Here is a 144179-nt window from a genome sequence, read left to right as displayed (position 1 = left end):
GCCTGATGGCTCTCTGCCAAAGGAGCAGAACTCCCTGCTGTGCTGGATCCTGACACTGCAGCAGCCACATGTGCAAGCAAAATGCATCCTCTTCTCCTCCTCTCTTCATATCCCATCACTATTGCACACAGATAGTCCTCCAAACTAACTACAATTACATTGCCATTAGGAACAGTCAGAGCTTCACAACAGCAGGCACTTTCCAGGTAGTGCTCCTGCATAAGGAATGTCAGTCTTTCCACATTTGTGACTGAAATGCTAAGCAGAAACAGGGCAATAGCTCTTGCTCAAAACCAAATCCTCTCTGCTGCAATTATCTTACTCTTTGGCTAAAAATAAAACCAACACATACAGAGTCTTAGCCCATGTACTGTTGCTTGAGCTTCATTATGCTGTTGCCATCAATGATGCTTGGTTTTTCTTCCCAGATCTAGGTGAACTTGGTCCATTCAAAAGTCAGTTATCTCTGTAGGAAAAAATTCAATATAAAATCTCTGCCTTTGGCTTTTCTCAGCACTTGCCCTTTCACTCGCAAAGCTTGTTTATGGTGCAAACGATTTACAGAAGTCTGACAGCAGTTCAACAAGGTGAAAAGCAAAAGGCAGGAGAACTCCACGTTTTTGTCATGTCATAAACATGATAGAACAACAAAAACAATTCCATTTTCTGCTTTCTCCTTTCAGTAGTGATAAAGTCAGATCTCTGAGGAGGTATTACTTTGAAACCAACACTTAAATACGTGCCTTTGAGGCTTTTTTCCTATTGTTTTCCCTTTAAAATGAAGTTTAAAAATACATTGGGGATTCAGTTGTATCTATAATTCTGTCTCTAGATTTCTGCTTCTCTGAGATTTGCTTCTTTGTGTCTTTTATTTTAAAAGTATCTCTGGAGAAAACAGGTGCACCCTGTTCTGTGAAGCTGCACCCATACAGCCAGACATGCCAAACCTGCAGTTCCTTCCTTTCATACCTGCAGGTCAGTGCCAGGGTCTCTTTTCCTCTACTCCCCACAGTGATCCTCTTTGTTGGGGCAAGGGACAGAACAAAAAGTGGCACTTGGGTCCCTCAGCTCACACACGGTTTCATGTTGACCAGCACTGTCACATGCCTAACATGAGGGTCTCACACATGGAGGGAAAAAGGCATCTCAGCAGTCCCAAATCAGCCTTCTGCAAGTCTGGTAACACTTGCTTCTTCAGTGAAACAGCTGAGAAGAAAGTGATACCAAGCTCAGCCAATATATTGAAATGACTGCAGCAGGAGAAACTACTACCCAGTTATTACCCAGATTATTATTTTTACCCTTTTTCTTTCTCTTTTCCCCATAAACCACAGCACCAATTTTATCCAGAATATGCTATGGAAAGAAAAGATGGGAGTAGAAGGGGAAGCAGATTGCTGTCCAGCTGACAGGCAGAAGCACATACAAGATGGTCTTTTGGAATATTTCGACCCAAAATGGACTCTTGTAAACATGTGGCTAAGGGACACAGATGCATCTCCAGGTAAGACATGGGTGTGCCTCTGAGAAACATTGGTTTATGACATAGGTCTGAATTAGAAGTGTTTACAACAGCACTGAAAACTCTTCAGAAAGTCACAAATACCACTATTGGATCCAAAGACCAAATTTGTGACTCCGCTCAAACTCAGCCCTCTCATTTGTTTCAAAACACTGTCAATCAGTGGGTACCCATGCAACCAGCAAAGCATGACTGGTATGGCTGGCTGTTGGCCAGGATGCCACACTGTCCATCATCCTCCAAAGGAAAAAAAAGGAAAACCAAGGTCTGCTTTTCCATCAGTTGTGCACTGCAGTGGGATTTACTGACAAAGAAGAAAGAATACACCAGAGAGAAATGCATTTCCAACTATGTCCACTGTGTAAGACATCTTCTTCCCCAGGAAAGGTTAAAGGATATTTTAAATTATGTGAAGATAATGTTTTTGAGTTGAATTAAATTTACAGAGACATATACTGACTTTCTGCTGGGTTGGCCAGTGATCCTAAATAGTTCTGAGTCAAGATTAATGTTTATAATCTCTTGGCCCCAGTGTTATTGTGGGCTATTGATCATAAACCAAATTAGGACAAGTTCATGCAGCAACTTAATCTAAGGATGGTCTTTTGACTTCAGTGGGTTTGCTGCACTTTCAGTCGGTTCAGGATGTTAGAAAGCACCCTAAAAAATGTCTGTTGTGATGCAAATCTCTGAAGTTATTCGAATTAAAAGAAAACAATGCTACAAATGTGAAAAGGCAGAATAATTTTTCAAATTGTTGTGCTCCCTCTGTCTACTACAGATTTCCTGAAGTATTTGGGAAAAACGTTTCCTGGGCACTTAGAGTTCCCCTCTCCAAAACGAAGAAAGTAGTACTTGCCATCTTCAGAGATAGGTTCTAAGAGAGTGGAAAGTTCACAAAATGTGCTGAAACCCCCAGGTGACAGAGTTGGAAAAGTAATATTAGCTGCAGTCACCTTATTTATTCTGCTCTAAGAATGGTAAGGACCATATTTTCAAAGGGGTCTCAATTCATCTTTATGTTTGAACAGACCCTGCTAAACATTCAATCTCAGTCATGTGCCTTGCCTCACTTGGATTCTGTCCTTGCCCTCAGCGGAAGGGAAGGTCCTGCGCAGGTATTTGCATTCCCTGGGAGGGGCTCTCGCCTTCTCCCCGGGCCGGAGCGCGGGCGGGGAGCGCTGCTCCGTGCGCTGCTGCGCCCCTCCGCAGACAGGGCTCCTTGTCTCCTCAGCCTCCTGCCCGAGGAATCCCGGGGGCGGGCTGGGAAAGGAATCCTGATCGCTGCTGGAGCGGAGAGGGGGAGGAAGCTCATTCATCCACCACCCTCTGGGCCGGGCTCCTGCTCGCCTGCTCCTTAACCCATTGAGCCACGCACTTTTCCTCTCTCTGCTGACCCAAAGGGATTCTTTTCTCCCTGGTCCTTGAGTCAGCTGGATGTGACACTGCAAACCAAGCCTGGGAGGCTTATGCATCCCACCTCCTCAGTCCCACCATCCTCTGTGTCCCTGCAATGCCCTGCAGGTGTGTCCTGCACAGCCTGGAAATACTCGCTATCTATCACAAGGATAATACCCCGTGTAAGACACCCGTCATATGATGCTCAAAACATTTAGTGTAACTCTCAAGGTAATTACAGTAACAACCCAACTGACCCCATGGGGATATATAGCAACAATCCTGGCTTAGACCTCTGCAAAGTCAATGGGAATTTTTGAATCTAGCTTTCTTAAGGAAAAAGGCTTGAATGGTCATGGAGATTTTGTACAAATTGTGTTCTTGTGGCTATAAAAGATAGAGGTATCATTGTCCCCCCAACCCCACCTCCCTCCTGAACCCACGAGCACTTTCAGCTTAACCCAACAGAAGTGCACAATGGTCAAAGCTGTTCCTCTTCTTAAAGGATTCATGCAGAGAAGCAAATGGCAGAATGACAGACCTTTCCAGTGCCCTCTCTGAGAAGCAGGCTGCTTGTGCCCACCAAGAGATGCCAGAGAAGGTATTGAGAGGGAAAAACTCCCCAACCCCCACATACAGTCTGCTCATTCCTTAAGCCCTACTAGACACCATAGGATCCAGTCAGAGGACACAGTGCAATAGGAAATCAATTTTGTAAATCTCGGTGCTAACAGAGCAACTTATTAGCTTTGCTTGCAGCAAGCACCTTTCCTGAAACCATTTTCTGAAAAAAAAAAAAAGTAACACTTTTTTTGAGGATGACTATATCTCGCTACATCTGTTTCAGGACAAACTGGAGCAAGGGTACTACTCTTTTCTGATTCTGTTTATGTGGTTTCAAGATTAATTGATATTTATTGGCAAGACATGAGATTTCTCCCTATCTTGTACTTTTCTCTGAACCAAAACTCCAGCCAAACATTTTTCTTTAAATAAAATGCAATCTCACATTATTCATGGATAGGATTGCTAGACTGGGGGGAAAGATGTAGAGGTATTTCCCTATGAATCAATTTCCTGGTTTGTTTTTTGTTGTTTTTTTTTTTAAGAAAAGAACAGCTGAACAAAATCTTAAGTCCAGTGTAGGTTCCGCAGCAGCTGCAAAGTGAATGGATAGACACAGGCAGGAAGTTTTTAGGTAGGTACCAACGTTAGTTGTTTAAGTTAGCAACTTACAGAAGCCTGGAGGACCAAGGGATGTGAGGGATGTATGCAGCAGAGCAGAATCATGACCTCTCTGGATGTTTTTCCCCTCCACTGGGCTTTTAAAGGTTGTAGCACAGAGAGATGCTGGTGAATGGAATGTTTTGGTTAATGGATATCTGTGCATTGTCCCCTTGCACTGGTAGTTGTTAGTTTCAGCTTCACAGGAGCCCTTGACTCAGAATCAGTATGGAATCAGTATGTCAGCTTTTGAACTACCTGCACCAGCCTCAGATCTTATCTGTGCTGACATTTCACCGTGGTCAACATCAGCAGTGAACTTGGCCCACTGGTTTGTTAGAACACTTGTCCCTTACAGTTTTGATACCCCCGTATTCCTACTAACATCATAAAAACCTCTGTAAGAATCTTGTTATTTTATGGGTTTTCTGGCATCAAACCACCAATAGGATCTGCAGTGTCCAGTGTGAACTTTGGGATCTACAGCTGAAAACAATGTGCAAGGTGTCAGTAAGGATATGCTGTGCTGCCTACCAACAATCAGACTTATTAATCAAATTCAGCTTCAGCAGAAATCATTAATTGTTTGAAATTCAGCTGAACTCAGTGTAATAACTGGGATGGATGCCATTGCAACAGACATGAAATCTGGTCCAATGTCTACCCTGTTTAAACTTTAATTCAAAACTAATAGTGGTATAACTCATTATTTTGGTGAAGAGAATTTTGAATTCCTCCATTCTACTGACAAATTGTTAAACTGGATTTATGCACAAATCTTGAAATGGATCATTCAGTTAATGGTGAATTTGTCAAGAAAAGAACTGATTAATGAGCCAACTGAAACAGGAGGTATCAGAAGGGATTTTGATCTACTTTTCTTTGACAGTCTTACTGGGAGAAGCTCAGGTAGATGTCAAAACACATCTTTTGCTTTCTTTCATACCTACTTTATTGATAAGACTGGCTGTAAGGTACAATCTCCTTACATGAGTAAGGCCTTACAGAATTTTTTTTTTCTGTATTTTGGTTTGCTGTTTCACCTAATCATGTAAAATTACAGTAATTTCACGAATACAAGCCGCACCAATTTGACTAAGATTTTGCTCCTAAACCGGAAATGCGGCTAATAATCAGGAGCGGCTAATACAACCTCAGAAGTGCCTGCCAGAGTGCTGAGCCGAGCAGCTGCAAAGTCGGCATTTTGCGATTGTTACAAATCGCTACTTTGTTGCACCGCGGGTGGAGCCTGGCTCCCTGCAGGCAGCACGGGGGGCGGGGAGAGAGGCGGGAGAGCTCTCTTTCCTCCTCTGCCACAGCCCAGGGGAGAGACGGGGGGGGCCCGGCGCCGCCATTGCTGCAGCTCGGGGAGGAGAGGGGGGACCCGGGCCGCCCCTACCGCGGCCCGGGGAGGGGGGTGGAAGCCCGCGCCGCCATTGCTGCGGCCCGGGGAGGGGGGGGGGAAGCCCGCGCCGCCATTGCTGTGGCCCGGGGAGCCGACGGGAGCCCCGCGCAGCCATTGCCGCGGCTCGGGGAGCCGACGGGGTGCTTTGTCCCTGCCCGCCGCCGCGGCAGGAGCGGGGAAACTCCGTCCCTGCCCGCCGCCGGCGCCACGGGCGCGGGAAAGCTCCGTCCCCGCCCGCCGCCGCTGCCGTAGGAGCAGGGGAAGCTCCGTCCCTGCCTGCCACCGCGGGGCAGCGCCGACCCGGGGTGACCGAGCCCAGTGGCAGCGGCGGGTGGCCCCGAGCTGCAGCACCGGGCTGGGCCACCTGGCCCCGTCAGCGGCCCCTAGCGGGCCGAGCCTGCACAGCCTTAGCTCAGCCAGTAAACCCGGCCCTGCCGCGGTTCTGTTACTAATTGCACGCGGGTCCTCGCTGCGAACGACAAAGCGGCTTATATTCGTGTGCGGCTTATCTATGGACAAAAACCGAAATGTTTGCCAACACCCAGAGATGCGGCTTATAGTCAGTGCGGCTTGTATTCGTGAATTTACTGTAACTGTTGACAGCAAAATGGCCAGAGAGGCCCATGTGGCTTGGGGGGCCACGGGAGGAAGGGCACATTGTTAAGGCAGCACATATCACCCCAACAATGGCTCTGACCCATAGGACAAATGCAGCTCCTCCTGCTGCCTACAGAGCAGCTGGAAAGTCAAGTCAGTAATCACAGTGACTCAATATTTCATCTTCATGGGATACTTGTATTTCTGTGGGTCTGGAACTGAAAAAAGGAAAAATAAATCAAAAGTAAATTTCAATTTGGTTTTATAAAATGTAATTAGATGACAATGCACTCAAATGTTTGACAGTGTCACTTTTAGAAAGCAAAAGCCTGGGTAGCCTTCCAGTCCTACTAAGTTATTTCAAGTTGATCAAGATCTCTTTTTGTTACACAGCAAAACTCCTATTTGAAACTTCTGCAGAAATTTTTGCTGCCTTTTCCTGTTACCTTTTGACTATTTGCATATCCCATCTCTCTTCTCTGGCTGACTTTTAGCTGATTATTTCAACTTGTTTTGGTCGTATTCACCCTACAGTCTGATGCTACAACCATCTAGGCACATATTTAATTGGATGTACTGGAGTTTCTCCATTGACATTCTCCGAGCTAGTGGGAATAAATTAAGTTCATGCAAAGGCTTTACATGATCCAGATTCAAAATACCCCCAAGTGCAATCAATGCCTCTGTGAGTGTTTGATCCTTCTATTTCAACCTGGGTAATCCTACATCTTGTTTGTGATTGTGTTTTTTCTGTTTTGAATTGCATTGCTATTACTCAGTTATCATAAGTAAATTGCCATTGTCTCCTAATCATCTTGGATTACCACCTTCTCTTTAAACTCCCTCATTTAAGAGCTTGGAAGAGAACCGGGGGATGGGTTGAAGGGAAGGATGTCCTATGTCTGATCACCTAGTCACAAAAAATTTTCGCTGAAGTCCAGTTTGATTCCTGTAATACTGAGGCTGGGTTGGTTTGAATTTTTAATTATTTATTACAGTCTTCAGAGTGTGGCAATGTGACTGACCTATTGCTTTTTAATTATTTTGGTTGCTTTTGATACTATTAACCATGACATTTTGCTGATCCAGCTACATTATTCTTTTAGTTTTGGCACTGAGATCATTCAATGTCTCTGTCCATCTCTGTCAACAAAATGTCAGCCTCTTCTTAAAAGACCACTTTGTCTGATGGTGTCTGCTAGAAAAGATGATTAAATCCTCACCTCCAACTTGTAGGTATGAATTTGGGTTAGATTTTTGTCTCTTCTGGCACTGCGTAGATTTCTTGCTCCAATAAAACAGTAATATCCTAGGGTTGTTTTAATCTTGCTTCAACATGAAAAGGAACACGTAATAATTTCAATAAAGGGATGTCAGCAAGACAAGCTTTTATTAGTAGTCCCATGCCTATTACAAAAGCTCATTATCTTTCCTCCATTTAGTGACTGGAGGAGGGAGATTTTCGAAACGAGGCAGATTCCCCGGTTACTCCTGGACACCCCTGAGAGATTAGTGCCCACTACTCCCTGTTACTGTCACTATCTGCATGGGTTTTTCCTGGTCCCAAGATTGTTATGAGCTCCATCTAAAAATACCATTTGTAAAATGGTAAAATTCAATGCATTTTACAATTTTATCAACCAAGTGTAAAAAAGGCAGGAGCTGGAAGAAACTCGGCTGTGCCAGTGGGGTAGAACAGGCTGTGAAAAAACACTTCTATTTCCATAGCCAACCACTGAAAATGTGAGCTAGAACATGAAGCTTCCCTCTGGGACTATGTGGGTGAGTTCTGAGCTCATGAGGTTCACATCTCTGCTTCATGCAGAACCAGCACCTGGTCACAGAACCTGGACCAGGTTTCAGTCAGCCATTGTTGTGTGCTCATTTGTAATCACAGGATCAAGTTGGAGAAGACCAAAGACCAAAACTTAAATCTAAAACTTGTCCTTTCAGATTGTATGGTTTTACAGCCTAATAAAAAAAGAAGGAAAATGTTGGAAAGAGGAAAAGGAGAAAAACCTTATGGGTCAATGTAAGTCCCAGAAAACATAGATCTCCACAAAGCCTTTGGGGGGTGATTTATCTAACCAAAAAGTATTTCTTCTCCTCAAGCAGTAGTAGATAAGAGGAGTCATGCCCTAAAAGTGCATATATTTTCTGCCAGGAGAAGCAGACAATAAGCACCATCTCAGAGGAAAATGCATTCCTTTGCAGGCACTGAAGGGAGAGATGACAGGAAGGTGCTGCTGCCAGCCCCAAATGCAGGCTTTAAAGAACCAACATCTGGGGCAGAGAACATTTCTTGGGGGAAACAAACATTCCTTGACTGTCTTTTCCTGTTTTGCCATCACAATGCTCCCATTCCCCACAGTACAGACTGGTTCCTGCCATGCGTTGGGTACCCCCACTCTGCACTGCCCTGCTCCACAGGGCTGTGACTTGCCTGGCAGAGTGAGCACGAGTTCACACTTTGCCTGTTTCCTGCAAAATTTTGGTTAACATATTTTATAATATTTTTCTCATCAATGTTCAAAATGCTGGGTTCTTAATCTGGTAGAACCTTCTGATTTATTCTTTTTTGAAGGACACACACTTAATTCTAAAAACTTTCTTTAAAAGTTAAACAGTTTTTCAGAAATACCTCAGCTTCTTCCTTGCCCTGCAGACGTTGCCTGAGATCTGGCTGGGCCATGTACCCACATCATGTAAAGGCAGTGACAGGACATTTAAAAAAACCCCCAGACATAAAACACTGCTGAGATGTTTTATGCATTGACAATATTAACGATTGTGGCATGTCTAAATCCTAATTTCTTTATGAAAATCGGTGTCTCAAACTGATTTTCTGTGGAGCTTCAGACAGTGGGGAAGTAGATTTTGAATTTTCCCTTTCCTAAATATACTTCCATGTCCTTGTACCACTACATTTCATCACTGCCAGCTCCATGTGCCTGCTGCTCTGCCAGAGAAAGCACATTAAATGAACCGTCAAACTTAACAACTGGGGAAGTAAACCAAGACACAAATTATGTTAGATTGGTTAGAGCACTGATATCACTATTTAACAGTGGAGAATTAGTAAAGTTATGGATAAATCATTATGAAGTATGTTTTGAGCTATTTCCTATTTGTATATTGTGATCACTTATGAAACATCAGCATCAGTGACTGCTGGAGTCTTTACTTGTAACACCATCTCCACACTACAAAATACCATTTTTGTTCTATCTGAACTAAAAGTTGATGAGCAGTCAAGTGTAGAAAAGGGGAATCCATTATATCCCACTTATCTGAAAAGCATAAAATACCAAATTTTTTCTCATAAACAATGCATGTTCCTAATCTAACTGGATCATGACTTCAGCTACTACAAATGAAAAGCTATCACATGTTTCATCACCACTTAATGAGCTCCAGACTTGCACTGGTTTTCCTCACAGTCCCTGCATAGAATCCCCTGGACCTCTGTGCATGGACAGATTATGGCACATAGTCCGAAGCACTTATTTTGTCTTTTATCCTTCTGTCAGTATAAAAATGTATTGAATGCACAAATATTTCACAAAGACATTGGTTCCTTTTTCCTTGGCTTTTTCAGTTTATAGTAAAAGAACCTGCTGCAAAGCAGGGAATTGCCTATGGAAATTATAGCTTATAGAACAAAGCACTGATAACCAGGTAACACACACTCCTCATATGTTTATACACCAAGAAGAATAGGAAGGAAATGTGAAGAACAAGAGGGAGCAGTGTTAACGACAACACCAAAGCAGTAAAGCACAAAAGGGAAGAAGCATTGAGAAACTGCTCTGTGCTGTGCTATCACAGCACAGCATTATCATTATCAGATATAAAACAGTTGGCCAATGTGACACTCACAAAGAAATTGGTAGCACTTGACCCACATAGTTCTTTCCTGTATCTGTATGAGTTTACCTGGCATTTTTTGAAATCAGTTTTCAAGGAGAGGTCTTATATATTTATAAGTCTTATATCTAATTCTAGAAGGTTAGGGCAGCACATGAATTCTCAGTTTGTTAGTGATAAGTCCTTTTTATTATCAAGATTACCAAACTACGAAAATATTTGACTGAATGGTAAAGTCCCACTGTTATCTTGCCAGATCTCTATAAACAGATATATTAACAACTCTCCCTCCTCCTGTTGGACTGTCTTCTTCTAAAGAAGCTTTCTGCAGTAGTTCTTTTTTGATTGTGAATGCACACGCACACGGATTTCCTCAGAAACAACTAAACCTGAATTTATTTGCAACATTCAAATGTTAGCTGTTAATATTTATACAGCAGAAGAAAGAAAAAAACTATCGAAGATGCTACTACTAAGTTCCTTGCAGGTCTTTTGGTTTACAGGAATTCACTGAAGATGCAAACTGTTCCAGATCTGATTGAAATACAAAGGTTTTATTAAAATCCAAGGGTGGGGGAGAAACAAAAAACACAGTCCCAATCAAGCCCATGGGAATTTTTCCATTGGTTGTGCTGTGCCAAGACTTCAAATGGGTATTTAACCTGGCGAAGAAATGAGTAGAGACGATTGCAGGATTTCCTCTCGTTTGAACGTTCTCATTAGATGAGGCCTCGGTGACCCCTGGGTTGATGGGTTGTTTCAATGTTTAATTGCTTTGACCTTCAGGGAGTTTCTTTTCATGTCCAACATAACCTTAGGTTTTTTTAGTTTAATGTGACAAATTACTTCATAAAAACAGCCCTGGATATTTTCATTAATTCTGGACAAATTGTGTTACACATAAAAGATGTCTTTTTCACAGATGTTGTAACCATGCCAAAGAGTATCGTAATTGTTCCCTTTTAGCTACTTTGGTATATGTCTGTATATATTTAGAGCAATTGGTGTGATTTAGGAGAGTATATAAATGATGATGTAATCTGAGAAGGGTAAGGTCACAAAAAAAACCCACAATTCGACACCCTATTCTGTAAACTAAGCCTTCCCAAGGGTCACATTTTCTGAAAAATATACTTTTATTTTCTTCTGAGAAGGGAGCACAGTCCTTTCCACATTGCCAGTGCAACACTGACAAAGTCACAGAAGCAGCCATGGTGGTGATGCAGAAAAGGTGTTGGTTCTTTCCAAATGTTCCTTGTCCAGCTGGGAGCTGCATCTTCCACGTCCCTGAGAGCTGCACAGTGGTCCAGCTGCTCTGGAGCTCTGGCTGCTTTCCACACAAGTCAGGTGTCAGCTTCCCTAGGCACCCTTGGGCCAAAGCATGTCAATGAAAGCATTTTAGAGTCAAAGCACACAAGCCTTTGGATGGTTTTCCTGATTTTCCCCTCTAAACAAAGAGCATGGAGCTGCATGTGAAAATGCCAGGAACTGCGCAGTGCTCCTCCACTGCCTCCACCAGGCTGGCACTCAAGGAGGGAGAAGGCCCTGTTCCCTCCCAGTAAATCCAGTGTGGTCAAATTTCCACTTGCTGCAGACTGGCCTCTTGGTTGACACAAAGTGCGCTTATGCCAGCCTGCCCATATGGAAATGAGCTGCTGAGCTGCGTGCCTCACGCATGCGGATCCCCATCTGCAAATGTCACCTGTGAAAGACAGGGGCCACTCCAGAAAGTACAAAGCTCGGGATTGTTTAGGCAGAATGGAAAATGACACCCCAGCATTTACAATGGGATTTTTATTATCGATGTCACAGATATGATACTTGCTACTGACATGCTTGAATTAGAAGAGACAAAGTAAACTGTTAGAAAGAAGAGGCCATTGAACCAAATACAAGTGTAACCTGCGTGCTTATATTGCAGCATTCGATTTCCTCTTAAGTCTGGGGAAGAGGGGGCAGACAGCAAAGGGGAGACCTGTGTTTCATCTGAAATCTCTCGTGTCTACACAGGAGAGTAGGGCCTCTCCAAAAAGCAGACAAAGAGGCAGGAGCAGGCAGGTGGGAGAGGTTTTGTTACAGGAGATGGAGTTCGCAATTCCCGCCGACCTCCATCCCAGTGCAGATCTCTACAAAGCTGCAATTAAGGAAAAAAACAAAAATACTACAGTTGGAAGCATTCCTAAGGACTGAGCAGCTAATGACATGTCATGATCAAAAGCTACATTTGTCATGTCCTAAGCATACACAGGTTTGGGATCTCTGGATTTATAAGCCAAGTGGTCATCCCATGTCTTGGAGCTTGAAACCACCTGTAAGAACCATCAGGCCTTGTTTTCTTAGAGTTTTGGATGGGAGCTGGTGGGAGCTGGGCTGAGAAACCAGGAAGTTGGTGCTCATATGCCTATTTGCTTTGGAAAGACAATAACTGGTGCTGTGTGGTGAAAATAAAAGCACAGTGAAGTTTCTGAACATGTCACCCAAAGAGAAATGTCACTGGTCAATCTAGGCTTTGTAGAAACTGCTTATAATAGCAATAAAGTAAGGGGTGGGTAGGTTTCATCTCTACTGGTTCTTTTCTCTTGTAAGGAAATAAAAGTATTTTTAAAGCATTTCTAGCATTGAAGTATTAATTGTTGAAGACTCTGTGTTAAGTGCTTCATTCCCCAAGAAGTTTGGCCCCTGAGGGCTTTTAGGATCATAGCTCAAATGACTATATCTGGGACAGACAGGCACACGCAGATTATGAGATGTCTTAGAAGGCCAAAAATCTGGTCCCTCCTTCTGCAAAGCTGTGTACAACTGGAAGAGTGCAGCTGAATTATCCATACTAAAACCTTAGTGTCTTCATCCCACTCAAAGAGTCTCTCTAAACAGTGTGCTGTCAGGAATAAGAAAGAACAGCAAAATAAGCCACTGTGTGATTCAAATATTCCTAAGTGGTCACTGAAACACCCTCCTCTTGGCCACAAGACCGCATTCTTCAACTCTGTTTGCTGCACTATGAAACACATGAGGTCATTTTTAGCACAAGCCTTATGAATAGAGACTGGAATTTTCTACAAGGTCCTCTTTTCTTATCCCCCATTTCTCCCCCCTTTAAAAACAACTCCCAGTCTGCCAGTACAAGAGGGTTCACTGTCTGGGAATTCCCTGCCCATGATACCTATAGCCTTAGAGGGGACCTGGTGGCCCCTGCCGGGTCTGCAGAAGCATTTGCCAGTTTACCTGGAAGCAACCTGATCTCCTGCTCCTGCCACCCTGCCTGGTATCATCTAGCAACAGCAAGAGGCTAAGAAACATCAGGAATAACAGATTCCATTTTCCTCTGAAGCCAAAGTTTTATGTTAAGGAGGAGAAGTGAATGATACATTGCAGGTATTTATAGCAATTAGATGCTGCCTTTTAGAACATGAGCTTGTCAGGAGGAGCAGTGACTGAAAGGCATGCAGACAGCTCCTTGATGAAGTGGTGTTCACTCGATGAAATCTGTACTCTCAGCATTTTTAAACAAAAAGCAGCTCCTTTTAGGTGAGACCTTTAGCACTCAGTCCAGAAGGGGAACAATAAAGAACTCTGGCACAGGAATCTCCCAAGGCTTTGTATTTGAAACTTAGAGCTACCATTTTCTCTTGTTTTCAGCCTCGATTTAGGACCTTCATTACTTCTCTAAGTAAAAGAAGAATCTGTCCCTTAACAACTACCTCTGCTATTTTGCCTTTTGCAGAATTATGCAGCGTATGCCCAACACACCACAAATGAGCAGCTCGTACATGTGAATTACTCATGACAGTGCCTCCTCATGCTGGGTAGAGACTTTTGTGTCCAACCACTTCTCACTTCAGCAAAGGAGAAGGGTGAGTCTTTCAGGTCCCCCTCTGCCACACCTGGGGTACATCCCAGCCCATATGCAACCACAAAACCTATTCACTGGAATTAATGTCACTTCCACTAAAATGTTATGAATGAAAAAATATTTTCGATTACAAATTCTTTGTTTTGACTCTACATTTTTTAACAAATAGACCAATTTTTAATTATTCAAATTGTGTACACTTACTGAAATGTAGGATCAGGGCCAGAAGCCTTATGCCCAGTCCTGAAGTCCTTTCTGACATGGGTGGCAGCAGAAGGCTGGGGCTACTTCTCAGAATGCAAACAGCACTAGCTATTCTGCGTTTCCCTCTTCCAGCAGCTCCCTGAAATGAAGTCCTGCTGGAGCAAGAAGGAAGCCTTAGCTAGAGAGCATGCCCCAGCTGGGATACATTTTGCAAGTTTTGCATACCATTATCAGGACTTAAATTGAGCCCTCCTGAAGTAGTACAGAACAGGGAACTCCAGTGTAGGAAAAAAAGAGAAGCACATTTAGATTCACCCAGATTTATATCCTTTGATCAAAAGCTGCCCCTTGTGCTTATGAGAATTTCATGTAAATATCTGCAAAGTTACTCCTTTATCTGCTTTCACATTTCTTTCCAGAGAAACCTTTGCAATGCTATCTGCAACAGCTGTGGTTTCTTGGGCTGCTGAAATCGTGGCCCATAGTGCTGAATATTAGAATCTCATTATCTTTTTCCCTTGTTAGGTATGTATCTTCCCCTTGTTTCAGAGGCTGTAACCATATTTTATCCCTTACTTTTGCAATACCTGTAAAGATGAGGTCCAGCTGCATAACTGGTCTCCAATCTCCCATGATAATGGGAAGAATTCTTTTATTGCCACTATGTTTTAGTTAGCTACATCCTTAAAAGAACACTGCCAAGGTTGGTACAAAGTTTAAACCTCACAGAAGCAGACTTTTACAAACATATGTCTGAATAGAAATGTTGCCATTGATTTTTTTAATTGCAAATGAAAACAGTCGTATTTGATGAAATAACCATTCCCCTGAACTTTCCACCCTGAGCCTGAAAACCTAAAAGTGAAAGTGACTCAAACACAGGCAAACCTGACTTCATTGATTTCTATTGTCCACGGTGAGAAAACACAACCAGTAAACAAAGCGGAAAGAGTGACAAGTAAATTGGATTTTTAAAAATTCTTTCACTTTTAATAATGTTAAGGTGGGATTTGTAGCACAGGTAAAGGCATTTGTTTGTTTTCAACATCGGAGCTGTAAGGTGACAGTATCCCTTTAAATGCCTTCCCAATGTAATTTATTTAGTTCAGGGATGATGGCGACAAAGTTCGCACTGGAAATCTTGCAGCTCCTGAAGAAGTCGAATTTGCCACAAGTTTCACACCCTTCCCCAGAGAGAGCTTTTGCTTTCAGGTCATCCCAAAGCAAGTCTCTTCCCTCACGTATTTCTCCCTCTGTGGGAGGTGGGACCCCAACACATCCCAATAGGGTGCTTATGCACATCCTGACTCTCACTCCAAGGGAGGAAAAAGAAGATTCAGGCAGCTCAGGTGGGGCTGAGCAGGGTGTCACATCCAAAGATGAAAGTCCAGAGGCTTTGGTGTCACAGCCTTTACAGGACAGAGCAGCTGGTGGGGAAATAGACTTTCTCCTTCCCACAAGCCAAGGAAAACTGTGATGAGCCTCAATGGTAATTTGGCCCTCGTTTTTCTCAGACACAGCTTCTTTGGAAATCTGTTGAGTTTTGCCCAAGAGGAAACCAAGACAAAGTGAAGCAAGGATGTCAGGATCTGGCATGCTGTGGGGAGCCACATTAATGACTTCAGCTGATCAAATCTGCCACTGTGGGATGCTAATTCCTGTACCAAACTGAAAGTCGGGATCCTGTGCTAATTTTTTATTTTGCATATTATCACATTAAATTATGTTTCTGTAAAAATATGAGGCTTTACAATGCCAGAATTGTTCATGCCATAAACGCCTGAATAAAGCAATAGCAAAGGTCTCTAAATGGAGGAAAAGAACTGACTTTGCTTTCACTCATCAGCATGTCTGGATAAAAATTACCTTTCCTGTTTAGTGTTTGTCTTCCATGTTTTCAAGTGTAGAAATGAAAGCAAAAAAAATTGCTGTGTAGCAGCTGGCCCATTTAAGGAGGTGATACATATTATTCAAGTGATTACACGAATGGCTAAAAGTGTTGCATTATTCCCTATTTTCATTTGTGCAGCATAGATTTGGCACGGTGATGAACTATGTCAACCAGGAACTTTGGCTGCCTTCTTATGGAGAAAGACCCTCAAAGATCTTTGATGTGACAACGAAACTGGGAAATATTACTGACTCACAGCCTTTAAGCAATCAAGAAGTGATCAAAGCAGTGACTCAAGAATTCAAGGGAAAAATTACATGCTCAGGGAAATGAGGAAAGCTTATTACCTACTGATATTCAATAGAACAGGCAACTGAAAGTCTAATTTTGTGAAATATGCTTTTAATTGGTATTCACTGACTTATTGTATATTACTTATGTAAAAAGCAGCTTTTAATTCCAAAAAAATTAATGGCTCAAAATTCCAGTCATGGTAGTGTGGGGTAGAAACACTTAGTCTCATTTCAGCTCTGTCCTGCTCTGACATAAAATGCAGGGCTGGGGTCTTCAGGGTTCACCTCCGTAACATCAGCCCAGGAGCCACCAGCCTTGCACAGATTTCTCCTCTGTCAGAGAGTGAAGGGTTGGTGAGGGCATCTGAGCTTCATTCTGGGAAGTGCCTACACCTAGGCAAACTAGACAGGAGAAAAGCACAAAATGTCCACCTCTGCAGGTAGCAGCACACTCTCCACCTGGTGCCTGGGACAGCCTGGGATATGAAGGAAAGACAGCTGAAAACACACTGGGTTTGGGGAGAATGAAGTGCAGCTCCATTAAGCTACCCTGTGCCATGTCCCAGCCCATTGCACTCTACTGGCTTTGGCCTGGGGTTTGGTATGAAGGTGTGCCTGGAGAGTCTCTGGTCACTACAAGGTGGTCGTGAGGGGAAGATGGGGTGTGAAACAAAAGGCAAAGTGCTGTCCACAAACACAGAAATGCACCAGGGGATGCTCCTGTCAGCTGTCCAAAGTCAATAGGATTTGGACATCCAAACATTCCAGGAAGGTTCCTACAACACATGCTAGTGTATAGTTATTTTTCTATGCCCCACTTTGTTCTAATCAGGTAAAATCACCATATTTCTCAGTTTCCTACTATGGCTGTGCCATCACTGAGGTTGGGATGGCCATGGATGATGGACCCTGCCCAGGAGCTCAGGTATACAGGGTCTGAAGACTGATGAAGACTGATGGCAAGGGGACATGTTTTGGAGCCATGACCATTGAGTGTGAGACAAGGAGAAGCTTCCTTCACAGGTAGATTAGAGATGGCACAGAGGCAATTCCTTTCACCTGATCAACATTTTTTTTTAATTTTGCTGAAAACATCCATTTATTTGTCCAGTGAACCGTTCACTCACATTAGCTACATGTAATTTTCATACAACTAAACAGAAAGACTGTCAACTAACTGTTTTTCTGACTGCCCGTTGATTGATTGTCAGGCATCTCCATATGCAAAACTTTGATTACACCAATGATTATGCCAAAAATTGAAGCTACTTGTCTTTTTGTCGTCTTGTCTCTTTGGACTTCAGCAAGACCTTTGACAGTGTCTCCTATAGAACACACCTGGAAAAGCTGGCAGCCCATGGCTTGGGCTCAGCTTTGCTGGGTTAAGAACTGGCTGGATGGCCAGGCCCAGAGAGTGGTGGTGAACAGTGCTGCATCCAGCTGGGGATCAGTCACCGGTGGTGTTCCTCAGAGGTCAGTGTGGGGTCTGTTCTATTCAATGTTTTCATTGATGACATGGAAGAGGGCATTGAGTCTTTCATTAGTAAATTTCCAGATGACACTAATCTGGGAGCGTGTGTTGATCTGTTGGAAGGTAGAAGGGCTCTGCAGAGACACATGGAAGGGTAGGATGGATGGGCAGAGTCCAAGAAGATGAAGTTTAATAAATCCAAGTGCAGAGTCCTGCATTTTGGCCACAATAACCCCCTGTAACATTATAGGCTGGGGATGGTGTGGCTGGACAGTGCCCAGGCAGAAAGGGACCTGAGGGTGCTGGTACAGCAACTGAACATGAGCCAGCAGTGTGCCCTGGGGGCCAAGAAGGCCAACAGCATCCCAGCCTGTATCAGGATTAGTGTGGCCAGCAGGAACAGGGAGGTCATTCTTCCCCTGTACTCAGCACTGGTGAGACAATATTATATGTAATGATCTGTGTGGCATGTCTGAAGCACTGCCCTTGAGTGCTGTGTCCAGTTCTGACCCCTCAGTTTAAGCAGACCTTGAGACACTTGAGCGCGTCCAGAGGAGGAGGCTGGTGAGGGGCTGGGAACACAAACACTGTGAGGAACAGCTGAGGGAGCTGGGGTTGTTCAGCCTGGAGAAAAGGAGACTCAGGGGTGACCTTATCACTCTACAGCTCCCTGAAAGGAGGGTGTGGTCAGATAGGGGTTGGACTCTTTCTCCGGGCAGCACTGACAGAACGAGAGGACACAGTCAGGCTGTGCCGAGGGAAACATAGGTTGGATATTAGGAAAAGGTTTTTTACAGAAAGAGTAATAAAGTACTGGAATTGTCTGCCTGAGGGGGTGGAGTCACCATCCCTGGACATGTTTAAAAACAGACTGGATGTGGTACTTGTTGCCATGGTCTAGTTGAGGTGTTAGGGCATGGGTTGGACTTGACGACCTGCAAGTCTCTTACAGCCTAGTAATTCTGTGAAATTCTTGATGTTACATTCTATTCCTCCTAGAATCTATTTTTTAAAAGATCTCAAATGCTGCAAAACGAGAATTGTGCATTTTTAGAGAAGGCTGAGAGGATGATCCATGCTGACAGGCATTCACTCGCTATCTGCCACAGGTAGCCCAGCATTAAGTGCTTCAGGGCACTGAAAGGATTTGATCTAATCTTTCATTATAAGAAGTACCCAACATTGTACATTCTCTTTTCCAACACAGACACTTATGTACGGCCTAAGGGCCCAATCCTGCTCCTCTTTAAATCAGTTGGAGTTTTTGCCTTCGCTTCAGCAGCAGAGGGGGAAGGAGCAACTTTTGTAAGGGCATTAGTGATGGCTGGCCCTTCAGTCTTTCCGTCCCAATCACTGTTTAATGGGAGAAGGCAAACACAACAGTGATGGAAAAACTACCTGTGTAATTAGAGCAACCTGTCTTCCAGGTTTTTTTTCTGTCAGGTAACTTCTTTGCTAAAAATCTGAAATTCATGCATTGGCTGATAATCTAGATTAAGGAAAGGAGACGCCCTTTCAGCAGAGACAGAGTTATATGAACATCTAAAGATTCAGGGCTCTTCTATAATAAAAACAAACTCATTAACTACATTAGAAGGACATGTACACAGCATGCAAATACCCTCAATAACTAAACTGTTCTTGTAAGCAGCTGATGAATGCTTATTGAAACAAAGCCTGAATACAGAAGCCAGTGACTAAGACTTAAGAATGCCTTTCATTTTCCTTCCCATCTTGTTAGCCAGTAAAATGCATTTATTGTATCCTATCATCGCCATTCATTGTAGCACATCAGACTTTAAACCAAGATATGTTACATATATTGTGCATAGCTGCATAACTGGGAAACATGAGGACTTTGCTGAATGCAGGTTTTTTCTGCCTGATCTTTGCTAACAGAAACATTGGAGCACTCATACAACAAACGCAGGGACTGATCTCGCAACGTTCATGCTGGTGATTCTTTTTGTTACAAATAACTCAAGTCCTTAGAAACTGGCTTCTAGCTGCTTGCAAGAAGCACTCATCTTTTTCTATGCCTGGAACTACAGGACTGGGGTCAAAAATATGCAATTAAAAGAAACTATTGACCAAATTTAAGAACTGTATCAAATGCTTTTAATAGCTTCAAACACAGAGATAAAAACATGTATAAGTTAGAGAAAAACATCCCAAAAGGCCTGGTTTTATATCACATTATCCATTCCTGTCTGGCTGTAAGCAGCAGAGACTGATCCAGCTAGGTCGTATTCATGTAGGTAATCCCTTTGACCCGAGTCATAAATACATTATTCTAGTTCAAGATAATCTCCAAGTATCAATCTCAACTGATGTCTGTGCTCTTGAACACAAATGTACATTTTCCATTTCTTCCATCTGAGAGCTGTAATGTTAAGAAGGCTGTCTTAACATAATATTTTGCTTAATAAAAAAAATAATACAAGCGTATCCCACCAGAACTGACTTACAAAAAGAAAAAATCCAGGTGGCTCAATTTGGAAAAAAACTTTGGATTTGTTGTAGTTCTCTTTCCGTGAGCTTTTTTTCCCAAAGGCAGACATTCATACACATATAATTCCCTCTTCTTGTCACTGGGCTTCTGGGTCAGTGAACATTCCTTTGCTGTAGTGTTTTTCAGATGAAACTCCAAGAGAAACACTGTCCTCAATGATGGGTCGGATACAGAAGAGGAGGATGGGCAAATATTCTAAGATTGGCCTGGATTCTTGCCAGGAGCAGAAGAAAAGAGCCTTTGTGTTTGGACATCTGAAGGCCAGGCATAAACATGTTAGCCGATACTTAACACCCAAAGCCAGAGCCAAAACCGTTAGACACCCTGAATAATCCCCGCTAGGCCTCCTTTGGGTTTCAACTGCCCATTACAATGGGGCAGCCTCCTCCAATTACCAAATGTGTTTCTTCTAAAAACATCCTTACAGGAACTCCCAAAATAGCAGCGATTAAAAGCAAACAGCCTGTAATTCATTGACATATGCAAACCTTTTAATGTTTTGCAGGAGACAAGTTGCAACTTTTTGTACCTACAAGACTATTTATGCATTTTTAATAATTACCCTTGTATATTATGTGATACAATTCCTTTAGGCATTTAGTTAAGAGAAGCAACAGAATTCACATTCAAAAGAAACTGTTAGTTTTGCTGCAAGAAGCGCAGCTAATTTATGTAGTGAATTTTTTATACATTTTTCCCCTGATTTCTCTTCCCTGCTGTCCTCTTTCCCCTTTCTTCTTCACTGCATTAAGAAATTCTGATGTGCCTGCAGCAACATCCACTGGTGGGGAGTGTCTGCAGTGATGCCAGCCCTGACTTCCCAGCAGTGGAAGCCAGCGATGTGCGCTGTGCTGCTTCAGCTGCCTCCTAAGCCCCGTCGGGAATCGCCTCACCCCGGGGTCCTCTCTAACCACACACCTTCTGCTCCCGTGTCACCTGGCAGGCAGCGATCCCCATCCCATCTGCTCCGCACAGAAAGCAGCACGAGCACATCTTCCCCGCAGATCAGGGATAAGGATGCTTTCGTAACCAATGTGCTCCTGCAAGCTCCGACTTCTGTTCGAGCTCGGGTCCCCGTGTTGCCAGAAAACTCTGGTTTGGGATGAGCTGATCGAAGTGCCAAGCAGGGAAATTCAGGCGCCTCTGAATTTCCCATCACCACGCAGGTTTGGGAGAGCGGTGCCTGGAAAAACAGCACAACTTGTCACAGCAATCTAGGATGTAGCAACAGGCGGCATTGACCTGCCTCAGGGGTAAAATGTTTCTTCCTCACCAGACGGCAAAGGACCAGATCCCCAGCTGTATCCCCAGCTGTATCGCTGCACCGATTTCATCCATTTATACCTGCCGAAAACCTGCTCCTTCCTCTGCTCTTATAACCAAAGAAAACCAGGTCAAATACTTTCGTGTTACTCTGGTTTGACAATATATTTGAGGAGGGATTTTCAAGTCAGTCATTGCAGATACTAAACTTAAGGGAAATGCAAATAAAACCTATTTCTTAGCACGTGTAGGTCACAGTTATTGCACAACAATATTTCTCTTGGCTTCAAAAGGCAGTTTTTCAAATCAAGGACTTCATCTTCCCATTTTAAATTAGCGGTAGATAATTAGGAACTGCCCACAATTAAATATTGATGTTAAAAATAAATAAATCCCAGCACTTCCCTGTTTAGACAGTAAGAAAGTTTTGTATCAAAAAGCACAGGACACATGAGAATGTGAATAGTAAAGAGCTCATAACAAAGAAGGATAAACTCTTCATTGTGTGCTTACAGCATTCATTTCTTTCTCTGTAACTGAGAACCTATACAAACAAATGGGATAAAAAGACAACATATACCTCAATATCAGCTGTAATCTACCAATTCCTCAGCCAAACCTACTGGAACACAAAGGAAAGGGGCAAGGTTTACACAAGGTGCACACTGAGTCAGCTCTTGTCTCAACAAAACTGCTCCTCAGCTCCTATAGCTGCAGGAGGACAAGTCTGGGTAGGACTAGCAAAACCACTTGCCCAGCTCTAGCAGTATTTCAGCCCAGCTCTTTGCTCATCCTCAGAGTCCACTTGAGACTGTGACTCACTACAGGTGAACCCTTTTATGCCTACACTGGCAGCAATTTCAAGCCCTGCATCATCAAATTCCTGGGCATCCTGCTGCGTGGGAGGCATGGATCTTTGGCTGGAGAGCACAAGGTAGTTTTGGTATCTGAATTAAAAAACAATTGAGCAGCAAGTATCTTCGCCTGTCTCCAGTGCACAAGGTAGGACTTGGGCCGCCATTCAGTCTGGAGTGGACTCCCTGAGCCTGTGCCACAGAGGATGTTTGTGTTCACCTGTACGTGTCCACAGCCTGCTTGTAGCCATAGCAGGGGTAGGGCAGCCAGGTGACTGGAAATCCCAGGCACACGTGCACGTGCTCCAAAACCCTCCTTGTTTCAGTGCATCACAGTGTTTGTAGCAAAGTTTGGCAAAGTTTTATTTTGAGAAGAAAAAAAGAAGTCAAGAAAACTTTACCAAAACAACAGCAGCAATTAATATAACAGTAACAATTTAGAGCAAAAATGCAAGATCATACCTGTTTCTGGCTCTGACACTTTGGGCAGCATTTACTAACAGCAGAAACTGTGACTAACATTGCTTTCATTCATTTTATGGGCCAAAATTATTATCTCAAATCCTTCTGAAGCACCCAGATGCTCAGGGTACTTTGCAGTACTGCCATCCCCCTCCAGGTGGACTTTCTATCACCAGGGAGAAGCCAGACAGGTTTGTCTCAGTCAGTGATGCTGGCATCAGACTGGTGGGCTTGATGAGTTGGCTTTGGTTAATGGACCAGGTTTGCTTATGGCACCATCCCACCTACCCAAGTGTCACATTCCTCCAGAAGCCCTTAGAAATCAGTCACACAGCAGCTAAATGGAATGGTGGACATCCATTTGGGATGTCAGCTTTCCTGCACAATTCAAGAGCTATAAGGAGGTAATTATTCACAGGTTTTTCTCGGTGACAAAACTATTTAGAAGGGATTGCAATCTGATGAACACAACTGAGGGAGGAGTGCCCTCCTTTAATTCCCCAGCAAAATGGAGTCACCACCCAGCATCGTTCTAAGCCTCCTTATTTCTCATTAACCTTAGCATTTCCTTTCTTGCCCCTCAAAAAGCACAATTATGCAGACTGACAGTATCTCTCACAGTACAGTATATACCTTTTCTTTTGACCCTCTCTCTTGAGCCAGACTTAAGCCTCTGGCAGGCTTCATGCAGACACCTCTAGAAAAAAAGCAGGACCATTTAGGAGGCAGACAGGAGAGTTATCAAATAAACTTTCCATTTTATTTACAGTTCAGGAGCCTTGCAGAATGACACACACTTATGGTTTGGGATCACTAGCAATTATTGTAAAGGTGAAAGCAGATACTGCAAATTTAACAAGCCTTTTGTATGAACTAATTGCATTAGAATACATTAGTAAGGGTGCACATTGTAGGTTTTATGTTTCATTGGAAAGGTCATCCTAGATTCTGGTTGAATAGTGAAAGAGAGGAAACCATATTAGCAGTTTATCCAGCGAGCGTCTCTAGGATGAATTTCCTTCAGGTCATTTGCATTATTTGATTGTAGCTGAATAGTTCTCCCTCTACTAAGCAAGTAGGGGAAGACCCACGGTGACAATAGGGGAAGTTCAAAGTCTTTGAGCCTTATTAGAAGGCTCATTTTCTGCACACATTTTCGTGCACTCATTTCCCAGAACTAGGCTAGCAGCTGTATAATCAGGACAGCAACTTTACATGCCTCCCAGGGAAAGCCACTGTTAGTTTTCAGGAGGCAGGAGGGTTCCTGCTTCTTCAGAGGGGCAACACCCTGTTATGCCACACCACACAGCCCCCTTGCTGGTCCCTTTGCAAATGGTTTGTGCCAGTTCCAGCCCTGCTTCCACTGCCCTGGGTGTCTCTAAAACACCATGTTGGAGACAGTCAATAGACCAACTCTGCCAGCCCCCAGGGCTCCAGGGGCTTTGCAAGCCTAGGTGTGGTGGCAGCCCTGAAGAGGCTGCAGAGAGCAGAGGAGTGGTAGCAACAGAGCCAGTGTTTGGGGAAGAGAGAGGGCAGCCTACAGGATCCTGAAGAAGGTTGTGAGGTGGAGAAGCTGAGCCAAGTAAGGTGCAAAGTTTTGATTCAAAGAGAAAACTCCTCTTCCCAGTCAGGCAGAGCTTCTGGGAAAGCATCTTCCAGTGCTGCCTCATCACATGGCTGCAGGAAGGGGGCTAAGTGACAGCCAGAGGAGGGCAGAGACTGTGTCCATCCAGACACTGTTGATCTGACAGTATACAATCTTCTGGTTACTCCAGGAATACCCATCACGATTTCCAAAGGAGTAGCTAGGGTCCACTAGTTTCACTGAGCTGTGTATTTCAACCAACCCTACAGAAAACCTTACTGTGTAAAAATCAGAAGGTGGCATTCCACTTGGCTAAACAATGCCAGCAAGGTTAGAAGAGAAAATTATGCGAAAAATTGTTCCCATCCTCCCCAAACCCCTCTGTGTAAGTGGCACAGAAAACACAGCACCCTCTGGGAGGCTGTAGTGGCATTTACACAGTCACCAGCCACCTTTGCTCTGAAAGGAGGTGGCTTCTACCCATCTGCCACCCCCAGAAGATGTGAAAGAGAGGAACATATGGTTTTGAGAAAATGAGAGGTCCTAGTATCTCAGCTTGGTAAAGCTATTGACTTACTGTCTGACCTCTGGCAAGACACGTGCCCTCCATCTGCCCAGCTCAGGCTGGCGAGATGAGAAGAGCCTCTATGCAGAGATGCTGAGTTTGAGTTTAGCTTGTCAGAGCCACAGCAGCTGGTCACCCCTTTGATGCTGACAAGCTATGTTAAGGCCCATTTCAGCCAGCTCATAGAAGCTGGGTCTTCTCAGCCCACAAACCCAAACTGGCAGCAAGGCTCCCAACATCTTCCCGGCCCAGGAGCACAAGGAGTGTAAAGATATGCATAAAAATATGACTGCTGCAAGGGTGAGCTGGGATCCCCTGGGGCCCATTGCTCCTCTTCCCTCAGCTCCATAGCCCATTCTCCAGCTGCTGCAGCCCCACAGGCTCTCTCCACAGCTGCTGGGACTGCACACTCACTCCTCACCTATAGCTCCTTCATACAAATGCTATCACTCAACCACGGCCAGGGGAGCGAATCAATCCACTCTGCATTGAACGTCACCTCTGGCAAGGTTAAAACTTCAGCTCAGCAAAGCCCTTGTGCATTTGGCCATGGAGACTCATCCTGTGCTGCAGCACTGTGTAGGAGAGCTCTGAGTGTGCAGAGGATGACTAAGCCCCAACAGACACCAGAGGCACCTCAGCCTTCCAGAACCGAGACAGCAAAATGTTAACATGGGGAGAGCAAATATCGTCCATCCTTCATTAAAGCTGCATCGCAGCCCAAACAATAATTTTTACGTACTCCACATTAAAAACAAAATACTTCAAATTTTAGTGTCCCATAATTTGCATATTGAATTCCAGGGAGGACATTTGATGGAGTGTATGCTATAGCTCTAGTATGTATGTACTATATCCAAAGGACATGACAGTCCAGCATAATATCAGGGAAGTCCTAACAACAGCCATATTTTAAGGCCCATTTTAAATATTTAAAGAAACAACCTGAAATAAAAATGGAGTGTGAAACATCCACATTAATAATATTATCATCAACCATTATTAAAGTCAAAGGCTTGAGTTTACATCACTGCTGCAGTCCCATTAATAATTTTATCCTGACAAATGCACCGGGACCTCTATTTTCTTCCTCTTGGCCCACTTTATCATTTCGTTTCATAGGAAACGAAAAGCTGCAAGTTCTAGAGGAGCAGTGAAAGTCTCAATATCCCATCAGGTCCCATCAGCACAAATACCCTGAAGCTGCTTCTGGTCCTTTCTTGGTGCCACTGAAACAGGCCTGACACACCCCATTACTCAGCCACCCAGCTTTTTTTCTCCCCTATCCTACACTAATACAAACATGTTTTCACTTTACTCCAAGTTTCCTGATGGATTATTAGCCATAAAACTTACATCTGGAACTTCAAAATTATTTTTAAAGACCCTCCTCCAACATGACTGTGCCTGCCACCTGCATCACTCCCTTCCTTGTTTGCTTCACCCCTTAGGTCCTGGTGTTTCTCTCCATTTCAGTAGGAGTAGGAAGGGACAGTGTTCCTGACTCCTATGAATACAATGGAGATGAGGAAGAAAGTATTCATACTGGTGGTATATGGACTAAATATTCATTATACCAATGTCTTTACACAGCAACAAAGTAAATATAAAATTTTTAACAATGTGTTTTGAAAGGTCATGAAAATGCATTGAAATACATCAAATCAATAACAAGAACTTCAAACTACTCTTAAAGAACACTAAATAGCTACATATAAGAATGATAAGCATTGGAAAGAGCTTCATATAAAATCATTTCTCACTTCAGTACCTTCTCATGTTCTGACGAAAAGATTTTTCTGCTCTGGAAGAAAATTATTTGTTTGTAATATCAGTCTAATACTATTAGTTATATTGATTTGTGTTAGACTATAGACTGGTGGAGTTTGCAAAGCTTTAGCATTACACAGCTCATGACAACCCCTCACAGGAGCTTAGGCCTGGGCAAGGTGCAGAGCAGAGTCCCCCAAGTGGTGCATATTTTGCTGGATTATGTTTAATCAAGTCATGTAATAATTACTACAGATTAAATTGTCTTGAGCTGTTGAAATAATTTTATTAATACATCAAAATCTTGAGATGTTTCCTTGAACTATTCTACAATTTAATTTCTCCTACTATTCTCATGTTCCTCATGTGAATAAATGCAATATTCTTGGTTAACACAAGCACCTGGAACATGCTTGCACAGGACACTTCCAAAGACAGCACAGAATCATTGTCCTCCTTATATAAACGAAAAATACTGTGTGAGGCGTGTGTTTTCCAAACCTCTCTGACTTTTCCAAAACTTCCTACAGTGTCATTACAACAAATTTGTTTCTTGGTAAGATCCCTTAACCCTCATGCTCCAATAAAGCATGAATCCCAAGGATTGACATATTGTGCAGAGGCTCTGCAAATATGACTTTTCACCTCAAAATTCATTAACAAAAAAGGTAATCTCATATGTACCTGCTTCTCTGAAGTGTTTATAGACTTGGTTTGTATTAAAAAAAACAATAATATTAAAATTCCTATAAATTAAAAACAAAAAAACAAAACAAACAAAAAAAATGCTTAAAGTCTAGAAGATTAACAAAATAGAAACATTTCAGGTGATGGATCATGTAAAATAATCACTAAACTCTCAGACTGTAAAATAGGATTACACACCATTTCTTCTTTCTTCTTTTTTTTTTTTTTATTTTCTCACTTGGACACTGCAGTATCAACTGCTGTAGTCCTAAATTTAGCCAAACACTGCAATTATCAGATGTATTCAGTTGCAAAAGCTTTTGTCACTTTTGTGGTTGTCTGACGGTGTACGGTTCAATCATAAAAGGGCAAATGACAGGCGGGTGTAGGAAATGAATTTTCTTCTTCTTCCTGACATACCAGGGGAAGGCCCCCTGCTGTAATATGGAAAATCTTTTATGCAAAAGAGCACAGCAACTTACAGTGCACAATCACTATGCAGGCTTCTGTTGGGGTATTTTTTCACAATTCAGCAAAGGAAAGGAAAGGGAAGAAAAGGCAGCTTTAAAATCAAGTTTAAAAGTTCACATTTTATTTTAGCATTAGGGTATATTTATAGGTTTTGGAATCCAGTAATTAAAATGCAATAAAGCTCCTTCTAAGTATGAGCACTCCTTTTTAAGGGATGTTGCTTTTCTGGTGATCCCGAGGTTGCAGCAGCAGAGATTTTCACACAGAGCTGAAGCAAGGTGAGAGGCAGAGAGGGATGCTGAGTCCGGCAGTCAGGGACACCCCATGTTGTCTATTTGGAAAACAAAGAGAAGGCTGTATATTTAGTATTTATACTGGTGTTTCGGAGCACAATGCAAACAAGAATCTGGGAAAATGCAGAAAAATATCCTTTCTGTAGGTTTTAAGTAAAACTGCCTTTGGAATAAATAATCTCTACTCCTTCCCACAGAAGGGACTTAAACACCTTCTGGCAATAAACAAAATTCTTAAAGAGGGGGCAAATTTATCATTTGTCATTTTAAGGTCCTGGTGTGAAGTCGTATTACAGCAAATAAGCATCACTCAGATTATCCACAGTGCTTCCAAATGAAAACAGGTATGGCATAAAGGCTTATTATTTGCCAAAAATACACTTTGGCTCACAATCACTGCTCAGCTCTATGAACCACAGGTGCCAACTCTGAAGTCAGACAAAGGCCTGCTCCTTACACAGAGGCTGGCAGTGGATAACATGGCAAATTTTCTGGGGATTCTCAAGTCAGTGCCTCTTCAGCTGAAGGGAAATTGGCCGAACCTCAGGGGCACAACAGAGCCTCCCAGGCTGGCCTTGCAGGCTGTGCTTGTTCAAGGAGCTTCACAGGCTCCTGTCCTGGTCAGGGTGCAGACCCTGCACAGGGAGGGAATACAGCCTACAGAGGGAAGTAGAGGCTTTACACCCCCAAACTACACTTCCCATCAGGCATTAGCACAGCATTTCTAGATCAAATGTGGGGCCACTTTCAGCTTAATTTTTTTCAGTCTTAACAAAATAATATATTTTTTCCCAAAAAAAACATTTATTTACATGGTAATTTTTTTTTCCAGGAAAAGCTTAAGCTTTGCTTCTAAAAATCTTTTTTTTTAGTTAAGAACCTGCATTTCTAATGAAAAACAGTCTCAATTCTTCACAAAAAAAACTGAACAAATACCACCAGAAAGACATAGTAGAAAGGAATATTTAGTTCCTTAAAAAAAAAGTCCCTTCAATAACCTGTGGCTAAAATACAGCAAAACTGGTCCAGTGAGTGCAAATCAGCTGCTGATTTCAATGAACTTGTGTCAGTCTACCCCAGGTGAAGTTCTGGCCCACTGAGCTCAGAGAAACAAAATGTCACCTTTACTTTCTAAACAATCTTTCTCCAATCATATTCCCCTTGTAATAATGTGCAGCGAGTGTTTAGCTCAACATGCCTCTTATAGTTTCTGTTTGGGAGATGATTTTTCTTTTTAATTTCTCTGTCAGGCACACTTATTGAAGCGCACACGCTTTAGACAGATGCAATCTGCAAAAAAGGTTTGAAAGACAGTGATTTATTTATGAAATTCCTGGTTGAGAGGGTGAGGTAAGCCACACAAAAATTTTAAAGCTTCTCACTAATGTAAGGCGTATGTGTTATATATGTAAAACATGGGGAGGGAAAACATTTAGAATATTTGGGCGCAAATCCTTCACTGCAGGATGAACTGCAGTGGGAGAAATGGGGCAGCAGGTGGAGAAGAAGCTATAAGGACAAGTTCTGCTCTGCCTTTAATTTCACTTTTTTTTCCTCAGGGCCAGCAGCATTTATTATATGGGCTTTATACGTACATCAAGTTTTTGTTCTTGTGTGTTTTATGCTGTGTAGTTGACACAGCAATCAAACCTGAAGCTCCGTGGTGGGAGCTTAAATTTACCAAAAGCATAAATTCACTAAAAGTCCCTGCTTTAAAGTGTTTTGCTTCTAGCTAAACACTCCTTTGTGCCAAAGTCCTTTGCTCCAGCTGAGAGATGTTTTAACTTGCAGATGTCTTCCAACCAAGTGGGTACACCAAGGTGTGCACCAGGGACACAATTTTTTGGCTGTACAAGTTTGACAGCTGCCAGTGCCAGTGTCCTGGGGTAAATGGGCTCTCCCTCCACAAGGCTGCTCTTCCCAGCACTGTGGAAGGTGGGAGGACTGGCTGACACAGCCCAGCAATGCCACCCTGCAGCATCTTAGCAGGGATTTGTTTGTCCCAGTCTATCTCCTACCACTGAATGCCTCTGTGACAGAGCTGGCTAAAGAGGAGGTGCAGGTGGAGTGCATGTTCCCTTCCCATGCCAAGCCATGAATCACCAGAGATTGTCCACACTCTCTGGAAAAAAGTAATTGAAGGACATGCATGTGGAGAGAAAAAGCATCTGTTTCACGCAGGTTGCAGCTAAAAGGTGCAGCTAAGCAGGCCTGAATTGTGGGAGGGAGAATGATGTAGGAAAGAGCAGCAGCAACTGGGGTTAGAGAGACTCCTCTGGAGACTAGAGTTAGCCAGGGATACGTCTAAACATCTTTTAAAAGCACATCTCAAAAAAAAAAAAAGAAAATTTTTCTAAGTGTTTAATGGTCCTAGCTGTAAGCAGGTGGCAAATTTTGCAGGTTTTTCAGCTGAAATGGCATTGAGAATTGTGCAGGTGAGGTGGGGGCGGCTGAACGAGCTGGCTCAGAAAGAACAGCCTCTGCACAGAGGCAGGACCATCAGGCTGCTGACACTGGCAATCAGGAACTTCTAAAGCAGGGCACAACAGTGATCAGGAAGATATTGGAGCTGCCCTATATCTTACTAGGGACAGGAAAAGTGGAGAGTGGGGCTCTGGCAGAGAGATTCAAGGTGGGAGGTGAAAGGGAGAAACACAATGTGAAAGATCTAACAGGGAAAACTGAGATACATAGCCAAAGGCACTCCCACCACACCAGGGGGAAAATCTGTACTCATTATAAAACCATGTTCTGTTCCACCCTCTTGTCCATCTTCCTGGCACATAGTATGGAAAACAATGTCAAACCCTATGGGTACAACACCAAACCACTACCACAGAGGACACCAGTGCCAGGATAATGCAGAGCTGGCAGTGGAGAAATCGAGCCAAAAAAGATCCAAGGACTGTCTAACAGTGGACAAGCCCTTGAGTCACCCAACCCTGCTCCAGGGGTGAGTAGCAAAGTCCCTTCTGCCCTCCAAAGGAAAGAGCAGTGACTGTATCTGCTGCCAGTATCTCCCCATGAGTGAAAAGGGTTAGAAAAGGACTCCTCACTGCAGTGTAAGAGCTTTTGCTGGCAAGATCAGAGCTGAGGAAATTAAAGTCTCAGACTAGAAAAATCATATTTGTGATGTCTTCTCTTTCTCCCTGAGGGGTGGGAGGGTTGGACAGAAAGGTGAGGAGATGCTGAGCGTTGAGAGTTGCTATGTGGATGTACAAAGGAAAAGATGACATTAATCAAGGTGGGAGATGAGAGGAGTTTTTGCAGTGCCCACAGTGTAAAACTGGAAAGGAAGATATGGCAAGCATTAGAGAGGACCCCAAGGGGATGAGGCTGGGGGTGGAAAGGAGATGAGAGAAGAGGCATGGAGAGATACCAGATGTAAAAGATAACAACCCAGTAGAATTTTGCCAAGAATAAAGGCTTCTGAGCCATCACTTCGAATTCACATGTCCACCCTCTACTAGTAAAACCATTAGACAGACAAGAATTAAGAGGAAAGAAATCAGTCGCCTGCAAACAGCTTGCTGAAGACATGACATTCCTGAAGAAAAATGTACACAAGCCTAAGCAGCTTACAAGAGTGAGCTATCTCACCCGGCTCACCCCCCACGAACACTATTAAATCCATGAGAATCAGAACAAGGAAATTGTCAGGGAAAGGCTGCGATTAGCCAGAGTCTCGACTAGAAAAATAGTTTATGAATTGTCATAAAAATTTAAAGCTCAACCTCACATTAGCTGCTGCAGTGTCTCTGCTCCCACCTACAGTACAGTTCGTCTCCCTCTATCTTCATCACTGACTGTGCCAGTACAAGGGGGAAATCTTCTGGATGTTTCCCCAAAATTAAATGCTGAAACAGCATATCATTATTTTTGATATTCAAATCTATTATTAATAAGCTATACACTACAAAAAGATTCTGAACATGAGTGATACATCTCATAATTCTGACCTATTAACAGAAGTACATGAGTCTCCCTGGACCAAAAAAATAGTTGTTAAAAAAGATGAATTGCTTACTCAAATCAAAATAACATGACAGTTCCATGAAAGATTTCAAAATAAAAGTTAATAAGTTAATGGATTCATTTTACTGCTCCTAAGATGCAAACAGACAATGCAGAACAGTCAACTTCATATTAAATAATATGAATCAACGACTCCATCATGTTTCTATTAAGCAACAGGCACGAATAGTCTCTTTTATGGTGTATTAGGGCGAGCATGTCAGTAAGAGGGCAGAGCCAAAGCACTTTCTGACTCTTCTTCACCATCAGTGACCAGGTACTCAAAATTTTGTCCTGTGCCTAAGTATTATCCTGAATGCAGGGGCAGAAATGTTGCTCTAGCTGATGCCAGCAAAACCTTCCTTATTGACAATTGCTCGTAATCCTCGTGGTTGGTGTGAGACTCACCTTAGCAGCTGCCCTTTTATCTGCCATGCAGCAGAGTGCTGGGAGCTCCCTGCGTCCCTTCTCCTAAACACCTCCCCCAGGAGAGAGAGCACTCCCCTCCAGGAATACCCAATAATTTCTGATGGAACCCAGGCAAATGTCTTGAACCAGGCTGCTGGCTTTTCTATAGTGAAAGTGAGGGGAGGGGAATATCATGCTCAACGTGCAGTAGAGGAAAATGTTTCTGAAATTTTTGATTTTAAAAACAGGATTTTTCCAATATGAGCAGAATAAAAATAAAATGGCATTTCCCCGATATAAAAATAATTCTGGCTTCTTGCAAATTCTGTAGCCCAGAAATATACCTAAGGAGACAGAAGATACTTGGAAAAAACATTGCCTTTAGGGAGTGGTGGAAGGACTTTCTCCAGCCCCATGGATGTTCTGTTCAGTTTTGGCTGCATTATATGGGCTTGATAACCAAAGCCTTTATATGCACGGGAGTTACTTTAATAGGAATGAGGGGTAACAAAAAAATCCTGCATTTTAAAGTGGGTTGCATTGTACAGGCATAAGGGATTTCACTGCCTGCTCAGAATTGGTAGATGGGAGGGTTTTAATGTAAGAAATCAGATGGTGAAAGGACAGGAAACAAGTGACTTGTGGCTCCTGCCATTTAAGCATGAAAGAGGCATGTGAAGAGGCATTAATTTCAGCCACACTGGGCTGAAGGGTAAGGACTATTCACATAAGTAAGGCTTTGGAGGACTGGGCTTGTAAACCCCAGCTGCTTAAACAAAAGTCTGAGGCACCTTTTTTCAAGAGTACCTAAGTCTGGTTTTCTAAAGGACCTTCCCCTCTTCAGTTACTTAGGCTATATCTACCCCTTCCATGTTGGATAATAGGGAGACTGTGCCTGTGCCTGGGGGAGGAGGGATGAGGGAGACTGTCAGTGGATGGAGCTGTGGGCTCAGCAGGACCTGGTGCAGGGCTGAATGTATGGGCACAGGCAGGGTCCTGGGGGCTGCACGCTATCCCACATTTTTCATTCCCTCAGGCACTTTCAAAACTGCTACCTTAAGCCTGCAGCAGGATTTTGGCAGAGCTCTCTTAGGCTTTAAGCAGCTTCTAACTGTATTTATGTGCTTTATCCCTTGAGTAGGATAAACAGGTTAGCAATTAACTCTGGTTTTCTGACCTCTAGCTGGATAACCAGATCTCTAATTATATTTTCAGTGGCAGGGAATCTCAAGAGTTGTGTGACACTACCTGAAAGTTTCCATTCCCGTGTAACATCTGCAGCTCTATGTGGAAATTGGCAGCCAAGAAATTATCCACAAAACAGAAAACAAATTTTTTCCCCTCCTTGGTACTTCTGCCTCCTCAGCACTTCCAATCCTTCCTCTCTGTTGCTTGGAAAATATTTACCCTGATAGATGATTCCTGGTATGCCAAACAGGTCATATTGAAAACAAAAAATTTCTGAGAAATATTTTATTCAAAATACCTTTTCTTTTTAAAGAATCCTTGTGGTAGACAATATTCACAGGAGTCAAGAAATTAGAAGCAATGATAAGCCCCACGCCTTGATAGGTTATTTCCTATTGTTTCTCAATAGAGCACTATTTTGTGAGAGAGGGTGGTTCTTAGGGCTACAAAAACATTATTTATGAAAAAGAAAAGAAAAAAAGAAAAATTTTAATGTAGCACTTACTGTAGAAGCACAAGTGACCTTCAGGAAGGTGATATAGTTGGAGGGACAGCTCTGGAACTGGCAGAACATGCCTCAGGAACAGAGTATCTAGATGGCCTGATGCCGGGAGTTAACAGTGACAAAGCAGAGCAATTTGGAAAATCAGCTTGCTGTCATCCTGTATGCATGTAACTCCTGAAATAAAACAGTGATCTAATATAAAGGAAGTATATGGATTTACTCTGACAGCAATGCCAAGCGCTCATTCTAATCAAGTGCCACACATATTCTCACTTTAAAAAGGGTAAAATAGACAGCAAATTAGCTATGTTCACATCTTCAGAATGAGTGGTCTTTGCACAGTTTTTTCCATGTGGATTCCTACTACCTGTACAGAAAATTCATGTCTGTGTCTGAGCCCACTTCTTACTTCACTGCCCATACAAATTATGCTTTCTGAAGACAGATGTGAAAGAACTGTTGAAGGTCTGCATCAAACCAGAAGAAAAATAAACTGCTTCTTACTTACATAGAACATGATAATTTATTGTAATAAAAGCTGGTTTGAACTCACACCACAATCACTTCCACACTTCAAGTTTCTGTGCTGCAAAGATTATTTTGGAGAGCTGTGCCAAATTTCCTTGTCATCAGGACAAATGGGCAGTCAGACACTGGTAGATTCCTTTACAAAAAGGTGGACTCTAAAGATGTGCACACCATCAGATAATAACCTATGAAAGTAAAAGCCGAGAGAAGAAAATACTGTTCACACATAAGCTAGAGAGCTAATTACACAGGTCTAGAGGACTATGAAAAAGTCATTTTAGAAGCCTAATTTTGATTCTCAACACAAAAGAAAGAGGTGAGTCAATTAGATCTTTCCCTTCTCAGTGGCTTCCTAGCTTCTCACAACTTGCCACAAATTCTGTTCAGCAGGGGCCAGTGCATTTACACACCCAGCACCAGCCAAGTCCCTACTTTGCCTGGTCTCCCACCACCACCAAGAAAGAAACTCATAACAAAGGTTACTCACACAGTGTCTGTGGAGAAGAGATGCCTAGTGAGCTGTTGGGAGTTACATTTCCTGTATTTAGGCAGAAAGGAAACAGCAGGAAGGTAGTATGGAAAGCAGGTGAGATGCATTCAAAGGGATGCACACCTGAAGCACTATTCAGGAAAAGAGAAAGAGAGGGAAGATCGACTGAAATTCTACTTGGTTTCATCCTTTAGAATAGTGGACTAATTTTTTTCATTGAAAATTTTCAGACAACTATTTAAGGAACAGTCTTAAACATCCAAATAAACTTTGTGGAGGATATACCTAGAATTCACTGTACCCAGAACAACTTAGTATGGTGTATACAGTGCTGCATGAGGCCAGACTTAGCAGAAGGACAAAAGCACCTATAAAGTTCATGTCCACTCCTGTGGACAGTGGCTGCTCAGCTCACATGGCATAGCTGAGCCATGTGTTGCCTTTCTGCCTGACACGTAGACAGACATGAAGAGACAGACACATGAGGAACAAGAATATAGGATTTAAATTATTGCAGATCACAGATTCAGGGCACAAAACACTCTGAGTTCTGTAAATAAAGATCTAAAGAAAAAAAAAATACTATACTGTATAATTTATACCTCAGAGAACAAAAAAATGGGAATGATTCTATTCTTTAGACTCCTAAAAGACTAGTAAAGTAAACCAAGACCAAATAAGTGGGTAGTCTATTCCAAGCTGAACTTGAAGGGTAATGTGCAAAAAGAGTTGTTTCATGACCAAGCCTATCCCATAAGTTTGTTTTCATCCTTTATAACCTGCTTCTGGGCTAAAAAAAGACCAGACATCCTTCCTGTTTCTAAAAGTTCTGCCCTGTTTTTGTTCTTGGAAGGGGTTATAAAGGCTGAATTCTGCAACTACCTGGCCAACCACAAATACTTTTTTATTGGTTAAGCAAAGATGGGGGACTAGTGGTTGTGGTCGAATAGCCAGCAGTAGCAGTATATGCTCTCTGAGTGCATTCTTCTCCAAGAAACTTTGCTGTTTCCTTGTTCCTAAAGTGGAAAATAATTGTTTCATGAGGGTGTTGGCTTTTTAACAGCAAATTATATACATACACCAATATTCAGATAGTCTGAAAATTAATATTGATCTCTGTGGCAGTTTCACATATTTGGTATTCCCTTTTACAGTGTGTTAGTTTTTGCAATCCCATCAACAAATCACCTAGAAAACTAAAAGTTTTAAATCAGTAATGAAAAGTGGCACTTATCCATTGTCCAAATGTACCATCTCACCTAATAGCACTTTAAATGCATAAAAAACAATATTTCAGACATTTATGGAGGGGAGTAAAACCAGTCTGTTACTGGTGCCTTTTAGCTTGGTTTAGTTTGCTCAGGAAATGATGACTTAGTAAGAGCCCTCCTCACAGAAAGCATGGAAGTCTGAATTAGAAGTGTGAAGCTGAATTTATGAAATAACCTTGGCAGTAAATAATAGCACACCTCAAACCAGGATTCATCACACACCTGTGTGGTAGGGAATGGAAGTCGGCTTCATCTCACTCAGAGTATCAATCACTCCCAGGATGCAAATTCCACGAGATACAGAAAGATTACTTTACATAAACTGCAGAAAGTATTTGAATCAATGCAATAAAAGCTTCAGCACAGCATTGTACAGCCTACAAGTGTCCTTACAAACACATTTTTCACCATTTTACATATGAACACGAGTATGGTGTGTAGACAGATGAACTAGCTTGTAGCTGCAGACATACTACTCTTTATTCAAAGACTTATTTAAAGTTTTCAGTAATGACTGTTGATTCTTCATCAGAAGAGGCCTCATCTTCCTTCAATTAGCAGAAAAGTCCTGTGACCTTCACTCAGGGTAGATCTTCCACCCTAAATGTATTTTGAGTGCTCTGCTTCTTTCTGACAGCCTCTGGCATTTCTGAGTGGTGTCCAAGGAAGGCTCAGCCAACAGGACACACAGCAGCAGTCACATGTGTCTCCCATCCTGGCTGGGACTGCCGCTTTGGAAGTTCCCTCGGGACAGAGATCCCTGCATGGACTGCAGCTCTCCACAGGCCTGCCTCTGTCTGCTCCAGCATAGGCACCCAAAGGAAGCACCTGCACTTCCAAACAGCCCAGAAGCCAGTAGCAAAGCTCTTCTGAAAATCCAGGCCCCGAGTGAGATATATACATTAAAGTCAAATTATTTTAAAACACCAGTCCCAAGACATTGGCCAAACCCTTCTAAACCCTGGTCCTTGTTGGCCATGCCAGGTGCCAGCACAGCACAGTCAGTGCAGACTGCCACTGCTCCCTGTGGTCTGTGTGGCAGCTCAAAGGTAGCCAGGCTTTTTGCTGGGAAGGCAAACATCACAGCCAGAAGGAGACAGACTGTCTTATTTTTAACATCTGCTACATAATACAAATACTTAGGTTCCATTTACTGCACATACAGTCTCCTAAATACTCTGGTATTTGGTAAAACTGTATCACAGTAAATCCCTGTACCATGTGTACTGCAAGGGATTTCTGTCACCAAGATATGTTAGGAAAAAAAGATGCTTGTGAAATGCACAGGAGGAAAAAATTAAGGTTGCTTCTTCATTCTCTTGTATTTTTGCTATCATCGAAGAAGTCTAAACACATAATCACAAAAACATAAACCTTATAGCTCATTTTGTATGTTTTTTATATATTAAAAAGAACTGTTTACTTTCAGTTTCTTATTTTATTCCTTTTGAAAAGAGATTATTATAAAAAGTTTTAAAATTAGGCATTCCACTGCCACTTATTTTCTATTGCACTATTTATTACCTCTTGGAGACTGCAGAAGAGGGATGCAAGTGACACATTATTCCATAAGTCTTTAGGTCAAACTCAGTTGGCTACCAGGCTGATCAGATTTCCTTTTTTTAATTTTGGCAAGGGCTAGATATAGATTTTGCAATAAAATCCTTGTTACCTAAGCCCACCTATACCTGTCAGCATATGGCTTTCAATTTTTCTTGTAATTTTTTTCTTTTCTTTAATTTTTTTTTTTTTTAAGATTTGCACATAGAATCCCCATCCTAACTGATAAATAAAACATCAGGGCAAAAGATAATAAACTTGTTTGCAGCAGTTTGGCAAAGCCTGAGAGGAAGCGTGGGGCCAGAGAGCTGGGAAGGTCCAGGTCCTGCAGTCACGTCCAGAGTTTATTGAAGTCACTGCCAGCCTCAGTATAATAGAGCTGGAAGAAATCTCTATTCAGAAAGAAAGGGGAAAAAAAACAAAACAAAACCAAAAAAAACACTTTAAGATGTGCTTAATTCAGGGCACAGATCACCAGCATCACCCACCTGCTGGAAATCAGGCCCACATGCAAACCTGGAGAGCAGATCAGCTCTCGTTGCTATTACATTTCCATTCAGGGGGGCTGGGGAGGGTACGGCAACATTCGTAACAGCCCTCATTCACTCCTCTGCAATAATTCTTCTTCCTATATTCTACAGAACAGCCACTTAATATTTGTTTCTAGGTAATCAATTTTGGGAAGGCTCTTCATTAAAATTGAGCAGATCACTGTGTGTTCTGCACGTGCTGCAGGCACCCAGGTAACCTGGGGTTTATGCTGTGCAGAGTTGGAGACAGAAGAGCTATGGGTAGGATGGAGAGAATGCAGATTTGTAAGACTGTTTTTAAAGTGTGAATGACCTGACAAACCTACGGTGCAGCAGTGGCTCATCTCTACTTAAAAATTAGTAGATGCAGAACAGTGTTGAATATTCAGTGTGCAACCAAGACTTCGGTCTTTGCTGTGCCCTCAGTGGAAATTATTAGGCTTGTAAGTCAAGAAAAATACTAAACCTCTGTTCTCACAAGTTATGTTCGCTCTGCCCACCTCAAATTGTCACTTTGGAGCTTGATTGCAAAGAAAGAGACAAACAGCCATCAAACCAGGTCCCTGGCTATGAGGCTCCTGCAGCTGTTCCTTGCCCATTCTCACGGACAAGTTGGACCATCAGAAACTTCTCCATCCTGTTCCAGCAACCTCTTATATTTTGGAGGACCAGGAAGGTCAGGGTGAGCACCAGCCATGATGACAGGGAGTAATATTGTATTAGCCAGTGTCCATGGCTCATACACTTTAGAAGTTTGGGATACCCAATGGGGATAACTCATGTCACAAAGTCGTTCTCTATTCTCCCCAACAAATTAAAAAGGTGATTCTTTCTTTCACTTCCAGCCAGAAGACTAAGAATAATGAACTTGTGTTCCAGCAAATAACAGGTCAGATTTCCTATCCTGATGAGGGTTAGTTTCACCCACATCTTAAGGGAGGCTTTGGAATAAAAATAATACACACACAAAATTATCTATCATGGCAATATGGAATTAAAATCTAAAAATAATTTGGTCATTTTATCAATTTCCCCCAAGAGGTCGCTCCACTTTGGATGTCCAGTCTTAGTCAACTGGGACAACATGTAATCACACAAGCACATTTTAATTTATATACACAAGAGAAGAAACTTAATTCTCACATTCTGTAACTTTTGAAGGCTCAATTATTCAACCTTCATACCCTTCAAACAGATGGAGTTCAGGAGGAGGAAAACTTTATGACTTGTTTTAAAATAAATGTATCACTGGGTAGGAGAATTAAGTCCTCCACTCACAATTAAGTCTGTGACATCACTCGTTGCTTGAAATAATGGCAGTACCAGGCTGCTATCTTTGCTCACCAGAGGGGTATTAGAGCATGGGAGCATGTTCAAGACCACTGCTTCCACTGCTGCTTGCAAGTCAGAACACAAATGCAAAGAGATGGCACTCTTGGATCCTGTTGTGGATTCCTTAGGGAGCTATACACCCTTTGGCCCCTTTCCCTCAATCCCCCTTCAGCGTCACATTCTGTCCTATTTTGGGCCCTGATGTTTCCCTCATCCTCTTAATTTCATCCTGATCTTCCACCTTCCTCCTCTTTTCCCTTGTGTGAACCTCCATTCTCCCACCATCTTTCCACACTTCTGGTATTTCTCCCCCTCCCAGGACTCCTGCCTCCTCCCATGAGATGAAACACATAAGATCACAAGAGAGCAACTCTCACTGGCTATTCCTCTACCCAGAAGCACAGAAATATAAAGTCATCAGTAATGGGGGTTGCAGGGAAGACCTCCCCCAACCCACTCTCCTGGGTTCTCTTTCTCCGTCCAGAGCCTGCTCATAACCAGGTGAGGGGAGAAGCTGACATCTGTTAAAGGCACTTAGAGCCTGCTAGGACTGTGTCTGGCCCAGGATAAACAAACAGCTGTAAACTCACATTTTCAAAAATAACAGAGTTTAGTTAAAAGCAAAATTCTGCACTTCTGTACCAAATCTTGCTGTGCTAGACTTTCACAATGAAATAATAGTGATAATTTTTTAGGATGTTCAAGTGTATCAGTTTCCCTTAATTTCATTCTCTGAAACCATGGAACCATGAAACTGGCTGCTTCCAGGGTAGTTTGCCTTGAGTCAGAGACTAGCCAGAAAAAGCTCTTTAATTTTTATAAGTTTGACAGAGCTATAAACAATACTGCCAGTCCTGAGCATTAAGAAAGTACAAATCAGGCCATGCACAAAAAGCCTCATAGATTAGCTGTAATAATGAGTTGTTTGTTTGGTTTTTTTAAATACCAGTAAAAGCAGACACCTGTCGTTGAGGTGCTTTAGCTTTCTCATTGCATTTGCAAGGCTCCCCTTGTAAACTTTGCAACTTTGCAAACTCTTTTGAAATGAAAGATAGGCTGCTTATATTTTCACTTGTCTCCTGGATCTTGATCTGGATGAAAACATCAAGCACTGAAACACTCAAATCAAGACAGATGGCACAACTATATAAGCAAGAGGAAGCAGAATTTCATGATGAAAAGCATCAAGGAACATATCTATAGGTGATAGCACCAGTGTGTCTATCAAGCTCCCCATATCTCTTACGATAAAATTCCAGCCAATGAATCTCAACTCTGTGGTTAGTTATGTGCTCCTTTCCAATGCTTTCACTCCAAAGATTTCACTGCATGACAAAAAAAGCGATTTAAGGGTAGCAGCACTCAGTACCAGTAAGAAGAGTATTCAGCTTCTTGCCCTGGTCTCCTCCTTTCCTTACATCATGTCTATTTTCCTACCTAAAGCCATGATAAAAAAGAGCTGTAACATTTCTAAACAAGCAGCAACCCTAACCAGCCCCAGTGAAGTACAGAGGACTACGGCTGAGGCAGCAGCTTGCATGATCAATACCTGAGAGAAGTCAGACCCTTTTGGGGCCAGGTTCCACAGAGAAGTGTGGATCAGTGAGCACAGCTGTGTGCAGCCCCAAGCACCCCAGAGCTCCTGGCACCCCAGCCTAGAGTGGGGAGAAGAAACACACCTCTGTCTACTACATTTACAAGAAAGGATGCTGAAGAGCTTGCTGAAAAAGCTGCTTCCAGAGATGCCATGTTTGGCTGCCCTGGGAAGCAGGGTGAAACTCTGTGGAAGAAGGACTCCATGGAAGAGGGGAGAAGGGATATCTTCTGGGTATGTCTCTCTACAGTCCCACCCTCCATCACACTGGCTGCTGTGGGCACTTCTGCTTCTGCTGACTCTTTTCTCTGGAATTAAACCTTTGCATAGAACTATATGGGCTATGATACTCCAGGGATTTGCTGAGAGAAAAAACAGATACGAAAAAGGCAAGTGGATGCTTGTTCCTGTACTTCTGTATTCCTTTAGCTTCCAGAAGAGTTTCCTCAACATGTACCTAACCCCTTTTAAATGGCACACTGGCTTTGGCTCCTGCAATGCAAGCATGATGCTAACATAATCCAGAACTTCCTGGGACATGTTTGTGTGGAACTGATGGCACTGTCAGCAAGATGTGGGGCAACAGTCCAATAATAATAAACGGGGCTACCTGGGCACAGAGATGGAAAAAAGATTTAAAAAAAAAAAAAAAAAGTAGACGGCAGAATCCCAAACCACCTTATTTTTAAAAAGGGGAACATTTTAAAGTGAGTATCAGGCACCTGTTGTTATGTGCTAATGGGGAAATCTTTCCACCAGATCCACAGGGCAGGTCTGAGATAAGCAGCTGGAGAATGATAAGTTATCTCTGTTGCGATTCAGGAAATACAGATCCTTCAGATGCTAATGGTGTGTCAGCAGGGAACCAGACACACGGTGGACTGGGGTTCAGTAAGCCTAGGAAGGTGTTTATTCATGTATAACATTTGCAGAGAAGGTGACTCCCTACCTCGCTCCTGGCTGCCCAGAGGAACTGCTTATAACCAGAAACATGCTCAGAGAAGTCAGGCAGAAAGGTCAGGCGGGGCGAGAGGTGAATCCCAGCCAGGACAGCCCTGCCGTGAGCACTGGCACTCCCCAGCTCCACACGACCTGGGAAGGACGGGGTCTGTCCAGGGCCCCTGCCAACCTCTGCACCTTGGCACAACCCAGCCAGGCTCTGGTGCTGGTGCTGGCAGAGAGGCCCTGCCAGAGCTGAGGGACCAGAAGGTGCTGCAGCTCTAAGAATTAGAGGTCACTTGTGCATCCTTTGGCACTGGGCTGGATCGACTGTAGCTGAACCGTTCCCAGCAGACATTCGTCCAATCTATTTTCAAAATCCTCCCACTGTCACTCCAGGCAATCTATTCTTGTGCTTTCCAACTCAAAGTTAGAAAGCTGTTCTTAATGTCTAATCTAAATCATAAGTCAACTTTAAAAATGACAAGTATGGTTAAAAGTTTCAAGATTTTTCCTAATAATAAATGTGGTTTTCATTTTATTTCTCTGTTGGTTGCTGCACATTCAGGGTACTTTCAAATCACTTTTTAAAACATCCCTCTAGAATCATGATGTATAGAAACCATATTTATTATTTTTTACAAGAGCTGAGATTGTCATTTAATTACATAAATCCAAGAGTAGGAGATTTAAGGAGGCAAAAAAATTCAATAAAGTCCTGAGAGAGATGCCAACACTTAATTTGGCTGTAAAGGGTTTTGGGGGGCTTTTTTATCTGTATGCCTCACAGACCCATTGCCCAGAAATGTTCTGAAGTGACAGCAATGTCAAGCAGAAAAGACATCTCACCCATAACTAACAGAGAAAAATATCTCCAGTGTGGGAGACATACATTCCTGTGTATATGCATACATATTCCTTCATTCACCACTCATCAAAATCCCTTCTAACTATCCCAATCATGTGAACACTGTCTTTCAGTAGATACTTGGCAAGATCCCGTTCAAACCAGTTAATAGCAAGGGAAGTGGTTTCCTCCTGCCTCACCGAAGATGAACCCCTACAAAACTGACACTTTGCTCTGATGCTTGAATCCAAAACATTACTCAAAAAAACCTGGACTCACTTTCTGATTCAAGCTTTCTGAAAGTGCAGCCTAAGGTTGCTACCAACCCTGATTCAAATGCAGAAACACAATAAAAACACAAATAGGAGCTCTGATCTTTTACATCAACAGCACCAGATAGGAAGGAAAACTATACTGGCTCAACTTTCTAGATACACATGGCTGGGCACTGATTCATCCCCGGAGACAAACATGCTCAAAATTTACATCCTCAAAGCTTGTTATTTATCACTGGAAATGCCTAGCTTTTTAACCAGGGTGTCACATTAATTTTGCCTAACTTTAGCATCTGTGACATAGTCAGCTGTATCTGAGTGAGTTACCCTAGGCACTGCACTCCCTCCCAGAGCAGACACAGAAGCACAGCAGACGAGCTGTGCCTCCCCTTGGCTGCCCCTGCACAGCAGACGTCTGAAGTTAGGAGATATTATCATCACCCTCACTGCCTGCATCCTTTTCTCCAGAACTAGCTGGGGAAGAGAAGAGAGCAATTCTTGGTAAGAGTCAAACAACTGTCTCTGCTCACCATCTCCTATCAGCAGGCTCATGCCAACCAGCACATCCTTCTCAAGATGCCCACTTACCAGGATTGTAATTGTGATAACCTGGAGTGCACTTCCAGGCTGAGAATTCCTTTGGAAAGCCAGGTACATAACAATTAGGTATTGCAACCCTGAGTTTCAGTCTCCCTCTAGGTATCTAGCCTGAAGTGCATTGCTATTCTCTTTTCAGCAAACACAAAGGAGGGAAGAGGGCTTGAGGGTGTCCTAAGCTGTTTAACTTTTACCACATCACACCAGATCTATATGTAGGATGTGCATTTTTCTTTATGGATATAATACATTACCTGCAAATTACATTCAAATCAAGAAGCAGTGTCTGTGGTCTTGTCTTTTGCAGACCAACCTAGGTGATAAATACCATCCAATGAAAGGTTCAGGACTGTATACTCCTAGAACAGAGGAGCAACCATTCACACTCATTGTGTCAACCATGGACTCCAAATGGTCCCAGTTTCCACCTTCAGCATTCCTACAGGACATATAGCATCAAGCTGGGTGATCTTGGCTGTGTCTGGAAGAGCTAGCTCTGTTATGCTGTGTACTGCATCTGAAGCCAGTCCCTTTCAATCTGTTCCTCAATCCCTAGACTTTTTTTATTTGTGTCACTGTAGATTAAAATCTACAAAATTTTTGTCCTCATTCCCAAAGTGTTGTGTGACAATAGAAAATCTAGGCCTTATTGATGCAATGTAGCAACATTATAACAAAAAATTTTTAGCTGGAAGTATCGCAAAACTATAATAAGGGACAACTCACCCATTCCCATCTGTAATGACCAGGACGCATTCAGACAAGAGGCAAAGATAAGAGTGAGGTCCTCATCTCCTATCCTTAAAACCAAAGCAGGAAGATTTTTTAAGGAATGCATTTCTTTTCTGTCAGCAGCTATGAATATGGACGTCTTTCAAAATAATGTATGAGCACTGGATGTTGACCAAGCTTTTCTGGAGAGTTACTGGATAAGTACATTTCTATAGTGTAAAAAATTACTATAAGAAAAATTAAGAAAGGAAATAATGGGGCAGGAGTACAAGAAGCCCTGCAAGATATTTGTGAGGGCTAATAGAAGCCACTACACCACCAAATCGCCCATGAGTAGTCCAGCCTAACCACGTTTCACCATCCCAAAAGGCTTGAACCAGCAATGCCATAACTCTGGAGGTAAAAAAGGGCTAAATCAGAGACCCTTTTGGCTGCATGAAGATCTTTTATTTTGAGCAGAGAGCAAGTTGTGGCAGGGAAAACACACTGACACGGGGTCCCCCAGGATTACTGGTGCCAAACACAGAAGCTACTGTCAGCTCACAAAATGCTTTACTGACATGCCAAAGATAAAAATTCTGTTTTGCCAACCACCCCTACCACACATCCCAAAACATACCATATGGCTGAAAGTATGACAATGGATTTTGCCATTCCCTGGGTTTGGGTGAGAATTGACAATGAGTCTAACATATAAATTACATCATCTTTTAACTTTTTGTGATATATAACATCAGACAGCTTTGTCTGGGACAATCCATCATGAAGTAGTCTTGTTGACATTCTGGATTCTCTCTTCTGACCTTGTCCTTTCAGCACAGGCATAATTGTGCTTATGATAATTTTATTCCCAGTTAGGCAGTGATTTTGCACACCTTTGAGTTACAGAATAACTAAGAAGCCAGTTCTCAGTACGACTGCTGAAACAAGGCACCTTGAACCAATTTATGCTGAAGCGCAGTCCGGTAGTGTAGCAGTAAATAAAAGTGGATAAACTCACCTCTCTCAGTGTGCATAAGTAGGTTAACTCTTTAGTCCTGTTTACTGTTGACTGTACCACAGGTGCGCTCTCAGCTGGGGCTCCCCACTGGGGAAACACCAACCATATGTTTGCACAACAGAAAGTGGAGGGGGGAGATGTACGACCCACTCTTCATGGTATGAAGGGTCTACAAGGCAAAGGGAAGGGATCCGGGCTCATTTCTGCCACCCAGCTCACATGCAGAGAGACTCTCATTTCAGCCACAGAGCTCCAGGCTCAGTTATCATCACTAATTTTTACGTACTTGCATATCATCATGGGGATTTTTTTTTAGGAAAGTAACACTTCAGCAATCATCTAGGGTGATGGGCAAATCTTTTTTGTTGAAGGATCGACTGTTCAGTGTCACTTTAGTGGGAATATACAATTATTATGGAACATGAATTATTTGAGCTGTTCCCTCTGAAGACTGATTGCCTTTCATGGGCTGTGTGTGGGAGCAGCAGAGAAATCCCTGCTGTTCCAACTGGTGTCAGCACCCCCAGACAGTCAAGCATAGCTGCAGAAGTGCAACTGTCACGTCACCTGTAGCAGTGCCTGAGTCATGGTCCCTGCCTACCCCGCACTTAAACCAAGGGAGTGATTTAGCTTGTTTCTAGCCATTGGATTTGCACAAATGTGAGAAAAATAAGTTGGACTGCAAATACTCAAAATTTAACTTTAAGCTCTCACTCACCACAGCAGAGAGAAAGGGGTATGCCACCACATTCCCTACTTTTTCAGGGGAGAAATGGTTATGTCAGCTGTAGCCTCCTCTCAATATGTAACTTGTAGACCAATTATATTGTTATAACAAATAGGCTATTGCACTCCCACTGTGATAACTTGGCAACCAGAGGAGTGCCAGTGTGTTTTAGTTGAAGACCACTACCACACAGTCACTTCTGCCCTCTTCAACACTTTTTTCAGCTCTGCCACTGAAGCTGACAGGATGATATGGAGGAACACACATCAGCTTGACCAGAGGCAGAAACCAAGTTCCTACAGAACCAGTTGTTCTAAAGCTGGAAAGAGTGCCAAATAGTGGGAGCTCTGCCAGCTGCTACTTTTTTTACTTTTTTTTGCTTACCACAATATTCTTTTGTGTGATTTCTGGATCTGCTTTCACTATATGTGTTTTTCAATTATTTCTGGTGGAGGCTCTTTTTATTAGAGTATGGATATATTGCTGAAGACGCTGTTCAAGTTTGCAGACTGCTTGTGTGCTACATGCTAACTTTTACCGCTCTCAGTGCCTCTGGTCCCCTGTCCATCCAACTTTATTTGCCACCAAATTTAAAATAAAAGGTATTTGTTATTTATTGGAAAGATTAACTTCCTGGAGAATAATTACTTGTTTTTAGCATTGGTCTGACTGCATGGCCTAGGCTTCAGACCTGAAGGAGAGGTGCTTCCGGAGATCAGGGCTGAAGAACAAGACAATTTACTCTTATCTCTTCCACAGCCTCCTCACCTACTCAATTTCTCGAAGCTGTTACTTAACATAACATTAAACATAAATGGTTATCAATCCAGTCCAGAAAGAGGGCAAAAGACATTAATAGACAGGAAATGGATGTTTTTGACAAATGCTGAAGCTCATGGAGGAGCAGTAACACTGCAGTAACAGAAACTGAGTTTCAATTGAGTTGAAAAGGTAATTATCTGGTAATATAGAATGAAGTGAGAACAAGGAAACATTTTATGATGTTATGATTCCTCTTCCTCACAGTTTTTCGAGGTGAGTAGGGGGTTGCTATGACTTTTGCATTTAACCGTGAGGCTACCAAAGGCCTTCTCAGCTCTGCTGCACAGTTGCTCTCCCAAAACATCCTCGGGGTAGTAACGTTTGTCTTAGTCTGGCTTCCTCGGACTTTTCTTCAGGAGCTTTCCTGGAGGCTCAGCACAAAGGCAGACACAAGGAAGAACCATCGAGGCACAACCAGTATCCCACCACCAGGCCGGGGATGCTGCCGGGAGGATGGAGCCGACAGGGTCGCCTGCCCCCGGCATCCTCCGCCCAGTGGGTGAGCACCCCCCACGGCCGCATGCTCCCGCCTCTTTTTTTCCTTCTTTTTTTTTTTTTCCCTAATTTATTTTTCCCCTACAGAAGTCGAGGTTAAAACCCTGAAACCCGAAGCCCTGAAACCGAGCTGCTTGGCCCCGGCGGTGGCGCGGCCCCGCCGCACACGCCCGTGTCCGCTCCGTGGCCCGGGATGGGCAGGGAGGCGGGGAATGGGGAGGGGACGGGGGCGAGCGCCAGCAGCGGGCGGCCGCCTGGCGTGACCGTGACCCGTGGCTTATGCGTGGGTGACCGCGGGGCTGGACGGGTGAAGGAGCAGCGGAGAGGGGTTTTCTCACGGGCAGGAAAAGGCAGGATCCCGTGTGCCTGCGTGGGGGAGGGAGGGAGAACCGCTGAGGTTTTATCCTTGAGAGAAGCAATTAAACTCAAATTAGTCGCACTCATGAGGTGGGAAGACAGCCCCGTCTCTCTGTCCTTGCTCCTCGGCGCGGCCGACGGGAGCAGCGCTGGGGCAGCGCGGTGCCCGGGCCGCCGCTCAGAAGAGCATCCCCGGACGCTCCCGCATCTCCCTCCGCACCCGCGCATCCCCCGCGCTCCCCGCCCCGCCCGGCCTCGCCTCGCCGCCACATCCGGGGCGGTGGGTGAGGGAAATTCAAGTTAAAGAAGGGTTGACCCAGAGCTGCTCCGGGCCCCGATCCCAGCCCGCGGTGAGCTCCCGGGGCTCGGGAGGAGCGGGACGGCACCGGGAGCTCTCTGTGAGGCCGCCGGCTGCCGGCGACCGAACAAGTCCGGTCTCCCCAGCCTGCATTTTAATCCTGAAATCTGGAAATGGAAATTGTTTGATGTATGAGGAGACGTTATCTAATTAGGGCGTAAGAAATTTAATCTTTCCAGCAGGCAGGTCATATAATTAATGTTAATTTAACGCTCAAATTCTCAGTCATTAATTTTTATTCTCTTAAATGTAGTTTGGCAGGGCCCCCTGATCCATGGCAATGGATTTTACTGAATGTAAGAGCACACTTGGTCTTTGGAGTGAATTACTGCAGCCCTTCCTATCCCAATAACAAGATCACATCATGTATGCATTATTAAGCCATGTAATTGAATGGTCCATAGTTTGCATATCAGACTATTAAAGTAATGTGTTTTGCTTTTCTTCCAACACGTAATGTTAAAGCCTTTGCGAATATTTGGTGATTCTGATAATTATCACCAAATTACTACAAATGTTCTCTTCATTAACGTGATTTCTCTCAAGCATTTTTTTTTAATGTCAATAATGCATTAAGTGGTGGCTTGTAAAGTGTTTCTTAAAATAAAACTTGTCAACTACAATTTGAAAATTAGAAAAGAGAAAGAAAGAAAGAAAGAAAGAAAGAAAGAAAGAAAGAAAGAAAGAAAGAAAGAAAGAAAGAAAGAAAGAAAGAAAGAAAGAAAGAAAGAAAGAAAGAAAGAAAGAAAGAAAGAAAGAAAGAAAGAAAGAAAGAAAGAAAGAAAGAAAGAAAGAAAGAAAGAAAGAAAGAAAGAAAGAAAGAAAGAAAAGAAAGAAAAGAAAAAACAATTCTCTTCTAAGATTGGAAAAGACGATTTCCCTTTTTTCCCTATTTCAGATAAGTGACTATACACCTTAAAAGTTTCACTTCATTGGGAGCAAAAGTGCAAGCAATCTAAAGAACTGTCGATTGCACATGATACAGAACAGATGGAGGAACAAAGTTGGAGCTTTTCCCTTTACAGGGAATAGATGGGGACACAGGCAGACAGACAGAGAGATTGATTTTAAAAGATACTGACCTCTCTCCTTCAGCTGCAATTTAACTTGTCCTGGGAGGGAAAAAAAAAAGAAAAAGAAAAAGAAAAAAAACACACACAAAAAAACTCCTCACAAGTGAGACCTGCCTCCTCCCCTGTCGGCCTCCTGCCTCACCCCGCCCCGAGTTCGCACTGTCATCTGAACAAACTGCTGCGCCGATCTCAGAAGGTGAATAATTCTCAATTAACTAAGTAACTAACTTTCTTTGTGCAATCTTGAGTCACTCACTTAACTAAATCTTAAGCCTTCGAGACCCTTCATTATTGCCTTCCCTCGCCACACTATTTTCAAAGTTCAATAGCAAGGCAACAAAAAACACTGCTGCAAAATAAGAGTCTCTTTTTAAATTAAAGAGCTGCTCATTTGCATCGGAAGAAGTTATTTTTTTTCCCCTGTTTTGAATTATTTAGGTACAAAAAATAATAAAATAAAGGACATCCCACAAAGCCTCCCTCAGTCCGTGTCCGGATCAGTGTCATGGATGGTCTGCGGGGTGCGAAGCCACTGTGACCAGGTGGGTAGGCGCTGGATCAGGTGCGCTGTTGGGCTGTGCGACTCGGGGCATCCCGCCGCGCTGGGAGGCTGCTGCTCCGCACCAGCAGCGCTCGGACCCCGCCGGGCCGGGCGGAGGGTGCGCGGCGGCGGCCGCGGGGTGGGGCGGGGCCGGGGCCGGGGCCGGGGCCGGGGCTGGAGCCGCGGAGGCTCCTCGCCCCACCGGGAACCCAGGTCGGCCCGCGGCCCGCTCTTATTTTGGTTGGGAGCGGGGAGCGCTGCCGGCTGGAGCCGGGTGAGCGAAGGGAGGCGAACTGTGCTCCTCTGTTTGGTTTAGGGTCGGGTATTTTTTTCTTTCCCTCTCCCTCCTCTCTCTCTCCCCTTCCCTCCTCACTATAGCAACCAACGCCAGCCTGACAAAAATGCACCCTCTGTGGACAATGGCCCAGCCTTCCTGCTCGCCTCGCTCCTCTTCTTCCTCGCCAAGCGAAAGTTTCCAGCCCCCCCGGCCCGTTCTCGCCTCTCCTCCCGAGGCAGGCTCCCGTGCAAATCCCGCTCAGCCCCGCCGGGACTGTGCCGACCCCCACGTGGGAGGCTGAGAGCGAGGGGGACACAGAAGTCTCCCCCCAGCCGGGGCCCCGATTCCCTAACCTGCCTTGCCAGCGGGCTGGCAGAACGCCCCTGGGCCACCGCCAGCCCCGCGTCCGTGTGCGGGGCCGCCCTGCGCGGCCAGGGCCGGGGCCGTGCTGCCCGCTGCCCCAGCGGGGCTCAGCTCCCGCCTCCCGGGCTCGCCTCTCTTCTGGTGAAAAGCACCATCCCCACCGGGGGGATAGAGGGGGGCAGTGGCGACCGACAGCCCTCAAGGAAGGCGATTCTCAGAGTGAGGAGCGGGAGTCGTGCCCAAAAGCGCCCCGAAAGCTGTAAGAAGGGAGGGAGGATCACGTCGCCCGGTGAAGCAGGGACATCATTTATCTGGGCTCTTCCTGGGGATGTCTTCTTGTCTCCATCAGGCGTGAGCATTGACAAAACAAAAAAGCAACCGTTAGATTTTTCAGAGGAAGCTGGGCACTTTTGTTTTTCTTTTCTTTTTGTCTTTTTTTTTTCTTTCTTTTTTGTTTTTTTTGCCCTTTAAAATCTGTTGCTGTGTTTCATCCTGCACAACTCTCCGGACAGAGCAGGATTTGGAAAGACTTTTGTGAGACCACTTTCCCGAGCCAGAGAGGCTGAATCGCCTCCTCTCTCCTTCCAATTCACCTGCTTTTCACGCCAAAAGAAACGCCCTTCCAGCTCCAGCACGGGGCGGTCATTTCCCAGCCAGGCTTTTGAACACTAAATTGCAAACTCCGTTGCACCAATCGCATCTGGGTCTGTCTCTGAGAATTCAATAAACAAGCTGTGTTAACTCCAACCAGAATTTATCTCGTAGACTGATGGAATTCGTCTTTTTTTTTTTTTCTTTTCCTTTTGCTTCTTCTTCTCCTTTTTCCCCCAAGGCCTCATATTCACCACTCAAAATTTAGCAGCCTGCCTTTGATAAATTACTCAAAGTAATCCCTGCAACAGCTAAGTCTGACTGGTTGACGTTGCGTTAGAAGTCTTCATAGCGGTATCTGTCTATAAAATATTCACTTGCGGACTACAAAGGGTGGATCATTTTTAATGACAAGATTCAGAACTGGAGGATGAAGGGAAAAGATTAATATCCGTGAATTCAAATAATTTAATTTCAAATACTGAACTTAGAATATTATATCCCCCTAGTTTAAACACTGATGCAGATAAAATAGCAGATTCTCAGATGAATGAAGTGGCCGGAAGAACAGAGTTGTGGGGAATGTTAGAAATGAACATTAATACAAACTTTACAGGAACTTTTATTATTATTATTATTCTACACCTTTCTACATTCTGTCTTCTGGGATAATCATTATTCTAGCAGGGCAAAAATTTACGTGATTTTACACGTAAACGTGTGTATGTCCATATATGCAGAGAGAGATTTTTTTTTTCTCTAGAGATGGGTGGAGAAATCTATTTAGATGGCAGATTTTAATTTCAGTGGGTAATGTGAGCTTGTGGAATCAAAGTTATCAATTTCTGTCCTTTTTGTTTAGATTTCTTAGTTAAATGTGTTTGTTATATCTACCCCGAGGAGAAGCAACTTGAAAGTGTAGCTTTTGAGTCATCTTATAAATACATCCCTGAGGCTGCGGTTCTTGCCGCTTTAAGCAGTTTTCATTAAAGCAGCCAGCTGCCTCTTTGTGTAGATTGGATTTTTTTAAAGCAATCACTTGTGAAGCCCCGGCCTCAGTTTTGTCTCTCCGCAGGCCCTTAAAGTTGAAGTTTCATTCATGTCTTGGGTCTGTCCGCCAAATCAGACTCCTCGGAGCAACACTGGAAAGAGCCACACGAAAGCACAGGCTTGAATACCTCATAGAGAAAGGTTAAAAAGGAAGCAGAGATCAAAACAATCCCATCTCACAAAAGGTGCATTAAATGCGCCCCAGCAATAAGCACAAATCTTCCAAGTTGGCCTTTAAAGCGAGCACCAGGAGTCTCACGTTTATTGCACCGAGCAATTCTCTGAGCGACTCTCCACGTCTTTGCACTCCTGGCGCATTTCCTCCTAAAACAACATCTAATGGGTAGATAATAGAGACGCGGAAAGGAGGCGCGGGGATTTCTCCCCCTCCTCCTTTCCTTTTAGCTGCGTGAGTCTATCTCAAGGTTTGGAGAGAAGAGTTAAAAAAAAAAAAAAAAAAAAGCTTTTCACCTCTAAACACAACAGGACAACAGGCACATGCAAATATTATTCCCCACCCTACAGCCTCACGCATCCCAAGGCACACACAACAGTGCGTTTGGGGAGCGTTCCCCCAGCCCCCCGAGCTGGGTAGGCTGACGAGCGGCGGCTGGAAGCCGAGGCTCGCTAGGAACAAGCCGTGCTCTTGTTTTGCTGCTGGAAACGCAGCTTTCTCTCCGGCACGCACGGAGTTGAAACACCAGGGAGCCCAACATCTCGTCAGCCGGAGCCCGCCGCGGCAGCTGGGGGCGGGTGGCGGGCAGGGGACCCCCAGGTGGGGAGCTGGGGGGGCTGGCGGGGGGCGGCCAGAGGACTCCCGCAACCCGCCCGCATCCTTCTGGATGCACCTGATGTGTATGCAGCACCTCGCCTCCCAGCCAGGACTCAGCTCCAGTTAAGTGGCGCTCTATGTATTTTATAGCGAATATTCTCGAGTAGCTGCACTGCAATGAAGGAGATATCAAGGAGGCCTGTCAGTTCAAAGCTTTTGGGGTTGTTTGAAAATCTTCTTCACGTCAAAGTAAGCAGCCCTAGTATTTGAACAGCTGCTTTGAACAGTGAAAAGGGCTGAGCTGAATCAAAACACTGCAGTGTCTGCCCAAGACACCGCATCACCTTCAACCTGCTTTTATGCGAGCAGAGAAAAGGAAAGAAAGGCTGGTGAGACCTCTAATCCCGCGGGGTCAGCTCCGCCAGAAAGGGGCCACATGACTGTCTCTTTTACATCCCGAGCGGCCCGGACCTGAACGGCGACCGGAGCCGGAGCCCGCGGTGGGCAGCGACGAGGCGACAAGACCGGCGGTCGGGCGCTCGCTCCCCGCTCCCCAGCGCTCCTCTCCACGGGGGGAGACGGGAGCGGAGGATGCTTAAGGAGCGGTATTAATGACAGGGCTAACAATGATGGGGAGGACGAGGAGGTGGAGTCTGCGGCGGCTCTGAATGCACCGGCCGCGCTCCTCGCTGCTCCCAGCTGCGCCTCCACGGGCGTGCGCTCCGCCGGGGAGGGGGCAGGAGGGACGGCGGGGGGCTCTGCCGGGGAGACGGGGTTTGTCCGCCTCCTAAAGCCGCGGTGCTACTCAGGTAGCTGTGATTACCGCTAGCCCGTGAGATCTGCCGCTGGGCCGGCGGGGCTGAGAGGCACGCAGGACGGTGACCGAAGTAGGCAGCACCTGCCAGAGGGCCGGGTGGGACAGAGAGGGCCGGGGAGGGGGAACGGGAAATGCACGACTGGGGCAGGCCCTTAGGGGTTTCCCCCACGCCATAAAAGTGTTGGTTGGATCTCCTTGACCCCGTGTCCCGTCTCCTGGCCGCGGGTAGCGCGGTGCCGCGGGCACTCCACGGGGACCAGCAGTCCGTGGGGCCGGGGCACAAGGGAGGTCCCTCGGACGACCACCGGGGTAGGTCCGTGCTCGGCGAGCAGCGCACGCTGGAGGCGCCGCGTGGAAACCTCGCTCTGAAAATGACGCGTGGCTTGGCCCCTCGCGTCTCGTCCACGCACGAACTTTTGGCAGCGGACCTGGAGGCGGGCTAGCGGGAAAGCCGCCCCGGCAGAGCTTCGGCGGCCCCAGGAGCGGGGCGGGAGGGCTGGCCCGGGCGCGGAGAGCGGGGCGGCTCTCCCAGGACGGTCCCCGCGATGCCTTGGCAGAAGCCTGCTGCGGACTTGCCCTGTTGTTTTGTTTCAACTCACTGGTCTACACCTAATTGGGAGGAGAGAGACGAGAAAATGAGCATCAAATTATAAAATTCCTGGGTGCCCAGTTGTTTACACACGGGAAACAAAAGGCACAGCTTCACTTCAGAGACACTGACTTCCCTCTCCGCAACCCTCGTAGAACAGGCAGTATTGTTCTTCCTTTCGCCTGCACCTCGAAGAAAGGGGGAAAAAAACAAAAAAACAAACAAACAAAACAAAAAAACCTCCCAAAACCCCAAAACCCAAAAAAACCTTAGGAAGAATATCCACTCTTTCATGGACAAAGTTTGCGCCCCCTCCTCCTCTCCTTCTCCTCCTCCTCCCTCTCTCCCTCCCCTCCCCACCCCCCGGCAGAAGGAGCTCTTGATACGCTCTGAACTAACGAAACGAGGTAACTCCTGCTGCGCCCCTTGTCTCAGGGCACTGGATATCCTGTTTATGCTGCTGCTGTGTATATGTTTATGTGCAGGAGCCCATCCCCCCGCTCCTCCACACCCCCACGCAGAGGAATATTTCCAGGCAAGGAGCCTTTCCAGCGCTCACGTTTAAATATGATGATTTATAAACAACTTGCAGAAGAAAGCTGTTTCTTGTTAGTAGTAATAAATTCCCCGGTCCGCCCTATTGTGTTATTTCGATGAAGATAGCGGGAGCCTGCGACGCGCACCTACCCCCGTGAGCAGTTTATTTTCGAGACAAAGCTATGGATTTCAGCTCAAAAATGGGCAGCGAACTCTTTTGGCGTTGGCCAGCCTGGCGCTGCTCAATTCCTAGGAAATCCGAATCCAGTTCCAGGGTCTCCTTCCTTCCTGTCCGGGCCGCAACTTCTTTTCTTTTCCCTATCCCACTCTTTTTTCCCTATTTTTTTTCCTTTTCCCACCACCCTCTCATGCCCATCTTCCGCATCCATGCAGAATCGCCAGCGCCGCTGAGGCGGTCCCACAAACATCCCGTCCCCACGGGACGGGATGAGCGGAACAAAACCACCTCCGCAGGGCCGAGGTGCGAGGCCCCGACATTCCCGGAGGAGCGGTGCGCTCCGGCGACCACCGGGTGCCGGGAGCAGGGCAGGGCCGGCGGACAGGCAGGGGGCCGCCCGCTCCCCGCCCCCGGGGGCGCGGCGCTCCCCGGCTCCGGCGGGGCCGGCTGCGAGGCGGCGCTGAGAAAGTTGGGGGCGGGCAGGCGGGCACCCCCCGGCCCGCAGCACCCACTCCGGGGCGGCGCGGCCGCGCTCCGCGCAGAGACGAGCGTCGGGGCGCGAGCAACAGGAGCCGGCGTGCGGACCGGCGGCGGCAGCAGCAGCAGCACCCTCCCGCCGGCGGTGCGGGGCGGGCCGGGGCGGGGCGGGGCCGGCGGCGGCGCGCCCCTGCCCTCCCCTACGCTCCCCCCACCCCGCGGCCGCCGCTCCCCCGCGCCCCGTTCCCCCTTGGAGTTGGGTTCCAGCGGGGGCGGGCCGGGGGCGGGGCCGGGGCGGGGCGCGGCCGGCGGGGAGCGCCAATGGCGGGCGGCGGCGGCGGCGGTCGCCGGGAGCGCCGCTGTCCGTCAGGGCGCGGGGAGCCAATGGCGTGCGGCGGCGGGGCGGGGCGGCCGCGCGTGCCTTCGCAGTGGGCCCCGCCGCGCGGGCCGGGGGGGCGCGGGCGCCGCGCGGCGCCCGAGGCGAAAAAGTAGCTGTCAAATGCGCGGCGCCTTTAACCGGCGCGATCAGTGCGGCTCGGCGAGTCATGGCGACCGCAGCCTCCAACCACTACAGCCTGCTCGCCTCCGGCTCCCCCATGGTGCACGCCGAGCCGCCCGGCGGCATGCAGCCCGGCGGCGGCTACCGCGACGCCGGCGCCCTGGTGCAGGCGGACTACGCGCTGCAGAGCAACGGGCACCCGCTGAGCCACGCTCACCAGTGGATCGCGGCGCTGTCCCACGGCGGCCCCGGCGGTGGCGGCGGCGGCGGCGGCGGAGGGGGCGGCGGCGGCGGCGGCGGCGGCGAGGCGCCCTGGTCGGCGGGCGCACTGGGCCAGCCCGACATCAAGCCGGCGGTGGTGCAAGCGGGCGGGCGCGGCGACGAGCTGCCGCCGCCGCCGCAGCACCCGCCGCCGGGGCGGGCGCCGCACCTGGTGCACCACGGCGGCGGCGGCGGAGGGCACCACGCGGCGGCGGCGGCGGCGGCGGCGGCAGCGGCGTGGCGGGCGGGCGGCGCGGCGCACCTGCCGCCCGGCATGGCCGCGGCCAACGGCGCGCAGGCGGGGCTGCTCTACTCGCAGCCGCCCGGCTTCACCGTCAACGGGATGCTGGGCGCCGGGCAGCCGGGGCTGCACCACCACGGCCTGCGCGACGCCCACGAGGAGCCGCCGCCGGGACCGCCGCACCACGGCCCCGAGCACCCGCCGCCGCCCCACGGCCCCCACCCCGGGGCGGCCGGGCCGGCACCGTCCGCCGCCGCCGCCGCGCCCCCCGGGCCACCGCCGCACCACGACCCGCACTCCGACGAGGACACGCCGACCTCGGACGACCTGGAGCAGTTCGCCAAGCAGTTCAAGCAGCGGCGCATCAAACTGGGATTTACCCAAGCGGACGTGGGGCTGGCGCTGGGCACCCTCTACGGCAACGTCTTCTCGCAGACCACCATCTGCCGCTTCGAGGCCCTGCAGCTCAGCTTCAAGAACATGTGCAAGCTGAAGCCTTTGTTGAACAAGTGGTTGGAGGAGGCGGACTCCTCCTCGGGCAGCCCCACCAGCATAGACAAGATCGCGGCGCAGGGCCGCAAGCGGAAAAAGCGCACCTCCATCGAGGTGAGCGTCAAGGGCGCGCTGGAGAGCCACTTCCTCAAGTGCCCCAAGCCCTCCGCCCAGGAGATCACCTCGCTCGCGGACAGCCTACAGCTGGAGAAGGAGGTGGTGAGAGTGTGGTTTTGTAACAGGAGACAGAAAGAGAAGCGCATGACTCCCCCGGGAGGGACGCTGCCGGGCGCCGAGGACGTGTACGGGGCCAGCAGGGACACGCCGCCGCACCACGGGGTGCAGACCCCCGTGCAGTGAACTCGCGGCGGGGGCGCCCGGCCCCTCCTCCTCCTCTCCTCCTCCTCTCCTCCTCCTCCTCTCCTTCCCCCAACTTTTGATTGTCCTCCTTTTTTTTCTTTTTTTTGTCTTTCTTTTTTTTTAAATTTTATTTTCTCCTATCTTTAAAAAAGACAAAAAATCAAAAAAAGAAACAAACGCGGAAAAAGAAAAGAAAACAAAAAGCGAGCGAGCGAGAGGGCGAGCGCGAATCGCAGCGGACAGACAGATAGACAGACAAAGCACCTGCACCACACTGTCCCTTAGACGGTAGGAGGTGTGATGCTGTATTTTGACCTTTCCAGGCGAGTGCCCGCGCACGGGAATGGAGTGGGTACCGCGCACGGGCAGGCAGGCGGGCAGCGGCAGGGCAGCGGCAGGCACCGGCAGGGCAGGCGCAGGGCGAAGCGGTTCGCACAAAACTCCCTCACTCGCTGGCCAAAACATACGGCGCTGCCCTGCCGGGGAGGGGGCGGAGGAGAAGGGGGGGCACAGCCACCTCGGGTCCCCTCCGCAGCCCCCTCCCGCCACACAAAGGCAGATTGCATTGTGGAATGTCGCTCGGTGTTGGCACATGCTGCTGTGTTTATTTTCTGTGGATCCCCTGTATGAATATATGTTTAAAAAAAAAAAAAAAAAAAAAAAAGGAAGAGAACTGAAAAGCTATCCCTTTTGATGTAGACAGTATTTAACAGTACCAATTTGCACTGCAAGAAAATCGAAGTTTACATAAACAAAATGTTTATTTTTTTTCTTTTTTCCCCTTCCTTTTCGACCTTAATTTTGCAAATGACTTGCATTTTCCACAGTGAGCGTTAGTCAACCAGTGACCGGTCTACAATATGTTACTGTGTTTTAGCTTTTGCTTTATGTGTATATGTGAACTTTTGTTATAAACAAGTATTCTTAAATACGTGTAACGCTTATTTTCTCCTTTTACCATAGCAAACAGAATTAGTATATGTGTGTGTCTGTATACATATGCATGCGTGCATAGACATACATACATACACATATATATAATCTCTCTATATACACATATATATGCACCTCCAGCTTCCATTCTCCAGAGGTGTGACTCTCGTAATTGTTTAATATATGCCTTTAATGGCAAGAGTCGAGTTTGGAGAAGGGAGAATAATGCAAATCAAAAAAGTAAACTTCATTTTCAGGCAGTGTGTCCGGGGGTCGAGGCACAACCAAAGGGGGAGGAAAAAAAATACGTGCAACCCTTCCAGACTATGTCAGTGCGGGCAAGCAAGGCCTGGTGTGGGGAAGGCAGAGAGGGAACAGCATGTTTCCAGAGTTTCCCCAGAGAAAGTGGCATTTCCTTGAGAGGGAAAGGGGATTATTTAGCTCCCCCACCACCACCCCCTCAGCGCCCTTTCCTTCCCCTCCTCCCCCCGCGGCTCCCCTTCGTGCCTTTGGCATCCCCGGTCTCGCCGCCCGGGCTGATATCAGCCTCCAAACTTTCTTTTATTGAGCAGTTTTATGTCAAGGCAGAGCCAGGGAGAGCCTGAGGAGCTGCTGGGCCCGAGGTGGGGGTCGGGTGCTTACACCTGCCTGTAAACACACGCTGCCCCCTCCTCTCCACAGAGACCGTGTGCATTTCTTTTTCACTTTACTTTCCATATTTATTTTATTTTATTTTCTATTTGTATCCAGCCCCTCTTCCTCCCCATCCTCCCCTTGTCCTTTGGTCAGATTGTGGTATAATTTATTGAAGGAAAGGACCAGTTTTAACTTGGGCAGCCTTGTGTCTTTCACTGGGGAATGAAATGAAGTGGGGAAAAATGCCATTTTTCAATCCGTGTTTCCTCCCACCCCTCCCCTTCGCTAATAGTTTTAAAGTGCATTTCGTGACATTATCTTGATGAGAAATGGTTAACTTTCCAAAATAAAAAAAGAGAAAAACCCACGGGGACAAAAAGGAAAAAAAAAAGGTAAAAAAAAGGAAAACAAAAAGCTCTGAAGGGAAGCAGAGGAGCGGGACCTCGGAGCAGCGCATGTATGTGCGTGTGTCTGCGTGCGTGTTTGTGTACTTATGCACACACACAGCTATGCATATACATTAGAGGAACTTTATGATAGTTATAAATTCATAAAGGGATCATTTAGTCAGCACAAACGGGTGCTATAGAGACAAAGCATTTTTATAATCTAAAAGTTTACTTAGTTGAGTGTTGGACAATTATGGAGAAAAAACAGTGAAGCATTCTCTTGCAGAACTCTCCTATAAATATTGCATTCAGTAGCTAAGGCTTTAGAATATGTTTCTCATTGTCTTTTAAAATGCCTGTGACACTGGGTTTTCTTTCCTTCTTTCTTTCTCCCTTTCTTTCTTTCTTTCTTGCTTGCTTTCTTTCTTCTTGGTAAGACAGATGATGATTTCTAAGAGGCACATGCATTAGCCTTTTTCCTGGTTTTCCAACAATTGTTAAAAAGATACGGGCACCAAGCTTTTCTCTTTTCTTTCTTTTTTTTTTGTTTGGTTTTTTGTGGTTTTTTTGTTTGTTTGTTTATGTGTTGAGCTGCTTGTTATTTAAAGTGTTGAGGACTAGCGCCTAGTGAAGGGAATCAGATCAGGGCAGATCCAGTGGTAAAGGGAGGAAATGAACTTTCAGACACTTATTAATATGTGCGTAAGGTCAGACAACAGAGTTGAGAGGACGTTTGAGAAAGCCTCAAACTCCAAATAGGTTTACTAAAAAAAAAGTTACCATGCAAACCTTACCACTATGTATATATGTTTAATATTTGTCCTTTGAAATGCAGAAATAGTTTCAATGTTTTCTTTGTCTATTTTTCTTTTTTTTTTTAAATGCTACCCAGGGAAATATTTTCATATCATTTTTAAGTGGCCTGCCTCAATGTATATTTATTTCTTTTAAAGCAAACAGGTTCTGGAAACTGTTTTTCTGTAGCTTTAAATGAGTAGGTGAACAAAATCTATATGGGATGTAATTTTTTTTTGTTCAGTCTCTTTAAAAATACTTTGTTTTGGTACATTTGGATGTGCTTGTGGGGAAAAATAAAAACGCAGAGATCCTTATATATTTATGTTAAAGTAATATTTTATTATCTACATAAAACAGAAATGCACAATACCTTAATAGTTTCTTCTAATTATTGAAATAATCGTTATTTTATTTTTAAAGATAGCATAGATTTGCATAGTTTTTAAGATCTGGAGGGAGAAGACCCCAATACTTATACTGAGCTGAATTCTGTGTAAAAGCACCGCCGTTCCTTTCTATTTCGTGGAAATTTTGGAATAAATTTGATGCCTATACCGAGAGGTTCCACGCTTATAACTTTCAGGGTCTTGAAGGAGAGCCTCGGGAGCTGTGTTCATTGCGTCTCTCCGCAGATGAACCACAGCCGTGTGTTTTGGAGCATTGATTTCTGTGCGGGTAGGGCTGTCCTGCCTTTGATGCTGGTGGGGAGGTCTGCTCCTCAAGTTTGTTGCATGTTCTGGCGGAAGGCACGGGGGAGAAGAGATTCGACTCTTCTCGGTCCCTTTTTATAATTTAACATCTGACTCCTTAAGGAAAAAAAAAAAAAAAAAGGAAAGAAAGAAAAATGAGAGAGAGAGAAAAGAGAGAAAAGCAAAACAAAAAGGCGGGGCTTAATGATGGGAGTACCGTTTGCAGGAGGAAGGAAGAACGCGGCTGCCCAGCGGGGCTGCGCACCCCCGGGCCGGGCTGGGCCCCGGGCCCGCGGCGATGGCCCCGCTTCCACGTTAGGTGGCTGCGGCTCCGTGCGGTGACGAGCGGGTCGGTTTTCCCGGAGGGGTCCGGGCTGGGGACCCGCGGGGCTGGCGCTCCGACAAGCAACATCCAACTGCGCGGTGTTCGCACGCTCGGCGGTGTGTGTTCAGCTCCTTCGTGCCTGGCTCGGTTTCCTAAGTGCGATATCCTGCTCTTCTGCACCCCCCCTACCCCGCCCCCCCACGATAGTTTCTAGGCTTATTAGATTTAATCATCTTTTCTAACTTCTAGTCAATATTACACTCATCCCGAACAGATTCAGCTAAATGATCTTATCAATAGTTTCGAAGAGAAGTGACAGAAAGAAGAAGTGTTTTGTGACCGCAGACGTGCTGACGGGTAAAATGTTAAAGCTGGGTATGGATTTAGAAGTCCTTGGTCAATAGCCCGCGGAACGGGCTGCGGAAAGCGAGCAGCCTCTGCCCTCTGCAGGACACTCGGGTGGGCGCCCAGGGAATATTTCGCCTTTGACGACAGGGCCCCGCTCTGGGGGAGCGCTCCCGTGTCGGGTGGGCAGGAGGTGACTTGGATGGACGGTGCCTCGCTCGGGGGGCAGGCCCCGCTCAGCCGCGGGGCTGGCCTGCTCAGCCGGTGCCGGGGATCGCGGCCGGCCGCTGTTCGGATCGGGCCGTCCCCGGCCGAGTCCCGGGGCTGCTTCTCCGGGGCTCTTTGCCCACTGAGAGGCCGACCTTACGGGAGCGACTACGCTCGTCCTTCCGGACTGGTTGTGGGGAGGCCGGCTGGTTCGGAGGTCATTCTTTTTATCTCCTTCGATCTCTCTTTTAAGAGAGAGGAGAGGGGGAAATGAAGGAGCTACAAGATGCTCCTTCTCCAGGATGTCAGGGTGCGCGGCAGCTCCTCGGGCTCCCTCGCTCTCATTTCCAGCAGGGACATTCTGGCGTAGGTCAGATGTCAACAACAAAAACCCTGTTTCCTCGGTTCGCTTTCTCTCTGGTGAAGGCCGAAACTGGAAGGCGAGAGGAGACTTTATGTCCTCAAGTCTGTCAGTCTTGATTGTCACCCCCGGTGTGTGCAGCCTCGCAGTCGGTGCTGCCCGACCCGGAGAGCTCCCGCCCAGCTGCGCCGTCTCTCTTGAAAGTGGGCAGAGGGGACCCGGGTTTGGAAAGGGAGAAGCGGAGAAAGGAGAAATAATCCTACAAATTCCCCAGGCTGAGGGGCAGGCCGGGATGGTGTCTGGCCAGGTGTTGCTCTCGGGCTGGGCAGCTCGTGCGAGCCCTGGCGGGGGCAGAGGCCGCGGTTCGCCCCGGCTCCGCCCCGCCGTGTCTCTCTCCGTCGGGCTTTGTTGGCGGCAGCTCGGGGCTGCCCCCTCGGCCCTTTCTCCGGTGCCCCGGGTTCCGAGCGCGCCCCTGTCCGCCGCGGGGGTAGGGCGGGATGGTCCCGGCTGCCTGCACCTTCCTCGGGCCTGGGCTGATCCCATGGGGGAAGCCCTCTCCCCGGGCTGCCTACCCCTGCCTGCCGGGCGGCCCCAGGCCTCGGTTTGTCCCGAGCCGCCTTGTTGGAGGTTTGGTGGCTCTTTGTTGCTGTGCCGTCGGTCATTGGAATAGAGCACGGCTGACCCGGCCGGGGAAGGGAGGTGACTTAGTCCGGCTTAGACCTCTGGCCTTAGACACAGCGCTGGGGGAGATTGGCGGGCATGGGGGGTCCCCCCAGCCGGGGCCTGGGCAGCGCCTTGCGGAGCAGGGAGCGGGGGTGAGGAAAGGAAACTGCCCGCGGCTTTTTGGCGGTGGACGGGACAACGGCGGCCTCCTGCTGCCTCCAGAGCGGTGCCTGGGAGTTGGGGTCTGTTCTGGGAATCGTGGCTCTCTCGCCTTCCCTGCTCCTGCGGGCCGGTGTCTATTTATTGTGAGTTTCGGAAGGGACGCGGCCTGGGCTGCCACTCTGGCTTTAAATCTCGAGACGGAAAAGATGAAAAACCAAATTTTCAGAGTTGCAGAGGCTTAAGTAGGCGTTCTGTGCTCGGAGCATGGCCGGGCTGCCGTCGGGGATGTAGGAAGATGTTTTGCAGAAGCGAGTTTACCTCTGATTCGGACGGGCGCTGCTGGGGGAGCAGGAGGGGGAAACTAGTTAGGGAAAAAGCCAAAGCGTGCTTTAGCAGAAATGGTAAAACAAAAAGCAAAGACTCGTATTCAGACCCGAGTTCTCATCAGACTATGAACCAAACAAGTGGGCTTCCCGGCGGGCGAGTCCCCGCTGCGGAGCGTGGATTCTCACGCCGCAGTCGGCCTCAGCCCGTGGCCCGGTCCACGTTGTGGGTCTCTTCCTTCGAAGCGTTTATCTCTCCCTGCAAACTCCTGTAAATACCTCCGGAACTCGGCCGAGTGTCCCGAGTGGGCCGGGAAGGCGGCCTGTGCCGGCGGGGAGCCCCTTCCTGCAGCCCCGGCCCCGCAGCGGCCCGGGGGCAGCGCCGCCCGACCCGAGCATCCCCGCGGGACGCAGGGATCGTATCCTGCTCTCCCGTCGGCGGGCAAAGAGAGGGATGAGGCGAGGACAGCGGCAACAGAGCCGAAACTGTGCCAGCGTTGCCGGGAGGGGCGGCGGGCACTGCTCCCCGGCCGGGCCCGGGCGGCTGAGGAGGGGGCACCGGGACCCCTTGGCCCCGGGGAGACGGCGGGTTCGGCCCGTGTTTGCCTGGCCCCGTCCGTGTCCTGCCGGGGCAGAGCTGCTGCCGGCCCGGAGCAGGAGCTCTCCTCCCTCGGCGGGGATGGGGCCGCCCGGGGAGCCCCATCGCTTCTCCGGCTCTCCCGCAAGGTCCCACCCGGCCGCTCCGTGTGTCCCCGGGCCTGTCCGCACAGGTGTCATTTTTAAAGACTAAAAAGAGATCAGGCCCGCTGGAAGTTGGCGGCCGGTGCCTCTCCCCCTCCTCCTCGCGCGGCGGTAAATCCTGGCAGGCAGAGGCAGCTTGTAAAAGTGATGACGAGACCGTTCTCCCCCTCCTCTTCTTCGTCCCGTCTCCTCCCGTCCCGGGAGTTGTAAGAGGCGTTCGTCTAAAAGTTAGGACTTGTTTTTAGCCAGCCTGACTCATTCATTAATTCTCTTTCCCTCCTTGATTCATTCATGTCTACAGTCATTCATTGCCAAGTCCATGGAGGCATCAGCTCCTTGGTCAGTAGGGGAGACGTACAAACAAGGATGGTGCTATTTATTTCCCTCTGCCTGTGGATTTCTAAGACGTTCAAGCAGGCACAATCATTAAACTAATTTGTATTTGATTGTTTGGGCGGACGGGGGTGAATTTTATTGCACTAAGCATTCAAGCACGCACGCATCGCTGATTACCAGTATACATTAAATAAAGTTGTTTGTACACATTGTCTTACCACATATAGGCAGTCTTATTATTCTAATTACTCTAATTAGTGCATTGAAATGTTTTCTACTTGATTTGAGGAGACAGTGATTAGTTCTATTACTTCTTTTAACTCTTATTTCATGGAAAACTGTTGATGTATGTTCCAATTACCTTGTTTTTCTCTTTAATATAGCGTGGGCCAAAATTATTATGACATTATATCGTTGGCGGGGAGAAACATCTATCTATTTTCCCTTTCTAAAATAACTTCAATTTTTTTGTACCCCCCACCACCAGAGAGAACACCCCCAAAGCGTTCACGAGTAATTATTTCTAGCCAAAGCAGCACGGTTCTTCTTTACAATTTCTTCTGCTAGTGCTTTAGTACTTTATGGTTGTAGCATTAGCCGTCATGATGGGGTTTTTTCCCTAAAAAAAAAAAAAAAAGAGTCTGAGGTATACCTCATGCAAAGCTATTTTATAAGTTTTAAATTAAGGTTACTATTAATTGATAGGATCAGTTCATCAAACATGTTACTTCTATAGGGAATTGTAATTAAAACCTTAATCCCGTTTGAGACTTAGTTTTATCTTGAACACTTTCTTGAGGGATTTTCTCCCCCTTTTCCTTGGCGTTTGCCGCTTGAAGCACGGTGGGGGTACAGAGCGGAACCCAGACCCCACCAGAGCATGAACATTATTTCCTTATCAAATTACCCATCTTCACTCTTGAGCCAATTGAGTTTTTGTGTCGAGTTTTGGGATGTGTGTGTGTGTGTTGGCCTTTTGTGTTGATGTGGCGGCCACTTAAACCCAGACGGTGACAAAGCGGGCGGCGGGGATGGAATCTCGCCTTCCTTTCACGTTACAGACAGGGAGACTGGCTATTTCTCGGTCATAAAAATACTGCTCTTTTTTTGTTGGCGTTTCCCCCCTCCTCTTCAGGTTAGTTTGTTAAATAAATACGAAGGGATGGGGGAAAATAAAGAAGGGGTGGGGAAAAAAGGAAGAAACGCAAACCATCCCTTAAATTCTTAGAAGTCCAGGTCTGGAGGGAAATCTATGGAGTTACATAGGTAAATATTGGGCCTAGGCTGCTTATACTTTTAATATTTAAACTGGGATTATAGGGGATCTAAAGACGCCTTCCTAACCTTTGCCAATTGCCTGTTCGAGGAGAAATCCCGCAAGATGCACAAAGGGGCGAGACGGCTTCCAGTGCCTCTGATAAACGACTCCTCCGCTGCTGTGGCTGGGGACCGACTTTCCCCCAGGGTCGGTGTTGACAGGGGACGGGCGGTGCTGGGCTTTGGAGGCTGTTGGAAGGCGGGGGTCCTGTTTCTGCTTCCCGCGGAGCATCGGCTCACCCCGCTCCGTGGGCCGGGCTCAGCGCTGGCAGCGCTCCGGTCTGGGGAGGGCGCCACGGGCCGGGACCGCGGCTGGAGCCGGGATCGGGGCTGGGTTCAGGGCCGGGATTGGGGCCGGGATCGGGACCGGGGCCGGGATTGGGGCCGGGATCGGGATCGGGACCGGGGCCGCGCGTGGAGCGCGGGCGCCCCCCAGCGGCCGCCGGCGCCGCCGCGGGGAGTTCCCGGGAAGGGCAGGGGAGCATCCAGCATCAAACATCCTGCATCCAGCATCAAACGTCCTGCAGCCAGCATCAAACGTCCTGCATCCAGCATCAAACGTCCTGCAGCCAGCATCCTGCATCCCCCTTCCCGCTCCCGGAGCCCGCGCCCTCACTGCGCGCAAGGACACCGGTCTGGCCTCAGGGACACATGGCAGAGAGCCCGCTGGAGCCCGTGGTGCCTCTGGGAGGGGGGTGACAAAGTCGTGAGTACGCTTGTTGTCTTCCCTTCCTTTTTTCATTTTTCTGGTGGTTTGGTTTTGGTTTGTTGGCTTTGTTTGGTTTGCTGTTGGTTTTTGTTGTTGTTTTTGTGGGGGTTTATTTGTTTGTTTGTTTTGTTTGGGATTTTTTTTAAAATATACACATAGAAACTTCTAAATCCCATGTAAAAAGCGTTTCTTGTCCTGCCGTCTGGATGGGATTAAAAAAACCACAACAACAGCAGCATAGAAATACCACCCAGCAAATCCATGGTTTATTTACAAGCTCCTGGAAACTGGGAGAGATGCTATTTGCCTCCTCTCCTCCTCCCGCTGGGGCGATGTGCAGTCCCTCAGACAGGCAATCCCTCTTCCAGCTCAGGCATGTTGGATAACAGGACAAAGCTCTGTCACTTCCCCTGGCGCAGCAGCAGAGCCGCGTGGTCCCATGGCGGGGACACCTGTGGGGCTCGGCTGCTCTGACCGCGCTGCCTGGGCGCGGTGCGGCTCCTGCTCCTGCCCTCCAGCTTGGAGGGAGGTGTGAGCCCAGCGCCAGGCATCCCGCATCCTCCGGGAGCTGTTCCCTGCCCGCCACACATCCCCCGGCAAGCGAGGGCACAGCCGGGACAGCGGGAGTGGGGCAGCTCCCGGGGCCCTGAGCACATCTCTGCCAGCGCCTTCCCACGGGGCTCGCTTCTTCTGGGATGACACGGGGCTCAAATCTCTCCCTTCCACCAAACGCTTCTGGTCTTGCTGAAGCCAAACTGCCTCACATGCCAGACCAGTGTCACCAAACATCCCCAAAAAATCACAATAACCCCAAAACTCTCCTCCACTGGATGAACCCCCTAGGAACAGGGATCTGGGGACAGCCCTGGTCTCCTACAGGGCCTTTTTTGTGCTGGCTGGGTGCTCTCTTTTGATGCCCAGGCCCAGGACAGCCTCCCCAGGCTGTCTGAGAGGTGTTAGGAGCTCGGCTCCGTATGGGTGCAAACCCCACAGCAGCACGGGCTGGTACGACCACACAGGTTTACATCTTGTGTTTATTTCAGTGCTGCCGGTTTGTAACTGCTGCTTGCCACGCTGTGTATATAGGTGCTGGAAATGTTAAAATATTGTGAATATCAAGAACCCAAGACATTCAGACATTCTGCTACAGCAGACTTCATTGCACTGAAAACTGATAAGTGACATATCACGATCTCAGAGTCTCTTGTTAACTCAACAAGCAAATTGAGCTGAAACAAAACAAAACAAAACACCCAAGACAGATTAAGTTTTAGAAAGAAATAAGCATTCTGCACAGAGCTAATCACACTACAGGCAGCCAATACTGTAGCAGTAAGCAGACGTGGGAGAAAATAACCTGTTTTCCAGCTGAACATCAGTGCTGGACTTGTTCAGATAACAGAAACGAGATGCTGTGGGTACAGAAGGAATTGGAAAGGTAAGCCATGGCTACATCTTCAACTACAGACCAAGCCTGTGTCTATCCTACCTGTGGAGATAGCTCTGTTCACAGTAGGCAAAAAACCATAACAAAGGTTCAGCCGCTAAAGGGAAAAGCTGGCTTTGTTCCAGGGACCATTCCTAAACCAGCTGATAAGTAAGGATTGATTTATTTGCTAATAGGTCTGAGGAACTGGAGAACATTTTTGTTCTTTTGCATACTAATTTTGCGTACATGCTCAGTATATATATCATGTCCCAAACCAGAGGTTTTTAATTTTGGATGGAATCGAAGCCCTTAGCTTAAAGCACTCCTTCATTTAATCATGCATGTCAGGCTCTTTGGATCGGGCAAGAAAGAGGACAGACAACCCAGCCTGCCCACAAGCCTTGTGTAGCCAGCCAAGAGAGGAGAGTGTTTCAGAGGACCTTCAGTCCCTTCGGCTTTGGTCCTGCCTCCTCTCCAGCTGACCATTCAGAAATACAGGGCCAACCACAGCAGGGGCCAGACCACTTGAGATTTTATACCTATAGGTTCTATTTCACTCCCCTTCACTTCCCACAGGCTCTACCCACAAGGCTGAAATCAATCTCCCCTGCCTGGCCCCGCACCATGACTCTTGCCCTCCTGCCTCATATCTCTAGTGAAAGGGCAGAAGGGGGCTCACCCTGAGAACACACACATAACCCAGCAGCTAAGCCTCAGCTGTACCTTCAATTAATTCCCCGAGGCCTGAATCTAAGGCTTACCAAATTCCAGCACTGCTCTACTGCCAGACTTGGACCTAGCTCTCACCAGAGGAAATAAGGCTAGTTGCAGTAGGCTCATGCTAGTCCTAAATGGTCACAGGCTGTTACAGGCAGGGCAAAGCCCCATAATTTACATATGCTGAACGACTTCTAGTTAAGGTAAAATTCAGCAGTGACCAGAGAGTCTGGGGTAAGAAGGATACGCTGTGGAGTTTGCAGGAGACCTTAGAGACAGCGGCTGCAGCAGCTGTGAGTGTTGTAAAACACAAATAACAGCCTCATTGAAATGTTACAATTCCAACCTGTTACCCAACACAGAAGAGCATCCCAAGGGAATATGGACCATTTTCTCATATCTGTTTTGAGACAAGATACAGCATTGCTATTTCTTGGCCAGAGGGAACAGCCTCTGCCTTCCCTGGATAGATCCTGCTGTTGTGTGTGAACAGAGCCACAACAGATATGAATCATTCAGCAGCAGACAGAAAGATGCAAGAAGCTGGAATTCCCTCACTCTTCCACATTTAAGCTCATTATTTTAGGAGACTTCTGGGGAAGTGTTTTTTATAAGGAGACAGTGCTGTTCTGAGGGAAAAAGATATGCTAGGGAGCAAGGCAGTATATGTACTTCCTTGCAAAGAGAGAGGAAACTGTATGCATTCGCTTAGTCTCCTACAATATTTAAGGGAACTGAAAGATGTAAAAACTGCCTAAGGACTGCATATTTAGGAAAAGGCAAAAAGAGGGGTTGTAACCCCACCCCCTCACAATTTACTTCTTCCTATCAGATGATAGACAGCACTCGATCATTAGCTGGAGATCCTTAATCTGTGCCTCCTTTATGAATATCTGCCACTTTGAGCAGAGGAGACACAGATGTGAAAGCCTCTATACCTTTTGGAGAGCAGCAGAACCCCCACAGATCAATATTTTAACTTGAAAGCTGCCATAATTCTCTGAAAAGACTGAATTATTTAGAAGTATAGATATAAAAAAATCAGAGCAGCATTGTAGATCTCTAGGTTTGATCAGTGTCCCCAATATTTTGATTTTACAAATCCTTTCTCTTAGTCAATTCAAAGATAGTGATTTATCTTGCATAAAATTTTTCTCCATGACTCTTATTAGTAACACATACAGTAAATACTACCTGGTGACACACAAATGTAAAATGAATCAGAACTGTTTTAAAACTCCTCCCCAGGTCAAGCAGCAGCCACAGCACTGATAAAAACATAGTCCAGGGCATCTGAAAGCTATGTCTCACCATGTTTTTCCCCTTCCACAATTACTTTAAAAATCACATCTTATACTCAGCACTAGGTAGGGCTTCTGGGAAAGATACCTGCTGAGGGAATGAAAGTTACTGCAAGGCATTGAATCAAGTCTATCATGAATGTAACGGGGAAAAAAATTAGACAGATGTTTTAAATAACATGTAATCACCTCCAATGAACCCTCCCTGGGCCAGTTAGATAATTTTGCAGACAAACCTTTTGCAATTACTAAGCAGAAGCAATGGCAAAAACACAACAAAGCTTTCTCTAAACAGAGATAGCATACAGTAAGTTCTCTGAAGTTTATCCCAAACACAGTAATTTTCTTCTAGATTCTTCTATGATAGACCTTCTGTACTACAGTGATGTTAACATTTATTATTAGACATGGATACTAGAAAAGATAACCTAAGTAGATTGCCAGTCACATCTTTCTGTCACATTCAGTGTAGTTTTTAAGTACAGGCAATTTAATGTCTATTATCTTTTTTTTTTTCCTTTAATATTTTGCCTGTGGTGCACTTTGAGCCCTGAGCTTGTAGCCAATTAGCAAAGCTGAATGTAAGCATGATTCATCCTTCTCACAAAGAAACGATGGAGACCGCATCACTGGGCTCCAACTGCATTTAGGGACCTATTGGCCTGAAGTTTGAACTGAGATTGTTTGTGAATTTCCACCCAGAGGGGTGGGCATGACCTTACTACAAAAATGCTGCTGCATTTATTTTAACTTCTGAACATACTTGTCAGTTCAAAACTGCCTGGTCATGGCATCAGGGCTTTTTTATTTCTAGCTGTAAAAAATTGTGAGGGAAAGCATTATGTTAAAATCTGTTTGTAATAATAAATGCCTACATTGAATATAATGACATTTGATTTTACCAGTGAATAAACAATTGCAGCATGCATGGTATCAGATCTGCACTGTTCTGTTTAAATTTCAGTCAAGATTGCCAATTGCATTGCAAAACAACAGAGATAAGTTTGCATTTTTTAATGTTTTCACAGAACACTAAGCTTTCCTCCTTCTGCCTGGACATAGAGAAGGTAAGAGTATGAGCATGGAGAATATATAACTCCTTAAGTTGCCCAAATAATAACGCATAGTTGCCAAACAATAATGTCAAGAAGTGTATTACAGGCTGTCAGGCATTAAAGTCTGTAAATCCGGAAATATTTTGAAATCTGGTTTTATCTGTTTAGGTTTCTAAACTGCATTATCAGAAGTGTCATGCAGAGGAAAGACAGAAACCTGACACATTTCAGATTTTTGTGTGAATTTTCAGTACCCTGAAACAGGTACCACAAGAAATAGGGCCATCAGAAATGATGCCTGAAACTATACTTTAGCAGATGTCAAAAGTTGGTTGTGTTTTGTTCAAATGCACAGAACCTAGATCCAGTTTTGTTCTTACACTTCTGGAAAATCATAAGCACCAGCAGCTCTAAGTTGATGCTAGAAGACAGTTTTAGCACATTTGAAACTATACTGGCCTGAGGCAAAGCTGTGATACGAAAGCAGAACCCTTCAGGAGGTGCTGGAGATTAAAAGTCTTATTAAGAGTTTCTTTAGAGATATTAGAAAACTTAAAGCTCTGTATCTGGTTAATTGCCTTGAACAATTAACACTATCAGGAGAACCTAACACTCAAAAAATTTGTCAAGAAGAAAATGGGCACTGATTAAACCAACATCAACCTCGGAACCCATAGATAGGTAACGCATCAAAAGGAGGACAAACTCTTTACAAAGCAGTTGCTCATTTTCAATTCAACATTTGGATTGTTCTTGACAAGCAGAGTCCAGCTGATCACCTGTTCCCTTATGGTGCCCATTTTTAAAGCTGTAGAACTCTTAACAGTTTTGTTAAATTCAGAGTTTATCATGTTACTTAAGCTCCACATTTAAAAGCAACTGTACCAGTATGCACATAATAAAAGGGATTAAGAAATACCTTATGGTAACATAATTTGCACTAGACTAGGAAATTATTCTTGAAAGAAATTCAACAATCATATTTTTCTTGGAGGTCTGTCTTGGTACATTGTAATCTCCATATTCTGCTTTATATCCCATCTGTCTACATACATCTGTTGTCTCTTGCTCTGTACAACAAACTGTTTCAGGCAGTGAAGCATCTATTTCATGTAACACACCTAGTTCTGTGTGCTTTCATAGGACTAGAGGAACTTAATCATTAAATAATAATACACTTTTCTAATAATAATTTTTTTTAAAAGCTAGGTTACAAATTTATATCCAAAAAGCATCCAGGATGTCTTATTTCAAAACGAACAGTGATAAAAATAAAACCAAATTGTTCCTCGGAATGCATCATATTGTGTTGTATTTCATTGTTTTTTAAAAGGAATGCACAAAAGGTCAATGAATGTAGACAAATAATTTATTTTTTACTTATTCATTATTTTATGTACACTTGGCATTTTGCAATACAGTCAAAGGGAAACAAATTAAGTGCAAAGCAAGATAAATATTATAGGCTGACTATATTTTAACACATTTCTGTCATCTCTGAATTAGCAGACACTGACAACTCAGGGAGAACATTAATTTCAACTTCTTTATAATGGCAGTAATGGAGTAAACTGCACAACACAGTATTATGACATCTTAAATGATACAGCAGAGCAGAAGAAAACAGGCCTAATTTCCTAAACAGAAATCATTGGTTAACTTTTAAAGATACAAAGATTTTATCTTTGAATTAGCAATATAAGGCATTAGATAATTTCTGCATCACAGATGAATTCCTTCATTAATACAGGGCTAACATCTCTGTTTTGTGTGTGTGTGTGTTCAAGTCAACCCATACTTCATAGCCCAAAAGCACGAGTCAAATGAGGAGGAGTCAGATATCCATGCCGGAAGTGTATCTGCAGATACAAACACCTTTGGGTTTGTACATAGTTGCCTAAGTACAAAAGAAAAGCATGAGTCTCAGGGAGGAATATTAAAAACAAATATAGATGTTAAGAGTGCTCGTATACTAAGAAGAGCACAAAACTGAAAATGGGGCTAATTACTGATTAGGGGCACAGACAACAGATTTGGGATCTAAGACTGCACATACACAAAGAGCTCTTGGAATACTGACTATATTTAGGACTGTAAAGGAGTGGATGTTAGCTTCATGAGGCAATGCAGCTTAAGATCAGGAAAACAGTCCTGAAAAACACATCTGAGAACTGCTGCCCTTCCCTCCAGCTTAGTTTTGCTAACCACTGCCTTCACCATACTTTAAATATGCTCTTATTAGCCTTTCTAATCTAAACCTTACCATATCTGTTTGGAAGGAAGGATCTTTTTGGGGGAATTTACTGAAGTCAGTTAGGACCTGAATGTTCTCACGTGTTCACAGTAGCATTTTATACTTTAGGGCTTGAGCCACCACCATGAGGTGCAAATAAACAACCTCATTTTTAGACATATTTGTGGCACAGTACTGAGATAAACTATGTAAAAATTAAGAAGCTTTGGATCACAATCAAGAGTGGCTATCCTCATTTATGCTAATTTGAATTAAAACATTTGCACAATCAACATGCTCCCACCTGCTGCTTGTTATTCTTTTAATTGAAGCTAAATGCCCCCTTCCTTCTGCTGGCTTTAATAGCCAATTTGGGAGAGTGAAAAAAAACCCCAAACAATCAAAAGGACAACTACTAGAAAACAAGCAGTTTTCTAGTTTTAACCAAGATATTTCGTAGGAGCAATCAGATTCAGTTCAACTAGCAAAGCAAAGCAAGTGGTGGCATTTGGTGGAAGCAAGTCAAGCTAGGAGACTAATAGAGAGCACCAGCGGATAAGCAACCTCTTACTCTGAATCCACTTGTGCTAGCTTCCAACAGAAATTTTATTTGGTCTGTACAGAACTCTGCTTTTCCAAAGGTCAATTCAAGACCTCAATTGAAGACTAATCTGATCTGAATTACCCTATAGAAGAACCTATCTACTCAGTGACAGGAACCTAGGAAACTAGCATCCTAACTTTAGTATCTACTCTAGATATTTAAAATTCAATTATATAAATATCCTCCAGCTACAGAAAATGTGCTTAGAGGCAATTATCCCTTTTGTCCTTCTCAACTTGTTATTGCAAAAAGGTGTAACTTGCTTCTGGTGCTTACAGGCATAGCACAGGTATTTACGGATAGAGTCTGGAACTATTCCCTCTATTGCTGCTCTTCCACCTTTACAGAAATTAGTTTCTTTAAAGGGTAATGCAATAGGAGTTTCTTGTTACATTACGCAAACTCCTACTGTGGCAGAAAATGGAGTGTACTATTAAATCCTAAATACAATGCAAGCATTTTGTTGCTGGTTATGTGATGGGGGCAGGGAGAGACTTACTATGTTTAAATGAATCCAGGTGCTGAGTTTAGGTATTTAACTGTGAAAGTTTGGAGATACCCTTCCTTCTCATCTGCACATATGAATAAAAGTGAGCAGGAAATTTCCCCAAGCAATTCACACACCCCACTTCCAGAAATTAGGCCAATCTCCATGACCTCCAAGTCCACCATTTGCCTAGCAAGGACATGAATGTAAAATGCCACAAGATGCTGAAGAGCTGAAGTGGCTTTATGTTCACTAACAAAATCCAGAAAGATCATAATCACATAGATTTCACTATGACAGCTGAAGGGCACCTGTAATTTTCTGTATGCCAAAGTTAAATCAGAAAGTGCAAGGTAAGCCTGTGAACACACCATTTCCTGATAATTTTAATTTACTTTTAGCAAAAAGTAACTATTCCAAAATAACTTCAAGCATAGACTAGCCATTAGTTTCCAAATCTTAACCAAGCTAGCTATTTCCTCTGTTCATTTCAGAATAGTATGTGCAAAAATCTGTGGCACTGCCCTAAAGAAAATTTTAGAGAGACCAAGGTCTGATAAAAGGGAACCCGTCTTCTGATGCTGAGCAGACAACAACTCCCAACAATGGCAAAACAGTAAATATACAAAAGATGGGAACTCACCATGATTATACATGGCACCTCCCTGAAACACTCAGACAACTCAGTGTTTTGTAAACTTGGTCCTCTTTTTCACCTGAATTTTCATTCATTCATTTGACACCACAAACAGGTAACTGCTACACTCAGTTTCCAACAGAGTAAGCAGAATAAATGTCACATAAACCATGTCAATCCCAATGCAGTGTAAGGTCTATGTAAACAAATACTAAACATACACAAATGGAACTATTCCTAGTGTATTATAGACAACTCAGTTTTAACCAGAAACTATTGTCATTGCCCAAGAACAGGGTTATTCTTCTTAGTCCTTAGTGTAACTTTCAGGCTTTGGAGTTCCAATCACACTTCCATAAAACAGTCGTGTGTTTTGTATGCTGGCATGTTGAAAACATTACCAAAATTTTACTCCAGTTAAGTTGGATTTAGATTTTCCTGCTAACTTAAATGGAGAGATATGTTACTTCTGAAATAACAATACAAGATTCTTGTGTCTGTTCTCAACATGACAAGTTCCTTATGACAGGTATTCTTCCTTTTCCCCTCTCCCAACCTTCTTCAGCAATCAGTACAATGAAGCAGAAAAACCAACCACAGGTGTATCTCAGATCATAGAACAAAGAGATGAGGCTGGAAGAGGATCTCTGGAGGTCATCCAGCCCAGCCTCCACCAGCTCAAGTAGGCCTCAGTAGGGCACCCAGTCAGCTCCTAGGATGATGAGTATCTCCAGGGATGGAGACTCCACAAGCTCCCTAGGCAACCTGTCCCATAAAATGTGTCATCTTGTGTGTTTCGGATTGTGCCCATTGCCTCTTCTCCTGTTCATGAACATCACCGAGAAGAATCTGGCTCCCTCTTCTTCATTCTTTCCCTCCATCAGGTATTCCTATACATTGATCAGATTACCCTTGAATCTTCTCCAGAGACTTTACCATTTTTACCCCCAAACTGCAGTTTAACCTCAGAAAAGGATCAGTTGCAAAAAACCTCAGCAATTAAGTCTTACATGCACCTGTGTGTACATGCATGAAATAGTTTCATTAAATGACAAAAAAAAAAGATTTCACAGTGGTAAGCAAAGTAAAAATATTTTAAGTAGTTGATAAAAATGAAATTAAGAGACATCGTGACTTACTGCACGAACATGTACATGAAAAGTAAATATTAAGAGCATCTAAATGGTAAATCTTGATTTAGAAGTATGAACGTGTGATACTATGTGGAAAGCTATGTTTCTGGGAAAGGTAACAGCTGATCTAGAGCAAGGCACTTACTTTCTTCACATTTATAAATAGCTCTGGCTACCCTTCCATGAGTTTCCAGATGAATCTGGGTAAGTCCCCTTTTTTCCTTTCTCAACCTTCTTGAAATTTGCATTTCTTCAGAATCTAAGGAAAATGAGCTTTCAAATAGTTGAGGGTATTTTTATTCTTTTATTTTTAGAAAAGGTGAACAAAACATGCAACAGAAAAACTTAATTCCTCCCAGTGGATGCCCTTCAGTTTACGTCTGTCCTAACTGCACAATTTACTATCCTTAAATGAAAACAAGACAAGAAGAAAACAGAGCTATGTAACTCCAACAAAAGTAACAGTGTTTAGTTCATTAGCTGAAAAGGAAAATCTCACCACTGCCTCCTATTACAGAGGCTGCATCTTCTTAAAGAGACTCCTCCTGCTGCTGCCCTTCTCTGAAGCTCATGAGGATCTGTAATATGCAACACTCATTTATTTCTCAGTCCTTCCAAATGCCAGTTACCATAACTTGTCCTGTGCCTGGTAACATTTATTAAAGAGCACTTTCTTGTATTTCATGATCAAGTCAGAACACTAAAAAACCACAGAAATCATCCTCTCAGTGAAGGACTAATGCCTTCATTTGGGAAAAAATGTTGACTGCATCTGACACAGTATGTGTAGATGCACTAAACCAGGGATTTCCAGTCTTGCAATTTCAAAAGCTACAACTTACAGAATTATTGTTAAAGAGAAATAATGAACATGTAAATAATTTATAAAGTCGCTCCCATAGTCCTCATAATAAAATGCTACATTTTATCTAGTTTTTGTAAATTTACCAGTCCTGCTGATATGACATGGGAAATATATCCCATAAGATGCAATAACTACACACACTACAAACCAGGACTTAGCACACAATTTTTGCAAATGCACAGTGGGTAACATTTCTGATGACAGTAGAGCAGTTAAACTACTCAGTCTTAATTATAGCAATATGAAACATTATCAAAATAGTGGCAATACATTAATTATGTTTGTGTGTTCGCTTCATGCATTTACAGAACGATACATACTGCCAGATAGGTACATGAGATTTTGGAATGGGGAAAGGGGATGCATTTCCAAAAAGAACCCTAAACTCAAAAGCCAAATAAACTAATAAAATAAAATGAATTATATACCACAGGTATTAGCAAGGGGCAGAAGCTGATCCTGGCATTAAGAAAACTCCTCAAGGTTGTCAGAATTTCTTTTCTTTTGCTTCTCTCTGGATGGAATTTGGAGGGTTTGAAGGTTTAAGGATGGATGTTATTTCAGTCTTGTTTTTCAAGACAGGTAATACAGCACTGGATGGAATTAATCTCAGTTTAGTATCTAACCTGAGCTAAATCACAGCTTCCACAGTCTCCAGAGAGGCTCTCTAGAACATGATTCATTCTACTTTCCTTAAATGTCTGCCTGAGGAGATTGATAACTCTCTAGAGGTGCCCAGATTCCTCCCTTGAAGTAGATGTCTAACTTTCAGAGAACTAACATTCAGTGAGATGAATTCTGCTCATTGTGTACCATGACTACTGGACATCTTCTATCTGGAAAACTTAGCATAACAGCTCTAAGGAAATACAAAGGTTTTAGTAGGTTTTGTTGTTTTTTCGTCTGAAACTTGGACCTCCAAGTACATGGGGAACTATAAGGTCCAAACTCCCATGCAAAACTGTTCTATGTAAGTCATGCTCACTAATGGACTTATCAGGTGTGTACAGTAATTTCACGACTATAAGGCGCACTCTTTTGACTAAAATTTTCCCCCAAACCCAGAAGTGCGCCTTATAGTCCAGTGTGCCTTATCTGATGGACAAAGTTCAAAAAATTTGCCTACCCGGAAGTGAGAGCTGTGAGCCATGGGGGGAGCTGGCAGGGCCATGGCTGCCAGGTGGAGGCAGGGTGGAGTGGCAGCAGGCATGCCTCGGCCCCGTGGAGGCGGAGCCGCCCCTCCAGAGGCACCCCCCGGCCCCGTGGAGGTGGCACGGAGGGGCAGTGGCCATGCCCCGGCCCCGCCGGATACAGGCAGGCCTGGGGGCCCGCGGCACCGCCCCTGTTGGATGGAGGCGGCATGGAGGGGCCAATGGCTGTCGGGTTGAGGCGGGGCCGCGTCCAGCAACCGCGCAGAGGGAGCTGGGGGCGGAGCCTTGCTGCAAAAAAAACAGGTGCGCCCTATAGTCCGGTGCGCCTTATCTGAGCTACAAAGTTGCGAGTTTTGCCAACCCCCGGGGGGTGCGCCTTATAGTCCAGTGCACCTTACAGTCGTGAAATTACTGTAATTTTAAGAACAGAAACCCCATACATTTCACAGAGCTATGTAGCCCAACAGCTCAAAATTATGAATACAACCAATATACTACTGAATTAAAGCTTTGAAGAGTTAAGAAGATGCTTTAAAGGGTAAATTTATCATACTAGTTTTTGAAATTACACAAGGAATGACACCTCTACCTACAGGCCATCCCACATCAATTTCATACAGAGGGTATGGAAGCCCCCCTTCAGTTTAAAAACAAAAACAGTTCAGAGCAAACCCCTTTTTTTGGACATGTTAGTCATGTTTTTTTAACATTTGTTGCCAAAGCACATCTTTTACAAAGCTTCGGAAAGACAGATAATCAAATCAGAGGAGTAAACAAAGGAATATCCATAACAGCAGAATTTAGACAACATGACTGAGGGACAGTCTAGTGATGGAGATGACCCAATTCAAGAGTAATAAATTCCTCCAGTGGAGGAATTGGCATAATTAATTTTGGGTTAAATGGTATTTAAGTTTCCCTCTATATGACTGCTTCACAAGGAGACAGTCCACTGTAATTATCGGACTTTGCATTCACTCTTCCTACCCTGTAACACCTCTCATGAGCAAACAAACCAAAAAGGCACTTTGGCAAAGCAACACTGGAAATCCAGCACATCTGTCCAGGCTTTTCCTGATGCATGGGTGGAGATGAACTCAGTCTCCAGGTGAAACATCTTTTGCTATTACCTTAACTTTACAAAAGTAACTTCTGCATGAAAAACTTTGAGATTTATACATATATGTTTATGTATGTACACACATAAAATCCATATATACACACAAATATCTGTGTATATATAATTTATGCATACATATGTATAAATAAATAGACACACAAGTGCAAGATAGCAGAACTAAAGACACAGCGAGCTATTCTTGCTTCTTTGTGACATGTAAGGAAGGTCTAAAAGCAGGTTGTTTTCTTTATCCTACAAGTATTACAAATGTCAAGTCTGGTCTAACTTTGTTTTACTGGAAGACTTCTTGGACTTATAAGGCCATAGCTAAAAGAGCTTCTTACTCTCTGACTGAAGGTTGAAATCTGCAGCTATAGATAGAAGTAATTCCCAATCATTTCTCTGCTCTTTGAATTAATTGTATGTTGGCAATAGCTATGTTTTAAACAATCCAAATAAAAAGTCTTCAATTTATCTTCCAAGTGACAATAGAGAATTCCTAAAAAAAGCCAACAATTTCAAACACAAGATGCAATATAAGAAAGAAAAAATCCTTCAGTGTTAACAAAATTTCGATTTAAACCTTTTTTAAGCTACCTAAAAAGCAACAGAGAATGAAATTCTTTACACGTACATGATCACAAAAACACTTATTTGATTCACTGATGAGAAGTTAAACTGTGTTATCTACCAAGTTTACCAGTTTGAAGGCACAACGGCTATCACTTCATCCACATCCCATTCTATTTACAGTGAAAAACAAACAAAACAGCTCTCTAGAGGAAAAAAAGGAGATAAACACAGAACAACCCCTGAGAAGTGAAATTTTACAACAAAAATATTTGTTTTGAAACTCTGTTCTTTGTAAACTCCCATTATCTGTACCTGTGTTCTCCTGTAACTAAAATAATAATGTTAAATCCTCAATTACAATGAAAAATACAGACTAAAAAAAGTTAAAAGTTCACAGAAAAACAAATTAACCCAGACATGATTGAGAGAAATGAGGTCTCCCAGAGAATCATACCAAAGCTGACATCTTTCAGTGTGGAAAAAAATAGTAAATCAATTTAAAGTTCTCTGACAATGCCCAAATTTCTAAAGAAGAAAAAAATGGAATAGCATAAACTAGTTGGAAATCCCATAGTGCCATCTGTGTGGAGGAAAAAATATCAAAAAGCCAACTGTGCATGCCCTTCTTTGGATCTGAAATTCCCCAGAGATTCAGCAAAATTTAAAAATCTGAAGAACTAGGTCTTTCAATATAATCAAATAAATGTTCTGTATCTGTTTCATGACATGGTTTATAAAGTATTGGCACCAGCACAAAGAGTTCAAAGCAGTCATTCAGGAGTCACAGAGATTGTCAGATTTTTAGCAAATTGCAGCAGTCCTCTAGTAGCAGTTGGTTATTTACTGCATGAACTGAAGTGTTCTTTGTCACTGATCTTCAGTACAATACTGTACTTCTCTCAGACAAAGTATTTTTCTTCTTATTCCAGTCGGTAATAAGTGCCATCAATATAAGAATAACAGAACCAGTATCAAAAGACAGTGTGTATTTCATGGTCTATATGCAACAATGTCCATATATCAACAATGTCTCAAAAAGGTAAAATTTGAAACCAAAGCTGTACATGGCAACATACTCTAGCAGTGGTATTCAAGGGTAAAAATAAAAAAAAGAGAAAAGCTTCATCCAAGAAAGTGCAAAAGAAAAGAACTTCCAGAAATTGTCCATCAACACAGTTTTCCTTCTCCAGAGGTTAAGCAGTCTTAAAGAGAGAGTGCAATAGTACTTTGAGTTACTCTTGGACAAACTAAACAAAACAAAAACCCAAATAAAACAAACCCAGTTCTAAGGTTTGGTGATCATAAAATCATCAAATCATATTGCCCTTGTTTCAAACCCATTATATTTGCTGTTTTACTGAACAAAGGTGCTTGTTTTTATACTTGACAGTAGATTTGATGCCAGAGAAAGAACAGTTGCTAATGCAATACCTTAAGTTCTAGTTTTCACGGTACTCTGCACAATAACCAGATGTATCACAAATCAAGTCTTGACCATGACAGAAATTTGAAAAAGAAAACTAGTCTAGAGTTTTCTATGCATTACCAGTTGTAATATTTAGTAGCTGGCTTAAACTTTGTATCTCAATACCAAGAAGCAGTTATTAATTTTATCTTTCACTTCTGCTTTAAGTTCAGGTGGTCCAGGTTCTTGCATTTATTTGTTGTGCTGCTTAGGTTGTACTGTGAAACATCACTACATTTATTTCAGGTGAAGGAAGGGAGAAAACTGTATCAGATACAATTCACTGCCAAAACTTGAGGAAGACAAAGTGCCTTTTCTATCTCTTCTTATATACAGTTAAACTGGTTTTAACTAATAATAGGCCAGATCATGAAATCTTATGCTGCAGGCCAAACTAGAATGCTACAATATCTGTGTATGTATATACAAATACATATGTATACATTTATATATACACACACAAACACATGAGAAGGAAGCACCCATATTTTCTTTACTGATAAATATTGAACTTCTGCTTTCACCTGGATATTAACATAGTGTATTGTGTATAACACCCTGTGAAGGGACATTTAAGAAGACATTCATTTGCTTCTCATTAAAGCCAGACATATGGCTAGTATTTAAAAACATGCAGTGCCACCAATTAACAGAATAAAATAATTCTTAGGTACAATATCAACTTTTAGAAACATAATATATTTAAATGTGTTTTACCCATTTGTGTAGATAATTAATAGTTTCCACTTTTTACAGAGGATTTATATTTTCCTTAAAAAAAAATCAGCACAAATTTACAGGAAAACAACTCTGCCAAACGAGTCCCACAGCAGCATATGTATGGAGTCACTGGGTGAAACTCTTTTTTATGAACACATTAGGAAAGTTGGCATTCAGTTCTAGCACAACTCTATTATCGATCTGTGAACAGAAGGACACATCAAGTAAAGAAAGATCTTTACAAGACTCCAGCAATTTTCTTAGAGATGCAGGGCTCACCATCCTCGTTCCTGTTCAAAAACAAAACAGAATTGTAAAGTTACCAAGAATAATGAAGGATTTTAAGCTGTTAATACTGTGTCATGAAAAAATGCTACTACAACACAACTTTTATCTAGATTAGTTAAATTAGTTTTTCAATTAAAAGCTTCTCAGAGACCAATGTGGAACTTTTACCTTTAAAAAGCCTAGTGTATTTTCTTAACTGCTTAAGTCACCATTGTTTCCTATTGGGGGCAACTTTACAACTTTGAGGGGGATCTCCTATTACACAAGCCAGGTACCCAGAGCCACAAGACTTCCTAGGGACCAGATGCTGGGCTTAGGCAGCAGCATGGAATACTACAGTCATGCTCTCAGGGCTCTCTTGTTGAGCACACAGACCATGAGCACAGCAGACAAGCGATCGGGGCATACTTCAATTCCAAAGGCATCAGCAAGGCTCCCAGGGCTCTAGAGCAAGTGTGGGTATTACACACGTGTAGGGGCAGCTGTTCAAGAGACTGCTGATCATACATACATGTATGTATAAAACACACTAGTTAAACCCTGCTAAAACCAAAGCCACAGTGACTGAACTCCCAAGTGTCACACAGGGTCAAATCAAGCACAGGATTCAGTCAGAAACCAAATAAATCTATGTTTATAAGCACAAATCCACACACCCATTACAGCTGATGGACTCCAGACAGTCCAGTCCATGGTGCTTAGCACATGATTCATCTGACTGGGCACTGGGGTGTGAGCCAGTTGTCTGAAGTACTCAGTGCCCCTTGGGGACCTTACACCGTGTAGGACATCCCCACACAGCTGGCAGACAGGACACTGGACCCAGAGGAGATTCATGCCTACAGGAAAGGCTGGAAGCCTGGCAGGTTACTCTGAGCAAGTGAACTGAACCTGGGTGTCTACAGTGGGCTAAACTGCTCATCAAGCTTTCCCCCTAGAGAGTCTAGATATCCAACCCTACATCTAGTTCAGGATTTTGTCTAAGGCCAGGGCCAGTTATGTTCCCTACACTCCTTATCTCCTCTGCAAAAAAAGAAACTGATTTTTAAAGTAGTTTTTTGCTGGTGAATCTTCTCAATTCCCAAAAATTAGAATTTTAGGGTTTCTAAAGTTATCTTTCATGAATTCAACTACTTTTCTGAATTTCTTCATACCAACAGCTCCTTCACATGTTCCACAGTTCAACTACACAATGTCAAAAAAAAAAAGAGAGAAAAAAACAAACAAAAACATCCAGCCTATTAATTGCAATAATTAAGGTGCAATGAAAGAAGCAGTGAGATCATTCCTAGTTCACTATTTCTAAATCATTCATACTCCCATCCACATCTCTTCTGCTTCCCCCAGGCCATCTGTTTTACACACTCCCTTGCATCTGAAAACGACCCCTGTTGGGTTGTTTCTGCACTAATTTAGTACTTTTGAAACTGGATGACCAGAACAATACAGTGCACTGAACACAGTCAGTAATTTTATAATGTCTTATGGTGCTTTCTCCATTTCTTGTCTAAGAAACCCTAATTTTCTCTATTCCCATTAGAATGATGCTGGGCAATGAGCTGATGTTTTCCAAAAATTGTCCACAGGATCTCTTTCCTACAAAACAGTAACTAATGGAAATCCAGGCCCCTATTTACAACTACTTTGCACTCAATTCAATGTTTTCTTCCTGCTTTATCACCTGCTTAGTAAGTATCACAAGATCATTCTGCCATTTTTGAGTGTTTAATTCTTCAGTTTAAGATTTTTCTGCCCTGAATACCTGTGTGTTACCATCTGGCATTATTCACCCCTCTGACAGGATTACTTACACGCAGATCAGAACAGACCCTTGGTGACCACAGTAGTTACATAATTTCACTCTGAAAAGAGATGATACTCTCTTGTCCTCTGTTGTCTCAGAAATACTCATAATCTAGGAGAGGACCTAAGTTACAAAAGCAGCACTACTTTGGCTAAAGCTTTTGAAAATCCAATCTTCTATGGATTGGAGTAGTGCTCACAATCACCAAGAACTCTAAGGAATTCTGAAGGACCGGAGAGGCAAAGCTAATACTATCCTTGCTGGGATGCAGCTCTTCTTCAAAACATGGTAATGTCCTCTGAATGTCCACTGTCTGACTTTCTCATGGCTGCCACTTGTTCACACAGAGCAAAAGATGATCTTACTGTTTTGTAGCTCCTAACCCAAGCCCTTTACAGAAGGTTGTGCCATGTTTGTAACCCTGCATTACTCTAGCACCGAGGCTGATTAAAGAGACAGATCACACACCAGAAATAAGATTTCCAGAGCCCTGTACTTGAGCTCATTTAGAACCACTGCATAATAGCATTTAGTCTAACAATTTATTATTGTTCAATGTATTGATTTGTTCAAAAGCTTTCTGTATTGGCATTCCAATTTAAGGCAGCTTTCCAGGCTAATCTCCTGGAAAGAATGGCTCTGATGTAGCAGCCTGCTTGATCCCCTCTGCCACGAACACAAATGGACACACAACAGCTCTCCTGCAAAAGCCTTGTATTGGGGTGAGCCTTCACATCTGTACTATCTACTGAGCTCAGTCACTCCTAACACATCAGAAATACAGTATCATTCACCTCTAGCCAGTGGTTCCTTAATACTTAATACTGTCTTACTGTGATTCTGTTTCACTTTCTAGAGTTCATCTTCCTATTTTCATTCTCTGAACAGGATTCAACCTCAGAAAGACTCCAGATGGTTTCAGTAATCTCCAGTACTCTTCTGCATAAGCAAGGGGATATTTAAATGTGGTCTTTGATTATCCTATGTTAGGCTCTCAGATTAGTTGCTTTGAGACATAATTGAACATCACCCAAGGACAGTCTTTGCTATCATGCCCCCAAATTTTATCTCCTCTACAGAGAGAAGTGCTGCATTATCACTGTGATTTTTAACTCCCTTACAATTATACAATCACCCCCATCAGAACTGTCTGGTGGTTCATGCAACAGTCCCTAAGGCTTTACATAGAAATTCTGTAACATGTTTTATTCACTCACTTAATTTGATCATGAACTTTACAGTATCACTGTTCTACCATAAGGACTTGTTCCACCATTCCAAATGCAACTCTAGGAACAACACATTATGCTACAAATCTTTTTTTCCTCCAAGCCTTAAAATTGCTACTACATCAGCACCTTCATCTAAACCCAGCCTCATTTATGCATCACAGCTTTTATGCTTCATGATCCAAACGTGTGTTTCTACAAAAATTCTAGACTTAGATGCCTAGCCACAGATTTTTTTTGTGTAGGATGTTCTTCATTCCTTCCTACCTGAACTTTGATAGTTCTCCTACCATTTCATCCAAGACTTTTAATAGATTTGCAACTAAGTAGGTCATCCTAAATTGCATGTTTTATTGCACATGAGTTTTTTTCCTCCTCAGACTTAAAACTTTATGCTAGGAAATACCGTTTTCTAAAAGCAATCCAGTTGGGGTTTGGTTATTCACACCACAGGATAAATGAACATCATCTGTAGTCTTACTTTTATTTATACAATGCAGAGGTAGTGATGTATGTATCTTAAAAGCCCATTCAAAAGCATTTCAGAATTTTAATACAACATATTTTCCTTTGCTTTTGAAAGACTGACAATATAGCCTGCTAGTTAATTACTTCTATAGTGCATTTTTCTTCTAGAGTTTGGAGGTTTTTGGACCTTTATTATTTACTACAACTTCTCCTCATGGACTAATCAGCCATTTCTCAGAATACATACATAACCAAAACATTAAAATCTGCTATTTAATTTGTTGTTCAGTTAATTCTCTGGTATCATCCTTGTAAAAGGCACCTCTGAATAATGATCTCTTTCCTAGAACATTTAGGTTTATTAGCTGTAAATAATTTAATTTATATCCATCATACATCCAAATCTTTAAATTCCATAGCTGTTTAGGAGACTTGTGCAGGACAGCTACAAAAACTGCAGAACCCAAATTTCTAGGGCAAGCAACACTACTACACACCAAATAATATTTCAGAGCACCAACCTTGAAAATAACTAATACTATTCCCTCAAATATTCTTTCTTTTCTTTGCTTTCTTCCCCTAGACCAGCCAAACTGGTCTTTTATTCAATCTATTGCACAGAACTCAAATTCAAAATTTTAATGTGCTACACATTTTCATGTTTGAATTGACTAACTACGTGTTGATGTTCTCAAGATAAAGCTGAAAACTTTGACAGCTGGCAAGGGGGCAGTTGGGTTTTCTGTTGCTCAGGAAGGTGTGGGAGGTGTTGGAACGTAGATAGGAATACATGAATTTTGTGGTAACGAGGGTGTCTACTTTTCATTACTCTTTTTGTGCAGGACAGAAGCAGTTGAAACTTTTGGGGAGAGAGGTTAATACGATTTACTCTTCACCCTTGACAGCAGCTGAGAACCCCATAGCAAGAGAACTAGGCAGTTGATGTGACGTGCAAGAAAAGCTTTTGGCACTGTAAATTCAGGTTGCCATCTGACTTGTCACATTGCTCAATGCTGATCACAGTATGAAGACTAGTTTTTTAACTAGTGGTCTAGAGGTGTCCACTTAACTTTTGATAGCACTGGCTGATGCACTGCGTCACTACAGAACTGTCAGATGATCATAGCTGGATCATTCTGACAGAGGGTGGAAACATGCCATGTCAGTCAGTGCAAAAGATGTGGGCTGAGAAGGAAATGATACTTGTAAGCAGGCAGTTCAGGATGCGGTGGGTAAAAGAAAGCTCAGAACTAAAAGCTCGAGAGAAGCACATCCTCATGCATTCAGTGACACACACCACGCTTCCTCTTCCAAACTTATGATACAGCAGATATGGACCAGTCCATGATTTTTTTAACAGAAAGTTACTTTCTATGTTTTACACAGCACAAACACAGCCTGACATCCAACAATGCTTTAGATGGGCCAGTAAGTATACAGAGTCCTTGAAAAACAGCACTTTTCATCTTCTACAGAGTCCTCTGAATCTATAACAAGGAAATTGGCAAACAATTATGGTAAAGAACAGATTGGTAGCAAGCCTCAGGACCTATCACCTTAAAACAGCATCCAGGCTCTATATAACATGCATTTTTCACCCCTTACAGTTCAACAAGATTTCTTTCAGAGGCTTAGACTCCTCCACCCCTGAAGTTATTGTGATGATAAATAACCTATAACTGAAACAAGAAGTTTTCTCTGACAAGTTTATAAGTTCTAACAACTGCAGAGAGACACCAGTATAGTATCTTCAATGTTAGTGACTGTAGTGAAGGGAAGACATTCTGACCCTTACTTAGATAAGTGCTTGTATACAGCAAAAAACCTCGCTTTTAGATAGCTTTGTTGAAGCAAAAGAAGTTCCCTTACATCACACAGTGCTAACCTAGCAGCAATGCCTCTACACCCTTCACAATGCATACACAAGCCAGACATTTCTTTGCTTGGGAGATGACAAAGGATATAATGAGAGCACCTTTCATTCGTTCACATCACAGAGAAGACCCACTGTTCAAGGTTACTCTTGCAAAGCTGAGCTCTGACCTCTTACAGCTTCAGACCTGTTGTCACATTTCTAGTGAAGGAAAAAAACATACTATGCATTTATGCAGCTTAAAGTAACAGCATGGCCCTGTATCACAAGCCCAAAGTAAGAGCACCTTCAGAGATTTATGACTTGGTACTCTCGCACAGTGAGAGACTCACTCTTTAGTTCAGACAACAGAGACTTCTGCACTGGCAACACCTGGCAACTCTGCCTCCAGATGACACCATGCAGTTCTACTTGACAGCTCTTTGTTGTAACCACAGACTGTAGTGGTTACTATATTCAAACAAAAAAGAATTAACAGTTTCCTCACTGTTGCCAAAAAAGCAGGGTAAGACCCTCAAGTATATAGTATCACCTTGTAATGACTGTTTGCAGGGGAAGACAACATTTTTTTCACCCTACCAAGTATTTCTCTGAAAGAGGAGAGAAATAATTTTTTGCAGATTATTCATTTTGCAGGTAATTCAACTGGATATCCCTAGAGGGGATTCATGCAAACACAACATGCAGTCTCACTGGAAAAGTTTGACTACAAATCCACCTGACTCAGGAATATTGGTAAGCACACAGGGAGCAGAATACACTCCTTTTCCACTTTCATGTTATTAAAAAAAAAATCATTAAGATGTGAAATGTGAATTAAAATCTGAATTCAAACATTAAAGAAATGTGGCAGCAAGCCTTCACCGCTATCAGAGAGGTAACAGAAGTAACAGACTACCACAAGTTTAATACAGCCAAACCATTCTTTGGGGAGCCTCTGGTGCAGTAACCAGGTCTGACCACTCTGTGTGACATAAGGCCATTGTAACAGAAACACATGGAGGTGGGTGCTCAGGGGCATGTAAGTGTTTCTGATAAATTCCTACATCATTTGGAAACTTTCTGTGTCTGAACAGGGCAGTATGCCCCTGGTAATTTAGCTACAAAGCAAATTCTCTTGAAGACACACAAAACACAGCACCCCTGGGAGGCATAAACAGAATGTATCTACAACTTGTACTAGGTGTTGAGGTTTTTTCTGCTCATATGTCTTTCCCATGTTGGTCAGAAGGCAGCCCTCTCAGTCAGAAGTAAGTAAAACTCTTAATCATTACAGAAGAGTGTACTGGAGTGCCCATCTGAAGCCACACGGTAAACACTTTGAAATTATAAATGCTGATAAGAATAAATCCTTAAACTTGCTGGGAACATTATTCACATTGATGGCTCACAGTTCTTTGCAGTAGCCCTTTCAACCTAAATGTAGTATTTTCATTACAATTATTAGACACCAGAAGTACACAGAGTAACTACTTTATCCTCTTTCGTTTAAATCTTCGTTTTTCAACTAACCTGTGAAACTAAGCTGGTAAACCATGAAGAATTTTCTCCCACACTGATGTCACAAACATCCCTGCTGTCCTACATTATTATAAAAAGAAAACCTCATATGCCACCATAAAAGAATAAATTCAGCCTCACACAAAACTACACTTCTCAAAGTCCTTACTCAAGAGTTCAAAGTATATTTACTTTAGATCTCTAAAAATATTTTCAACTATGGAAGCTGCAGAGGATTAGAAATTTCAGATTTGCTATGCTTTTTGACCTTCGTCACTTCCTTCCCACCTTACTAGAAAGTCTATTTAGGTTTTGCTTTTAATCACCCTTTCATCTCAAATTCATTTACTGATAAAAGCGATGAAGAAATTCAGTATTGCATAGTATACAATATATATTATATAATATATAACAAATATTTATCGCACAAAAGCAGAATCTGTTTATTGATCACAGACCCATGCTATAAATCTACTTCATCACACTTCACAGAAATAAAAACACAAAAAAAACCCAGAAAGAATGATAAGAAACTGGATCTGATAATCAAAAGAGAAAGGCTTCAGTAAAAAATCCTGATGGTCATGAAAATAAAAGTTAGTGGAAAAAATCTTGCACTTAAATTCCAGTTTAAGCAATTAATACTCAGCAAACTACACAGTTGGTAAAAATCTACTGAAATCAGACAGAATTAATGCAGTGAGTAAAATGTCCCTTTTTTCTTCATGTGCTAAACCATAATTTTAAGAAATAATTATTTAAAAAAACATGTCTAGAAGACAGTTTTGTCTTAGGACTCCTTTTTAACTGAAAGGCTTTTGAGACACTTGAAACGAACACCAACATCCCCACATTCTCTTACCCAATATATCCAGCTGCCGTAAGTGCGTACAGTTGGCAGCAAGCTCCTCGATGTCTGTGTCACACACAGACCTGTTGGCCGTAAGGAAGAGCTTCTGCAAATTCGGGAGTTTGCGAGCAAGGTTTGTGAAGCAGCCTGTGCTGCTCTGCAGCGTAGGACACCAACCAAGGTCAAGTTCTTCCAAAAGCTGGCAGCCCGAAGCCAGCTCCGCAATCCCATTTTCAGTTATGTTTTTACATCTCCACAAATCCAGACTGCGAAGCTTCTTGCATTTTGCTCCCATCATGCTTGCTATAAGGTCATAGTCTTCAATCTGCAAGGAAAGCAGACACTCGGTCATGTGCAGCATTGTTCCAGATATACAGAGGTGTTTCAAGTTTTGCTTCCTAACACACATAACACATCTGTCTTAAGAATTTGTCATTTCTATATTGTTCATTGCATGGTACAGTGAGATCTAATTTTAAAAAAGACAAAAATAAAACTAATTTCCTATAAACCCCGGACACAGCTGTTTTTAAATTCACTTAATACTGAAGATCAAACTGCATCAAAAGTTGTCTCTTTGAAGATACATTTTTTTTTCACAGATGTTTCCCCCTTAAAAGAGGATTACAGCAGCTTTTAGGACCACAGAAAGTGCAACTACTGAAGAATGATTGAAGACTGTACTTATTTCCATTTCAAGTTGATCTGTTGCTGCATCTCCTTATGAAAATCTTATTAATTACTTATTAAGTGATTATGTATATAGAGAATGCCCAAAACCCTAGAAAAAGGCTGAAGAACTCTGAGAAAGCCTACAAGCCATTTTAATCCTTCTAAACTAATACATAACCCTTAAACATATGACCAAGCTGCATTCATCTTGGACCTTCCAAAAGAGTAGAGTCTTGTAGCAACCTTGCATTTAACACACCTTTGTGAAACAAACCCAGATTGGTTCCAGAGCAAGTGCACGCACACGCACACACACACACACATACACACACACACATCCTGCATGGTCCAAGCACTCACCATGACACAGCTGCCCAGGCTGAGGTGCTGCAGCTCCGAGCAGAAGTTCAAAATACTGAGCAGGGCTGTTTGCTGCCACAGGGGAACACATCAGAAGGAAATACAGAAAGTGAAACAAAGAGAAGAGGTCAATTAGACATTAAAGGCTGTCACCACGTTTCCTGAAATACAGCTCAAAACTCTTTTACAGGTGCCTCAAATGCCACTTAATGAGTCTCTGGGTACTTCACCCATTGATTGGCTTAAAGAAATGGTAATCGTTACAAACCTTTAAGGAAGTCACTTTGGATGGGGTTCTGTGCTGCCCTGCAGATACCCACACACCACTGACCTATCCGCTCATTTCCCATAGGAAAGCTGATGGAGAAGTGCAGCAAGATCAAATAACAGGCAAGGCCAGCCTGCAAACACAGAGGGCTGGCGACACACCAGGAGAAGAGGGCAGGCTCTGACATTCCCTGATCAACTGCAGCCTGATGGAACTGCCAATAGAGCTGCACAGCATCAGGGCTGGGCTGGGGACTTTAATGTCAAAGGCGGCTCCGTGCTGACAAGGATGCTGACAGCCATTGAGCACTTGTCACTACTATCAGGTAGACTGAAACAGATATTATGTGTATTTCACACTCCTGTTCCTGCCATTTAACGCTGCCATTCTTTGCAGAAAGTAGTGCACATGGCTCAGCCTGAAATTGGACTGCAACATCAGATGCACCTTACAAAAGTGCACAGCTGGTCTGTTCCACAACAAAGGAAACTTTACAGATTTTCACCTGTGTTTCTAAGATACAGAAAAGATCCTTCTGCATTGTCTGTAGACATATTTTGTTTTGTAGTTGGAAACACAGACAGTGTGAAAAAGAATATAATCTAGGATTCACATCACAAATACCTGTACTTAAAACATCACTTAATGAGGACTTTGTGATCTATATGAGCTTTAAAACAGGACTAAGCTCCACAACACATTAACAACAAAAATATGAATTTCTACAGGATATACAAAAGTTTCTAACAGGAAAAAAAAAAAAAACCCAAGCAAATACAAGTGACAAAGCAATCTACAGCTATTAGGTGTAATTACAACAAGAACATTAGTCAACAATGTTTGTATGCAGGGGTAGTATAATTTATAGTTCCTTTAAATGCAAAGTTACGTGTTTTCAGAAAGTTTATAGTTAAATGCTTTACTTAGTTTCCTCAGTTTGTTACATTCCAATTGAACTTGGTAGAAATATGATCCTTTGCTATATCACCAAGAAGACCCATCTGATTCCTGGAAAGACCGGCAGACAAAAAAAAGGGACATAGCACAGGGTATTCACAGAAACCTTATCAGACATTTAATTTAGGTGTCTCCGAGGAGCAATTATAAACACCCAATGCTTGACATGCATGGAATCTTGACTCCAGCTTGGCCTTCTAAGATTTGATTTCCCAAAGGCAACTAAAAGTAGATGCTAAGAGTAAAGCCTTCCTCACATATATCTTGGTCGAAGTCCTACAAAGTCACTGTCCCTTGCTTGCTTCACTTTAATTCACTTTTTAAAGGAAAAGGTAGCTAGGGAATGAAACACAAGCATTAAAAAGTCATTATTCAAGAGGTTAAGAATATTTTAAGGTTGTTAAATGTATAAATATCCAATTCATTTTAAACTGAGCACTTAACAAGCAAATGGTTCATTTGGATCACTAAAGAGGAATAAACAACTCAAAGAGAATGAGACATAGCCTTTCTATTCAACTCAGTGAAAGCTACGAGCTTCAGAACCTAAGCAGATGCACAAATTAAAAACAAAATCCCCAAACCCCTGTCTGCAAACCTTAAATATCAAGAGCTAAACAGATCAGTTTCTGACTGCACACAGAGCTCCAAACAAGGTTTCTGCAGGCATTCAGATGTCTTCACAGGAAAGCTGAATATAGTGCTGCAATCCACCAAGTCTTTTAGTAATGGTTTCCAGATTGGAATTTAAACACTGGCCTGAAAGGATGGGCAACAACAATCTCTTCCCTAAATTGACACAAACAGTACAAAAGTGAATAGTCATTCTGAACAGCTTGTAAGATGTGAGATCAATTCTCTGCTTCTTCAGAGAGGGTTGAAATAGAGAGGAAGACTAGTACTCATAGTTACCTTGATACATAAATTGAGCTCTATGTGTTGACTTCAACAGGAATGTCATGGATCTCTTGGAGTACCTTTTTAGTCCCTCTCTTTTTTTAAAGACAGTCCTTCCTGTACTGTCACGCACTGAATCTAAATTTCCAAAGGTCTTCTCACAATCTATTACTTCAGACCATCATTTTAAAAAACAAAACAACTTAAAAAAAAAGTACTAGAAATCTGAGTAAGAGAAGGGAGCTTGTAGAACACCATGTCATACCATCACAAATCACGCCAAGTCAAGCCCAAGAGTAAACAACTACATACTCAACATTCATTTTACTGGGTAGATTAATTCCTCTTCTGGGGTGCATACATGCCCACACACAGCAAACCAGATTTCCTTCAGACGCAGTGTCTCTTCTTCTGTAACTGAGGTGGGCTTTGCATATGTCATGTAAGAAGAAACAACCCTTTGTGCATGCCTAGCTGTGTTTCAGTCAGTTGAGAATCCAGGTGGCAAAAGACATGAAAATAGCAGGAGAGAATGGCAGCTCACAGAATCCATATGCACTACATATAGAAGGACTATCATTGTAATAACCTGTCTGTGTCAAGCCATCTGTCAGTACAACAACATGGGCGACAATACTCCTACTTAAGCAAAGGAGAACAGCAAGGCAATCACCCGATCCTGGAGCTGCAACACAGGCCAACTTTTAAATGTTAGACTGCTTTGCAAGAGGAGCTAAGAGGCCACCTAAACTCTGGATACACAAGCTTTAACTTGGAGTCTAGCTTCACTTTCTTGGCCAAGCAGATAGTCAAAGCAAAGACTATCCATATAACAACACTCTTCAGCCTAGTAGCCATGACATATATTGTTTGGAGATTTTTTGAGTTTTCCCTGAAACAAAGGTAAAGTTTATCTTTGTACCTGCTCCCTTTTAAAGGCATTGAGAGAAGAGTGGATGATTATAAAAACCCCAAAATACACTAACAAAACCCACTCTGGAAACAAACTTCACCTAAGATTTACTTTTGCTTAGTGGAATCATGGCTTCAGTGGTCTAAATTTCTTTTACCATGCAAGCCAGAACAAATCCAACCAAAATAATCAATTTTTTAAAGATGCCACAGACAACAGGAAAAGCTCAAAGTGGGCGAATAAAATGGTCTGCCCTGCCCTCCTTTCCCAGAAAGATGTTTTTACATGATGAAAACATACAGTTAAGAAGTTGTTTTCAGAGAGGAGACTTTGACGTCAAACTGATCAGAAGGATATGACAGTGCTGCTAAACACAACTTTATAGAGCAGATTTCAGAAATATTTTAAGGCATAGTAGTTAGTCATAAACCTCAGAAAAAGGGAAGATGGCCTGAAGATTCTCTGAAATCTTTATATATGGGTAAAACTAATGTCTATCAGAAAGGACATCAACTGTCTGATCCTGGCTTGAACAGAGATGAGATTACCACTTGAAACCCTACTTTACCCCCACACAAGACAGGTGACATGTCTGTCCAAAAATCAAAATTCTCCACTCTGCAATACACACCTGGAGACATAATAATACTTACTGGAAGACAGTTATTTGCTGTGCACACTTCAAATAAACAAATAGTATTGGATGAAACTGTATCCCACTTGTCTTTTTAAAGGCCTTGGCCATCACACAAGTTTTGACTTTGATGTAAAAGTACTGCTGGTTTGAACAGACAACCCACCAGCAGAGAAACCAAACACTGGTGCCAGAGCAATACACTTGGCAAGACTGAATCTTGCTTGACTTTTTCCAGGAATTTTTTACATTCATGATCCAGCAGAAAGCACAAACCATTTCTGATGTTAGTATGACAAAGAAAGCATCCAACAGATAGCCTGAGCTCAATGTCTGTTCAAACAGAAAACCCTTCTGTCTGTGGCAGATGTGACTCACCTGTGAAAGATGCATTTAGAACATTTAAGTATTTACTCATTGCAGTTTCACTGTCAAGTAGTCAGAGATTTAAAAAATATAAAAAGGGTTTAAAAATACAAATGATGCACTATTATATGGCTATAACACTACTACACAAGGCATGAAAATAAGTGCACCACAATGTGACTGGAAGATTAAAGGAAGAGCTTAAGAAAAGGAACAAAGCTTTGCTTTGGGACTGGGTTAGGGAAGAAATAGTCCGCAGCTTTTAATTAACTTTCTATAGATAAATCTTAAAAAGATACTTTAAAATTTGTTACTTATTCACTGGAGACAAACAACAGGTTGTTTTTCCCCTTCTCAGAAGAATGGTATCTGACATAAATCAGGAATTCTTCCAGACCCTCAGTAAAACAAGAGCCTGAGGCTTTTTAAATACTTTTATTCTTCTGCAATTGTTTCTTCAGATTTTTCAGTCAAGTTAATGCTAAGACAGAAGAATCTAAAAATCAGTAGTAAAAAACCCAACCAACCTAACAAGGAAATCCTCAGAAGAAACCAATTCTATTTCAGTCTGAGTGCCACTAGTGCTATAAATATTTGTAATTATAAACACCCCATACAAATGTAAAAGATGATCTTGTTAAGACTGTCAAAAGTAATTAAAAATCTACAAAAACTGACAATACTTTTTTTCCCCTCCCTTTGGCATTATACAGCACTAGAAGAAAGCCAAAAATGAACTGTTTGGGTGAGGGGACTTTCTTGGCACAGTCTGTGAAAGAACTAAGTCAGAAATTTCTTGGCATCTGCTATTCTACCACAACGATTAAAAACCTCATTGGATGCAAAGCCAGGATTCTGTAAACTTCTGTTGATCCATGCCTTTTGGAAGGCGCAACTGGGCAAGCCAATATGGTCTGTAAGTAAAAAAAAGGTCTACTTCATGAATTTCAAGGTATCATATCTCCACATCTGAACACCAACAATCATGCTGCAGTAGTCCCCAAAAGCAATTTTTTTTTTAACAGAAAAAAGAATGTAATACATTAATAATGCAGAAAAACAAACATAGGGTAATGGTGAAATACAATTTTCATCTAAATCTGCCCCAACAAAGAAACTGAAAAATATGATTCCAGGATTATTTACCTTCCCATTCCCCCCCTGCCACACATATCCACGGTATTTCAAGGCATCAAGATAATTTCAGTTACAAACTTCTTGGTCTATGATACTTCAAAACAATTATGTTAAAGACATGAGGTACTGTGATAGGTTTATAGAGATGAGATGCACGCTAGTAAACATGTGGTGATTTAACCACAAAATTAATTTTAGACACTTACAAAGTACTAGCCATAGTTTTCAGAAGAAGTTTTCATATCTGCTGGTTGCCCAGAAAGCACTCATTTTCAGACTGCTTCTAAGATTTTGAGTTCTGAGGATAAATACCTATTCTCAGTAGCTCGTTTTTAACAGAAAAAACCCACATCTGGGGATAGTAAACAAACATTCAATGACACAAAAAACACATAATACACAATTTCTTGAAACTATACTTGGATCTAGAGGTCTACGGAGCTATTCAAGTTGCTCACCTATTGGTCTATTTTTCACTATATGTTAATTTTCAGCTAAATGAAATGTTACAGAAAATGTCAGTTATAGAAACTGGGAGGGAATCATGTCAAATTAGAACTAAATAGTGGCCAAATTTGTTTAATGCCTAAGTGCTAAGTTCCCCAAGCTATTTCATGAGCAAACAAATAGATGAGGTCGCTTCACCCTTTACAATGTATTTTTTGTGGCCTTTTTGAAGAACAAGATGCCCATGTTGTCCCAGAGAGAGATATCCCCTGCAAGTATCTAATCACTTCATGCCCAGAAATTATTACACCCCTTAAACAAGTTTAAACAATAGGGGTTTTTTTATATTTTACAGATGAAAAAAGGTTGAGCTTTGTAACAAACTGTATTTCCTGTAACTTAGAAAAGTGTGTTATATTATGTACAGTATTTCAAGTCCTTACACACACCCATCAGAGAATCTCAGTCTTCTTTATATCTATCCTCATACCACAGCTACAAAATGAATAAGTTACTACTACACAAATGTTATTGATGCAAGAAGTATAGCATGCAGAAACCATGCATCTTGTAACTGGCCACAGTCAGAGATCAGGAAAACAAAGCTCCCAGGCTAAGTCTTCAATTAGTCACCAGCACTAAGAGAATCACAGAAGACCTAAGCATGGGAAGGAACTTCTGAAAACTGTTTAGCCCAGACCACCTGGCTCCAGCTCAACTGGCATCTCCAAACCTACTGAAAAACAGTGTCAAGAGAGTAGGACCCAGTCCCTTTCCAGGATGAAGTCACCACCCTGTCCTTAAATACCACAATCGCAAGGGTATTTGAGTGATGCTTTCTCACATTAATGCAGACAATTTTCATTTACAGATTCAAAATCAACATGGTAGAAGCTGGCATTAGAACAGGAATTCTATTCTCCCCCAAGATATTGATCAGCTATCACCTTAGAAGATACAACACACAAAGAAACATAATGAACAGGTAGACAATTGAAATGTAAAAATGTTAAAAATCAGTTCTTCATCTCCCCCTAATGCACATGGATTATAGGACTGTTTTTGAGATATCATTCTTGAGACAGTGATAAAACTTCTATCTCCAAAGCTTTACAACACATTTAAAAACACTGATGCAATATGAACACTTGTAAGCATGAGGTAAGAGAAGAACAAGGTAGAATAAGCTTTATTAATGAGTGCAGATGTAGCCTTTCAAAAGTCAGAACAACTTGGCTCTTCAGAAACAGACCCAGTATAATTTGCAAGCTGGGATTCAGAATATACAGGGGGTACCTTTTTGTTCTCTACAGCTACTTGGCAGAGTCAGGGGCACAGCAGGGACTGGGACACAGCAATTACTGAATTAATTCAATGAAAGTAATAGTCTCTGCAGTTAATTAAATTACTGTATTTTGATTTTGCTTTATTTGGTCAAATTATGTCCTCCCTTATGTCTGCAAATCTGTTTTACACCTTCATTCTTCCCCCTCACTTCACATTACAGGCTCAAACCACCAAATTCCACGCTGTGAGCCTGACATGAAATCAAAAAGCCCCATCAATGCCCTGTATCGCACTATTAACTGTCACTGACTCAACTTGATTCCAAGAATACACATTTCACCTAGAGCCTTTCACCTTTCTTTTTTCCCCGCTATTTGCATGCAATTCTTTGTCCTAAAGATTCACACCCAAGAAAACCCTTTAAACAACAGCTCTCAAAAGTATACATGACTAGGTTATAACAGGTTATTTCTGAAAACTCTGTAGAATATTTTAATGGCAGCATTAGCTGTTATATTGCTCATGGTGTAAGAAAATAAGAGTTATTACATTTACTGTTCTAATTCTTCTGCTTCTTTTTACTATACAAGATTTCCGGTGTCCTCTCTTGCAGCTGCCCAAGTTCCAAATTTGCTTTTGGTCAAAATTATCAGAGATAAAATCTATAAATATAACGCTTTAAAATGTGTGAAAAACAAAGTCCTTTGTCCACTGTAATTAGATTTGAATTTAGTTCATTTTGTATCTCAAATATAATTGCAATACAAACTTTAAATTTTTTTCTTTACACATTAGAAAGATTTCAGAGTACCAGGTAACATGAAATACATAATCATACAGTAAAATTTACACCCATCAATAAGAAGACTGACAAGTTCTACTGTAATTGAGGCTTTGGTTTCTTCAAAATACAATTTTAGCTGCATTATTTATACAGACTAAATACTTCACAAATAAGTATTAAGATAATATTCATGCTCAAGTATAAAGATGTGCATTGCCAATTACTGTATACAATAACACTTCCACTGTTCATTGTATTCCTCAAATGTATCAATGCCAACAAGTGCTTAAGTTATGCTGTGAATACACTCTCAACGAATAAACATTAAGGAGTTATGTATCAGTAAATACCAAAACCACCAGCAAAAATCCCACAAGTATATAATGGTGTTGGGCATAAAGAAATTAAGTTTACAAAAAGCTGAGATTAGTTTCTCAAAGCAAGATACAAATTATTCAAGCATATACATAATCAAACAACCTTTGAGAACCTTTACTAATGAACTTAGAGTACTGGAAAAATGAGCCACATTTAGCGGGGAGCAGGATAGCCATGCAGGACACTTTTTTTAGTAACTGAAAAGTTACTGTAAGTCACTCGACTTTCCTTCTTCTAACAGAAAGGTTGAAATAATTCAAAGGCATTGCAGGCTTCATTTCAGAGGTTAGAAAACAACTTTATACACACAACCTTACAGTCAGTATGTCTAGGAAAGAACATTACATAGGGCCTTAAGAATCAGCAGGGTTAAGACTAAAGGCTACAGCATTACCCAGATGGTACAGGGATCTTCGAAAGTAGCCAAACACCAGCCTTGCCCATTTCACTAAGAACACACACTTAAAAACTGGAGCTCTGAATACAGACACAATGGCAACATTTTAAAATACAAAATCTATTCAAATTCATACAATTGCTCAGACAATATAACATTATCAATTTTATTAAGCTTCCACTGTCCTCAAAGTCTATGCACCTAAAAAAAGAATCATTAATAGTAGTCAATTTTTTGGCAGAGTGTTTCCTTAAAATTTATCCATTAGTGCCACAGTAATGATATACACAGAAAAAGTACAACAAGTACTCTAAATTTAGATGTTGAAAAAAACTTTTTTTTTCTTTTTTAGTATTAAAAGGCAAAAAAAGTAAAGGGAAAGGCAACAGCAAGACTTAGAGATTGCACAAGAAAATCCTGTATCTGGGCAGGTACTTGGGAGAGTATATAGGAAAAATACAATTTCTTTTACCAAAATGTTAATTCTGTTTTCTTTATTAAGCATAATGCAAAAACAGATATAGCATTATCACATACTGACAAATAGGATGGAGAATCTTCATCTCTTCCTACACCATTTAATCACACATCTAAATCCACAACCAAAAGAAAAAATTGTACTATTTACCCAGATGTGCTCTAACACACAAAAATTTTGCAGTTTATTTTGCTCATTGCTTGGTTTAAGAAAAAAAAAAGCAAGCCCCCAAATTATTTACGAAAGCAGGCTAAAGTAAATGAGCAGATTTTTCTTTTGGTTTCTTTTTCTTGGGTTTTGAAACAGAACTTAACAGAATATATCAGCTCTGTTCTTCTCACATCCTTATTTTCTCCTAATAAACACATATTTGTTATCAGTTTGCATTTTTTTTCTTAGTGGATTCACAGCCTTGGATTCTTTTTACTGAGCAGATCCAGTTGGCAACAATACAAGTTCTTGATTAATCATTATCTTTGTTTCTCTATTTGCTCCTCAGAAGGTCCAACAACGAAGACAGTAGTAGAAATTTCACAAAAATCAAGAACACTAACAGTTCCTTGACAAGGTTTAGAGAAGTCTTAATCACTTGACAGCATGCTTGATCAATCTATCCTTTTTTGCCTATAGCCATCACTTACTAACAAGCATTTGTGTACCAGCTGAAAAGTGCAGAAGGAATGGCAGTCTATTTGGTACAGATAACCAAAGATTTGCACTAAGAGAAGCTCATGTTGAGAAAGATAATGTTATTTCTACAAATCTGACTTTTGTCATTCTAATCCTCTAATTCAAATCCTATGGCACATCTTCACTCTTTCCCTATTATTTTTTGACCTGTGATGCACAATGTATATTGTTAAGTGGCTTCACATTAACAAGTAACACCCAAACATCATCTCCAATTTACCTATTTAAATTTTCAGAAATTTCTCTTCCACTGTTTGTTACGAACGGTGCCTTTTGTTCATACTTATATATAAAATAGAAGCACAATCTTAAATAAACTTGATTATGAATGAATGTTCTTGTCAGTTACAAGCAGAGGCATGTCCATACACATGAAAGGTAGAAGTGAATCTTCACAATGTAAAGTCTCCAAAGTCAGGAAATATTTACCACCTATATTCAATCTAATTTCAAGCTCTGCTCAGCAGAGCAATAGCAGAGGAATGACAATTACCCATCACCTCTGAGTATATTTCATCTGCTGCACTATTACAAACATGAAGTCTCAAACTTCATAAGTTACCTAAGTAGAATCAAGAAGATTCTAATCAATCATCAGTAAAAAATAGTAAAATTATACAATCACTACCCTGATACAATGATCTTTCCTGGATCTGAAAAAGCTTTGTGAATCAGAGCCAACAGTCAAAAAGAAATAAAGAGATTTAGCCAAGATTAACAGAAACAGAACAGATACACCCAAAGCATCAATACAATTCTATTCATAAAATGCAGCGCTTATGTATTTTCTTTTTGGCTTGAAGAAAATAATAATTGCTTCAATAAAGAGAGCAGCTACCATGAACTAACAAGTTACTGAGGGGCACTGGCTTCACGGTGACTGCACATTCCACAGCAAAGCCCACAGCAAGCACCACTCACACCAGGTAGATTACCCTTTAATCTAACTACCTGATGTTACCCACTCACCATTACAGACACCTAGCTGGAACTTGGGCACAAACAAACTTAGGATTCACCATATAAAGAACAAGACCCAACTAACTCTAACATGCGTCAGGTGTGAACTGTTTATGAATGCAATATCATAGTCTTAACTTCAGATGTCCCTTGCACATCTAGTTGACAGAATCTACTGTTCCAGTTTCATTCCTACCATTGCACTACAGATTAAAACCCCACTCAATCCAGTGTCACAGCCTGACTTCCATGTACCATAAAGTGATTTCACAATTATAAGCCGCACTTCCGGGTTAGAACCAAAATTTTAGTCAAAATGGTGCAGGTTATAATCATGAAATTACTGTAATTCACACACAACCAAATTCTTAAAATGCTTAATCCAGGATTAGAAGCTAGGAAAAAACCTGCAGAGATATGGTTTGCCCCCATTTTGGCACAGCTTTTGCAACAACAGAAGTAGGACAGCTTCCAGGTAAACCATCGTAGTAAGGTTGTAACACATGAGTAAGGTAGTTCCTGAGAGGGAATGGAATTCTTCTGATCCAAATGCTGAATTTATAAGGATACAACATTTGTAAAATGCAAAAAACTACAACAGACTTCTCTGCTGTAGCACACAAACCCATGCCATCCTAGAGAGGAAATGTGTTGTAGCAAGCAGTAACAACTCCGATTAGGGCACTCAAGTAACTGTATAAAGAAGTAATTTTTACACCATAAATGAAAAGTTGTATAAAAAACTTGTGTTCTGTGTCTCAGATACTGCTGGTATACAAAGACTGTAGGAATCTAATAATTATTAAGTCATTTTAAAGGCAAGAACATTGAGAATTAAAGAAAATTACTAAACATGATAATTTTACAATTATATTTGCCCATACAGTTTGTTTAGAGTACACTTCAAAATAAGAGATTTAAAATTTAATTTTATCACAGTGCTTAAAACAGCTGTTGGAAGGTCACCAACCTACCATGACAGTTAAAACATGCAGGCCAAAAAGCCATTTTGAAAACAAAAAAACGTCCTAAGGTTTTTTAAACCACCTCGGGATTCTCTGAATTTGCATCTGAATTTACATTCAAAATTCTAATTTACTTCTTCATTATTGAAAAAAAAACCAAACCCCAAATCAATTTTATCAGGACTGAAAATACTTATTGCGAGGCTTAAAAATAGCTGTTCTTACCTCCACTTTTGTTCTGTAGAGAATGAGACGCTTGAGGCTGCCCACTTTGGCTATGTGGTTGAAAGCCTGAGGTGGTATTTTATCACATGATGAGAGATTTAATTCCTGAAGATTTGGACACATTTCAGTGATGACCTCCAAGCATGTTTCATTGAGGAAATGGCCACAAGACAACTCGAGACGTACTAGTTCAGAGCCACAGACTTTCAGGAACCTGTAAAAGAACCCCATGTTTTAAGTGCAAAATTATACTTTCAGGTGAGAGTCTGAATACTGTCAAAACCTTAACCACACAAACCAGGAAATAATTCCTTACAACAAAGGGACTAGTCTTGAAAATTCTGTTTTGGTTTAGGAAGTTAAAACGTGCTTTTTTTAATATTAACTCTGAGACAATGGAGCAAAGTAAAACGCTGATCATGTTTGAAAAGCTTTTAAACAGTCAAAAGTCAATTTTGACAATGACCTGCAAGTTTACACCAGTAATTTTGTATTTATCTCGGAAAAATCTGTAAATGTAAAAATGAGGTTAAACAAATATTTTTAAATCGATGAAATATTCATAGGTGTTTTAAGACTTTCAGAAAAAAAAATCTCACTCTTTTCATTAACAAGCCAGAATCAACACTTGCTAGCTGTTCTAGAACACAAATTCCTGAGGAATATTTGACTTTCATTGGAATTATAAAAAATTTGTATATCACATGATAAAAGACCAAAATTTGGAAACTTTGATGGACTCTATATTTTGCTTTTCTATCAGAGATCTCGTGTCAGAAACTCAAGCTCTTCTATCTCTAATCCAAGTTTTAACCAAAAACCCAAACTTGGTCCCTTTTCATTTCAAAGATAACCTTCATAAATCAACCACTAGGCTTGTAAGCTTGATATTTAATAAGACTAAAAAATCCACACATTTGCCATGTTTATGTTTTATTTTGGTAAGTTGTTCCAGTAGAAAAACTAGTTCCTTAAACTACAGGCCATAATCAGTTTCCCATGTTACTTCCTAGAATAATGGAATATATTCTGGAATGGAAATACTCGTGAAAGAGCATGAATTAGTTTCTCTTAATAAATATTCTGATCTGCCCTCTTATATCCTATAAAACCTTCGTCTGTTCATGCAGACAAAGCAGCTTCAGGTTCTGACACTTCCACCATGAAGTTAGTACTACTTCTTGGGTTTAACTGATGCAATAGAAATGCCAGACAGAGACAAGGCTCCTGCTTGCACAAAAATTCTTACTGCTACAAGGAAAGAGTTATTAGCCTTCCTAAGCTTGTTCATGCTGATGTGTCTTAGAAGACATATTCAGGAAGGCATTTCTCAATAACACCAACAGTAGCCCAAGACCTGAAATCCATCTTTCAAGATCCAAGTTTTCAAGCTGCCTCCTTTCCTTTCTTTTTCATTACTCACTAAAGTCATACTTGTCATCATTATCACCTTTTTTAATTCCTTTCACCTTGTATATTATATGGTGATTAGTGTGATTATGCAGATCCTATGTAATACAGAGGGAAAAGGAGATTCCAGGATGGCATCTCCATCCCTGGATGTTTCCAAGAGTCACCTTAAACCTTGACTGACCTGATCTAGCGCTGGGGACACTGGCACTTCAATTGGGAGCTTGGAGTAGACGACCTTCAGAGGTCCCTAACATCCAACATTTCTATGAGCCTAAGCAAACAGAAACAAAGAGAGGGTCTGAGACACAAAAGGGGAGACATAAGCCCCAGAGCCACAGGAGTTCTGACGTGTATGGTCTTCAAGTCTATTCCTCCACTGTTATTTTCTAACTCTGCAGTCTCTATTTAGAATCTATTTTAACTTTAAAATCAGAGTTTAATCAAACATCAAGCAGTTTCCATACTGCATACAGTGAATTCATAGAGACTGGGTAAGCCTTCCTGTGGGAATGTCAGAGCTGAAATGACACGACAATTCACAACAATTAACATCGGGTATTCAAACATTTAAGTGCTATTTTAGACTAGCAATAGAGCTCAACACTGTTATGGAGAAATGTAGGATGGAAATCCCCTGGAAATCAGAGTAGAGATATATGGATACATTGCTGATTACTAATTAGCCAATTCCTCTATTTAATGAGTGCTTTAACAATACATTCACACAGCTTCTTTCATCAACAAATTATCAGGTTTGTTTGAATGATGGTATTTTCCATAAAACTTTGTCAGTCACCACTTATTATACCTCTAGCTTTTAATTTGCTAACAAATAAATATTTTATGAATTACTCCATTACAGTAATGGATGTTAGTTTAACTGCCATATAATTTAACAGGGCTTGGATGTTATAAATGGTAGTAGAGATCAATGCTTTTCTCTTTCTAGGACTATTAAAAGTTAACATTACCAGGTCAGGGAAACACCCAGTTAACCCTCTAGACTTGGAGAAGAACTCCAGGCTTACAGCTTGAGGAATTGTTATCTTCATAATGTTTTATTTAAACTCATTACACTTGAAACACACAGGCTGAGACCAAACACAGCGACAACAACAAGCATTGCCCTTCATGGCTTTGCTGCCTTGATGGAAAAGATTTAGGAGACATGAAACAGAAACAAAAGGGAATAAAGTACATGCAGCAGCAGGGCACAAGAATGAGCAGATATACATGTAGGAAAGAGAACAGGATCAGAATGAGGAATCAGAGGAAACCACCAACCAGCACAGGACAGAAGTGAACAGATCTCTGAATGATGGGGACACCCCGATCTTTGTTTGCAATAAACAGACTGCTCAGGATAGAGGTTTTTGCTGCTGTCTTTCTATATGGATCTCCACGTAGAGCCATATGGCAAGGTAGAATATGAGTTCTCACGCTTTCAAAACAAATGTGGCATGGTCTTCATACTTCTGAGACTTAACAGTCTCTGAGTGACTGGCTGAATTTAGCTAATCTGAAAACAAACATCACCCAAAAAAGCACCTTCTACCCAAATAAAAATTTCTACACATTTCTTCACAAATCTTTCCTTTAATCACTGAGGATTGACTGGTTCCTGTTCTCAGTCTCTCCTCTATTCTGCTGTCATCTGCACCCTTTTGTTTTTATTATCAATATTTTATACACACCATTTCTGAAGTGACTTCTCTTCACCCCTTCATGTTTGCTATACAATATGACTGAACAACCTAGGATAATGTAAACTTTTTTTTTTTGCTAGACACTGGATTGGGCCTTTCCCTGGAAGTTTATCCTCACTCTAGACTGCAGTAGACTGCAGTATTTCAGCCCTTTTAGTTGCTCAGTTTGGTTTTTTCTGGTTTTTGGTTTGGTTTTTGGAGGGGGGAGGGGGACCTTGTTTTGTTTGTTGGTTTTTTTCCCCCAGTAGGGAGGGGATTATTGTTTTTAATTAAAAAAAAAAAAAAAAAGAAATCTCACTTTCCATCACCTTCTGCCTACTCTGAAGAACTGCTGCTTATTTTGCCCTTCAGCTTTTGGGAAGTAAGCTTTAGTGAAGTTTTTCTGAAACATCAAATATATCTATTAGCAGCTAGTATGATATTTGCTCAGGGTGATGTTAAACCCAACCTATCATGATCATAGGGTCACTTAGCCCACTAAAAATTTCCAATCTTGTAATTACAGTAATTTCACGATTACAAGCCGCATCATTTTGACTAAAATCTAGCTCCCAACCCGGAAATGTGGCGTACACTCAGGAGCGGCTAATATATTAACAAATTTAGGAAATTTCCAAACCCGGAAGTGAGAGCCTGCAAGCGCAGCAGCACTGCTCGCCCCCGACAAGTGCGGCAGCGGTGGCTCTGCCCAGCCCCAGCAAGCGTGGCAGCATTGCCCAGCCCCAACAAGCACAGTGGCGCTGTCCAGCCCCGATAAGCGCGGCAGTGCTGCTTGCCCCCAGTAAGCACGGTAGCGCTCACCGCCCCCAACAAGTGCAGCGGTGCTGCCTAGTCCCGGCAAGTGCGGCAGCGCTGATCCCCCCCCACAAGCGCAGCAGTGCTGCCCAGCCCCGACAAGCACGGTGGCAGTGGTAGTCGGGCACGCCTTTCTCCTGCTTCCTGGCAGCTGCGGTGAGCGGGGCCGGGGCCGCTCCCTGGCAGCTGCCCCAAGCAGGGCCGAGCCAGTAAACTCCGCGATCCCACGATTCTGTTACTATTTTGCAACTTTGTGAAAGTTGCACGCAGATCCTTGCTGCGAATGAAAGTGTGGTTTACAATCTGGTGTGGCTTATTTATGGAGGAAAAACGAAACATTGCTGACACCACAGAAGAGCGGTTTATAATCGGTGTGGCTTGTAATCGTGAAATTACTGTAATGTGTACATCATAAGCCTATCTCACGATCCAAAATTAAAATCCATGGTACAAGAGATGGGACTCTTCATGTCAGAAGGTAAGATCTCCCAAACAAAATTCTCAAAATATCTTTAGACATGTGCTTATGCAGGCACTGAACACATCACATTTCCTCCAATGCTTTCTGGTGGAACTGCAGTGGCTGCAGAATCTACACTTAGCTTAATGATCCCCACTTACTCTATATTCCCCATTTCAAAGACCCTACAGCAAGCAGGAATCAGTCTTGTTCTCTCTCATCTACTCATCCTCCCCTAAACACAATTAAGTACATAGTTTTGTATTCCTTTAGTGCAATTAACACAACAGTTTTCTATTATGTTGATTTTACCAAACCTTTCTTCAATTAAAATCTTCAATACTGATTTTATACTCATTGACATATATTTGAATTTGGTAACCAAGAAAGAGGGTGGAAAAGGGAAGCAACTTCCATTTGTGAACAGCACAGGGTTGGACAAAATATTACCTTACATTAGCATCCATGTTAGGGAAGTTACCTTTACTACTTCACTGCCACATTTGCTGGGCCTTCCTTGATATCAGCCTCCTAGAATCAGTATTTCATAAAAACAACCATTTCTGTCTGCTTCAAGCTAACTACAGGTTCCCTCCAACTACTCGGGTTTCCTGTTTCCAGATCCTGCCACCAGAGAAGCAGTTTTGATGTCAAAACTCACCTGGATTGCATTCTTCCTCATTTTACTTCCAAGATCTTGAAGTCCCCTCTTTCTTACACGGTTCTCTTTATAAGATTACTTGCACAAACAGAGGACTTTCTGCCTTACAATTACAGTCTTGCATTTAATAAAATGGTTTGTGGAATTCCATTTTAATAGCCTTCTTAAAGCCATGTTCATATATTTTTAAATTCACACTGATGCTTCTCCTTTCAAGACTGCCACGTTACACAACAGCAGCAGCACTTAGCACAGGTAATTGTAACAAAAGTGTTAAGGTTGGTATGAGTGAAGAACAACTGGGTACACAGAGGTGTAGAAGCACGAGAAAGAACAAATGGAAACGCAAGGGCTGGAACAGAGGTGTGTGTTGGTGGAAGTCAGACTAGCAGGTCACTGACATCCTTGAACACTCGTGCAGGCAGTTTTTCAGGGCACATGGATCAGGAGATAAAGGACAGGAGCAGCACAGAATGGTGAGACTACATGCCAGAACAACTGATCTGGACCCACATCTTGGTTCTCTTGGCACATGCAAGTATCCATGCTTGTGAGACTTTGTAAGGAAATTTGTAAGGAAATAAAATTAAGTCACTTTACCTTCCTCCAGCTATTCTAATTGGTACAGTGTTATTTTTTACTCTAGTATGTATTATACCTCCTTTTTGATAAACAAATCCTAAAACATGGCATGTAACTAAGTAGAATATTAAGTATATGATCTCACGCTTTTCTCAACACTATTTCAAGAAAAACATGCAAAACAAACATTGTAACTTACTCTGTTACAGCCAACCCTAGTTTTACCAAAATCCTCTGGAAATTCAAGCAAGAGACAGACCTGATTGTTAAATTGAGAATTCCTCTAAAGTCACAGATTATTCTTATTTTCTGTGACTGTTTGGTGCATATTTCAGTAATTTCTCTGACTCTCCTAGTTTGACTTCTAGCAAAGCCTCACCAAATTAAACATTGTCAAAACACACTTTTACTAAAGGTAATGAAAGCCTTCAAACATGAACAACAACAAAACTGTTTAAGAAATATTCCTGGATGTGCTTGGCATGCAAATACTGCATCGCTAACCTGAAAATAAAACACTATTAATTCATTTTCACAGTGTAAAATGTCAGATGTAAATAAAAATCCTAATTCTTCAGATATTTAAAGCAAGAGTTTAAACAAGTTAATGACATTATCAGTGATCCAAGGAAATCTGCATGCAGAACTCTGTTTTTAAACTGTCATTGTCCTTGAGCTGTTTGAACCTCAGAGCATTTATTCAGCATCTCAATGTTTAGTACTCCTCCAATCAACTCCCCTCACTCTTCCTATATAGGTCCTACCCTCCCACACTGATATTTCCCCCTGGCACAAAGAGATTCACCATGCCTCTAAAGCCAAGAGAAATGCAGTGCTGCTTATGTAATGCTTGCTGTGAAATCTTTGCTTATTCCCCGACATTTTGCATTCCAGACTCCTGAGACTGCTCAGATACTACTTTCACTTTTTTTGTACACTTTTAGTTCAATCTAATACAAAGTTTAGTTAATTTATATTATATGCTGAAATGAAAAATTTATGATAGTAATTTTTAGCCCTAAGGAGTAGATGTTATCAATAAGTTAAAATACCTTCAGCTTTGCCTCAGGATGTTCATATGCCTGAAGCATTCTGTCTTCTCATGATAATACAGTATTTGCTCCAGTCATATTCCCTAAAATTACTTCTAACTTCTTTTCACTTTAATACATTTTTGAACAAAATATGTATTTCCAATAATTTCTTAGTATTTTCAATCATTTAATGCATATACAAACATTTTAAAATTACAAATTTATACAAGCTACTACTTTTAAGACTGTCATAAGAAACAACAGATAAAAACATTTTTGAAAGATATTTTCCAAAATAAGATTTAAGCAAGAGTAGCATTTAAACATACCCTGACTTGTACAAATCATAACTTAAACTGTGCAGCTGTAAGAATTAAACCAGCTCTACTGGTTTTAAATCAACACTGCCAACTGTAACTCCAAATGCTGAGAAAAACGCAAAAATATGTGCCCTGGTTTTGGACAAAAGGAAAAACAGTGTGAGTTCTTGATTGTGTGTCCTGGATGCTGTAATATTCCCCAGGTGGTGGTGTCTTAATGGCAACCAGGGCAATAAAACTAAAGAATTTATTGACAGATTTATCTGTCAAGGAACAGTATCTCTTAACAGGAAGCTCCTTTTTCAACAAGAGTTATATTAATGCTTTTGAAAAGCAAGTCTTGTTCTAATGAGTCTCCTCTGTTAGATACTTTCATAGCAAATAAGCAGCAAATTTGACAAACATGCTGACGAAGACTCTTAAAAGAAAAACTTGCGTTGGGGATTTTACTAGAAAAGACTTTTACAGAACAAAGGATTGCAAAATTATTTCTGTAAAAAAAAAAAGTTTAAAACCAGACCCCGTCACAGTGGAGAATTTTTGTTTCAGAAGCGAAAACAATGAGCACAATTTAGGTATGCAAATTATTTTAACTTTCCAGAATTTATGATTGAACCACATCTCCCATTCCCAGATGTACCCATCTTTTCAAAGAAACACTTTTTCCTAAAACTAAAATAATTTCAGAATTGAAATAATGTCAATTTTTTCTCCCATTTGTTACAAATAAATCCCTTTCAAGAAATACAAACTGAAAATGTTTACTCACAGATTATTAACAGAGGAATAATGAATATTTATTATCTTAAACTGCTGTATACACATAAATGTTACTAGTACTTCAGCACTGAAGAAAAAGAAATTAGTAATAATAAAGATATTTTCAGCTAAGTGGAACTCAGAAATGTCAGAACTGTAAAGTTTGTAAGTCTGGCAAAAGTTTATAATCCAGCAATAATTTCTTCCAAGACTACAAAGAATTTTAGCAGTCCTGTATGCTAAAAAAAGGTTAAGTTTTCAAAAGACAGACTTAACAGCTAAGCATCAGAAAGTTGGCACTTCATGATTTCAGAGCTGAATTCTCAATTAAAGCTTGCATATTCATCTTCTGCATCTAACATGAAATCCAAATTTAGGATAAATTTCTGTACCCAGTTCAACAACTAGTTGATGTCTATTTTCTAATATCAATAAGCACAAAAAAAGCATAGGATTATTGCATTATACTGGAGGGTCTGGAAGAACAGAAGCAACATTCCCATCTCAACAAAGTATTTCTTCAAAATATTTTACTTCCTCAGGTAAGGAACTTAGGCACAAAGGAGAGAAAATGTCTGCATATTTAAGTTAATCTTTTTATTCAGAAAATAAATGAGAGTTAAGACAACTTTTTCAGATATATTAAACATTTCTGTTTCTTATCAGTCAATTTCTGCTTTCACCTGCCTTTGCTGATTACCCCTTAGTCGAAGCAACAACTTTTGTTTAAATGAAATGCATTGATAGAAGTTGTTTAACTAATGCAAATGAGCAAAGAAGCAAGAAAAGATATCTTAAGAAAGCAGAGAACATGGCTGTTATACAGAGAAGAATCCCTGCAAATTTGCTATCTTAATGACCTACACCACAGTCATATTTTCAGCTCATTGGAATATGCACATGCAACCCCCCTGTTTTCCAACAGGACTAATGTTTTAAATCATTTTTATGAAAATATTTGCATTTACATTGGACTCCAGTGATTACTTGGCTCATACCATGTGAGCATGCAATCAGTTTATTACTGCAGCCTTTCTAATACAGTCCTACTGGTGACTCATCCGTACAAAGAACAACCACAAACATTTTCCTTGTGAGATGGATATTTGATAGCTCAGTTCTAGCAGAGTGTTTTAGCCCAAAAGAAAGCAAAAAACACTGCTTCCCCTGGAAGAAGCCTTTCAGTCACAAGCAGCTTGGAACACATGCAGACTCTACAGACTGCTATGGACTTCTGCTATATTTAGTATCTCCTACTGTTTTAGCAGTTTCTTTTCTCTACGTTGCAACAATCATGCTCTTTATAGTAAATCCAAGACTTTTTTTTCCTTTTAATAAGGTTTCAAATACTTAGTGAAACTACCATGCAGCAGCTCTGCAAACAGAGCTTGCCAAAACATTTCTGTACATTTAAGACTGACCTGCTAAATCCAGAAACAGAGATGGCTCCCCTGTTTCCAGTCCAAGATAAATTCAGCCACTGGATGAGAGTGCAGCGAGACTGTAGGTACTCCAGGGATGTGTCATTAATCCTCGCCCAGTAAGGTTGTAAACTGAGATGAATGTACTGTAGAGGATCACAGCAATGTTGATACAGTAGCTTACAAGTTTGTGCTAGTCTACACAGGTCTGGTACTGTAAGGTGACTCAAAATCAACTGGATGAGCTATATTAAAAACAGGAAAAAAAAGTCACAGATGGTCATACAGCTCTTAAAATATTAAGGGAAAACTGCAAAGAAATAAGAAAATATGTTCTAACTTCAAAGAAAGTAAAACCTTTTACTTAAAAGTAACTTCTCAAATAAATCAATTAACTATTAAATAGAACTGCACTGCCTTCTCAATTTGACAACATGCTAAACAAGAAAGGAAAAAGCCAATCAGCATATGAAAGTGACAGGAAGCTTTCAAATCAGAAGTTTCTTTACCCATGCTAATTTAAACAGTGATATATATGTAAACACTATGTTTATATATTTCCTTTCACTAAGTCTGCTCTTTCATTGAAAAGAACACAGAACTGGCATCCTCCTTCTCTGTATTTGGTTTTTAAGATGGGAGATACTTGCAAAGTACATGGAAAAACCATACCATGTCCCAGTCTCCCCACATCCTAAACCAATTTCAGATTTATTCATCTTCTCCCCGCTTTAAAAATTAGTGCTTTGTGTTCTTTCTTATGTCCTCTCCCCTAAACTACACAAACAGGTAAAAAATTCAACATAATCAGATCTCCTTTTACAATCTCTTCCTTGCTGCATTTTTGTTCTACACCAGACACAAATCTGAAAGGCAAAAACCCTCTTTAACTGTATGAGTTGAATCATCTCAGCTTCAGAATAATCACCAGCCTTTCTGACTAGCATCACTGTAACAGTTTTTGTAATAACTTATATCACACTCAAAAACTAAGAAATATCCCTCCTCTCCCATCACACTCTGTTTTCCTTCCCAAGGAAAGATCAACAATGCACACAGACATAAATACTCGCTTTAGGAAATAACAAAAACGCCCAACAAAATAAATAAATCTCCTTTAGCTTAGGAACTGAGAGAAAATGCACTTGAAAAATGAAATCAAAAAATTAATGTTTACTTTACCAGAGCTGTCTCTAGCAGCTATAAGTACCTGCACTCAAGTTATATAACTTAAATTGACTGTTTTCAAGTACAGTGGGAAACAGTAACTTCCTGAAATAAATCAGTGTAAATTAAAAAACCACAAGTCACAAATCAACTTAAACGGAAGAGAATCCTGTGGTCCTTTCAAAATACCAACATGTTTCATTTTAATGCCTTAGCAGAATTCATCAGACAAATTCACCAAAAATCAGAATAAAATCCATGACATAAAACGAAAATAGAGCTTTTTGTGAGATCCAAACAGATTGTACTTTGTATCACTTGTATGTATCACTTTATTATGCAGCTACTTTCCACTTCCCCTCCTCCCCCCTTCATTTTTGAAACAACAAAACAATTCAACTTCCTGCAAGATGGAAAATGTTACTTCCTACTCAGCTCCAGATTTAGTATGTAGATTTCCAACAAGAGCTACATATCTTAAAAAATTTTAGTTCAACTCCAATGCAAAAATACGGTGTTTGATATACTCCAGTTTCTTTCATGCTTGGTTTCAAGCCTTCCATCTTCTCTTCTCCTTTCCCTTAAAAGCAGCTTAGGCTTTTGTTTCTGCAGGTGTCTGGAACGCCGAGTGATGCAGAGGACCAGCACAGCCTTTCAATGTACCAGCATACATATATATATATATATATATATATATATTTGTGTGTTTGTGTCTATATACATAAAAAAAAAGTATGCACATATAAGAACTGCAGTTAGTTATATTATAATCAGCAAACTTTTTACCCAATTGACATTTAGGAACTATTGATATTTTGAAACTTAAAATAACCAAAATAACTAGCAGCTAACAGACATAATCCCAAATTAATATATTGATTTTTGCAAACATACAGTTAATCCACACTTTGTAAATCAGCCAAGTATCTATTTTATTAATGCCTCTTCCCTCAGATTTTTTTCCCATGGTTACTTACTATGTTTTCTAGAGCTGAAAGCTGAGCAGAGGCTGCACAATTAGCAGAATTTATGTCTACAATGAATATGGCATAATGTCTGATAAAAGCAAAGTAATACAAATTTCATTCAATGAGAAAAAAGTTATTTTGTAACTTCTGAGCAATACAGAGAATGGTGAATGAAACTATAAATGATTGAACAATGTCCATTTATACTAACTGATGACTTCAATTAATATTTTGTAACACACAGGATATCTTTCAACAACTGAGATGAAATCTCCTGCGTCTCACATCTAATTTTTACTGACATTATATTACTTTATAATATACAGAATGAAAACATACAATGAAATGTCACTCCTATGATACTATGTTATAAAGTTCTTTTTTCCTGGTTTTTGATTAAACAAAGATAACAGTTTCAAAACCTACAGGCCAATAACCATTAATCACCATTAGCCTGGAGTCTGGTGTCTGTCAGGAACACACTTTTTGTGTCTGTGTACCGAGCATGAACTACATTTTGATATCATAATGAGTATGTGACATGATGTGCTGTACTGTGCTACAGTGTGTTCACGGTGATTCCAAGAACGCTACAGAACTGAGTATCTGCTTTGAAAGCTAATTTCATAATGCAGCTCCTCACAAAAAACAGTTTTCACTGTGATTTTATGAAAAATTATGACAATCATTATTATTTCACACTTTCTTATGAATCAATCAGTAAAAACAAAATTTACTGGAAAAAATAATAGAAAGAGGAAAACAAAATATAATTTATACAACAAAGATTGCCTTTTTAGGTTATGACGGATTAAAAGTACAAAAGTACTTCCTCTTCCATTTCCAGGGCAAACATGACACATGCCAGCTTTAAGTACCTGATAGAAGGTTTCCAAATCACAATTCTCCACAATTCAACAAACAGAAGTACACAAAATTTTGTGCTGAGCACTAAAAGGAACCCGATTCCTACCCAATCCATATTTCTAAGATCATGGTGGTCCCTGATTGCAGCATCTCACAGGCATATTTTTTGAATTACCAAATAAAAAGTAAATTAAAAGAGGGGGAAAAAATGCTTCTCACCCACTGCAAAGTTTGCTTATAAGCCCAGAAAGAATTTCCACTTCTCAGTACAGGGGGTAAAACTTTACCAGTGGTGTAGTTTCTAATAGTACTTATTGAACCAGCAGTTTCTCTAGCTTTTTAAGCTTTTTTTGCTGAAAAACAGCAAGCAACAACCATTTGTACCTAATAAAATACTTTCTGTGGTTAGGGCATAATAATGCACAACTTGGTTTCATCAGAAAAGAATGTCTGGATGCTGGTCAAACCTACACTGCCTACAAGTTTTTGTAGAACAACTTTGTACAAATTTCCTTTTTCAGTTCTTCCATGTGAAGATGAAATGGTTTTCCAATTAAAAAATACACTGGTCTATGCAAACCACTCATTCAGAAACAGACAAATAAGCAACTTGTATTTTTTTGACTCTTGCAGCTAGAGCTGCTACAGCTTAGAATCCATTTAATTAGAACTCATTAAAATATGCTTAGGTAAACAACAAAGGATATGTGCACAAAGAGGCAAAGAGAGAAGGCAAGAAGAAGATGGTATTCTAGGGCTTTTGACAATTCTCAGATTAGTTTAAAAAAACCACACATCCCTGGTTCCACAACAGTACAACTTGCAGCAGGCAAATGCACACACATTTAATAGTGCATGTGAACACCAGCAGACATGAACAGTTCAAAGTAGGAAGCTTTCAGAAAAATCAGCTTCAAGCAATGACAAAGATGCCATTTATATATTCCTATACCAGAATTTCACAAAAAATATGTTTTGGACTGGAGCATGTAGAGTCTTCTAACTCTCCTCTCCGGAGAAAAATAAGCTGGGTTTTTAGTAGCCAGCATATTTTGGTGAGTCTCAAACTGCAGAACATGTAAGCAGGTATTCCTCAGCTTTCCCAAAACCTTCGAACCTGTTCAGGCCTTCAGGCCTCAAGTATTCCTGCAAAGTCAACTAAGACTAAGGTCTTACTCCTTTCACTTTACAAGCAGCACAAGCCAGCCACTGAACTGGGAAGGAAGACAAGGACATGAAGTCTCTCCTCTAAAACCCTTCCTCAGTTTTAAGGTAGTTCTGGAGAAGAGATCATAGCTACTACAAGCACTTAGCAGCTAATAAGTGCTGGTTAACACCATCCAAGATTAGGGAAGGAAAATTCCCTCAACAGGTCACCCAAAAATTAACAGTTTCTTCTACAGAAGTCTGTGCCCCAGGAAGCTAAGCATTTTTCTCTTTTCAGACAGCAGCAATCTTAAAATGCCACTGCAGCAAAACATTCCTAATGCCATTCTGAGGAACAACATACTCTATGAAAGGACAGTCTATGGAAGTTTCAGAAATACAACAAAGGCAAAAAAAAGGCTGGTGGAATTGCTGCCCACATAGCAAAACCCACTCAGCTGGCATGTTTTGTGAATGATAGAGGGTAGTATGAAAAAGCTTCAAATAGCTCAAATAAGGAACAGTCTTGCTCATGAAAACTTAGGACAGTTACACATTGCCAATCAATGCACACCTACAGAAAAGGTACAATTTTTCATGTAATGCATCAATCAAAACCAGGAGTCAGCAATTGCCTTACTTCATCCACAGTTTGAATGCTTCCCATAAAAATCTGACATTTGTTAGTCTTAAATACAGCATGAAGAGTACTGCTTCCATATCCAATGTGATAAAAAACTGTCACACTATCAAGTACAACATTTTTGTTGTTCTGATGCCCAACCCCTCCAGCTGGACTAGAACTGGAATTTCTGTTGTCACAAAACCAGTACAGAAATAGCCTTTTATAGTTTTCTGATGAATATTCTACCCATATTTTCAATTTCTTTAAATCAAAGCAGAAGAAAAAAAAATGTTCTTGGTATTGACAGATCATATACATTTATCCATGAAACCAAACGTTAAAAAATGGATAAAAAAGGAAGCTGGTAGACAAACAGAGCAGAAAAACGTAATAAAGTGCATGGAGACAGAAGTTCATAGGAGTAACAAGACTAACAAAAATACTTCCTAAATTAAAACTTTAATAGGTGTAATCAACCATCTATGGTTTGTTTCAATGATCTTGGAGGTCTTTTCCAACCCTCATGATTCTATGATCATGTGGAACACAAAATAAATTAATCAATCTCTGATAGTCTAGTATACTACAAATAAATCTATCCAGCCTTTTCAAACAAGAAAAATTCCTACATTTAAATAAAGTTTTATCTACAATTAATTTCCTTGAGTTACTAAAACAAACATGTTTTCAAACTTTCAAACAATTATGTGAAGTACTTTCTTTACTTCAGTACTGCTATGCAAGTAAAATACATTAAAATCATGTGTACTCTGGGGAAAAAAAAAACCAGCCAACCAAACACCACTAGAGCTAACTCATGATAAAGTTAGTATCCTCATTTATTATTCCATTGCATCAAAAGAAAACTAAAAAAAAAAACAAACCAAACCAACAAACAAATAAACCAAACCAAATTCAAGAGGTTTGGTTTCAAGAGAAGTCACAAGAGAAGACACAAAGAGTTGTTACGTTCTCTTCCTTTCTCTTTCCTCTTTACAAGCACAGCAAACTTCTATAGGCTAGTAGGGCACATGGCCACCCAACCATGGCCTTCATGTGTCAAACTGAGGTACTCAGAGTCAAAAGATGTGGTAAGACCAAAATACTATTTGATTAGATCAGGTACTTCTGTAAGCACCCTTCAGTCCATGGCAGCACACCTCATCACACTCCCTTCCCTTCCAAAAGTGAGTCTGGTTCAAGCCACAAGCACTCTGAACATTTGCTGAGTTACCACAGTGAATGAATACTTGCTGCCTCTGCCAGGTTGCAGCACACTGAAGAGCAGGAATAATCCTGTCTCTGCCCAAGTCCAAAGGTCTGACCAGCAAGTAAAGACTCCTTTCCACAATGTGCCAACAGTTTATTTCAGGAGAGGCGAAGATAATTGTTTCATCTCTCAATTCTTACTCCAATCAGGGTACCAGCTTTCATAAACAGCTGCACCCCACTGAGAACTGCCTGGCCTGCACATGGTATTCAGCAATCATACTCCACAATTTCATTATACTGGAAATTAGAGGAAAGAAAACACTCATCTACAGACTCTGAACACATTTGCAACCATCGTGTTGCCAGGAGATCTGAAAGGAGTTTATTCACAACTGTTTTCTGTGCTAATGACAGAATAAAAAGTAGCAAGCACAAAAAGAAGACAGCATGCAAAAGTCAAGTTATAAGATATTTTACCTGCACCACTATTCAAAACTTAGTTGGATGAGAAAAGCTGATTTAATAATAATATGAAAACATCATGTCACTTTCAAGAATAAAGCTCTGTAAGTTTTGTAAGAAAGAACAGGAAAACAAACTTTCAGCCTATTGCAAACTCTTTCCACTTCCAGATGTTGACTGAATCTTTTAATATCTCTTCTGTATATTTTCTTTGTCAAGCATGAGGACTAAAAACCTACTGGAAAACTGCTAAAAGCTTTTAAGTTCAAGACTTGGAAACTCAAGGCTAGAATACCTGGTGCAAAAACTGTGTGAATGCACAGATTCTTGAGAACTAAGAGTGCAATAACTATACAAATACCTAACATCCACTCATGGAAGCAGACAGACCTACGGAATTCAGACTCTACAGTAAATGCAGGAGATTCGGAAGGAATGCAAGGAGCTAACTGAGAAAAAACAACAATCCTGACCAACACCCTCTAAAGCACCTTTGCACCCTTAATAACAAAGACAATGACTGAGAGTTAACATGCTTTTCTTACCTCATAAGGTAGTTTATCAAAATATCCATTAGTTGGCCATTCCCTGAGGGTAACAATGCTGAACTGTTTATTAAGGGTATCCATTCCACATGCAAATTTTTCTTCATCCTCCTCTTCATCTATATCATTCATATCAATCATTGAAGTCTTAAGTGAAAGCATGGGCCTCTCTTTCACACCATGTAGAACTACTGCATCCAATTCAGTGTAATAGTCCAGAAGGGAGCTGTTCACTTCCAGTCGGATTAAGTTTGTGGGAAAGTTTATCTGTTTGATACAAGGTGTGAACTGCCGAGCCTGAGGACCATTCACCTTTGTAGGTGCCTCAGACCAAAGTATTTCCCATCTGTGAAAAAAAAAAAAAGACACACATAAAGTACAGGAATTAAAATCAAAGTTACGTAAGCAACTCCTCAGTACAGTAAGAGGGGAACATCATCTGTCAAAAGGATTTAACAAGCAAGAAAAATGGCTGAAAAGATGATTTATGAAATTTACGTTTTCACAAGATTTGATAAATATCCTATGGATGAATTTAACAGGACACACTAATTCATGGCCTTAGCATATTTTCTGTGCATCGTTGAATAACAAAACGAGCTGTAAACTCAGAGTCACTTGTGTTAGTGTTATCTGTGTCCAAGCTCTTCTAACATCTCACAGGTAAGGTAATCAAAACAAATGGATTGCTGATGTCTTCACAATGATGGCATGTTAGTGTAAGTACACAGGGAACAGTCTTGCCATGTAACCCAAAGAGAGTCATCCGACCTCTTATTTCTACAAAACAAAAGAAAAAACCACCACCACTTGACTTTAATATCATGCCTGTCCAAATTACAGTATAATAAATTACTAAAAAAATTTAAATTTTATTTTGTTTATCTGCCTAGGTAATCAAAATGTTCCTTTAGAAATAATTCACTGAAAAATCAGCAAAGAAAGTAGAATCTTCAAGTCATTTTTTAAAGGATCCTTTGCAAAAGACATCAGAAATTCCAAACTGCTGAACTGAAAAGCCTTTCTCCTCTTTGGTCCAGTGACAGACAGAAGTTCAGGGCATGCACAGAACTACCATACACACACCCTCACTTTCACACACAGACCCCAAATCTCCAGTAAGTGACAGGGAAACGTGCTGTCAGCTGAGCAATCTGGAGGAACCAAGTCTTACATTCCTCAGACCTTCATCACTCCCAAACCTGCTCAAAGGCCTGAAAACAGAAACATGGTCTTTTACATCTGCATGGGCGCTCACTCAGTGAATGGAGATCCTTCAGTCACTTATGTCCATATTCTTCTTCCCTCAAGGCTAGTTAATTCCTAAAGAAGAAAGCCTCCTGCAGTTACTACTGCTACTCCCTTTGACAATATGCCTACCTCAATACTAATCCAGACACTTCTACATGTAGGCCATCTATTTACCATCACCCTAGTCCCAGCTTCAAGGATTTCTCTCAGACTTCTGTCCTGTCACAAGAATCTCACATGCACTCTATCGTCTCCCCAGCACCTCAGCATCTTGGCTTTCCCTACCAGACACCACTTCTTTGAACTTACAAATATTATTCAACACTGGTACCTACACAGGACACTTGTGAGGATAAGAGGGGAAATATTAATTAGAAAATAAAATTATTCATGCTTTACTTTCAGAATCAAATGCTTAAACCCTTATCATAACAGAAAGCAAAACAAATTTATGGATTTTCATGAAAACATTGCACACAGCATAAGTAAGGTTTAGAAGTTTGATATTTGCCAGTAGGAAATTTAAGAAAATTAAATCCGTATTGGCGGAAACTTCCATTTTAGAATGGACATTTTCAGGTATGCACAGATAAAATTTCCTATCCTACATCATGCTGCTCTCCTAGTACTTTACAGTAGAATGGCAGACTTGCAGAACTCTTATGTCCAAAGGAAAAGAAAGTCCCAAACTGTCATGAACTAAAAACAAACATCAAGAGTAGTGAGCTTATGGCACATCAAGGTACTAACATAGGAGAGTGTACAGCTCTACCCAAAATTAACAGTTTTCATAGAAGAGACATAGTATTAAGAAAAGATTTCACTAATTTACAAAATGAATGCCAAATCATGGCAAAGTAACAGCTGTAGTCCCACTGTCACATCCTCACACATAGGTCGATTCTCTAAGCAAATACTTAGTGCTGGCAAAGCACATGACCTTCCTTGAACGCTTTCAGATCACCACCTGACATTTAGCTTAGACACATCCCTGGACCCACTCAAAGTATCCTTATGGAAACTCAAGGCTATTTTTTCACTAATCTAACACACACTGGACCATCAACTTCTAGCAGAATGTGTCTGTTATTGACTTCTCCTTTTGGACCCTGGAGAGAAGATTATCTAGCAGCAGCAGAGCTCCGGAAAAAAATACTGCATCTGGAGACTTGGGCTCATCACATTGCAGTGCAATAACCAGCTCTAGCAAGCAGTAGTCAGTTTCCAGACTTTGTAATAAACTAGAGAAAACGGAAGACATGTAGCATGACTTCACAATCTCGTGAATCTTCACACTGGATATCAAATGCTGATGAACAACAAAACCAGTGACAATTTTCCACTGTCCATGTCCTACTGTTTACTTTTATCAAGAGTCCACCAATGTAATCTCAAAGGAGCTAGCTCTTGGTTTATCTGGTTGATTTGATGATGTTCTCTGCCTTGGTGGCACCACACACAAGTGCAGGCAATAGCAATTGCTCTGAGTCAGAGCAGGTAAATCTTTCCCATGTGTAGGAATGGTAAATCCTTCCCATGCTCTTCACCCATTACTACAAGCGGAAGTGATCTCTTCCTCTAGGATCACCACTGTGACATTCAAACAGGCTGCATGTAACCAGAATGGGAGTGAAGAATTCACATCAGGACCAAAAAAGTCTAACTTTCCAAGAGGCTTCAGCAAGAATTTCATTCTTTTGTTCTGGACCATTCTTTTGTTATGGTAGTCCACTTAGAAATCTTTAGTAAGAAAGGCATTTCTACAGTCAGTCCTAGTCTGAGGACATGTATCAAAATCAGTTTCCCTAAGAAGGTTGTCTGCATCTGTTTCAAGCTTACAAGCCTTTAGAAAAGGGGCTTCTAGGAAAAATAATCAGATTTCTCTCCAGCAATACAAGATTAGACTTTGCCTGCAACTACTGAAGTTTCTTGTATTGTCAAATAGAGAGAGGTGTAGAAAGTAAAAAAATCACTACAAACAATCAAATAAATGCCTTGCATCAAGAAACTAATAGCTGAGTTAAAAGCCAACAGAAGAGAGAGTTCCAAACAGATCACCAAGGAGAACATACGGAATCTCAGAGAATATAACTACACCTTTGATGAAAATGAAACTTCTGCAACAATTATAATCACATGCTGCTCTTAGTCAAACAACTGCACAGCAAAAATCCATAGATTATCTACAAGAAAACATGCCTGCAAACATGCCAGGGATGCTTCAGCACACTAGTTCAAACCAATCTGGAAAGTGTCCCTCTGACATCAGCTGGGAGCTCATAAACACAAAAAGCAGGGAAAACTGGGAAGATCATGAGCACAATTTAAGAATCATTCAGATTAAGCTGGTAAGTAGAGTTCACAGCAGTCTAATTATTACAGGAAAATACAAAGCAAATTTTCATTTTTGTCAAGAGTTTAATTCTGAAATACCAGAGACAGCAGACAGGACTCCAACACTGCTCAGGACATTTAAAGTAGCAAAAGGTGTTTCAAATAACTGCTCTGCCTTTTTAGGAGTTTCTCAAAGATGACTGTATTCCACAAGCACAGAGCACAGTATTCATTTTTCCATGACAGGCATCAGAATCAGAAAAAGCTGTTTGCCTGAAGATGTCAAAACAAGTTTTAAGTAAGGATGCACATGTCTAGAACTTGTGCGTTACACACAGGTGAGATACAGGCCCGAAGGTTCCTTATCACACTCTAATGTGTTGATGGTATTAGTAGTGTTATGGGTGCTTTCATCTGAGATTCTCAGGGAATAAAAGGCAGAGTGACAGAACCATCTGAATGCCACTCTCTACAAGTAAGAGCTCATGATATTTTACATTCAGTACACTGCCTTTCTGGTTTCACTACCTTTTTTTAAAGGGGGGAAGCAGGGGGAGAGAAGTTTCATCAAACATTTTGATCCCTGTTCAGGCTGCTCAAATACAATAAATTTCCTGTTGGAAGGAGAGGGAGCCTTTTATTTTGTCCATCTTCATTAGCCTGCTCCTCTGGTTTGTAGCAGCCTCTGCCTCTACAGGCTTTAAGACTTTCAGAAACAGAAAGAAACTTTGCATACAGCAAACATAGCTAAGCTTGGAAATAATGAGCTATGCTCAATTTTCTACCAAAATTCTAAATGACATGAAATTAAACAAATTAAATAGAAATAAACAACAGGAATACACAAAGCAGAATGGAAGTGGTCCCAGACAAACGACCATGGTATCTCATCCTTGAGAAAAATCCTGATAAGTGTCACAACTTATCCATAGAAAAACAAGGAAAAAATAATCATAAAATAATCTCTATTGAAGAAGCACTCACTGCATAGCATACACAATGAAATATCATCCCAAGTACAGCCACAGATTCGACTAGTTAGCACTTTCTGATTTTGAGCTTTTATAAAAGCACGTAAGTATACAGTATCATTTTAACAAATATGATATAAAAACAACAGTCACATTAAATTTAAAAAGACCACAACAGGAGAATAGGGATCAATTTTTTGTTTCACATTCAAAACTTTAAAACCAAAGTTACTTTTATAAAAGGGAGAAGTTGAAAACTTATGAAAAAGTTATTTTTTACTTGCTAACTCCCATTTAAACAAAAACTAACAACAATTAACTATGAGAATATCAAAATTAATCAAAAGGGCTGACACTGAAGAAGCCATTGGGGAATCATCAGAAGTAAGCCTTCTGGGTAAAGAAAGGAGAAAAAAAAGGAAAAAAAATTTCTCATCACAGAGGCTAGCTATGGTTTACCCATCAATCTAATACACTACCAAAACCAAATAAAACTCTGTTGGTTGGGTTCAGCTCATGCTGCATTTGTCCCCATCACATGAGTGTAGAGCTCTGCCTCTTCTACTGAATGAAGCTTGGTGAAAACTCAGCATTGTCACCAAATCCTACAAACACTGAATGTGCACTACAGCACAAAGTCCCAGGGGCACACTAATATAATAATCATAGGACAACACAATCAAAAATACAGCTTGAATTCTTCACCACATAAAAACTGAGAGTTTATGTTACAACATTGCCCTAATCTCAGACCATCAATTTTTTCTTGAGTTTTCGGCACTCAGGTAATTCACATAACAAATCTGTACATGAAATGTTAGTATAGGTTAAGGAACTACCTACACCTCTCACCAGTCAAGGTATGAGAGGCACAAATGAAAAGCACAACAGGTTTCCATGTGTTAGAACAGCAGTTTCTCTGACATTTATTATTTTTAAAAATTGTTTTATTTGGAGAAAAGTAATGTAATGCCTTCTGTGTTTAAAGCAGCAAAAGATATTAGAGGAGAGAAAATCCTCCAGTTGCTGGATGCTGGTTAAACCATAATGAAAAAAAATTCAAAATAACTGTCCTGTTCTAAGCATGAGGATTACTTAGAAACAATTACATACCCTTTAAGAAGTAAATGCTTATTCCCATTCCATGAAGATCTTATCCCACCTCTATAAAAAACAGTAAATAAAGCTCACAGGACACATCATACAAAGCTGTGATAGCAGTACTCAGTGCACCAGCAACAAAGGAACATGGCCAAAGACCAATTTCTGAACACCTGCATGAGTTTTTCTTTCATGCAACTGAAGCATAAAGTGAGTAATACATTGACCAGGTATGTGGGTGTTAGCCATTTTTTAACAAAAACATATAAAATTCTCTGGAGCAAGAACTGTGATACACCAGCTCCTCACAAAGACTCATGTAGCCTAGAAGTTTTTGTACACAGCAAAGTTTTGGATGAGCTGATGTTTTAAATACTAACCAAAAAGAAAAAGATATTACTTACTTAGAGCAGTATAATCCACTAAACATAACATTTAAGCAAGTCTGAACAGACTTTTTCCTCTCACCAGTTTTGACTTCATCAATAGTTTGGCCTTCTTTGTATATCAAAAGCAGGAACTGGTGAAAAAGAACTTTCCTAATGACCTGCCCTTTCTACATCAGTGTTCAGAAACAGATACAGAGTCAGCTCATAAAGCAGCACTGAGAAGTTTCATCAGTAATAAAGCAAGTATCAAAAAAACAAGTATCAAAACAGTCAGAAGAAGAAAACAAGGTTACAAATGCCTTTTGAGTAAGTAGGTCATGGCCTTTTTTAACAGAAGAAAATAGTATGGCAGTGCTCCAAGACTAAAACATAAGTTAAACAAGGAATCACCTGAGATTACAGCAGCATTCCATCTTCAAAAGAAGAATTCTTAGTTGATATCTCACAGAATTTTTGGAAGTAAAAACAAGAGACCAAGAACAGAAGCAGAAAAGAGACTGCACTCTTGCAACTCTTCAGATTACCCTCACAAATGTGAGTAAACGAACAGAGAAAAAATATTTTGTCCCTCATGTGGAGAAAGGGCTCCTTCATCTTTCCTTCAAGACACCATACATAAGAGATTTGCCTCCTTTAGAAGTAAAGAGACAAACCAAATATGCAGCTCAAAACAGACAAGTCCTGCTGAGAAAAGCTAAGCAAACAGAAAAAAAGGGTCTCTCTAATACTTCTCTGGCATCAAGACTTGAAGTATTGAAGAGGCAACATAGACAACTCCTTTCAAGGATGCTTGAGATATCCTTTTTCCAACCAGGACAGGGGGTATTCTTGCCTAAAAATTAAAAAGCAAGATCCTACAGAAGCTTCATCTTTCATTATGAAGAAGGGCATCTGAGCTCTCACTCTGACCACACCTCAAGAGAAGTCATAAAGCACATACCCACAAATTTTATATTAGTATTTTCACTTCCATCTCCTTTTAGCTCTCTGTAGAATTTTCCTTTTTTTTTTTTTTTTTTTGTGTACCTAATTAAACAGGTCCTTCAGTTAACTATTTTTGAGCTTTCCTCCATTCTGTGCTCCCCCATAAAGAAAAAAAATCTACATCATAAAAAAGTAAAATGAAAGTTCACCGAGTAATTGCCCAGAAGTCCTTTCACATTAGGTTCTGAATTTGAAAGTCTTAAAGCTGCCTTCACCATATATCATTCTGTAAATAAGTTCTGTATTACAGTGCCAAAAGCAGTCCACTTCCAAAGCTAGGTAGCCTATTATTATTTTGACCTATCACTTGAACTTAGATGTTCCATGAATTCAGGTGTTTACTTTAGAGCTATACAACATATTCTCATTAGACCTGTAAAAAAAGCAACTGCACTTAACTGGGAATTTTGAATATAAACCATGACACCTGATTTTCCAACGGTTTTTGAATGACCATCAATAGCCTACTGCTAGGAAGCAAGGGAGAAGAAGTTAGACCTAAAAATGTACTTCTTAGTGGCATCTGTAAAAGGCAAGTCAGTAAAAAGTCATACAACATCCACACCAGCACTGCTTATACCACCAAAGTGTGTATATCATAGCAATATAGTATTTGTTGGAATACTAATTTTTTACAGAACACATTTTGTTAAGTATTTCTTCAATCATTTCTCCCTTCCTTTATATCTTGGTATCATTTAATCTCTCTTTGATATAGAATACTTCAGTTGCATATACTGATGGCTTGCTTTTCCCAATGTCTTTCACCACTACATGCTTAGACCTGTTCACTTTCTCCTTCCATTCCTACTTCCTCACCTCCTCACTAAGAAATGCTCACCTCACACACAGTGTTTTTCTTTACTATCTTACCATTCCCCAGGTTACCACACTCCTGGTCCTGCAACTGGGATTTCATCAAGACTTCCTAATATCAGGAAAACAGGATCAAATCTGCTTCTTTTTGTTGGAGAGTAAAAACAAGTGGAGCTCACGTCCTTTGACCAGACCAAAAATAAAGATCAGACAAATGGCATCACCTTTTGTCTGACCTTTCCTTGCTTCTAGTTTCAGCTTCATTTCCATATGAATAGTTACAGCGCCTGATTGTATTATACATGCAACCTAAAGCACGCAGAGAAGAAAGAGTCCATAGCTACTTGAAGCAGGATGATACAGTAGCCATGAATCCTCAATCTCTTTTACACAATTTCCTCTTCCTACTGGAGGAAGAGTTCGGACTTACCATTTCAAACATAGTGCTTTATACAGGCATAGTAATTATTGCCCATAAAAATCCCAACACCAAAACTATCATTACACAAATTAAATTTGATATTAGGAGATGCATTAATTCCTACAAAACACCTACATCTCTGAAGTTGCTATCAAAACGAGTCACCACAGTTTTAAAAACATGAAATAAAGAAAATTTTATTGGGACAGATACAAAATTTATATAAATACTAGGAAGTTCACTGAACAGCCCTATTTGTAGCATTTAACATCTTACAGGAAAACATAAAGAAGAAAAAAAATTACCTTACTTCAGCTGGTGGATTTTGTGAGTAAGGATTTGCAGAGCATGCCAAAATCCTGACTACAGCTCCAGGATGATAGGTTTCCAGAATGTGCACTGCAGTGGGATAAACTGGTTCTTCAAAAGCAAGTTCCACATAGTCTTGGCTACAGAAGGTGGATGGTGTCCTCTTGAAAGGCAGCCGAGCGCTCGGGCAACGATCCCACCAGGTCCCGTAAGTTCTAAAGACAGCAGTCTGGGTGAAGTCACCAGAACTAGGGTACACGTTGGGAATACCCGCTAAATTCCACATGGTGTACGACATGCTGTTCTCACTGCCATAGTGAGAGCTGAAATCCAGCACTTCTTTGGCATACTGAACCATTTCAACATTGATAGGTAAGGCTCGGGTGTTTGATTCGATAGCCCTCCGACTGTTCATTTCTCCTCTCGTCGCTGTCCTAGCTCGGCGCCGAAGGCACATGTAGTAAAACATGCTCAGGACTGTTAACATGGGAAACACTGGTGACATTTAGACAGGACTTAGGAAGATGCAAAAAGCCAGGAGTCCTTTATAAGTTGCATTAACAGCCTGTGGTGTTTTGAAAAAGAGCTGATAAAACAGAATGAATAAACACAGTGAGCAGATACAGCATTCTTAGAAAGCAAATTGTGCTGTTTTGAATAACATCTTGAACAAAGTAGAGCTACTAAAATATTAATAAATTATTATATTTTATTGTAAGACAATTGTTTAGTTGGAAGTGACTAAGTGTGGCTTCCCATTTACTCTTTACCTTACTTCCCCTTTATTTTTTGTTTAAAAAAAGAGAAGACTATGAAGATACATTAGCCAAAACCAGAACTCAAGCAACAAAAAAACAAATGGTCAAGATAAACATCTTTAGGGATTTATAACAAGAAAAAAAAATTGCACTGACTCAGGGAAATTAATTCAAGTATGAAATGAAATTCAGCCCACACTGTAAACAACTGTGAAAGACAGACCTTCCCATAGTAAAGATACAGTTGCTTAAAATGATTGTGAATGGTTTTACTTTCTTTAAAAAACAGTGTAAATGGTTTTAAGAATGAAAAGTACAAGCTTTGGGGCTGTTAATCTAAACTTAACCCACTGTTTCCTCTATCAGAGCACTAATCTGAAACAAGAGTCACAAAAATACCACCATTACCGTTTGAAGTCATCCATGACAGCACACACCAATGACAGAAGAGTCACCGGTCTCCTGAAGGATGCTCAGAATTCACTAACAACATCATCTTCCTTTAAACCATGCAACAAACGAGGTCTTCAAAAGAGTCCTGGCATCAGAAGCAGAAGTCCCCATAGAAAGCATTTTAATTCTGATGAGAGAATATATTTTTATTAAAGTAACAATTTAGTTAAACACAAAATGTACTAGATTCACATACTTTAAAAACTCAACACAAAATATACTATTAATTAATGATACCAACATATTTTACACAGTCTACACCAACACAAGGAAAACAACCAAATAAGCAGGTTTAACAATAAGAAAAAACTAAATTAAAGGTAAGTTGCTTTACTAAAGTTTTCTGTTTACAACTGTGAAGAAACATTTATAGTTGAATGTTCTCTACAGGATACAGGAGGACTGTATCATATTCCCTACTAATAAAGATCCTCTTACATATGCTTGTCCCATATTGAGCAGCTGCTCCATACCTGTGAGATGTAAACTGTGAGTTTTACCAACACACAACGAAATGTGCAGTGTATTCTCCAGTTTCTGTTGGCACTACACAACACACTCGGGCTATGAATTCACATCCTCCAGCACCACAAACTGCTTCTCACAAACTGGTTTCTCATTAACTTGCCCATCAGCTTTACTAAGAGAGAATAAGGAGTAATGCCTGTAACCTGTCAGAGGCCAAAACAGGGACGACTAAGCATGTCTCAAAATAGAATAAATGTTTCTTCAACAGCCTGTGCTGGAGCTGTCACTTAGTTTACCACAGGATACACACTGTGGTAATCTCTGAATCAACGGATGTGACCCTTCTATTGCAGAAGACACCTCACGTAAAAACTAACATGATGCTCCCCACTGCCAGGCAGTCAAAGCATGTATTTAATGTTTGCAGTGGATACAAGTGAGACCCTACTACAGCGTTTTTGGAAGCATAAATTTAAAGTAGGGTAAATAACTAAACAAATGGGAACTTTTTAAAGTCTCTGCACAAACCCAAAATGTGTGTTTTTTGGGTCAGCTGCTTGTTCCCATACTCACAAACACACAGAGATGTACAAACAGCTCTTTTTTGCATGAACGTTTCCAGCAAGAAAGCACTTGTGGTAACAGATAAGGGCAGACTGCACTATTTGCCCATTTTGCTCATGACAGAAACAAAATTTACTAATGAAGACCTCAATTCTCACTTTCTTGCCTCTTTTACTACTAGCTTTTTGTTTAGTTTCACATGTTGATTTAGCTGTCAACAACATGAATTACTCCTGATACTCAGTGAAGAAGGGAACGCATTAAGACAATATGACAATATGACAAATTTACTTCAAGCTCCCTTGGAATGCCAACAACCAATAATGTCAAATTTCCCACAAACAACCTGAGCCACCTTTCAGAAAAGATGCTGGAAAAAATGTAGCACAACCCTGAACCTCTCCTACTTAAAAAAAAAAAAAGAAAGAAACAACTCCAAACTGAAAATTGTTATTTGATTTTTTTCAAAGCAGAGATGTTTTGATGTAAGTAAAGATTACAAATACATTCTCCTTCTGGACTTTTGCCCTCTTAAAAAGGAAAGCTCTATTTAAAGACTATGCCAACAGACATTAAACTTCAACAAATATTCTGCTATCAAGCCCTAGAATCATGGCTAGATCAGCATATACACCACCTTCAAACTCAAAACTTTACTGATTAACATGATTTTAAGGCAGCTCCACAGAAACTATGGCTTTACAGGTCTCAATTTTAAGGGTCATTCAGCTGTGGTATTTCAGGATCAGGTATGAATCACTTATCTCACATACACACAACCCACACAACTTCACATCTGCACTGCACACTCCAGGCTTTGGCCACAGCCTGCAGCTCCTGCGGCGCTGCTGTAAAACCAGGCTGCACTCCTTATCTAAGCTTGCCCAAGAGCAGCAAAACCATCCAGCCCTTCAGAGCTGTACGTCAGCTAGATGGTCAGTTTAAGCCAGGTCTAACAGAGGAAATAACCTGAAATTATGCTGCAGATTTTCCATTGGCAGTAATGTTAATTTGGCAATGGGAACATGCATTGGCATCTAGCAACTTGATGATTTCATAAGACCTGTAAAAATTTGAAATCCTTGACACTGACACAACCTCATCAATTTTGGCTAGCATTGATCAACAGAGTCAGAAACAAGTAAGTAGGAAAAGAAAGCTTTAATGAAAAATTATTAGTCTAAACAATATAAGTGGGGCAAATTACTTTTAAAGACTTAAGAACAACATCAGATATAACAGTTTATAACAAGTAAGACAAAACCATTATAAAAGGAGGATTAAATAACCGTTAGGACTACAATACAAATAGGAATTCTTCTTCTGGCATTTCAAAAGAAGTATTAAGAATTGTGTGGAGTTAAAAGATGAATGAAAAATTGCTTCAGAGGTTAAAGGATAATAAGCTAGTGAAAGAATTACATTAAATACAGATCAGTCAGGGTAGATGATACAAAGAGACTTTTTCAGGAACTACCAGAAGTCAAGCTGATTTCTAATTAAAAGGATTCAACTTTGCAAAAAGAAAAAATAAAATGCAAACTCAGGTCTGTGCAAAGCATCAAGATAACAGCTCTGGAGCTCATGTACATGCAAAGCCTATGTCAAAAGTTTCCTCCTCCCTCAAACTGCTTGATTATTTTAAAGAGATCCACTTAGGCCCACGCAACTATGTGTTATGATCTCTAGTTGGATCTTTGGCCCACTGTATATTATTAATTTTTTTTTGTACAGGCATAATTATGCCAAACTAAAGCCTAATAAAGGTTTCTTAAAAGTGTGTCTTTTTATCTCCTCCCAAGCACAGCTTTGTACATCTTTTGTTTCTTTTACATCTATTTTTTTTTCCTGTCAATTTCATTAAATGGACTGAAATAGTGCTATTAAATGCCAGAACGCTGAGCAGGCACAGAGACTAGCACAAGGTGCCAACCATTTGGTTAGAAACAAACAGCACTATGCTATGAACACACAATGGCATTGTGAGCTGCTGTCCTATGCCTATTTTATGCCCATTTTGCACTCTGAGGCCGGATCCAATTCCCAGCCGCTGTCTGGGGCTTCATGAGCCCTGTCCTCCCTCCTTGAGCACCACACAGCCCATCCCTCTCTGCTTCACTGACACCTTTCCAGCCAGCACTGCTGGGGAGCCAGGGGAGTCCTGAGGCTTGCCCAGCCAGACATGAAACATTCTTGCAAGCACTTACAGTTTTCAGTCTGTTCTTCCCAAACCATCTTGTGCCAGTGCTGGCTTGAGAGGATAGCAAGATTGCACAGGTTCCAAGTCAGACCAGCTCAAAGGGTTACCAAAATGTTACCTCTACTTTTAGAAGACAGATAGGACTTCAGAAAACCACTCTGGACAAGACTTGGAATAAAACTTTTTAAAGAGCTATTTTCTTTCAAAATACATTAGAGTCCACCACATTATTTACAATATCTCCTACCCAGATTATTATTTAATGGGTAACTATTTCAATTATATGGGCAAACTCCCCTTTTCTAATCTGAATAACCCTTCTTTTCTTTGTGCTATACATACAAAAAGGCTTCTAAGACTATCATTCACCATTTCCTTCTTCCAAGCACAGCAAACCTTGATAAAATAAAATGTTTTACAGCTTCTATACAGATTTCATGGGGAAAGGTACTAATTAAGTTAAAGCGTTGAAAAGCACTAGATCTCTTCAGTCTGTTTTGCCTCTTTTTACAGGGAGATTTTGTATACAAATCTATTTTCCAGCTTTGAAGCAACCCATCCAATTAATGATTACTGTACTTGAAAAAACAGCATGAAGTTGAGGCATGGCAGGTTAGGCTGAGTATGAGGAAAAAGTTTTTCACCCAAAGGATGATTGGGCACTGGAGCAGGCTCTCCAGAGAAGCAGTGAAAGCACCAATCTTGTCCAAGTTCAAGAAGTATTTGGACAATTGCTCTCAGGCACATGGTGTGATTGCTGGGAGTGTCCTGTGCAGGGCCAGGAGCTGGACTCAACGATCCTGATGGGTCCCTTCCAACTCAGGATATTCTATAATTCTGCCTATTCATTTTGGTGTTTGGCAAATGCAACTCCTCAATAACCACAATTTTATCCCATACAAGCAGGAACAGGACAGAGTTATTCACCAACCAGACTGCTGAGAAAAGGTGGGAAGTACACAGAAAAACACTTGAGATTTCAAGGGGCTGTGAAATGAAGGATGTGTGTGAAAACATAACAAGTAACAGATACTAGATTTAGGGGGAAGAAAAAAAAAAGAAATACGGCACATTTCATCCCTCATCCCTGAGCCATCTCTGGAAAAGCACATGATAGGCAGAGTTCGCACTATTTCAAGAGAAGTAAATGTTGTACATACAAGTCATGTATACACTGGTTCGATTTCTAAAGCCAGTGAAGTAATAATTCCTGTTTACATCAGCTCTGCTAATCTCACATTTGGGAGTAGTGAGTGGTTTTCTTTCATTTGCTATAAAAGAAACAGCAACATTGACAAATTACAAAAATGCATAAATGACAAAAACAATGGATTGTATGATCTCTGAAGAAAGATTAATGCAATTTAATATGTGTGTCTTAGATAAAAGACAGTAAATGGGAAATCTTTTAATTATCTTTGTACACCAATGCACAGAGGGAATACTGGATCCTTATATTACAGTCTAAAACAGAGTACTTTTACCACAGGTTAGCACCTCTTGCTGTTAATTACCTAGATTATACCAGCATCTACATTCAACTTGTTGAAAGTAGAAGCCATTATTAATTAAAAAATAATTAAAAATTAATAAGCTCTTACAGTAAACTCAGGGTCCATTTGCTGTGTTTCTTCCCATAATATATTTTGGCATAAAATGAGCCATTTTACACATAGGAATGTGTAACTTAAAATTTTATAGTTTGAAAATAATTGAAATATATGGCAATTTTACCTATCTAAAATCTTGTGTTGCCTTCATGAGCACCAGAACATGCAAAATCCAAGAATTTCAGACTACTTCACTGACTGCATTCCTGCTAGAACCAGACTAATTGTGTGGTTTAGCATTGAGATACAATGGAGACAAAAGTTCCTTCCGCACCTACAACACATTTAAAGTGGCCACCCTGTCTTACGGAGGCGGCTTTCCCAGATAACAGAAATTATTTCTCAACATGAGTAAATCATCAGGTAGACCTTTCTATTAACAGCTTAAAGGTTACCAGCATTACACCACTTCATTCTGATCAACTACCATTGCAGCTGTGATGAAACTCTCCTCTTCACGTGAAAAAAAAAAAGTTACAAATTTCCCACACTACTTTTAAAAAGGAATTTGTGTGCATCTGTCTTATTTGTCTTTTCACCTTTCTCTTGAGATATCATACTGCCTCTCCATGCAGGCATACTCATAGCATTTACTTGCTGGTCAGCTGCTTCCTCATTGCACAGAGCACAGTATTAGGCCATGTAGTTATCTCCTACTGCCACAGAATCACAGAATTACTGAATCAATTGGATTGGAAAAGGTCTCTGAGATCATGAAGTTCAACCTATGACCTAAAACCACCATGTCATCTATACTATGGCACTAAGTGTTTTCCTTAAACACCTCCAAGGACAGTGAGTCCATCACCTCCCTGGGCAGCCCATTCCAGTGTCTAGTCACCCCTTCCGTGAAGAAATTCTTCCTCCTGGCCAACCTAAATCTCCCCTGGCACAGCTTAAAACTGTGTTTTCTCGTCCTTATCATGTCCGTTCACATCCCAGGGATGTCCATTTGGCAGCCTGCACTGACAGGCTGACAGCAGCAAATGACAAACCACAAGAAGTGAAGCACCCCAAAGTACACACCTAAAAAATAAAATAGTTCAGCCAGTTCAGCTCCTATCCTGCTTTCTGTCGTGGTGTGACCGGGCAACAGGGTGAAGCCGTGCAAGTGTGTGTCACTGCAGAGATCGAGCAGCGGTGGTGGAGCCGTAGGGGAGAGGAGCACACCCCGTGCCCAGCCCTGCCCGCTTTGTCTGGTCCCAGCACTGTTCCTCCCTGCTCTATCCCATCCCTACCCCTTCCCACTCCTTGGGCCCGCGCTCTCCACCGACAGGGGTAGTTTCCTTCTCCAGGGGGGCAGTTCCCTTTCCCGGGGGGCCCAGGGACAGCGGAGGGCAGACGCGGGCGGGATTTCCCGATGCCGCGGCTGCCTTCCGCGTCCCCTCCCGACAGCACACCGGCCCGGCCCGGCCCGGCCCGGCCCCGCCAGCCTCCCCTGGGCCGGCGGACGGGAAGCGCACACCCGCGGCCGCCCGCACCCGCCGCGCAGGGCCGGCCCCGCACCGGGGCTGCAGCGGGGCCCGGCGCTGCGGCCCCACCGCGCCCGCCCAGCGCCGCCGCCGCCGCCGCCGCCGCCACCCTACCCCGTCCGGAGGGCGGAGCCGCCCGGGCCGCCGGAGCCGCCGCCGCGCCGGGCGCCGCCGGAAGCACCGCGCACGGAGGGCGGCGGGGGCGGGAACCGGGGGAAGCGGCGCGGCGGGGGCGGGGCCGCCGGCTGCGCCTGCCCGGGCCCCGCGTGGGGCGGGCCTGCGCCGTCCCGGCGGACAGGGGGGTTTGTCCTGGGCTGGGTGAATCCTGGAGTCATAAGGGTTAGAAGGGCCCTTAAAGATCATCCAACCCCCCTGCCATGGGTAGGGACCCCTAGCACTAGACCAGGTTGCCTCAAAGCTGCATCCAGCCTGGCCTTGAACAATGCCGGGCACGGGGCAGCCACAGCTTCTGCGGGCAACTTGTTCCAATATCTCGCCGTCCTCACAGTTCAGGATTTCTTTCTAATGTCTAACATAAATTTCCCCTTTTTCAGTTTGTACCCATTACTCCTTGTCCTATCACAACAAGGACAGATGCAGAGTCTCTCCAGCTATGCTGTAGGCCCCTTCAGATACTGGAATGTTGCCATGAGGTCTCCACGAAACCATCTCTTCTCCAGGCTGAACAGCCCCAACTTTCTCATCGTTCACAGGGGGAGATGCTTTAGTCTGGACTTGCTTCAAAACTTTCATGTCCTCCTTATGCTGTACACAGTACTGCAGATGGGATCTCAGGAGAGCAGAGTAGAGGGGGGAAATCACCTCCCTAACCCTGCTGGCCACACTCCTTTTGATGCAGCCCGTTGGTTTTCTGGGCCGTGAGTGCACACTGCTGGCTCGTGTTGAATTTTTCATCAGCCATCACACCTAAGTCTTTCTCCACAGTGTGGCTCTCAGTCACTTCTCTGCCCAACATGAAGGTGTGGCTGGTTTTGCCACAATCCAGGTGCAGGACCTCACACTTCGCTTTGTTGGGCTTCATGAGATTCACACCAGCCCACCTCTCAAGGGTGTCAGGGTCCTTCTGGAGGGCATCCCTTCCCTCCAGGGTGTTGAATTATTGCGGTGGTGTGGTTTGTGACTCAGGCCCACTCTGCCTTGTGTCTGGTTACCTCTGCAGATGTGAAGGCCGTGGTGAGGTCGGTGCTGTGAGCCCACCCGCTCGTGATGAGCTTGGTTTCTCATAGAGCCTTTTACCAGGCAGTGTGCCTTGCCCTCGCCCCAGGTCAGTCAGGTTATGCTTTCAATGTTATGTTTGAGTTCTTAGCATGTCATAAGGGCAGCCCTGTTTAAATGATCTTAGTGAGTCCTTACTCCAGCACACTGTAGTGCCTCTTGGGTTGCTACCTGGCATATTGCCAAGGAAATGTCATGTAATTTAATTTGGTACACGTGTCCAAGCACGAGCGCTTTCTCTCCCAACCAGCCCTTCCAGTCAGAGCTTCTGCAATGATCACCAAAATTGCAGTTACTCCATCTGGTCTCCTCAGCAAGGCTCCGTATTAGATGATACCTGGGATCGTTCAGTTACAGTAGAAAATAGAGTTGCTAACTTGTACTAGGTGATCAAATATAATTCTAAAAATCCAGAAAATATGCAAATAATTGCTATGTAAGGTGCTTTTTGTATAATGCTTTAATATAAATTCTATGCATTTATAATAAATTTCAAATATAGAAATCTATAAGTTTAGTACAGCATACATCTTGGTTGGTAGCTGCAGTGACAGACAAGCCGCTAGACAACGCTGGTTTCCACAAGAGACATGCCAGGATGACCAGCTTATCGGTGATTCATGGACCTATGTGCACCTGTGTGGACACATACAGAAATGCACATATATACACACGTTTTATGTGCCTCAGACACCACTGTACTATTTTAAAATAACAGTTTAAGCCCTAAATTTTAAGGCACTGCTTCTATGGAAGAGGAAGCTAGACTCTTCAAGTTTCGGTGACAGCACTGTAGAGTGCCTTTTGGCATCATTTATCTTCACCTCAATCCTACAATTGGATGCAAGCACAAGAGTATTTATAAAGGTGCTTTCAATTACCACCTTCCCAGGAAGTGTCCAATTCAAAGTTTGAAATTTGAACAAAATACAGTTGGAAACAAGACTGTGAATAAGTTTGGTGAGTCAGAAAATAAGTTAGGCATAAAAATTAATTTTTGAAGTTTGTTTTGTTTATTTCATTTTAGGTTTTGTGCCTCTCTATCCTTCATTTTCAAATTAAATTAAGAAAGAGGGAATACTTGGAAGGCACAATTTGTCTAACCCATTTAATGGGTTAATTTAACCAATTATCTAACCCCTTCTATATTAGCATTCAATCTATCACCTAAAAACAGAAACACAAAAGTTTGTATTTCTGTCTATTGTCGGCTATAAAGAGAAAGCAAGCAAGAGACATCTGTACAGAGTTCTGTGTTTGGCCAAAACATTCCTATCCTTTGTTTGTTTTAATACTGTATGGAGGTTGAATTATGTTTCAGTGCAAAACATGGATGAATCTGAAAAGTTTTGCTGTCAGTCCACTCATCTGCCAGCTCACAGAGGCTGGAACAGATTGCTCTCAAATTTAGCAATGTCAGAGTTCTGTGCTTGGTCTAGTCTGCTGGGCTTATTCTATGAATCACAGGGAGACATGGATACCTCCAGGTGATACAACATATCCCCTTCATTCCTATGATAGGTGCCTAAGGGACATGGAAGTTGTCACTGTTTGGAGCTACATCTCTCTTCACTTTGCATAGACTGTCCTCAAGCTTTCAAACAGAAAATACGATGTGCTATGTGTGAACACATCCTTAACAAGCTAGAGATATTACAAAACCAACTCCATCATTATTCACAGAGGCTGCCCAATGGCATGTAGCATTTTAAAACTGAAGAGAGACTAGTATTTATTGGAGGGGATAGAGGACATTGGGTGACAGTGTCCTTTTTGTCTAGGCTGCTGTCTCGAAGTCATGCTATGTGCATTCAAGATGTGCTCCAAATTACTGTCAAATTGTCATTCCACAGCCTTTGCAAAAATCAATTGATGATCTGTTTTTATTCAACAGTTATCCACATCTGGAGCTGACAGATAATTTCCAGTGAGCTATGGCACATGAAGACTTTATACATATTGCTATATCCATATCAGCAGTAAAACTAGGCATGGAATATGGCCCAGAAATAGTCCCCTGTGTTGAAAGGAAATGCACTGGTAGAGTAGTGCAGGAAACCTTCTGTTTGTAATATAAGAGTGAGACCTGGCTTCTGTGTGTTAATAAAACTTTATAATCGCCAAATTAATGTCTTAACATCCTGCACCCTGCTTCTCCTTCAGGTTTTTCTCATTATTGCAAGGTGGTTTGTCTTGCTCATGAGGAGAAATCTTAACTGAAGTCAGTAGGAATATTGTTATTTCGGAAATAGGTATAGAACACAGAAAGGCTGTATAAGTGGCATGGATAAATGAAACTAAGTTATGTCTGTGTCTATACCAAAGGCTCATAAAAGGGCACATAGGACTGGTGATATTTCAATTGCTTTTGGTTCCCAAGGCAGGTGACTAGGCCTTGAGTCCACAGTTGGGTACTTTGACTCATCCCAAGGCACCATTGTGATGACCAATTAAAATGTCCAGAGAATCACTTTTCACAGGAGGAGGCAAAGATCCCACACATCAGTTATTGATCATAGGAGGTCAAAGGCTCATTTGTGTTCTGCACTCACAAAAGATGTCCAGATCCACTTTTCCAGGCAAAATGGTTGTTGGAAAAGCATATGTAGCAGAGAGATTTATAGTGAGAACAAAGAATCTGCTGGTGAAGCAGTGAGGCTTACCTGAGCCTTGTGTAAGGACTTAGAAGACAGCTCCTACTGGAAACAGGGTAACACTTTAGTTAAGTTTGCAAACAAGGGAGGCCTGTGTTGCTATTTCTAACATAGCATTTGAGAAAACGTTTTGTAAGTAAACAATTCATGCAGGAAACATGCTGACTTTTAAGTCACCAGGTCCTGCTCCTAGCAGGGAGCTGATCTGAATTTTGTTATCACTTTGCAAAGCTTTGTATGTTAAACTGTTAAACTGAACCCTAAAAATAATGAAATTATTTTAATCAGTGAGTTATTTTTAATACAACAAACTTAGCCAAGTGCTAACTGCGAAGCAGCACTGAGTGCGTATGCATAACACCATTGCCACTGGTGTGAATTGTTCTTTCTGGCTTCCTCTGCATCCCAGGATATTAACCCAGCATGGAAAACATCTCACTGCCTTTTGGACCAGCACTACTGCTTTTTGATATGTGAAATTACATATATTCTTTGAAATGGAAGAGAAAGTATACTAAGTCAATGAGACTGAATAAGTTTGTAGGTGTTTCCATGAGCCAGGCCTAACAATTCTTTGGCTGTTATGTTAGCTGGAACTCTCTTTTTGAAAGGAAAGTTTTTTATTCCCTGTGGGGTTTTTTTCCCCATGTAACAATGTTTTTTGAAGCATTCTCTCTTTCTCTGCTGTACTTCATGAAAATCCTGTGTTGTGTAGTCGATCATATTTACTGCATTTTATCTTTATTCTCTTGTGTTTTATCAAAAGATAAAAGAGAAGAATGTACCACAGTACAAGCGTGTGCTTAAATTTTATATGCTATTAAACAACTGCTGTGTTTCATCTGTGTCTCTGCTGCTTGTTCTTGGTAGATCACATAGAATTTTGGCTATAGATTCATTGAGCAAGGGTGATGTCTTGCTTTGTCTCCTGTAAAGTCCCTAGTATACATGATTTTATATATTTATAAATTATATGAAGTAACAGATTCAGCATTTGAATGGCTAAGCACTGCCCTTACTATATAAATACTCCACATGATATGTAATTAAGCTTTAAGAAAAAAGCATAAAGAGTGAGAAAATCCTGATTTATCAAAATACAGTATTACCTGAACATATAATGGTTAAACACCTTTCTTCTTTCTTTTTTGTCTTTCTGCAGAAATATGAGCAGTAATCCTAAAGCCTGGAAAGGATGTGCTGACTGAAATCTTTATGAGATTTTTAATGAGGATTAGGGAATCTGAGATAGCAAAATCTACTGTATACAAGGAGGTTGTGTGCAAGAATCTTCAGACAAGTTTTAGACCAAAATCCTTTGTCAGCAACAGTAGGATCCAGTAATGATAATATGCTAATTCTAACAAGCAATAGACTTCATATAGGGAATCTAAAGAGACAGAGATAGATGCAATCTTATTAAGCTTTTGTGTTGACACTGCACAGCTTGTTACTGCATTCAACTGAAATTTAAGAGCAGGACTGTAAAACCTATATAACATTTTAGGAAGATATACAGCAACATTGAAACCTGAATAACAATTGAAAGAATAAGTAGAAAATTCCCTTAGCCCTTGGGCTACCACCATTTTTCTATTCCAGCAGACAAGTAAATGCTCTAGGTATCTATGCCATAAAAAAATTTCCCAGAGGCAATTCTGGCAAAGCACCTACTTTCTTCAAACCAGACCTGCTGCTTTAACCTTCTGAATGTCAGATTTCTAAAACTAAGTGCTCCTGGTGCACTGCTGGCTGTTTCTAGTCTAGGTATCACAGGCACGTACACTCAAGGAACAGGGACAATTTATTCCTTCCTTATAACAAGAGAGCTGTAAGGTACATTCAAACAATGTCTCATTGTAATTTCATTATGAAAAGAAAGTTCTAACAATTAGAAGGACAATTAGTGTTTTATCAGACTTATGATATTGATTGGTAGTAATTGTTAATTAGTTCAAGTATCATTTATCGTGCCATTAATTTTTCTTTAGAAATTTATCAGTGATTTAATATTTTAATGTTTAGTAGCTGTATGAACTGTCTAGCAGCAAGGAGCAGAGGCTGGTTAGTTTTGAGACAGATGTGTATAATGTCCACATTGCATTTGCTAGCACAAAAACCAGGGGAATAGATACAGCTGCAGTGCAGTATTTGAGTGTTTGCACATATCAGTCTTATTGATCTCAATAGAGATATGTCATTTAGCATCACAAAAAGACATTGTCATCCTCTCATCAAGCATAACATAACTATTTTAAACTCTCTACAACATATTCATAGGACCAGAGATATTTTATAGGTCAACTATGTTCCATGGCTACAAAACCGACTGTGGCTTATCCACTGCTGCCACATTTCACAATGGTGTGATCCATCAAATCAGAACTCAGCAGAGCTGAAGAGTTACAGATGCTAAACAGTAAGATGATTCCAGCAAGGGCTTAGAAACCTGGAAAACATTGAAAAGTACTGTGAAGTTTCTATTGCTCTTCAAATTGGATCAATGTTAGCATTGTTATCAGCAGCATTGAGTGCAGAAGCTGGAGGTGGTTCTTTGCAACTGATGCCTTAGGCTTCTGATATGACAGATCAGATGGGCAAAAGTTTTCTTCCAGAAAGAGCATGTGCATCCACAGATGCAGAAAATCTGCTTTCAGCTTTGTAAGTATGTCAACAGTAAAACCATATGCTTTTTTAGTATCCTTCTCTATTGCTAGAGATATCACATGTATGAAAAGTAAAATTGATGGATCAAAAGACAATATAAGAAAAGGTATCTGTAAAAAGTTAAGGTTATAGTGCTAGCTGTGTTTTATTAAAAAAAAGAGAAGAGGAAATATACAAAGCACTTTGAAAAGCTGATTTTGTGATGGAACAGTTCAGAATATATATTAGAATTCACCATCCTATTTTCTTGCCTTCTTTTAAAACAAAATTATTCCTGAATTTTAATGAAGGAAAATCTGGCACGCCTGAACATATGCAATCTTTAAAAAGTCCTGGGAAATCTACCACAACTTGGGCAGTTAATGACCTAATGACCTCTTGGTTAGTCTAATGAGTCCTCTTCAGCAAGCAAGGGCACAAAAAAGGAAGCTATCTTCTCAAACAGATAAGATCAATTTGCCAACAGAAATTATCCTCCTCTCAGAGTTGAGGATAAATGGTTTCCGGTTGTCCATCTGAGCTTGTTATTCAAGCATTTTTCCAGACTGTAGAGCAAACTAAGGAAATGGATTGAGAAAGAGGTCTCATCTTGCTAGGGCAGGTGTGTAAAGCTGGCAAGAAGTCTCTAGTTTTGTTCTTTGTCCTTTTTGTTTCAAGCAGATAATGTGTAAGTAAAGAAACTGACACTTCACTAAATACATAAGCTTTTAGCAGCCAATTTCTGGAAAAACTTAATGAGCTTCAGCTTCTAACTGGAAGCTTGTATCCACCTTCTTTTCCCTACTATACCAACAGCTAAAGCATACGCTGTGTATGTGTACCATATCCACACATAAGGGTCTTCCACAAATCAAGATCAGAAGTGTTTCCCGAGTGTGTGTGTCTACACTACACATTACTAAGCTTTCTCAGCTTAGTAATGAAGTTGCTACAGCAATAGAAACAACTGGACTGTCACTTCTGAAGTGACTGCATGGGTACCATGTTGGCATTCAAATGACCACAATATAAAAGCCGTGGGTGGGTCTGGGGTTTTTACATTCTTGGCTAATAATTATACTGGAATTTTCTACCTTAGTGGGCTGGATGCTTTATTTCCACCTTAGAACTGGTAGGAACTTACAAGCAAGCTTTTAGTTACAAGTAAATTGGGTCCGTTTATTTAGATATCTCCTTCTATTTCGCAACCTTTTAGCTTTTGAAATTATCATATTTTCTTGCAAGAATTCGGCTGGTAAGTTCATGATCTACGTAGTATTTATAAAGAGAGGGTTAATGGGAGGCAATATCAAGCAACATGGTGTCATATTAGTACACAGAGGAATCCTAATGGGCAAAACATCTACATGTAAGTTCTCCATTCAGCATTGCCAGGAAGAAATACAGGAAAGTGTGACTAAATGCTAGCTGATCCCAAACAAGAAAAACTAGGCATCTTTTAAAATACAGTAATTTCATGATTACAAGCCGCACTGACTATAAGCCGCATCTCCGGGTGTTGGCAAACAGTTCGTTCTTTGTCCATACACGAGCTGCACCCAATTATAAGCCGCTCTGTCGTTCGTAGTGAGGACTCGCGTGCAACAAAGTTGCCAAATAGTAACAGAATCGCAGGATCGTGGAGTTTACTGGCTCGGCCCTGCTCGGGGTGGCCACCAGGGAGCGGCCCCGGACCCGTTCACCGCAGCTGCCAGGAAGTGGGAGAGCGGCGTGCCCGGCCGCCACTGCCGCCGTGCTTGTCGAGGCTGGGCAACACTGCTGCGCTTGCGGGGGGTAAGCAGTACTGCCGTGTTTGCGGGGGGCGAGCGGCGCTGCCATGCTTGTCAGAGGCGAGCGGCACTGCTGTGCTTGCAGAGGGCGAGCAGCGCTGCTGCGCTTATAGGGGCTGGGCAGAGCCGCTGCACTTGTTGGGGGCGGGCAGTGCCGCCGCGCTTGCAGGCTCTCACTTCTGGGTTTGGAAATTTCCTAAATTTGTTAATATATTAGCCGCTGCGGAGTGTATGCCGCACTTCTGGGTTGGGAGCTAAATTTTAGTAAAAATGGTGCAGCTTGTAATCGTGAAATTACTGTAATTCCTTTTGTTCATCTACACATCATGATTGCTTTGGAGAGGTCTTATAGCATAATGGGAGGTGATGGTTCCTAGCTATAAAATTACCGGTACTGAGAAACTTAAAGACCACAGGTATGTTCAGGCTGAGTCAAACACAACAGAGCTACACATTGTTAAACCTGCATGGTCTCTGATTTGTC

The 144179-nt window shown here is 42.1% G+C and overlaps 2 protein-coding genes and 1 long non-coding RNA gene across 9 annotated transcripts; 1 reads left to right on the top strand and 2 right to left on the bottom strand.

Annotated features, from left to right (window-relative positions):
• Positions 1–27993: 27993 nt before the first annotated feature.
• On the bottom strand, positions 27994–37942 carry LOC116994118. 2 transcript variants are annotated; one of them, XR_004417415.1, is made up of 5 exons: positions 36814–37942; positions 35318–35451; positions 34856–35015; positions 34303–34476; positions 27994–28225 (listed from the first exon to the last, which is right to left on the bottom strand). It is a non-coding gene; the product is annotated as an uncharacterized LOC116994118 (long non-coding RNA). The 2 variants fall into 2 exon arrangements; XR_004417414.1 differs by having other exon boundaries at positions 34856–35451.
• An 18535-nt stretch (positions 37943–56477) lies between these two features.
• Positions 56478–57969, top strand: POU3F2 (POU class 3 homeobox 2). The gene has a single exon (XM_033055574.1). It carries the CDS (start codon positions 56567–56569, stop codon positions 57872–57874), a length of 1308 nt encoding a protein of 435 aa, XP_032911465.1. The 5' UTR covers positions 56478–56566; the 3' UTR covers positions 57875–57969.
• Positions 57970–78386: 20417 nt separating this feature from the next.
• Positions 78387–135535, bottom strand: FBXL4 (F-box and leucine rich repeat protein 4). 6 transcript variants are annotated; one of them, XM_033055880.1, is made up of 9 exons: positions 135484–135535; positions 129011–129140; positions 127841–128430; positions 119269–119614; positions 112277–112521; positions 103126–103339; positions 91343–91414; positions 90323–90635; positions 78387–82588 (listed from the first exon to the last, which is right to left on the bottom strand). In XM_033055880.1, the coding sequence occupies exons 3-9, from the start codon at positions 128347–128349 to the stop codon at positions 82425–82427; spliced, it is 1863 nt and encodes a 620-aa protein (XP_032911771.1). In that variant the 5' UTR covers positions 128350–128430; positions 129011–129140; positions 135484–135535; the 3' UTR covers positions 78387–82424. The 6 variants fall into 6 exon arrangements, with proteins under 6 accessions (XP_032911771.1, XP_032911768.1, XP_032911773.1 ...); XM_033055877.1 differs by having other exon boundaries at positions 129011–129182; positions 135484–135534; XM_033055882.1 differs by having other exon boundaries at positions 127841–128409; positions 129011–129182; positions 135484–135534.
• Between the last annotated feature and the right edge of the window lie 8644 nt (positions 135536–144179).

This window comes from Catharus ustulatus, chromosome 3 (assembly GCF_009819885.2).
Source record: "Catharus ustulatus isolate bCatUst1 chromosome 3, bCatUst1.pri.v2, whole genome shotgun sequence".
NCBI classification, from domain to species: domain Eukaryota; kingdom Metazoa; phylum Chordata; class Aves; order Passeriformes; family Turdidae; genus Catharus; species Catharus ustulatus.
Note: the sequence above shows the minus strand (reverse complement) of the source record. Positions and strands in the feature narration are given on the sequence as shown.

Coding starts and splice junctions, on each gene's coding strand:
- FBXL4 (XM_033055880.1), bottom strand. CDS start 128,349: ATGTCACCAGTGTTTCCCATGTTAACAGTCCTGAGCATGTTTTACTAC. Junction 112,522..119,268: donor TTGATAAACTACCTTATGAG/GTAAGAAAAGCA, acceptor TTTTTAATATAG/CTCATCCAGTTGATTTTGAG. Junction 90,636..91,342: donor GCCTGGGCAGCTGTGTCATG/GTGAGTGCTTGG, acceptor CTTTCCTTGCAG/ATTGAAGACTATGACCTTAT.
- POU3F2 (XM_033055574.1), top strand. CDS start 56,567: ATGGCGACCGCAGCCTCCAACCACTACAGCCTGCTCGCCTCCGGCTCC.